Source organism: Mytilus californianus, unplaced genomic scaffold (genome assembly GCF_021869535.1).
Source record: "Mytilus californianus isolate M0D057914Y unplaced genomic scaffold, xbMytCali1.0.p SCAF_4, whole genome shotgun sequence".
NCBI classification, from domain to species: Eukaryota; Metazoa; Mollusca; class Bivalvia; order Mytilida; family Mytilidae; genus Mytilus; species Mytilus californianus.
The window spans coordinates 90,363,451-90,507,629 of NW_026262690.1; the positions used below are offsets into that span (position 1 = coordinate 90,363,451).

The 144,179-nt window shown below is 32.5% G+C and overlaps 3 protein-coding genes and 3 long non-coding RNA genes across 6 annotated transcripts in view; 5 read left to right on the forward strand and 1 right to left on the reverse strand.

Moving 5' to 3' along the window:
• Window positions 1-3,048: 3,048 nt before the first annotated feature.
• Window positions 3,049-39,119, reverse strand: LOC127698812 (transcriptional adapter 2-beta-like). The gene is made up of 16 exons (XM_052202498.1): window positions 38,875-39,119; window positions 38,701-38,760; window positions 32,441-32,541; window positions 30,429-30,469; window positions 27,871-27,921; window positions 25,165-25,221; window positions 23,069-23,172; window positions 21,851-21,923; window positions 20,744-20,900; window positions 19,820-19,899; window positions 17,343-17,414; window positions 15,256-15,320; window positions 14,161-14,225; window positions 10,264-10,381; window positions 9,815-9,877; window positions 3,049-8,058 (listed from the first exon to the last, which is right to left on the reverse strand). The coding sequence occupies exons 1-16, from the start codon at window positions 38,965-38,967 to the stop codon at window positions 7,936-7,938; spliced, it is 1,323 nt and encodes a 440-aa protein (XP_052058458.1). The 5' UTR covers window positions 38,968-39,119; the 3' UTR covers window positions 3,049-7,935.
• A 10,712-nt stretch (window positions 39,120-49,831) lies between these two features.
• LOC127698838 (uncharacterized) lies at window positions 49,832-54,286 on the forward strand. Its single transcript, XR_007980966.1, has 3 exons — window positions 49,832-49,939; window positions 52,819-52,929; window positions 54,161-54,286. It is a non-coding gene; the product is annotated as an uncharacterized LOC127698838 (long non-coding RNA).
• A 1,981-nt stretch (window positions 54,287-56,267) lies between these two features.
• LOC127698837 (uncharacterized) lies at window positions 56,268-60,777 on the forward strand. Its single transcript, XR_007980965.1, has 3 exons — window positions 56,268-56,352; window positions 58,664-58,777; window positions 60,652-60,777. It is a non-coding gene; the product is annotated as an uncharacterized LOC127698837 (long non-coding RNA).
• A 26,527-nt stretch (window positions 60,778-87,304) lies between these two features.
• Window positions 87,305-98,047, forward strand: LOC127737138 (uncharacterized). The gene is made up of 7 exons (XM_052247671.1): window positions 87,305-87,421; window positions 88,767-88,877; window positions 90,290-90,420; window positions 92,298-92,388; window positions 94,506-94,622; window positions 96,209-96,345; window positions 98,030-98,047. The coding sequence occupies exons 1-7, from the start codon at window positions 87,364-87,366 to the stop codon at window positions 98,045-98,047; spliced, it is 663 nt and encodes a 220-aa protein (XP_052103631.1). The 5' UTR covers window positions 87,305-87,363.
• Window positions 98,048-111,976: 13,929 nt separating this feature from the next.
• LOC127737139 (uncharacterized) overlaps window positions 111,977-144,179 on the forward strand; it is a 39,039-nt gene continuing 6,836 nt past the window's right edge. Inside the window, exons 1-4 of the mRNA XM_052247672.1 lie at window positions 111,977-112,111; window positions 113,501-113,611; window positions 114,820-114,950; window positions 116,895-116,985. Of these exons, the coding sequence (XP_052103632.1) occupies window positions 112,054-112,111; window positions 113,501-113,611; window positions 114,820-114,950; window positions 116,895-116,985 (391 nt within the window). The 5' untranslated portion in view covers window positions 111,977-112,053. The remainder of the gene's footprint in view (window positions 112,112-113,500; window positions 113,612-114,819; window positions 114,951-116,894; window positions 116,986-144,179) is intronic.
• Window positions 143,248-144,179, forward strand: part of LOC127698839 (uncharacterized) — a 4,931-nt gene continuing 3,999 nt past the window's right edge. The window contains exon 1 of the long non-coding RNA XR_007980967.1: window positions 143,248-143,335. This is a non-coding gene — a long non-coding RNA (uncharacterized LOC127698839). The remainder of the gene's footprint in view (window positions 143,336-144,179) is intronic.

Consider the following 144,179-nt stretch of genomic DNA (forward strand, 5'->3'; position numbering starts at 1 on the left):
CCACTGTTAGAACTGTATGTAAAGCAAAATATTGTCCTATGATTGTGTATTGTAATATATTTTGGTCATATAGCGCTGCAATTGTTTCGGTTCTTATAAATCCTTGGCCTTCAAATATTTGGCTATGAGCGTTCCTGATGAAGGTAAATCCAGAAAAGCGCTTCGGACGCATACAATTTATATAACGTGTTGTTTTCATTTTTTGTCCCAATCTATGAAAAAAATTCCTGAGAAGGACAAAATCATTAAAGAGAGGATGAAAAAAATTCCCGAGGACAATATCATTAAAGGGAAGTTATCCAAAGTTACATTTTAAGTAAATTGAGACAATATTTAATGGATAGCGTCATGGAATTTTGTCTTGTGAAAAGGAAGGTTATAAAAAATAATGTTTTGGATAATGATACCATTTAAGTATTTTATTTTATTGAAAGTAACATGTGCATTCATCATGCTTGTATACTATAGATGAGAATTTTTTAATACAGCATTTCACTGTTATACACATAATTTTCGAGAACGATATTCCAAATATTTCAGAAACACTCTCACAATTTCATGGCATAGATTCATCAGGGAAGACAAACTTTGATAAGGAATGAAAAAAAAATCTTAGAGAGGACACTATTTCATAATGAAATATTGCCCTCGACAGTATTCCATCATAAAATATTGTCCACAGAAATTTTGTTCAACGGACAATATTTCATGGGGCATTATATTTTATGTTACATGTACAGTCTGCTTATTTATGATAGAGCCAACAATGTTCATTTGCATCAACTGTGGTAGGCGAAGCTTGTTTATGAATAAAAGTTAAAAATATATTGATAACCAAGAAACAAGATACCTGATCACAAGAACTGGACGCTGACCAATGAACCATGAAATGAGAACATGGTCGGATGGACTGGTCCACAGGGACATGTACACTTTACAATCGTTCAATTCATCAAATATAGTTGACATTTTGCTTATGGTCATGATCTCAGAAACAGACCTAACCATGAAAACTAAACGTTAATCACTGATCCTTTAATGGGGTAAAGGTCAGGTCAATCCGAAATCCGATCAAGATATAAACTGAGCTATTGCCAACTTATTTAACTCACACCGAATGTGACGAAAATTTCACATGTTGGCATGATATTTTAAGAACATCTAAGGAAATGAAAACATGTCACACAGCACGGAAAAAAGATGAAGATAAGTGCCATATATCAAGAAGCTATGATTTGCTGGGGAAAATGTAATGAAATTTCATATATATATATATATTAAAGATGTTTTTATTTCGAACGAGAGGGGGTGCTCATTTCCCAAATCCCGTTTTTTGGTAATTTTTTTCCACTTTATTTTTCATCTCTCTTTTTATACCTCCACATCCCCACTTTTTCATGTCCTATATCCCACATCTTCACTTTATTTTACCCCTCTATCCCACTTCCCAAAAGCATGTCATCCCCTTAATTATTTTGAGGATACAATTAATTTGTATATAAAAGACCATGCTTAGCATTATTCTAAATAGAATTTAGGTATGGATTAAAATTTTCTGTTTATTCATATAAATACGGAACCAATTACATTCAGTTTTGAATCTGGTACCTTATCTGGAAGAAGAAATACTTAAAATTCGCCAAAATCTAACAAAAAAGCTGTTCAGAATCATCTATATATTTTCACTTTAGAAAGTGTTTGCTTAAGGTCCATCCGTCAGGAAACTGATAATTTGTTGTTTGATTATTGTCAAGTGGCCAGAAGAAATTGGTAGTAAAAAAATGTCCAGTGGAAAGGGAAATGTTGAGTTGTTGTTGAAATAATGTCCAGTGGTCAGGAAAATTATGGTTCGTCTCCAATTGTTATGTTTATCCACAAAAACATTACAAACCAACTTAACATTATTAAAAATGACATTAAATTTAAGCTAATACATTTTATATAATATATAAATGTATCAAAAAGGCAGAAACAGGCTGCTTTGAAAATTTGTTGATTTGAGGATGCCTTTATTTTCACGATGCCTCTAAAACACTGTTGAATCATGGAAGTATTATATTGACAGGAACTACTACAACTGGAATTTTCATGTGATGTAATAAGTTGTTTATGACTTAAGGTCATCTGATGTGATTGATATAAGCGAACATGTTTTTCCGAAAGGTATTAGTATTAAACTGTCTTGATAAAAACAACATCATTGAAAAGAAGTATCAATGGTCAATTTATGACGGCGTCATCCCAGATAGCCACAACAGGAAATTAATGATAGCGTACTCATTTGACAGTTTCCACATCTTTTCTACAGCGCTCCCCAGGTTATAAATAAGTGCTAATAAATCATTGGGAGTTCCTGTCAGTACAATACTTCCATGGTTGAATTTAAATAGGTGTTATGTATTCCCTTAATTGGATTTTAAGGTGCTTTTTTGGGACTGTAATACATCTTTCAATCAGTTTAATTGAGGTCTGGAGCTGGCATGTCAGTAACTGCTAGTAGTCCTTTGTTAATTTATGTATCATTGTCATTTTGCTTAGTTTCTTTTGTTACCTATTCTGACTTCTTTTAAACTGAGTTTTACTGTGCGTATTGCTATGTGTTTCTTTTTTCTACATTGGCTAGAGGTATAGTGGGAGGGTTGAGATCTCACAAAACATGTTTAACCCCGCCACATTTTTGCGCCTATCCCAAGTCAGGAGCCTCTGGCCTTTGTTAGTCTAGTATGTTTTTTAATTTTAGTTCATTTATATGTTTTGGAGTTAAGTGTGAAGTCCATTTTCACTGAACTTGCACACAATTTTTAGGGGCCAGCTCGAGGCCACCTCCGGGTGCAAGATTTTCTTGCTGCATTTTAGACCCATTGGTGGCCTTCGGCTGTTGTCTGCTCTTTGGTTGGGTTGTTGTCTCTTTGACATATTCCCCATTTCCATTCTCAATTTTATTGTTTAATGTGGTAATTCTTAAAATAAAGAATCTTCGGTATTTCATTCATCCAATTTGTGGATTTACTGATTATAGTTTTTAATCCAGATAATAAAAAAAAATACTTGTAGTACTTGTATTTTTATTTTCCTTTTATTCGTATCTCACATAGAAAAAACAATATCACACAAACACATATTTACTACATCTAGACACATCTGTACACTTTCAAGACATCATAACTACAAACACATTTGAACAATAATTTAGTCCTTCCATAATGCAGTTTCAAAGAAACTATTTATCACTTTTATATAAAGTATATTATAACATATATCTCACTTTCATTACAAGATCATAAAACAGGTTCAACACTCAATATGTCATTTTCAATAAAAAAAAAGATCACAATTAGGCCACACCAATTTTATTAATAGTTCTTTGGATTTTTCCGCTCCTGTTTTGGAGAAATTGACTTTTCGAAAAAAAAAAATAATTACCGCTTCCGCTAATTTTTGGTCTGCATGCCGCTCCAAAATAGTTTATCCTTGAAATTTTTTTCTCTCACATAGACGTTTTCTATTGCATTATTTACTCCGATTGATTCAAACGCACGTGTGATAAATCAATTTATAAATAAAAGGTCAAAAATCAGGATGCTAACATGCAGTTGTGTCAGCTCATTGCCGTGGACATGTAGTAATTGAACCCACAGTGGTCCAAAATGCATCTTCTTTTACCTTTGAAGACCTGTTCTAGGAGGCAAAAATTAAAAATCTTTCCTTAGATGACCACGATTACATCAATATTTGTTAGAACCATCGTCATCCCCGAGCTGTTTCAATAGGGTATAGACCTATCTATCTTGATCTATCTTTGATGAAATTAATTGTAAATTCCCCTGAACATTTTAAAAATCACAGAATTATTTTATTTTGATGAAACCCCATATCCCCTCATTAGTCTATTGGCATGCATGCAGAACTCTTTTGTAAGGGGAAATTTAAAACGTTCCAACGTTCGAGACAAAGGAGAAACTGGCAGAATAATCAGAAATGATGGCGGCCACCAAACGGCAGAAGCAGAAGACCAAGGTGGTGGTATTGTGATTGGCATGCTTATAATAATTCGGGATGTGTAATTAATTAAACCACTTCCAGTCAAGCTAAATAGTTTTAAATGCATTGTAGCTTTTAAGAGCAAAAGGAAAGAGTATTTTGCTCAGTCAGAATAATGCATGTGAATGTGGTGACATGTATTTTAAGGGAATATTTTAACACATTGAGATCTACATGCAAAGCAATATAACTATCTTACTCAGGATGTTGTTTTAGTACAAAGCAAGAAATATTCACCTCACTCATTATGTTGATCCTAAATATGGATAAATAGATCCAACTGGATGTCAAGCATCCAATAAACAATCATTACCATATAATTAAAACAACTGTATAAAAAAATATTTAATATCTATCAGGGACATTTTTTTGGATACATACACATATTTTAATTTTATTCAACATATGTTAGTTACCGAACTAACATAATAGACAACTTTCGAGTTCGATGCATTTCCGTCAAAAACTTTGGTTTTAGTAAACATCATTCGTGCGTTTAGAGGCGTCATCACTTCCGTTCCAATGTTGAGCGTGTGGTTGGAAAACTATAATGTTATATTGCACGTATTATTCGGCAAATTGATTTGTCATAATTGTCTTTAAGCACTGCTGTCATTAGGGAATTGTGATTAAGTACCTACAGAACGAATATTATTTCTAGTTTATCCTGCACAATGACGATCACTAAGACGCTTGATGAATGTTTATAGTGCAGGGATACAGGCGATCCCCTCTATCTGGTAAATGACGTCATAAAGGCGCGCATAATTGACGAGTTTTTTCCGGTGACGGACAAACTCGAAAGTGGTCTATTCCTCTTGTAAAACTGCATCTGCTATGCTTCCTTAATATATATACATATATGGATTAAAATGAAAATTCATGCAAAGCTTATTTGACGAAAATAATCAAAATATCTAAACCACAGTGAGACAAGAAAGTTGGGGTATGGTACAGGCACCAATTAATCAAAATTATATGCATTAGAGCATATTTCTCCTGGTTTTTCTATGAAGGTAACCCAGTTATAACATGTACATAAATTCTAAATCACAAAAAAAAAAAAAAAAAATTACACCACTCGCTTCACTTGAAGAGCACTCACCTCATAAAAAACTCATTTTCAAGAAAAAAATAGAATAAAAAAAATTTCGCTCGCTCGCCCCATATTTTTTGGAGCTTTTGTCCGAAGTACTACAAATCAAATTGGTGTGGCCTTACCTATACAAAGAAAATACACATCACTTTCATTTCAAATCCGTAATGTATAGGCCACTTTCATTACTAAGATCACAATACAGAAACCAAGGTACTGTTTGTCATTTTCTTACAAGATCACAAAAATAAATTCCAATACACCAATATGTTATAGAGGTTATGATTTTTTAAATGCATAGTTATCATTGCACTTTTAACTTGTATATGGTTTCCTCTGTTAAGGTAGATCAATGGTCTAAATGAAAAATGATAGAATTTTTTAATAAATTGCCAAAATGTAGTTTTTATCATGTTTTTAAAAACAATATAATATTATGTATGGGTTAAGGAGCTTTCTTTTCAACCATTGTACACATTGGGAGATTTTGTATAGATTATACAAAGAAAAAAATAATTTTGCGTATTAGAATGAAAACTAAAAGATAGAATTTAAGATTACATACGAGAAGACAAATCTTATAATGTGCTTCCAAAAAATAAAAATAAATATTGGGTTCAAGGGTCTCGTTTTTCTTCCTACAAAACAAAATAGGTAAATTCCCTTCACATTCCTTCATAAAAGTAAAAATCATACAACTTATCTCCCCTAATACGGCATAGTTCAAAAAAAATTGAACCACACTAATGTTCCGTATTTTTTAAACGATTGTTATAAGATAATGCACATAATTTTCTTTAGTCATATGAAAAGTCCGATAAAAAATGAATAAGATTTCTCTTTCAAAATTTGTAATTTTTATAAAAAAAAAAAAAAAATTTTAAGATCAAGACCCATTGTGTTCTGCTACTAAACAATCCAAGATGGCGGAAGACACCTGATCTACCTTTAATAAGTAGGAATTTCATTAAATGAAGGAGTCAGTGTTCTCCATAGCGATTATTAGCATAATGGTAATATGATGCTATATTGAATGAATCTCATGCTATCTGAAATGATTTTCTGATTGTGGGATGTGATGCTGTATTTTCTAGAAACAAAATAGTATTTCAAAATTACCTGTTTATCAGGATGCTGTATGAAATGGTTGAGTGAACACTGATCAAGTCATATATATTCATGAAAATAAAATTAAATGGTATAAAATGAACAGCTGCCTTTCTGCCTCCACATCAATAAAATGCCAACTTCTAAATGATTGCTACCAGACAAATGCAGCAGAACAAAATTGAATTACATCAAGCCCAGTATTGAATTTTATGTTGATTGATTTTGCCTTAAAATAAAATCATCTGAAAACCATTAAAAATTTTCTTAAAATGTTTGTTTCATATTTTATTTTATGCCAAAATTATATATGCATGGTATGACGCATTCAAACACTTTCTTTACTTTTTCAAAATTAAAATGGTCCTAAAGTTGGGTCTATTAACAGATAAGTAATGCGCCAGACAAGAAATGAAAATATATTTAGTCTTGAAAACTCAAAGATGCTTCACTTCTTGAAATATTGACATCATACTAATATCTGCAAATTTAGAATGATAGTTATATATATAATATATATATAATAAAACTTTAAAACCAATTTTGATTATGCATTCGTGTTTTTGCAAATACACAACTACTCATTTTCTCACAAGAAATTCACAACATACGCTGTACAAGGTAAAAATCTCTTTTTTTTTTATCACCAACATAAAAACTAAATTAAAACAATGTCATAAAATAAATAAATTATAACTAATTACATAAATAATATCTAATAAATTATCTCTTATGAACAGTCAGATATTAACAAAAAAATAGTAATTTTGATGATTATATATCAAATACAGCACTTACTGGAGATTTTTCAAATCTAACTTGGGGACTAGAATACACAATCAAACAATCATAAATACAAACATACACACAAAATAATCATCTCTGTAAGTGTATACCCCCCTGGTTTAGTTGTTAATTTATCAAATTCCAAGATTTTATGTGCGATTGCAAATTCTGGATTTTTTTATGTTCATAGACAAAAGTTGACAAACTATCTATCTTATTAAAATATTTTCTTTTTCAGACTTCATCTTAGTGCTTGTAAATTCAAAAGACCTCCCCCCCCCCACACACATATATTTTTTTCTTGAACAGCCCTTAAAACATAATTAAATACTGTGCTATCCATACTCCTAACAAAACACAAACAAATGCAAAATACTGAATACCATCCTTAAAGAACACAAATTAAAAGAGAAAGAAATTATAAAATTGACCTTGTAACTTTTGTTGTGTAAATAAATATAATGAGATTGTTTGGCACTGCTCAACAATCTTTCAAACCTATATAGCATGGCAGTCCTCCTTAAAAGGAGATTCATATGCAGATACATATCAGAAGATTGTCTCTATAATCACATGAGAAAAGAATATTTGATATAATGACCCCATGACCCCTCCCATTGAACACTTTTAGCGGTAAATAACTGTTGTGCACTCTGCACATTTATCTTTCCATTTAAATATGGTAAATGTGAACTTTTCTCTTCAATCAACCAATCACTTCAGAACTGTGTGGACGGCAATATCTATGACATTTCAGCATTGTCATTTATCGAACTAGTGAACGACACTAAATGACCTATGGCCCCTAGAAGTATAACTCTAGCCTTTCATCAAGTCTTATATTGCTTTGAACAATATATGAAAGTAGCATAAATTTCTTTGGTGAAATCTACTCTCTTCATCTCTCAAGTAACACCTATCCACCCATTGTCTGTCAGAAAACTGATAATCTGTCTCCGGTGTGTCTTGTCTAATCCACTTGGGTAGCGGATTTTTATAGGAATACCTTGCCTTCTCTGTAAATAATCCTGTAAAAATAATTTGATTGAAATCCTGATTCTGCACTATTAAGAAGATGGGTATTTTGAAATCCACACTTATTTTTTCACATTCTAGAAAATTTTTATAAAACCATTCCTCATATTAAAGTAAGTTGCAACTTTATTAATCATTAAATTTATTTTGCTAATTTACGGAGACAAAATAAAATAGTGCCAATTTAGTTAACTTAAGTAAACAAATCTGGAATGTTGAGATCTCAGACCAATTTAACCCTGCCCATAATTATATGCCTGTCCCAAGTAAAGAGTCTCATCAGTTGTCTTTTTGTCAATGTTAAGTTTTTTTTTATTTTGTGAATTGTTTTTGATTGTCCAAGTAAGTTAGTATCTTCTTATCTTTTTTGTCTGTTTAGACTGCATGTTGACCTCAAATGTTGTTTCTTGTGAAATGGGTTGCTACTTTATTATAAACTGTTAACACAGAGATATGTCTTGCCTATTTGTTATTTTGATAATGCAAATGTTGAAATTAAAATAGCAATACTTTAACATGTAAGTTATGCAAATATTCAAAGTCAATGAACCATGACTGTAGGTACAGGGCTAAACAATCAGTTGTCTTTTTGTCAATGTTAAGTTTTTTTTGTTTTTTTTGTGAATTGTTTTTGATTGTCCAAGTAAGTTAGTATCGTCTTTTCTTTTTTGTCTGTTTAGACTGCATGTTGACCTCAAATGTTGTTTCTTGTGAAATGGGTTGCTACTTTATTATAAACTGTTAACACAGAGATATGTCTTGCCTATTTGTTATTTTGATAATGCAAATGTTGAAATTAAAATAGCAATACTTTAACATGTAAGTTATGCAAATATTCAAAGTCAATGAACCATGACTGAAGGTACAGGGCTAAACAATCAGTTGTCTTTTTGTCAATGTTAAGTTTTTTTTGTTTTTTTTGTGAATTGTTTTTGATTGTCCAAGTAAGTTAGTATCGTCTTTTCTTTTTTGTCTGTTTAGACTGCATGTTGACCTCAAATGTTGTTTCTTGTGAAATGGGTTGCTACTTTATTATAAACTGTTAACACAGAGATATGTCTTGCCTATTTGTTATTTTGATAATGCAAATGTTGAAATTAAAATAGCAATACTTTAACATGTAAGTTATGCAAATATTCAAAGTCAATGAACCATGACTGAAGGTACAGGGCTAAACAATCTCCATGGAAATGAGATGTGCCAATTCTAATACAACTGCAAACCAAATACCATTGACTTTTGTTAAGTCGTTCCCTTTAAACAAACCTAAACACAAACATTAACTTGTAAAGTATGTAAAAGTTTCAAAGTCATTTAACCATAATTAGGGGGTGGGGTTATATAATCTCCATGGAAATTAAACTTGCAAATGCCAATACATTTGTATACCGAATATCATTGACTTAACATTAGTGGTTCATCTTAAACTGACCTAATCACAAACTAATACATGTAAACTAAGCAAAAGTTTCAAAGTCAAAAGACCATGACTGAGGGGTAAGGACCAAATATTCTCCATGGAAATGAGATGTGCTAATGCTTATACAACTGCATACCAAATATCTTTGACCTACCACTAGTGGTTCCCCATGAACTAGACCTAATCACAAACTAATACATTGTTGCCGCAGCCGCCCTCCGCCAGAAACAGCATACCTATGTCTCGCTTTTTTACCCTCTCAAGGCGAGACAATAAACCCACAAATTGGTATTATTCATTCCACTTTTAACATTTGTATTGTATCTTACCTTTATTATGCATGTTTTGATAGTTTGGTAGTTGGCATATGTCATTCCAATTGAGCTGCAAAGCTGTAAATGTAAAAATAAATATCGTTTTTAAACTATTTCATTACACTGCATGCATGGTTTATAAGTGTCCTTACTTGATTGGCTGACAGCAATCGTGGGCCATTCCAAAATTATATTTTCTCCATCAATAAAATGCAACATTCATGACAGCATGTGCCTCCCATGATAACAAAACAATGCAAAACAAATGAAAGTTTGATATAGCTAGCAATTTTGTGGTTGTAGATTATAAATTAATGATAAGAATGAACGTTTCTCTTTTGTAATTTTATAGGGTTGTACAAGTCAACAATCATTTTAATGAAATTGCCAAACCATATGTTTTGCAAAAAGTTTCAATTTACTATTTCCATTCCTTATGTAACTAATATAATCTATAGGCTTACCCTTCTTTCTCGGTCTGACAACATGTCAAATCCTGGCATATTGCATGCCTCCTTAGGAATATTCTCATTATTTTCATCTTTTAATTCGTCTTCGTCTATAAGTATATCTAATTTTTCTCTGAAATGGCAAATTTTTTGTGTCATTTATTTTGATTTTCATTAATGCAACACAACTTATCATTATTGACATAAACTGATATAGGAACATAATAAATACATTATTCATCTGTGATTCAAAATTAAGACAAGTTACATTTCAAATGTTAAAACTTTTAATTGGAAGACTGTAACATTTCTTGAATCTCACACCAACACTTTTTAGAATTTACTTTCTGTTTAGAACCAGTTGACAGTATATAACTCTAGTTTCCAGAAAATGTTGATGGTCTTCTGTTATCTAATCTAAAGGTGCAGCATAAACACATAATGAGCCTATGAAAATAGTAACATAATTTTTTTTCAGAATCAAGTCCCATAACTCCAGAATTACAAATTCCAAAGACTGATACAACTATTTTTTGAAATATAGTAATAAGAACTTGCATTTTTTGTAAACTGTATTTTGTAATGTCCCATTAATTAATTAATCTTGTATGTATCTTTTCTAAGTAATCAACAATAGCAATATTATATGCACACAGAAATTTCTATATCTAAAATATACCAATAGACATATATACACAATATTTACATATATTATTTCTACAATGCCTTGTGTAAGGCATGATTAAACATTTCACTTCATTGACAGATGTTTTCAAACTAAACAGGAGATCTGTAGTTGATAACAAGTGTCCTGGACTCGTGGGAGCATGCTTGTCAAGAGTGTTAAGGATGATCGCTACTCTTGTTTTAGACTTTTTGTCAGATATTCAGATTTTATCCATGTAGTGCCAATGAAAATTTTACCCGCGAACCCCTACTTTTCTTTTCATAACTTTATAACATATAGTTCTTGAAAATCCTTATTTTTTCAATGTTTTAGAAAAAAAAGGTGCCAATGTTTAATGTATGAAAAATCTAGAGAGAATCATTTCCTGCCAAATTTCCAATAGGTTATATCTCAATAAACTGCTTCGCTGAGCGCAGCTGGATATGCCCGTAGAGGTCCAACCCTGAACAATTGGGGCAAAAATGGACACAATATTCAAGCTTGATACAGGTCTGAATTTGGATTGTAATTAAATATTTGACATATTATAGGTTTCTGAATAAATGTAGTCAAAGAACTTGAAATTGGTTATATGAATTGAATTCATATTCAATTAAAGATTTCTTGCTGTTGTGCAATACACTGTGCTGTTGCGCAATACTTAGTAAATCTGTTGTCAGACTATAAACAAATAAAGTTCAATTTCTTCTCAATGTCATATTTGAAATTTATGAAAATCAATAGGGAGATTACATCAATAGCTATAAATAATCCACCAAAGTTTCATGAGAACTGCTGAAAGCATTTTTGAGTTATTGTCCAAAAACTGGAAAATCCGCTCTTTTTTAATGAATAAAACCCTGTAACTCGGAAACGTAAAATCTAAAATTTATAAGTATCAAAAAGGAGCTCATGTCAATAGATATAAACAATTCACCAAAATTTCTTGCAGGTTGGCGAAAGCATTCTTGAGTTATTGTCGGAAAACTGGAAAATCACCCCTTTTTTAATGAACAAGAGTGCACACACTGAAATGTCTCGCCTTCTTTACTTATCATTGCTATTATGTTGATAGTCCTAAATATAAAGCTTTATTACAACTGTCACATAAACTTATTATTAACCAAGTTAACTAAACATTGACCAATGAACCATGAAAATGAGGTCAAGGTCAGATGAACCATGCTAGGCAGGCATGTACAGCTAACAATTCTTCCATACAACAAATATAGTTGACCTATTGCTTTTAGTTTAAGAAAAACAGACCAAAACACAAAAACTTAACACTGAGCAATGAACCTTGAAAAAGAGGTCAAGGTAAAAAAAAAACTGTGTGACTGACAAATAGATCATAAAATATTTCCATACACCAAATATAGTTGAACTATTGCATATAGTATTAGAAAAAAAGACCAAAACTCAAAAACTTAACTTTGACCACTGAACCATGAAAATGAGGTCAAGGTCAGATGACACCTGCCCGCTAGACATGTACACCTTACAATCATTCCATACACCAACTATAGTAGGCCTATTGCATACAGTATAAGAAAAACAGACCAAAACACAAAAACTTAACTATAACCACTGAACCATGAAAATGAGGTCAAGGTCAGATGACACCTGCCAGTTGGACATGTACACCTTACAGTCCTTCCATACACCGAATATACTAGACCTATTGCTTATAGTATCTGAGATATGGACTTGACCACCAAAACTTAACCTTGTTCACTGATCCATGAAATGAGGTCGAGGTCAAGTGAAAACTGTCTGACGGGCATGAGGACCTTGCAAGGTACGCACATACCAAATATAGTTGAACTATTGCATATAGTATTAGAAAAAAAGACCAAAACTCAAAAACTTAACTTTGACCACTGAACCATGAAAATGAGGTCAAGGTCAGATGACACCTGCCCGCTAGACATGTACACCTTACAATCATTCCATACACCAAATATAGTAGACCTATGGCATACAGTATAGGAAAAACAGACCAAAACACAAAAACTTAACTATAACCACTGAACCATGAAAATGAGGTCAAGGTCAGATGACACCTGCCAGTTGGGCATGTACACCTTACAGTCCTTCCATACACCGAATATACTAGACCTATTGCTTATAGTATCTGAGATATGGACTTGACCACCAAAACTTAACCTTGTTCACTGATCCATGAAATGAGGTCGAGGTCAAGTGAAAACTGTCTGACGGGCATGAGGACCTTGCAAGGTACGCACATACCAAATAGAGTTATCCTATTACTTATAATAAGAGAGAATCTAACATTACAAAAAATCTTAACTTTTTTTTCAAGTAGTCACTGAACCTTGAAAATGAGGTCAAGGACATTGGACATGTGACTGACGGAAACTTCGTAACATGAGGCATCCATATACAAAGTATGAAGCATCCAGACCTTCCACCTTCTAAAATATAAAGCTTTTAAGAAGTTAGCTAACGCCGCCGCCGCCGCATCACTATCCCTATGTCGAGCTTTCTGCGACAAAAGTCGCAGGCTCGACAATAAAACCCCAAAACTCAGAAACGGTAAATCTGAAATTTATAAAAAACCAAAGGGAGCTCACGTCAATAGATATAAACAATTCACCAAAGTTTCATGCATATTGGTTAAAGCTTTTTTGAGTTAATGTCCGACATGTTGACGAGGGACGGATGGACGGACAGACGGTCAACAGTATACCATAATACGTCCCGTAAACGGGCGTATAAAAAACAAGGACACCAACCTGTCATTTTTAAGTTGAACTATTGACATACTTTCAATTTATAACAGTCTTTTAATTAGCTTGTTATTTTGAAACAGAGGAGTGAACATCCTTAAGTCATAGGTTTAATCTCAACTGGGTCTAACTGAAGAACACTTTTTGGGGTATTTGCTGCTTCTCCCCCAGGTTAGTGGCATATAGGTTCAGCTCTGAGTGGGAAACAATGTATCCAAGTACATGTTTGTAGATTGATATGTCTTTGTGCAAACTAAGCAGCCACCACGCAATCAATTTTGAATGATAATAAATTGTGAAAAACACTAACACATGCTTTTTAATATCTGTGATATCAATGATATCTTTTAACTCAGTATTGTTCTATCTCTAAATGTAGTATTTTAGTATAATCTAAAAAAAAAAGTGAATCACTGACGAAATATAGCGACTAGAAATTACTCATCATACATGACATTTTTATAAAATAAGATATCAAGCAAAACTGCAACTTACTCTGTAGCGACGGCGGCCTTTTTTGAAGCCATTGAACTTCTTTTTGATAAAGGAGTGATATTTCCCTGTAAAAAATACATAAAAAGGCTTTTTTTAGATTTCAAGAATATGAAAACATATACAAAATACAAATCTTAAATACATATCACCAAAAGTATGCAAACAACTGATATTTTCAAATATATATTTGATGTAAACCCAAGTATTGGCAATGTGATTTTAACCTGTAAAGATCTGCAAAGGTACAGTAGAAGTTTTATGGAAAGATCATCAGAACAAAACTATTCCCCATTTCCTCTAATTTTTTTCTCAACATCAAAACTTTTAGTTGAGTCTAAAATGAAATTATGAGTTCTGGGCCTAGTCATAAAACTTAACTCAGTATTCACAGTACAAAATGTGTGCTCAACACACCAAATCCAGCATTTTGATTGGTTGAATTCTAAGTTTTTATGACCACAAGGTCTGGACTTCTCTAGGTGAGTTTTAAGAATTCTTTTACATCTTGAATTACAGTCATTAAACTTTACTCAGTATTTGAAGAACATAATCCAAATCCAGCATTTTGATCGGTTGATTTCTGAATGTAAGTACAATACTTGAACTAGAAATTTTTATGACCACAAGGCCTCATATGGGCAATAATAAAAACAAGATAAATGAAATATTGTCTTCTATAATTTAATGACAGAAGTGATGATGATTAAATGGCATTGTGATAATCAAGTTCAATGTGTTAAACTTTGTGTGTGTGCATCTGATGGTAGCAGTTTTTCACTTAAATTTTCTTCAGTCTGTAAAAGATGAAGCAACTACTGTAAACCAACTTTTATTTGCAAGCAGTTCCTTTTTTCGTAGAATTTGCTTGCATAAATAAAGAACAACATCAAATTACTCTCTGTGAATGAAAAAAACCCAAAACATATTGCAATATTCTATCAATACAATGGAAAAAATAAATGGCATGAACTTCACATACATCAATATTCCCATAAAAAAGTAGTGGAAAAAAGTTGGTTTACAATATGCAATGTCAACAAAGTGCATTTAAAATGTTCAAAGGTCAAAGTGGCATGAAAGAAAAATGATGCTCACCATTTTCTTTTTATTCTCTTTCTTTTTATCTCTTTTGTACTTTTCATCTTCAAATACGTCAATATCTGAAGTAGTACAAAGAAGAAATTAAACCATGCACCTCTCCCACACAAAGCCGTTGCCATGGTTTCAATCATCAAACTATTCCATGCATTTTATTTTTGACAAGAAACGGTTACCTTGTTCAAATCCGGAAATTTAGTAAACAGAATAATACCAAACTTTGACCTTCGATTTCGTTTCGTTAAATTTGTTTAAAAGTGATTGTGCCTTAACCCAGATTGAACATGCATTCTATTTTGTCTTCCTTTACTGAAATGAAAACCAAAACTGTTTCAAATGAAATACAGTAAAACAAACTTGATATTTGATTTTTTCCTGTATTCAATAACCCTATAATTTCCAATGGGTCTAATTGATAACAAAAAGGACCCGAGCTTGATTCATTGCTGCTTCAGTTCATAGCATGAATGTTAAAAATATGGAATGTTTTGACAGGGAATATAGATATAGCATGAACTAATTAGAAACACATGCAAACAAATATAACTTCAACATCTCAAATAACCGTAACAAACGAAGTAAAAAAGAATGTGTCCATGGGCACACGATGCACAGCTTGTATATCTACGACAAATTCAGTGAAAGTGACACCACCCAAATTCAAACTTGATCAGTGTTAGGCGATAATAAGTATTGTGTACAAGTTTTTAACATTTGGATGAGGCAAAGTAGAGTAAGAGTGTGGAAACGGCAAATTCAGCAACTTTTCCATTTATAAAGTGACATAACATCTCGAACGGTAAAAGTGATGCCCCATAAATTTGAAATGAACTGTGTATGGAGGTAAGAAGCATTGTGTATAGGTTTAATAACATTTGGTTAATACGACAAGTTCAGTGAAAGTGAGGCCACCAAAATTCCAACTTGATCTGTGTTTGGTGGTAATAGGCATTGTGTATAAGTTGCATAACATTTGGTTGAGGCAAAGTAAGTTAGATTGTGTAAACGACAGACTAAAGCAATTTTTCCATTTATAAAGGGACATAACATCTCGAACAGTAAAAGTGATGCCCCATAAATTTGAAATGAACTGTGTATGGAGGTAAGAAGCATTGTGTATAGGTTTAATGACGTTTGGTTGACACAAACTAAAGATAAAGACTGGAAACAAATTTCAGGACATACGTACAGACGGACAATGATAAACCTTAAAAAGTTGAAATTGTATAAACAATCCTATCTATTTTAGTGCTTTACCATTGGGCAAAAAATGTCTGGTACAAAAGTTGTGTCAGGATTTTTCATTTTCTGTTTTGTGCATTTGCCTAAACTTTCCTTTTCACCCCTACATCTTCATGATTATGTTAATTTTGTTTTACAAAACTTATCAAATCAAGTGAAAGTACATGCATTTTAAAGGGCTACAGCTAGATAAGTGTTAACTTGAATGTGAATTATTCATGCACGCAAAATTGCAAACAACTATACAGAAACCAGAAATTTGAAGGAACATGTAAGACAAGGCAAAAATGGCATAATCACTTAAAAAACTACATGCTCAATAAGTCAAGATTATTTTTTAACAACTATTTTCCACCATAATCTAAACAATTACACTCACGAGACAAACTCAAAATATTACTAAAAATCAATCAACCATAAAATGTAGGTCATAGTGACCAAAACATAATTTAAAAGTATGAGGACTAACATGACTAAAGTCATGAAATATAATGAACCAAGTACAATAACTTGTCAGAAATTGACCTAAATAACAATATAATAAAGTCATTCAAGCATGAAATGTTGCTGTATACCACAAAACTATATGTATATATATATATATATATATATATGTTGTGAAATATCATTTGCATACCACCAGTTTTTTTTAAGTGTATGGAAAGAAATTTTAGTTCTATGTTTATGTGTTTGCTTTGTAATAACGGTGACCCCTCCTACACTAATAGAAAATACCCCACAATGAAGCAAACATAAGAAAACAGTAAAAAAAAAAAAACATGTTCCTCCCTCAGCTGGAGATGGAAACATTCTTAATTTTAAGTGGCAACATTTTTACATACCATCTAGTTTGGTAATACCATGTTTTCTGTATTTCAATAATTCTTGTATTCTTTCTTTCAGATCTTTCTCTTCTAAAATGAAAATAGATCGTAAACTGATTTTTTTAATCAAGTGCCACATTAGTAAGGGTATCTGCTTTTGTTCAAATTAATTCATCATGTTTCAATGCACCTACATGTAACTCAAACTTTTCTTATGTTCCATATGTTGTTATGAATCTTGCGATTTTTTTTACCACAAAAAAAAACTCAAACTAGAACCTTCTCACCAGACGCCAACAAGAATATATAGCCACTTCTATAATGAGAAGGCGCTGGCGGTGGATTGGACATGTCCTACGGAAAGAGAAAGGGATATCACTAAGAAGGCACTACACTGGACCCCAGAAGGTAAAAGAGAGGAATACCTAGAATGACACAGAGGCGAAATTATGTGGCAGAGGCTAGTCAACATCAACACAGATGCCAAAGGAATCCAGGGCAATAAGTAAGTATATGTTGTTACTGTATTCCCATCCTCTTTTCATTGAACGTGACCTCACCAATCTTATCTCCAAAATTGTACTTACATGAGCAACATGACAGGTGCCACATGTACCTTAGATCAACCCCAGTTTTTTGGTGGGATTCATGTTGCGTAGTCTTTAATTTCTATGTTTTGTTTTGTAGACTGTTGTTTGTTTTTTGCTACGGCATTGCAAATTGTTTTGACTTATATGAGTTTGAGAATCCCTTTGGTATCCTCTGCCTCTCTCTTTTACAACATTTGACAGAAAAAAGTTCATAATTTTAAGACTGTTCTGTTCTCTATTATGTGCCATCTATCCACAATGCCTTAACAAGATGAATATACTCATCCTTAAAACATAAATCTAACTAAGTTCCTTTAACAATTGGGTATTTAAAACCATGCTTATGAAATATCCCAATTACAAGTAGCGACTGGTGAGACAACTAGATATCATTGAGATGGAAGCCATCTCTGTGGGCCCCGCTTTGAATAATGTGTGGTAAAAAATTTGTATCTTTATCATTGGACATGGGTTGTCAAATGAAACCAAAGTTTTTGACCTTGACCTTTCACCTAGGAAGTTGTACATAAATTATGACACACCCTCTGGCGTTGGTTTATATACATACCAAGTATAAACTTTGAAATCATAACGGTTCTCAAGATATAGAGCGGACACGATCTTTACCATAGGACATGGGGTTGTCAACTAAAACCAAAGTTGTTGACCTTGACCTTTGACCTAGGAAGTTGAACATACATTATGACACACCCTCTGGTGTTGGTTAATATACATGTCAAGTATAAAGTTTGAAATCATAACTGTTCTCTAGATATAGAGCGGACACGATTTGTTACGGACGGACAGATTGATCACTATAGGGCGGCCGCCATTCGGCTGGGCCCTAAATACTCAAAGACTGTGGTCTTCTGAACTATTACAATGAACATGATGAAAGGTGTGATTTCAAAAATCAAGGTTAAACAAAACAAATTAATTAAGTTTCCTATTTATCAGTTTTTATACAATCATACATGTACTGTTGATATAAATGATTTCAAGGGAAAGATTTACATCTTATTCTATAAAACTGTTGTATCTGTAAAAGAGGGACGAAAGATACCAGAGGGACAGTCAAACTCATAGATCGAAAACAAACTGACAACGCCATGGCCGAAAATAAAAAGACAAACAGACAAATAATAGTACAGATGACACAACATAGAAAACTAAAGACTAAGCAACACGAACCCCACCAAAAACTGGGGGTGATCTCAGGTGCTCCGGAATGGTAAGCAGATCCTGCTCCACATGTGGCACCCGTCATGTTGCTTATGTTATTACAAATCCGGTAAATAGTCTAATTCGGTAGGTCACATTTGTGAAAAGGGAAGGGTATTGTAGTTACGACATAAGGAACATATCCGATATCGTAAATTATACATAAAAATAAGAAGACGTGGAATGATTGCCAATGAGACAACTCTCCACAAGAGACCAAATGACACAGAAATCAACAACTATAGGTCACTGTACGGCCTTCAACAATGAGTAAAACCCATACCGCATAGTCGGATATAAAAGGCCCTGAAATGACAAATGTAAAACAATTCAAACAAGAAAACTACCTGATTCATGTACAAAATAATGAACGAAAAACAATTATGATCTACAACAACAAACGACAACCACTGAATTACAGGCTCCTGACTTGGGACAGGCACATACAGAATGTGGTGGGGTTTGTTTATTTTAACCCTATTAATTCTGCAGTTAAATAGCAATTGCTGATGTGCTCCCTTTGGTGCAAATTTGTAAACCATTTAAATTTGGCCAATTGTACATATTTAAAATAAATTGAGCAATTTCTGTTATTACCCAAAAATCAAATAGTTGCACAAGTAAACATCAACCACTATATTTTCTTTGCCACTTTTTTTTACGATGACAATAAATAAATCTTACTTTGTATATTTTCTAAAAAAGTCTCATGTTCAGACAGGGTATGGAACTGTGCAAAAACCTTCATTTTATCTTGGAATTCTCTGTAAAATATTCAAAACATAAATGCAGCAAGAAATATCTTTAAAGAAATAACAATTAAACAAGACGATGAAAACATATTACATGGTAAATCATGTTCAAATGAGGCCAGACAACAAATTTCAAGAAGCTCTTATTTGTGGTTCACTTGAAAAATGTGGCAAATATTTCATACATGACAATCATGCTTTAAAAAATATAAGTATTCTATAAATAGGAAGTTGATGAGCTATAAACCTGAAAACACATCACACGGCATGGCATGCTGTAATGAAGAATGGTAACAAATTTAAGGTAGCTCTGATTTGAAGTTCCTGAGAAAAATTTCATCATAAATTTCATAAGATTGATGGACATACCGACAGACAGACAGTGGTAAAACAGTATATCCTTCTCCTTTGGAGAGTGTAAAAAAAATCATTGTACTCAAGTTGTTGCCATATATCATTCACTGGCTGAGGAAATAAAATAGGTGGGAGTTTACAATTTTCCGATCGACCCTAACGATTTCAAGATGATTTCGTCAAAAACTTAACGCTTACATCAGTTGTAGCAGCCATTAACTTATTTCATCAAAAATATGTGACAGAAATGATCAAACCTGTGTTGAACATTTTGGACCTGTTGAAAAGATCTGACCTGCATCTTTAATACTACTGAATAATTTTTTTTTGCATTGATCAAAAAGAAATGAACGTCAACAAGTCTAATGGATGATATTTATCTAGAGGACCATTCTAATTAAGTTTCAAATTTTATATTTATTTCAATTCCAACCTAAATAATCTGTACAACTTTCAGACTTTATTTAGTTACCAATAAATAGGGTATCAAAATATATTGTACCTTTCTTCTTTATGAATTCTTTTCTTTGGAGTTTGAAATTTTTGTTTCCCTATAGTAGTAGCACTTTGTAAAAGATTGTATCCTCTCGCAAGTCGTTTTCTTCTTTCTCTTTCTTTTAATCTAGTTCTGTACTTTTCTACCTGTGAAAGTTTTACCGCTGAAAAAAATAAGCATTAAAACATTGAACATCATGATTCATAAAACTTTCTATACTTTTTTCAGATTGTTTCAATTCAGGGAAAACTGACTAAAGATATAAGTTTAAGTATCAAGTCAATTTTTGTTTTGTTTAGTTCAATACTTGGGAGAAAATTCAATGTTTGTGATGGGTTAATGAATACCATTTCTTTCAAGTGTCAGTGATGTGTTTGTATGTTGCTGTTTAAGGCCACTTTCAGCGACTTTGGCTCTATTATGGCGTTCAATTTTTCATTGGTCGAGGACATGAAAGTATCCAGAGAGAACCACTGACATGACTGACATTTGACAGGTTTACTGGCAATCTAGATGTCAATAAAGATTGGAGTCCAACATACCTTGCCACAAATAGGATTCGAACTCACGACCTCATAGATGACAGGCCTGAGATAACTGTAAATGAAACACTTAAAACCACTTGGTCCCCTCAAAATGTGTGGGTCTTTTAACCTGCATGCAAGTGCTAAGCATAAAAAATCTAATGAAAATATAAGAAGAATGTGTCTGACGATACGAATGCCCCCAATGCTTTCCGATTTTCAAAGTTAAAAAGGGGCACAACTCTAGAACGCTTTGTGTATGAGTTGCATAAAATTTGCATGAGAATAAGATTGTTGAAACCAAAATGGGACAGACGGAAGGTCAAAGGTAACACTTAATGACCCGTTGCCTACAGCAGGGGGATAAAAATGTATTTTAATCAAATGCATCTGAAAATACATATGATTATTTCAACCGAAATAGTATTCTGTAAAGTGTTAGTATAAAATTTTAAAGATATTTGAATTTGAATTTCTGTTGACTTCTTCACCATGAATTTTTTCAAACCCCTGATAGAAGGAACCAACATCTATTCATTAATGTACATGTATTATCTGTAACAGTATTCACCATATCCGTAATACTCACCTATATCAATGTCTTCGTCATCATAATTATTGGCTAAACTACTAATTAAAATTTCAGCATCATTGTCGTGTTCCTTCAAAATACACAAACAAATTAAACTTGCTGCACCATAAAGACAGCAATGTCACAATAAATAAATACAAAAATCCTAGAAAATGACATTTTTATGATTTTTTAAAAAAATTGTTCGACAGTAACTGTTGTTGTTAAAAGTTTTATAGTTTTTTTCTATCAAAATTGACTCGTGCATAAAATCTACTCATGATTTTGATAAGGAATTTTGAGGTTAGAGTACATAAAATCTACTCATGATTTTGATAAGGAATTTTGAGGTTAGATAAGTGTCTTTAAGAGCATCTATAAATCTTTAATTTAAGGGATGTCAACTCAGTGAAGAGTACTTGCTGGGAAAAATATCTACGAAATGAGAATACAATTATACACAATTTATTCTTTGTGGGTCATTGTCTGATGAATGTTAAACTTTCTAAATAGTCATAGGAATTATATACCATAATAAATTTACTACATGAATTAATTAAGTAAACAACAATCTAATAAATAATTCAATAAATACTTACCAAATAGTTACATTTTGTAATCGTAAAGAAAACACATCAAATTTACAACATCAAATTTACAACAGTGTGATGATTAGAAGTCACACATACTTTTAACCACTAAGGGTCACCATAGGGTGCAACAGATTTGATATGATATTGTCTATTCTTTAAGGGAGTGTCCTGTGTTAGGTAAACAGTCCTGCAGGTGAAACATCTTAACCTCTAAAATGCAGTTAATTGCCCTGGGTACAAAAGTCATCTGAGTACAGATGATGCAAAGTCAGATTTGGACTTGTACGAAATCCTATGAAACTTTGTATGACAGAGTCAATGTCTGATAAAGGAACAACTAAGGTCAGTAAAATTCAAAGAACAAGAATGTGTCCATAGTACATGGATGCCCTACTCGAACTATCATTTTCTATGTTCAGTTGAAAGTGAAATTTGGGTCAAAATTCTAATTTGGCATTAAAATTAGAAAGATCATATCATAGGGAACATGTGTACTAAGTTTCAAGTTGATTGGACTTCAACTTCATCAAAAACTACTTTGACCAAAAACCTTTAACCAAAAGCGGGACAGACGAACGGATAGACGCACAGACGGAAAAACATAATGCCCCTAGGTGGGGCATAAAAAGATGCTAAAACTCACTCTTTCAAAATCATCCCTTAGAGGCATATATCCAAGTTCTTGTTGTTCAGGAAGACTAAGTTCTACAGGTGATACAGGTTGTGTTATACTTGGAGACAAAGGACCTAAAAAAAAATAAGAAATTCTGATTAGAGCTTTTAATGATATAATACCTTTCAGTTGTCATTAACATATCTGACAATCTCATAAATTTACCATTTTTACTGTGACTTGATTATCAATGTTCACTTTCCACCTACTGCAGTTTTTTTTCAAAATTCTGACCAAATTGCAATTTGTTTCATCAAATCACACTGTTCAACTGGTCAGAAAATTTAATAAACTGCTGAAAAGAAATAAACTCAAGTCTTCAAAGTGATAGAATAAACCATACTTACAATCCTATAAGATTTGAATTCCACTTCATGGCTAATGTTAGAGTGTTGCTAAAAATTGCTATACATATTGTTATTGTAATGAGTCATTTGAAAGATGAGAAGTAGTCATTTTTGAGCTGCTTAGCTACAAAAATGTCTTAACTATTAAAGTTTTCATACTATTCCTTTTAAGAAATATACAAGAATCAGACATCAGTCTAAATTAAAACATTTTATTTACAGTAAAATGTATGTGTTGTCTATAAGTTTCTAGGTGGAGATAATCTAATATCTAATTTTCATATTGATTTGATTCAATGTCTTATCTATCTTTAAAACTTCGTGAATTCATATTTCAGCTAAAAGTATATTTCACAGAGTATTTTAAATTTCAAAACTTAAATTGGACACTTTTTTTACAATTTAAAAATTACTTCCTAACCTTTTTAGCGACCCATTACAATAAATATATCCTTTAAAATTTTAGTCCATTCTATTGTTATCATGAAGTGCAACTAAAATCTTATAGAATTGTAAGTTTCCCAAGCGGCGTCAACATTCAATCACCTTAGTCTAATTAAAGTGCTTGTGGAGCACTGAAGGGCAAAGATTGCTTTCATTTAACCTAATATATACTTTGAACTGGAGTTATCTTCCTTTGTTCATAATTGTACATTTGTAGTTGAACCTATTTTGATAACTGTTGCATACACCATGCACATCTTATGTATTTTTTTTAATAAAACAGTTTCCTTGACAAGTATGGTATATTCAAATACACATCTTTTTGTAAAATTGAATATCTGAGCTTCACATATCATTTAAAGGGGCATTAGCTGTCAAATTCATGTTCACCGATTTCACTCAAATTTTCATATTTTATTTATAACATACTAAAACGTATATCCAAATTATAAATAGTCTAAAATAAACAATTTACACTGCATGGGCTCAATAATATGTATCAGCATTCCGTGTGTATATCAGTCTAGATGCCATATAATTAACCATCAAAGTGACCTCGGCCCTGCGTTCTCCCCAGAATTTTTAAATAGCACCATGGAAATTAACATAGCACTGGTTTTCCAAAAAACATAGCACCATGGCCCCAATACATTCTATTATAAAATCATCCAAGATAGCACCATGGTAGAAAATATAGCACCAGGGAAGCAAAGTGCTTTAAAAAGCCCTGGGGAGAACACTACTGCTCAGAAGACTGCTGATGGTCATATTCATATAACCCGATATAAAAAAAAATATAGATATAAATAGATGGCGAACACATGCAATTGGATTTTTCTAGGTCTGTTTGATTTCATATAATAGATTAAAAAAGTAAGTTAATCATAGTTTTTACCTGTATAAGAATGAGTTTTTGTGGATCAAATCAGTCAACCAAATGGTTTACTCTTGTTTCACTTTCAATGTTGACATCCTTTTCCTTTTAATAGCTGAACACGCCGTTTATGTGTGACACATCTCAGCTAAGGGGTTAAATTGAAGGTCACACAAATAAGGATTCAATGAGGTTGAATTATTTACTTGCAAGTGAATAATTAATCAGTGATGTTTCTCAGCTTATTTTGAAAAAATTGAACCCAACAGGACGCTAAAAGAAAATTATTATTTCGCTATTTCACTTTCATTAATGATTGAAATAACCATTACAATTAATTTGCCAAATACCATCACATATAGTGAAAAATCCTGAATCAACTATGTTATCTTTGCACATACCTCCATTGGGACATGTATGATCTTTTATTGCGTCTGCAGCATCTGGTCTGATTGTGACTGAAAATTAAAGAAGAATACTAGTTTACAATTCCTTTAAACTTGTTGAAATTGCCTATGTATTCAGTGTTCTCCCCAGGATTTTTCGATAGCACCAGGGTAACGCGTGTCAAAATGATTTGTACAATATGTTGTGTCGAGTTGCATCGCTTTTTTTTCTTGTTAGTTTTTGTGTCATTACCTTTTTGTCTTTTGTTTTGTTTACTGTGTTATGTAGACTTTTGGTCAAAAAATTACTGGTAAAAAAAGAAGTAAATCAATAAACAGTTTGTATACTTTAATTTCTTTTACAGCCGATTTCATTGAGTGTGTAGGAATAGGTATTATCTTTGGTTAGCTTGCTTGTTAGCTGAACCGTGAAGTCATTATTAGGTTAGGTAAACTACCCTCCTTTATGAGTAGACTAGTCCCACAGATAACCAATTCTATCTGTCTGTCGGACTAGTCTACTCATAAATGAGGGTAGTTTACCTAACCTAATGACTTCACGATTTAGCTAGCAAGCAAGCTAACCAAAGATTTTACCTTTTCCTACACACTCAATGAAATCGGCTGTAAGAATAAATGAAAGAAAGCACTATTAGTCTTTAAACTAAAGTCATTTTTTATATTTTGATCAAGCCAATTTTGTCCTGATACTTGTAGTTACACTACACATTCCCCATTTTTGTTAGATTACACCATAACAATTAAATTTAAACAAGATTAAATTTGAATGCAGAACCTTTAGTAAATTAAAAACTATTTTCCATAGCTTTAGACATGATTCTTTTAAACAACAATAAAATTATTATTAGAATCTTTAATGTGTTACTCCGTAGACAGACATGAAGAGTAAATTTATAGTACACACTATACTTATACATGGCAAAAATATCTCAAACACAATTTTACAATTGCCGATCGCCCACAAGACTAGAAGGACACCGGATTTTATTATAATCTATCATTAATACACATACTAATTTTATGCAAATAATATCTATATACATATAAACAATATTCAAGCTTTCAATATGAATTGAAAAAAATTACTCTGTCATAAACGAACCCGCCGGCCAGGAAAAACCAACAACCAAGTTACCTTAGTCGATATAGAAACCTGTGTCCAAACCCTAATGCTCAGAAGATCGTCTCGAGAGGTGTACATTGGACAGAACTGAAAATTGGCTTATGTTTACATAAACAAAATACAACAAAATGTATACTGTTAAGCAATATACCTACATATAGTACAAAATAAGAAAGAATCAAACAATAATGAACCAACATTATATCTGAACTTGACCAGTTCGAAGTTGGCGAGAGAATGGTCTAATTGGGAAATTAACCCGCGAAAAATGACCACTCACGTCATACTACAATTAATATCACGTGTCCATACATATATATGAAAGAACCATTAGTACAATAATTTTCTTCTATACTTCGAAACGCAGAAAATTATAATTATCTATCTATAAACCCATTTATCATATCTAGCTGAGTTCCAATCAGTGTCTAAAGACTGGGTCTTCTTCATCACAAATCAGATACAGGTTTGAAAATACTACCAATTATTATAGTATGTCTGTGCATTTATGAAAGTATGATTATCAAAAATAATTTGCAATATATTTTTGTTGGTATGTTCAAAGAAAGTTTTTATCCTTAAGGTAACATTCTTATATAATTTTGCATTCAATTTGTACTTTATTTCTATTTTCAATGATAGATAATATTTTAGGAGCACACATTTGTAATAAGCTAAATCAGGGGAAGTAACTCAACACATTTAAAATACGCAAATTATTTATGACCAAAGGCTGGATTAATAGAGTTAATCATTTTGTTAATTAACAAATGTCTGCTTGTCCCTTACAAGTCTGATCATTAATTATGATCTCTTAATTAATTAAAACACAAAAGAATCATGTACACTTTGATTAGGGACTTTCCGTTTTGGATTTTCCTCAGAGTTCAGTATTTTTGTGATTTAACTTTGTACATTGATTAAATCCAATCTCAAAAGGTAAATCGATCATGTGGTGTAAACAATCTAGTTGTCAGAACTGGATTGAACTGGTTTGAACTAGTCAACTTTCATTTGAAATTTTATACTCCATGGAAAAGGATTAACAAGTCGTTTTAAACTTTACCGAAAATTTTAGCACCACGGAGAAAAATTATACATCGCGGCAAAAACGATACCACCATGATAGAAAATTATACATCGCGGGCCCACCGTCCTTTAAGGGCCTGGGGAGAACAATGTGTATTTACAACAAATCAGTTTGTCAATGAACAAAGTAACAATTTTCAACACATTTATCATCTATTGTGTCACTTTAATGAAACAAGTTAGCAATTAAAACTACTGATACATTTTAAGTTAGTGTTCAAAGAAATCCTCAAAAAAACGTTGTGATCAGCCCTAAAGACAAAACACATACCCTTACATTTAAACTAAGTACTGTCTCCTATAAATGTGACTATTGTTTTTTTCTTTTTTTTCTACAATTCTGACTACTCTTCTCTTATTTTAGCCATGAAGTCATTAAGTTATTTCTTATCTATCACCAGTTTCATTTTCAATTCTGGGCTTTTATACAGTAGAAAATTTATTTTTGCAGATAAAATAAATAATAAATCATGTCTAATAACAAATACCTTTTCCAACACTTCCTGATACAAAAAATGTTACATAATGGTCTTCACACTCTGAAAGTAAACACAGAAAAAATGTTACATAATGGTCTTCACACTCTGAAAGTAAACACAGAAAAAATGTTACATAATGGTCTTCACACTCTGAAAGTAAACACAGAAAAAATGTTACATAATGGTCTTCACACTCTGAAAGTAAACACAGAAAAATTGTTACATAATGGTATTCACATTCTGAAAGTAAACACAGAAAAAATGTTACATAATGGTCTTCACACTCTGAAAGTAAACACAGAAAAAATGTTACATAATGGTCTTCACACTCTGAAAGTAAACACAGAAAAACTGTTACATAATAGTCTTCACACTCAGATAGTAAACACAGTAAAAGTTAACAATTAGGAATTTCAAAGCGTTTGATGTTAATAGAGAGACAGAGAGATGTAAAATAAGTCTTTACTTCTTCTACATTCAGGCTTTCTTTCAAAATAACAGAGGTACATGTAGGAAGAAGCAAAATAGTCAACAATATTACATTAAAAAAATGTTCCATGTTTTGCACATATATTATCTGTCGATGGTTCCATTGGCATAAACACAAAATTTTTTTTTTTCTTTCAAACTTTTTATTTAGGTGGTGCATAACACTACAGGGAGATAACTCTGTAAAAATCAGCTAAACGTTTGAATCACATTCTATTATTGAGGAAATATTAATCTTCTCAATGATCAAAATTAGTGTTTGTCAAACTGCTATATATCCAATGAATTTTTTCTAATAAAGTGTGTTTCAAGTTTTTTGGAATTTTTATATTTTTGTCAAAGGGTCAAAGTAAATATTTTGTCAAAATTTTGTGAAAATTAAACGAGCCAAATTAATTTAGTCAAGGTGTTTGGTACCACCTTAATATCAGACAGAAATGAAGGCTTGAGAGACAATGCAATGCAATTTCCAATATAATTAATATTACAAGGGCATACACATGTAGCTCTTTAAAAAATAATTGGTTGACACTGATTTTTAAACTTGTCCAAGACATTCTTGATATAAGCCTATGATATAACTTTCATAAAAATCCGGCAAGAATTGTACACATGAGAGTGCTAACAATGCAATTTTCCATATAATTTATGATTCCAAGGGACACAACTCTTTTGAAAATCATTGATCGGTACTGATTTTTAATCTCATCCAAGACATTGCTGAAATAAACCTACAATATAAGTTTCATAAAAATCTGGCAAGAATTGTACAAATGAAAGCGCTACCAATGCAATTTTCCATATAATTAATGTTTCCAAGGGTCATATCTTTTTTAAATATTGTGCATCAGCAAAAGAACTTAGTATGCTAAGCGGTGTATGAGAATTCTGACATTTAGACATTTCAAGTCCTTCACTACATGATAGCTTTTTAGTCCCTTGCACAGCTCATTGTGGGGGGACATAAAATTACCAAACGTCCCTACATCTGTCCCTCTGGTCTTGTTAGCTCTCTCATGTACAATTCTTGACAGATTTTATGAAACTAATATCATAGATTTATATCAGCAATGTCTTGAAATGTCTAAATGTTGGAATTCTCATACACCGCTTAGCATACTAAATTCTTTTGTTATAATAACTTTAATCTTGTATGATGAGAGGGTGTGATGCTGAGTAAAACAGACAGGCAGTCAATAGTTTCTTCCAACTCCTGAAAACATTGTTTTATGAACAGACAAAGGGGCTAGAAATTTAATTTTAAATGAAGTACCAACAAAATGTACATGAAAGTGAACTGTTTTTAATTAAACTTTGCATTTAACACTCGACTTGTCTAAATCTTTCATTAGTATATTACATTTTTGTTCATATAAACAATTTACCCGAGATTTTTGTGGATTTTAGTTTTTTGACATGTTGTTTATTTTGTGATTAACGATGTGTTTACATGTAAAAAGGAAATTAGCTATAATTGCCAATGAGTCAAGTATCCAACAGATCCAAATAAAATGGGTTTAAGTGACTATCAACTACTGTACAGCCTTCAAAAATGAGCAAAATCCATATTCTATAGTCAGTCATAAAAGACCCCCTGACATGACAAAATGTAGGTCTCTTGTATTTTTTTCTGAGTTTTTGATTGACAGGAATTTAATTATGATGTCAAATTCTTTGCCTTTCTTCAGTTTTGCTTTATTTAAAGAATGTCTGCAAATCACTAGAACACACTACATGTAGTATGCAAATCACCAGAAAGGACATAAAAGTTGCCATAAGTATATTACAAAAATCACCAAAGAAACCAATTTACACATCAAACATACGTTATTTTTCCCTCCCCTGTACACAGCTGAGTTTTAAATGTTTAACTGTTAAATACCATATTTTTTTTGTGGTTTTGTCTCTAAATTGAATTTCTTGAGGATTGTTTTTTTAGGATCCCAGCTTGTGAAAGTATTTGTAGGTTACATTTTAGTAATATGGATATAAATTTGTGTATAATATATCTCTCCATGGAATAAAAGAAATTAAAACCTTAACGAAAATTTCTGCTTTATCATTTTCTCAATAAATACCTTCAGCAGTTCTCTTTTCCACATGATTTGCCACATCCTCCCTGCAAAAGATATAAGCATTTGTTCATATACTGTAAATTTGGAAATTATTGCGAGGTTTTTAATAATGTGAATAATGGGACTAGGTGAGTATCACAACAGTAAGAACTTGTTTTCTGAAATCTGATACATATATCTCCATGACCTGTTTTTTTTTTAAGGCGAACCACCATTCTTAAATTCTCTTCCACCACGTCAAATGATCTCACCATTGTTAAAATATCTGCACTATGATTGATAGGTGTAGTCAAAATTTGTTTTCGCTTCTCTAGCTGCAATTTAGTTAGCAATTATAATTATAATCAATTGGATAACCCCTATTGTATTATAATCCAAAGGGTCCTCCTGGTTACTGTTTTAAAGCCATGAGAGATCTGGCTTACGATCACTTATCACGTGTACAGGTAGTTCGATACACTTGACAGGAGAACACTTGATGAAGAGAGACGATTAATTGCATTTATATTCATTGACTTTTCAGGAAATGCTTATGATAATTTAACTTAATAAACAGCTGTGCCATGAGCGCATGATACGCCCCATCGTCTTGTGTGTGAATTTTTATGCAATAAGCATAAATAGTTTCTGACATACGGCGTGACATGCGAAAACCCCCCCTTTTTTTTTTACAAAAAACTCAATATCTCTAAAATAAAATTTTGAATCAAAACCAAAAAGTATACAGATCTTAAGATTAATATAACTAAGAAGTGTAAAATTTTAAGCAATAATCATAAATCGTTTTTGAGATACGGCGCAACATGTGAAAAACCCCTCCCCCTTTTTTTACAAAATACTCAATAACTCAAAAATAAAATTTTGAATCATCACCAAAAAGTATAGAGATCTTAAGGTTAATATAACTAAGAAGTCTGTAATGTTTTAAGCAATAATCATAACTGTTTTTGAGATACGGCGCGACATGTGAAAAACCCCTCCCCCTTTTTTAACAAAATACTCAATATCTCTAAAATAAAATTTTGAATCATCACCAAAAAGTATACAGATCTTAAGATTAATATAACTAAGAAGAGTGTAAAGTTTTAAGCAATAATCATAAATTGTTTTTGAGATACGGCGCGACATGTGAAAAAAAACACACACCTGTTTTAGTTACTAAGTCCCGTAACTCAAAAAGTTTTAATCTTATTTTCACCAAAAAATATACAGATCGTTTGACCATCATAAGAAACAACTATGTTAAGTTTCATGAAATTTGGATAAGTCATTCTCAAGTTACGGTGCGACATGTTTACGCCGGACAGACAGACGGCTGGACGCCGGACATTTGTATACCATAATACGTCCCGTCAAAAATTTGACGGGCGTATAAAAATTTAAATTTAAATTAAATTACACAGAAATTTTTTTAGCAATTCAAACATGTGCTTTCAAATTAATTGATTTACGCAATCAGTACTAAATTGGTCGATTTTTTTATCTGTAAGGAACCTTAATGAAATTTTTAACTTAAGATACAATATTAAGCATTGAAATTTTCTTAAAATGATCTTATTTATGGTTTGTTACATCAGCTTTGATTAGAAACTAGAATTTTGCAGTGGAACAATGTAAATTTCAACACTACTAATGTTGATAAAAACAAAGAATATGCGACACCTATGTACAAATACAGATCGAGGAAAAAATCCATTTATGACAATAAAATTGCACTAGACTCAGAGGTGACAAAGTATTGAAATAGACACTCGTTAACAAGTATCTACCACCATTTCAACCTTTTAAAAAGAATATTAAATGAACATATATACAGTGCAGCAGATTAGCAGAACAAGATTTTTCTTTAGTAACCGTAAATTATTATTTGTCTTTACAATTATCTTATGAATTACATATCTGGAACCTCTACCAACTACTAAAAATGCCACCAGGACAGTGGTCTAAATTACTGGAGAATATCTGATTATCATAAGAAAAGGGATTGCACAACTGTTGTTAAAGTGATTACCTACCAGTTGCCAAATCCATACTGTTCCACGGCATCTAAAAGCATTGTTTCTTCTGCAAGAGTCCATGGTGTATCAAGTTCAAAAGCTCCTACTACGTAGTCACTCTGAAAAAAACAATTTCACAATTTAACTGTTATGTCAAATCTTTTGTATGAAATCAAGACCTTACAATGAAAAAAATAATTTCGCAAATAACCTTAACCACCATATATATATATATATATTGTAATTGAAAAAGCATTGACAGGATGCAGGTTTGATACATGCTTAACAGCATGAAATCAAATGATCCTCGAAAACAACTTTTTGGGGCAGAGAACCCTTTAGCTGCTGTCTTTTTTTAATGAATTTTGTAACCTTGAAATGTATGTGGTATGTCTTGTCGTGCATTTTCATATCTTTTACAATATGTTAATGATTTCAGAAAAGGTCATCAAATTACATTATCTGATGTCAGTTCTGTCCTTGAGATGTTTTACCATTATTCATTTGATTAAAAAGGATCCTAATAAAATTGAGAATGGAAATGGGGAATGTGTCAAAGAGACAACAACCCGACTATAGAACAGACAACAGCAGAAGGTCACCAACAGGTCTTCAATGCAGCGAGAAATTCCCGCACCCGGAGGCGTCCTTCAGCTGGCCCCTAAACAAATACATATACTAGTTCAGTGATAATGAACGCCATACTAAACTCCAAATTGTACACAAGAAACTAAAATTAAAAATAATACAAGACTAACAAAGGCTAGAGGCTCCTGACTTGGGACAGGCGCAAAAATGCGGCGGGGTTAAACATGTTTTTTGAGATCTCAACCCTCCCCCTATACCTCTAGCCAATGTAGAAAAGAAAACGCATAACAATACGCACATTAAAATTCAGTTCAAGAGAAGTCCGAGTCTGATGTCAGAAGATGTAACCAAAGAAAATAACCAAAATGACAATAATACATAAATAACAACAGACTACTAGCAGTTAACTGACATGCCAGCTCCAGACTTCAATTAAACTGATTGAAAGATTATGTCTTCATCATATGAATATCAGGCACAATCCTTCCCGTTAGGGGTTTAGTATCATACCATCATAACATATATGATAAGAACATAACCCGTATACATACATGTACATGTATGTTACAAATACTCTGGCCAACTTCTCAATATCTCCATGAAGGATTTTATAAATAAAATGCATCTCTCTTACATTTAAAAAGTGTTTTAAACTTAAAACAATATAATTTTAAGTTAATCTCATCTACATGTATATAGTGAAGTGCCATTTTGACTAACTGAGTGTCTGATTTAGTTGAAATATCTGGGGATTTCAAACTTCTGTTACACAAGATTCCAATTTCCCTTTCATGAATGAACTGCCCAAGTTGACCTGGGGTAATTCTGGGGAAAGCACTTCATGGAACATATTTGCTTTGTGACAACAAATTTTATGGGAAAAGCACTGGTTGGAAGATCATGTATAAGCGAGATCCTTCCATGGGGTAACTGCAATAGACTTTCACATTCATGAATTTTAAGGTACAGTTCTGATGTCACAATGCTTTTTTTATTACATCACAGTAAGAATCGCTTGTATAATGATGTCAATAGACAATACACCTATCTCAAGTTGTTTTTAATGAATGAGTTACACATGTTGACCCAAGGTTAATCAGCGTCAATAACGACATCAAACAAAAAGGTCTTACTGTGACGTAGCAAATTTACGGGAAAGTGCACAAATTCAAAAGTCGTCTATTACATCAACTGACTTCAAGTCACCAATAAAATTGAGAATGGAAATGGGGAATATGTCAAAGAGACAACAACCCAACCAAAGAGCAGACAACAGCCGAAGGCCACCAATGGGTCGTCAACGCAGCGAGAAAATCCCGCACCCGGAGGTGGTCCTCAGCTGGCCCCTATATAAAATTGTGTACTAGTTCAGTGAAAATGAACGTCACACTATACTCCAAAACAAATAAATGAACTAAAATTAATAAACATACAAGACTAACAAAGGCCAGAGGCTCCTGACTTGGGACAGGCACAAAAATGTGGCGGGGTTAAACATGTTTTGTGAGATCTCAACCCTCCCCTATACCTCTAGCCAATGTAGAATAAAAAAACACATAGTAATATGCACAGTAAAACTCAGTTTAAAAGAAATCCAAGTCCGATGTTAGCAAAGGTAACAAAGAAACCAAGTAAAATGACAACGTTACATAAATTAACAAAGTACTACTAGCAGTTACTGACATGCCAGCTCCAGACCTCAATCAAACTGATTGAAAGATTATGTCTTCATCATATGAAAATCAAGTACAATCCCTCCCGTTAGGGGTTAAGTATCATACCATCATAAAATTTATGAGAAGAACATTAAACGTATCATGCCAACAACTGGTTTTAGAATAAATGTGTTTATTTCCGATGCAAAGACCCTATGAGTGAATCAATATTAATACCAAAATATGCAATCCTTAAAGACTTGACAACAGTATCATAACTATATCCTTTCTGAATAAGTCTGTTTAAAGGTTTGGTTAACTTTTGTGCTTTGTAAAGAATATTACCATAAAATATTGGATGTGAAATACCTTAACGTATAAGATGTCTGCATGTTGATTTATATTTACAAATGATGCCCTTGTACCGATGATAAAATTTAGTAAATGTTCTGACTAGTTTGTGATATCGAAAAACCTGGTGTAATAATTTTTCAGTAATATAGAGATTTCTTTCGTTGAAATCAAATACGTTGTTACATACACAAGTGAATCGAACAAGTTGAGATATGTAAACACCATAAGATGGTGACAAGGGAACGTCACCATCTAAAAATGGATAATTAACAATAGGAAATGAAAAATCATCTCTTTTATCATAAATTTTGGTATCAAGCTTCCCGTTAAAGATACAGATATCAAGATCCAGGAAAGGGCTGTGTTCATTGTTACATGTAGTATTAGCTTTATTTAAAGTCAGTTCGGCAGGATAAATTTCTTTAGTGTACATACTGAAGTCATAATTATTGAGAGCCAATGTATCATCTAAATATCTAAAAGTGTTATTAAATTTTTGAATCAGATGTTGTTTCGATGGGTCTTTGCTGATTTTAGTCATAAATTGTAACTCATAACAATACAGAAACAGGTCCGCAATAAATGGTGCACAGTTAGTCCCCATGGGAATTCTGATAACTTGATGATATACGGAATCTCCATAGCGAACAAAAATGTTATCTAGTAATAATTCAAGGGCAGTTATAGTATCAAAGCAGGTCCAATTGACATAGTTCTTTTGTTTGTTGTTAATTAAAAATGAATTAAAAGAGTTTGAACATATATATTCGCATTCAGACTTTTCAAATGCCCATTTAATCAGGTGTGTGAATTTTTTCTTGATAAGATTATGAGGCAAAGTGGTATATAGGGTAGAAAAATCAAAACTTTGAACAGATTCGAAATCACCAATATAAGCATGCAATTTATCAAGTACTTCCTACGAATTTTTGACACTCCAAAAGTAATTAATTCCACTTTTTTCAAAGGCCTTATTTGAACAATTTATTACCAGGTTTTTGATTGTACCAAGTGTACTAGTAAGTAGAATAGATAGTTTAGTAGTGGAACAATGGCTTGAAGACGAAATAAATCTATATTTGTAAGGAGTTTTGAGCAGCTTCGGAAACCAGTACATAGTTGGAACTATCATTGTATTTGGTTTTGCTTGTAAAGAGGTAGATAAAACTTTATGTTTGTTACAGATGTCATATTCCGAAAATGGAGTCAGTTGGAATGTTGGTGAATTCTTGATTTCCTTTTGTAGAACCTCAATGTAAAATTTACGTCAAACAATAATAATGATATTGTTAGCAGCCTTATCAGCTGGGACAAAAACATATTCTGTGGCGATTTCTTTTAGCTTATGTTTGATATGAGAAATTGGGCTATTATATATATATGGTTGTCATTAGGAGTGAAATGATCTTTAAAATTTTGAAACCTATATCAACTATGTTCATTACCGAATTAAAAAAGAATCTAATGATTTCTTGTCAGCATTTTCTCGTTTTATCCATTTAGAGCAGTAAGTACGGAGTGAGTCGTGGATGATGTTACGACACTCATTCCAATTAACAATTGACGGGGGACGATATTTAGGTCCTTTACTGAGGAATGATTTCATCTCTCGGTCACGAACGATGTTAAGGTCTCCTGTTATAACATGGGAATTTGGGCCATAGATGTATTCAGAATTACTGCAATTTCATGAGGTACATGTAGGTGTATTGTCCCTAATATTAACATCTTTACACACTTCGCTGTAATTAAAGACATATTTCCGGGTAGATTTTTTGTAAACATAACAAATAAGAGGGAGTTCAGTATTATCAAAATAGCCAGGAATTTGTTCTTTAACAGAATAATCATTAAAAGTACCGGCAATATTTACAAATTGACATATTTAATTTTAATAAAATGTTTTTTGTGATCTTCAGGGCAATCAATTTTGGGAAACAAATTAGAATAACAATATGCAATTATAATTTGGACGATTTCATACTTAGGACTGCAATATGGAATTGTGTTACATTCCTCCAAAATTTGATGTAATTTATTAACAGGCAAAGAACAGAGCTTGGTTAATAGATAATGTCTACCTTTTTTTTTAGAAATAGAAATTAGGTCCAAAATATTTGTATTTTTGATTACGAAATTTTCTTTGATTGCGATTTATTCTACGCCCATGAGAACAGTTTTTACGAACTGTTTTAGAAACTATATCCAAAATGTTAACAGAATCTGTTCTAGATATATTACCAATTCCCATGATATTGTCATTAAGACCGAGAGGATAGACTGTCTGTTATTTTTTAATCCAGTTTAATTCAATTACTTTTCGTGATCGTACAAATTTTGAATGAGATTCCCCAGGCTGCTTATTAACTACTTCTAAAGGTTGCACTGTTAAATATTTAAAAGGATGATTGTGTTTCTTAAGGTGTTGATAAATTTATGATACTTTTGAATTTATGGGGTCTTTTAAAGCGATAAACGTGTTCTTGCGTGCGTTTAGATAAATATCGTCCAGTTTCACCTACGTACTTAATACTGCATCCCGGTTTGTTTCATGTGAGTAAATATATAATACTGTTAGTTTTTCAAGTGATATCAGTTTCATTGATATTTGTTATTAAAAATGTTAGCGACTGTAGTATTTTTAGATAATCGATTTTGAAGATTGAGACGTGTAGGTACCCTTTGAACGAGTTTAGTATTAAGTATTTTTCCATTTCGAAGTTTCATGATTTGTTTTTTTGTTATCAATTTTACCAATTGAAAGGAGCAAAGAATGGCGTCCAGAATATGAACCAGCACACAGGAATATAATAAAGTAAACATGATAAAACTGTTCGGCTAAAGACGTCAAACGCTATCCGTCATTAAGTACCCGACAAAATACGTTAACACCAAAACTTGAGGTGAAAAAAAAGACAGGGTATATCAGGGTAGCGCCTAACGTCTGACTTAATAGTAGAATGGGGCTGAATAGTGAAAACAGTGTTTTAAATAAATATTCCTAAAGTAATGAACATAGAGATGTTCTCGCTCGGACACACACTCCATTTACTAGTATACTATAAGAGCATAAACCTGAAGCACGGGGAGGCACTCTACTGTCTCCACACGGCACTAAAGACAAACTTTGTAAAATATAAAATTGAGAATGGAAATGGGGAATATGTCAAAGAGACAACAACCCAACCAAAGAGCAAACAACAACCGAAGGCCACCAATGGGTCTTCAAAGCAGCTAGAAAATCCCACAACTGGAGGTGGTCGTCCTCAGCTGGCCCCTATATAAAATTGTGTACTAGTTCAGTGAAAATGGACATCACACTAAAACTCCAAAACAAACAAATGAACTAAAATTAAAAAATATACAAGACTAACAAAGGCCAGAGGCTCCTGACTTGGAACAGGCGCAAAAATGCAGCAGGGTTACACATGATTTGTGAGATCTCAACCCTCCCCCAAGCATCATTGAGCATATTATAAACCTATAAATTTTATTTTTGTTTTCGGAAAATGTTCCATTTATATTGTGGAAAATTATAACAAATATGTTTCTGTTCATTGAAATGTCCATTTGTTATATATGATAAAATTGATTCATGCAGGACATTAACTAAGGATTTCAAACATTTCTATTTATAGATGTAGGATCTCCACTGGGTATCCCCAATCAAAATGTACATACCACCAACTTGTATTCATGTACTCTTTTATGACCTCCAATCTCAGCACCAAGTGAATAGCACTGAAAAAAAGGAAACAAAAAATAGTATGTTTTTAAATTATAAGAAAAAGATAATTGTGGCCAACAAAAGAGATTATGTGCATCAAATAGGCACGCCAGTGACGTCATACTCACCTGTAAACAAAGGTCAAAGTCTGTACAATCTGTACACTGTACTCTGAACCCTGAAATTTCAATCTGGCAGCAATTACAGCGAACTTTAGACATTTCTTATTGTGGATGCGCGTCCTAGAAATAAGGATGAATTGAACAGATCATACAATTTGCTCTAAATGTGACGCATCTTTTCAAAATATTTTGTGGCGGCTCATCTTTTGTTCCGACTTGCTAAATCATGACGTCAGTTTTCTCCCATGCTTCCCAAGTACTTCCGGGTTATGGAAAAAAATATTCGCTTTCTGTATAGAGTTAACGTACTTTGTTTTAATCCAACAATCAACTCATATTGATTACGATCTAGGGGGTGGATCCAGAACCTCGATGTCTTGGATGGGGGGGGGGGGGGCACCATGAAACAAAAATTAGATATTTGTTTAGAGATGTATAAATATGCAAGTGCGGGTGGTAATGGACCAATGGTTGTGGTGCCCACTGGTGGGGTGTCAGATCAGCGTTTCTATATCTTTTAATTTTTTCACCATTTCACTGTATTCTTTATTCTTTGATCTCTATTATATTCGTCCTAAACATGCATGAAATATTTGCCACTGGACATTAAGCAACCAACAATCAATCAATCTATTCTTTTTATTTCATCATCTCTTTATTCTGTTATCTCAGTACAGCTTTTGGTCCCGCTCCTAATCTAACTTTGTTGCCCATTATTCTCTTATATGTAAACCCCTTCATATCCTCATAAATGGTGACCCATTCATAGCCTCATACATGGCAATTGAAACAAGACAAATATTCATATATTAATTTACTGTATGCTTGGACTAATAGATAAAAGTCCCAGATTATGTTATAAAGTAGATATTATATTAATACAATAGCATTTTATTGATGATTAATACAATGCCAATTCATTTTTTTTTAAAAGGGGGGAGGCTTTTTTAAAACAAATTGTTGGTTGCCTTTGAAAACAAGAGGGATAGGAAATACGACATTCAGGTAAATAAATCTCGTATGATATTGAAAAAAAAATATTTTGTTGTTGAAGAAAGCCACATAAAAGACAGTTTCGAGAAAAAAAAATCATTGAATTTCATAAGAAATGGTAATGTGAGTATTCTGTTATGAAGACATATCCCATATACCAACATTCTTGACACTAAACATCTATTTGTACCTATCTTTAAATCTTAATCTGTAATATTGTATTAAAAACCAATAAAAATATTCGTACTTTTCCAATCAACATGTACACGTAGTTTACATAAAAGCTTTTGCAAAGAGACATTACACACAGGTATCAATATTTACACACCCACTGATAAGTTGTCATAAATCACGCATGTTGAAGGTTGTGTTAATTAACGGCCTGTTTGAGAAGTTAAATGAAGCTGTGATTAATTTCCGCTCTAGATAAGCAGATTCATTAGCAATAAAATTATGTTAGAAATTTTTTTGGTGATCGGGACTGGGGGGGGGGGGGCACGTTCCCCCTGTGCCCCCGGTAAATCCGCCACTGCGATCCATTGACTATCAAATGAACTTGGCGTTCACAATACCGGGATACAATTGAGTACCAGTTTTGTTGTTCACATTTGAGTGATACAATCATGATGTTATGATGAATATTTCAGTATGACTTAATACTTTTAAGGTGGCTGGTGTGTCTTCCTCCATCTTAGATTTTGAAGTAGCAGATAACAATCGGTCTAGATCTTTAATGAAATGTTCAAATTTTGAAATAGTATGTAATTCATGTGTAAGAATTTTCATGTTAATATAGAAAATTATGTGTTTTATCATATTTACGGCTGTATTTTCTAAAAAACACAATATTTTGTTTGATCTATTTTTTTTCTCAACCTTGCCACATAAGGGGAGATAACTCAGGTAAAGTAATTTTTATAATAGAAAGTCTTGTGAATTTACCTATTTTAATATGTAGCAAGAAAACAATTCCGGTGACCCCATTTTTTCTTTCCGTATCTGAAAGCATGTAAGAAGAGCTATCTTCTCACATTTTATCTTAAAATTTTATGGTGGAGTTTTCTTTTTATCACACAAAATTGGATTTTCCATGCATAATCTATACAAAATCTGACAATTTTGCACAACCTGTAGCGTGAAAAAAAGTCCGGTGACCCTTACTTTTTATTATATTTTGGGAAAAAAGCATGATAAAAACTACATTTTGACAAATTTAAAAAAAATCTATGGATTTTAATTAAGAACCCCCATCCACCTTAAAAAAAGTTATCTTCTTCTTCTTCCGAATACGGGAGTAGACTCCTAGGTCGGAGTGTAAAACTTCCCGGAACTTGTGTGCTATGTACATATGGACTTAATTTAAAAATAATATGACAAAGAAAAATCATTAACAATAACATATATACATTATGTACAGTGGCTTTGTAGTTTAATAAGTTGTTGTGGATCCTTCAAATGTTAGAGTGGATATGCCACTTTTGAAGGATTCCAGGGTGTCAGACATACCTATTGCTTCAGGTAGTGAGTTCCAGTCCGAAATAGTGCGAGGATAAAAAGGAAATTTATAGAAATCTTTATTTGTTGATATTTGCCTAAATTTATGTTTCCCCCTAGTACGTCTATCAGATATTGTTAAATTGTCCTTAGGAACTTCCACTAACCCCCAATTTATTTTATATAGCATAGTTAATCTAGCTTTTTTCCTTCTTATTTCTAAATTTTCCCATTCCAATGATTTAATTAAATTTGAAACTGCTCCAGGTGATCTGTCTTTATAATCATTGAAGACAAACCTGGCTGCCTTACGCTGTACCTGCTCAACCTGAGTGATGTGTTGCTTTTTGTACGGATCCCATACAGGGGAAGAGTATTCGACGACTGGACGGACAAGTGATGTGTACGTAAGGTTTTTAATAGAATGTAAAATTATACAGTACTGTTCTAGTGTTTTGTCAATTATGTTTTGTAATTTTATTGTGTTTACATATTCTTGTATTTAAACAAACAAACAAAAACAACATATGTCGAACTCAGTCCTCTTAGTGGTTGCACTATTATCATGATTGTTATTCTGAGAAAGCAATTATAACACTAATATCAATATCAATTAATTCACTGATTATAAATAAATTATTAATTATACATTTGAATGTGTATATATATATAAAAAGAAATTGCCATTAATGTCAGTTCCAGTTGTTCTTTTAATTTGGGTTTTTCTGTTCCAATCCCATGTTCTTTTAAAAGATCACAACAAGTATGTCTATATGGTCACACATTTTGTTCTCGTAATGTCTTCTTGTCTAGTTGGATAAATCTCCCACACCACACCCCTAGATACGATTAAGTAACACATCACGCAAAAAAAAAAATATTCTCATTAAGCATAGGTCTGGTTTTAAATGTATATTTCTTACAAATGAGCAAATTTTCCTAGTTTTTAAATGTAGTTGATTTTCTTGCCATCGAGTGAACGATTACCTAAAAATTCAAATTCTTTATTTTCCTAATCACATGGCCCTTTCGGGCATAACAAATTTTGACACGTTCATTCACACTTTCATAGAACTCTTTTTTCACTCCTCTCTGATTAGGTTAATTAGGGACAACACAATAAAACATAAAAGTCATCATAACATCACTTGCGTGGAAGAGAGGCCAACCTTGTTGGAGAAAGAGAAATAACTCTAGATCTTATATTTATCATTAACACCTTTACAAAGTAGAGGATGGTTAAAAACCAGTATTGAAATGTGCGGTATTTTTTTCTTTCAGCAAAATTAAATTAAAAAAAAATCAACCATTAGGGACAAAAATGTATCGTCTTCGTTTTATCAATACCCATATAAACAGGTTGGTTGTACCGAGAAAATTTGTATTGGAAAATTGGTTATTGATATGGGATAATAAAGTTCTTGTCCTTTGGTTACAATATTTTGAGGGCACGGGAGTAAAAAAATACCTCGTCCTCTACTTGGTTTATGCATAGTTTATACATCTATGGTTTATGTTACAATGTTCAAGTATACAAGTTCGGGTTTTTCATTGGGTTTACATTCTTCCGTTGTATCGAGACAATTTTAAGTCTAAGTATGTTTTTTGTTTGATTTTTTAAATATTGAAAATAATTTTAAATCCCGACTGAATTTCAAATCCTTAATCGCATTTTTTTTTGGATTGAAAAAAAAACACCGAACAAAAAACGACTGTACATTTCCCCCAAATGATGAACAACTACGTTTGGTTACATGTAGTTGCTTACATCCAATTTATTTGGTCTGTGGTGGATTATTGTCTCATTTTATATGACATCTCCTAATTCTTATACTAAAGTAACATTTATGTAACACAGTTTGTGTTTCTGTCCCAGTGATACATGTATGTACATTGGAAAGGTTTGTACATGAACATTCACTGCTTAAGTAAAAAACGTTCGCCCGAATTCAGATGTGAATCCAGGATTTTGAAAAGGGGGCAAACTAGACAACGCTAGGCCTTGTGGAACAACATCTTCATCTAGTCTCTTCATGCCAACAAAGGCTCTAACTCATTTGCAAAGTCTAAATTGATCATATACATCAATTCGTCTCAAATTTAGCCCAACAATTCGTTCGCAAATTTTTGTTCTTCCCTCAGCGGGATTTGAACCCTAGCTTCTGTGACATCGTGGCAACTCCGCCTGTACTGTGTCCAACGCCCTAGACCACTCGACCAACTAGGCTATATAAACTATAGCTTTCCATAGTCGAGTAATGCCTTTTCCCGTCGACTTTATCTAGGGCTGTAACACAGTGCATGATGTATAATGGAAAGTAGGATGGTATATCTTTCAGATCATCTATGTTTGGGCTGTTGTAAAGGATGATAATATAATTACCATGCCGTCACATCAAATTATGATTTTATTTGTATATATAAATATATGTATGATATATGAGGTGTCTAGAAAATCAACCTAACAATGTGAGAGCAGATCTTTTTCTTTACTTCCTCCCCGAGCGGGGCTGGAACCTGTACTTTTCACTTCTCACGTCTACGACAACACCGCCTAGCATTGCGCAGACACCTTATCCCCTCCTCTAACTACAGCTGATACTTTATCAGCTTTCGTTTCGGGAGGTGTTACCTTCTCGTAGGTATTAAACAAAGACATGCAATCACAGTACATGAAGTATTTTAAAGTGTACAGGCATGATCATCTACTCATCTGTTCAGTATAATTACAGGATGCTATTATATATATGAGAGAGAGAGAGAGAGAGAGAGAGAGAGGGCAATATAAAACATTCTTTTAAAATTCTGCCATCTCACTCACAAACTTTAAACAGCAAAAATCATAAGCAATGTAGGATCTACTAAAAACGCTCAAAACCCTTATTATGAATGAAGGCTATATAGGGAAATATAAAACCAATCATAAATAGCTTGATGAGACAACCAAACTGTCTTAGGAAGTCGGAATGAGAGTGTATAAAGATTAAAAATATATTATTTGATGGACTAATAAACGTTAAAAGTCTTGTATTGTAACTTATTTCATTAAAACAGTGTGATATATATGTACTGAAACAATATTTATTGTTTTACAAAAAAAGATTATTATCTCTAAATAGAATAGAAAATAACACCATCTGATGAAAAATGAATGATTTTGTATGATATAATCTTAATTAAATCAATATTAATGAACTAATATGATAGCAATCTGCTGCAACAAAACAACACGAAATTATCCAGAAATACATTGATTAAATTTATATATAAACACATTCTCAGTAAGGGGCATTGCATAAACAAGTTGTTTTTAGTTTTCCAGAAAGGTACTTTTATAAGAAAATATAAATTTATTTAAATGAGTTATCTTAAATTGCAACGGAAGTCTGGACTATATTCTTATGGTTCTAATGGTGTCTGTTGTAAAGTGTGTTTTTTTTTTCCTGATAGGCGACCAATACATTCGCCCTGTCTTATAATAAAACATAAGGAATGCACTAAATGTCTTATATCTCGAACCATAATAGATAGAGAATATCCTCTGAGAGTCAAACATGCTAAAGGCCAATATCTACCTATTGCTTCTTTCAAATGATAGGAAGAAATGCCCTTACATAAAGATTTTTGACATTTTTGTTTTGTTTTTGCCTTATATCATGCACACTATAATCGATAGGTAAAGCTTTAAACAGCCAAAAATTGTTAAAAATCGAAATCTTCAAAAACGATAATATGACCGAATCAATAAACTAACTCCTTATAGTGGTAATTGTCCTTTAATAAAGACTTTTACCATTTTTTTGCTTATCTTGAAAAGTATAATATACAGACAGAAGCTGTAAATAACAAAATTGACCGGTAAGACTAGATATATAAAAAGCTAGTATAACTGAAACCATCGATTGATTAAAAAGAGTTATTATTGTCCTCTGATGACGATTATCTTGAAACCAGTAATGGATATTGAAAAACTGTAATAGTTAAAATTAAAACAAGCAAATTGAGATCTACAAGCAATTTCATTAGTCTTTGGTATTGTGATGACTACATAGTGTGACAAAGGCCATTTAAAACAAAGACATAATATACCACCCCCTTTTTCCCCCGATACAAATGGTATGCTCTCAGATAAAATGTTATGTTCGAGAAGAAACGTAATAATTTGTTTCTAAAACATATTGATGCGTAAAAAGTAAAAATTAATATCCAATTGCCATATTTTTGAGTGATTTATGGTCTTAAGAGCCACTTGTTTGTATAACAATTTTACTTTCTTATATCATAACAGAAAAAAAAATCATACCTAAAATCAGGCATGGGGCGAATTACATTGCAATGTAATGCATTATATTACAATTACTTTGACCAAACCATGCATTATATTACAATTACAATTACATGCATTTATCAAAGTAATGCATTATATTACAATTACTTTTGCAAAGTAATGCCTTGAATTACACATTACATTTGAAAATTTTATGAAGTGAATAGAAAAATTAAACATCTTGAAAAACAACTAGAAGTCACAAAAGATTCTAGCATATGCAGCAACTGTTCCATGAATTGAATATAAGTATACATGTAAAAAGTCTATTTAATTCAGCTTTTACAATTTTAATTTAATGTTGACTTTACTTTTATAAATATATTCTTTGTTGTTTTTTTTTTTATTTTAAACGAAATATTTAATTACTGTGAATTACTTCCCTAATTATAAAATAAACATAGACCTTAATTAATGAACAATTGTCTAAATGGTGAAAATATTGATTGTAAAACAAACTAATTAGTGTTTTATAACAAAGTTTAATTATCTTTTATTTGAGCAAGACAAGATATTCTTTGATCTTATGACAACAATACAGTTATGCTTTTCAAATATCAATCTTTTTATGCAGGAAAATGTATGAAATAAGATAAAATAAAGAATATATTCTCATGATTAACATATTCCTAGTTAATCAAGAAATCTTAAATTTGGTTTAGTTAAAACTCCAACAATATGTTAAAGATGTGGTATGTGAAAAAAGTAATGACATGTAATGCCATGTAATGCATGAAATTACACAACTTTTTGCTAAAGTAATGCATTATATTACAATTACATGTAATGCACAAATTGCTGCATTACACATTACATGCAATTACTTGGAAAAATGTAATGCATTACCATGCATTACAATTACAAATTTGCATTACCCAATGCCTGCCTAAAATACAACATTGCCTTGCGGTCATAAAAATTTCGAGTACGATTATCAAACTCAGACTCAAAATTTAACCAATCAACATATTGAATTTGTTGTTTCGAGGAGCCATAGGGTCTCAAAGTCAACCTTAGTTCTACTATGCACAAAAATCTAAATTCATCAATGAAAATTTAAGAAAGGTATGGTGTAAATCACGCCAGTATGGAAGCGTTTTAAACTATTTCAGTTTAAATAATTGGATATTTATTTTGCATTTAAAGAAATTTAAGGAGCATGTGTGTTTTTAAAATTGGTGAGGAATGTTGAATAATGTGAAATGAAAAAGATTGACAAAGAAAAAATCAAATAAAGAAAAATCAGAACCGATTTTCAGTTGTAGTGGAACTAATGTTGTTACTGACATTTATGTCACATATGGAACAGTATATGCCTACACTTCCGAAGCACCTCAGACCAACCCGATCTTTTTCTTTCAGGTTCTAGTTGCTCAGTCTTTAGTTTTCTATGTTGTATATTCGGTTCCTTTGTTTGTTTTTTGGTAGTTTTTATTATTATACCCAACCTACGATAGAAAGGTATTTTACGTTTTCTATTCGGTGGAGGCGTTCATTCCTTCTAAAGCCCCGGTTAAGTTTAACATTTTGATTTGCATAGTTTATCATACAATTGTGGTAATATTACTTTTAACCCTAAAGTACCCATATTCATTATGATGCAAAATTTAAAAAAAAATATAACACATTAGTGTTTAAATTCAGATACTAATATGACGTTCTTCAAACGCTTTGAGTACACACCCGTGGAAAAATTCGAATATATTCATATGTCAGCTGATAGGCAACGCCATGATTTGTTTGGGCTGTTCCAATCCTACTTCCACGTCATATATAGATATAAGAAGATGTGGTATGAGTGCCAATGAGACAACTCTCCATCCAAGTAAAAATTTATAAAAGTAAACCATTATAGGTCACAGTACGGTCTTCAACACGGAGCCTTGGCTCACACCGAACAGTAAGCTATAAAGGGCCCCAAAAAATTACTAGTGTAAAACCATTCAAACGGGAAAACCAACGGTCTAATCTATATAAAAAACGAGAAACGAGAAACACTTATGAACCACATCAACAAACGACAACTACTGAACATCAGATTCCTGACTTAGGACAGAATGAATGATTTACCTCACGTCAGATAGTGTAAATGACATCATTGAACGATGACGCAAGAATGTAAGGATTTTACGGGAAAATGCACGAATGGGAAACTGAAAGTCGTCAAAACATGAATATATAAACAAACGAAGGTAAGAATTTGTATAATGTCCATATCTTCTCAAATGAAAGTAAGATAGTCAATTAAAATTGAAATACGTCAATATTAATAGTGTGTTCAATTACGAGAACAGCAAGCATTCGATCCAAAAGAACTGCTGTCTTTGTCCTACTAGAATAGATATAATTCATGGGGCTTGAATTTATATTGATTTTGCCACGGGTTGGCCCTTTATGCTGATATTTTATCCCTTGCTGTCGCTCGTGGTAAAATATTTAGCATAAAGGGCCAACAAGCCTACTTGAATTATTTCTTAATTTTACAGTTCATTCTAATCCAGTTGTAAAACTCATCAACGATTCCGGGCTTATGATTTAGCTAGACGTGTATTCAATCATTAAAAGACATACTATTGGCAACAAAAAGTGTAAAAAAAGTACTGAACTCCAAACAAATAAAAAAAAAGGGAGGTCCAAATAAACTGACAAAATCAAACGCTATCAATCAACGGAACGAGTGAAAAACATCTGCCATATTCTTGTATTGGTACAGACATTTTTCAAAGAAAATGGTGGTTTAAAACTGATTTTAACAACATAAAGTTCAATTTGAAGAGGCCTGAAAACCAAAGTTAAAAAAAGATGTGCCGAATCTTACTTAGGCCATCCTCTTCAGTAGAAAATCACAAGTGATCAGAGTACTAGTAATTCAACATTTTTAAACAGATGATTTAAAAAAATACTGAATCAATAATATTTTAGAAATGCAGACTACTTGCCTGGTGATACCAATTCATTGGCATCGACCTAGTGTTTGTCAAAGATACCAGGCTTAGAATTTAGTATGCCAGATGTGAGTTACATTAGACAAACCAGTGGCATTCAAAACTAATTGTTTAAAGGCCAGAAATCAAATACAAAATTTAAGATTATTGAAAAAAAATCATAAATGTTGTGCCAAATCTAGCTACGACCACCTTGCCTGAGGTTAGAAAAATCATAAAAGTTGTGCCAAATCTAGCTACGACCATCTATACCTGAGGTAAGAAAAATCTTAGTGTTTCAAATAAATCTCTATTTTATAAACATGCTGTAAATTTAAGAAAATAACCATATCAATGATATTTCATGTCAGAACAGATTAAAATTCCGAATAGAACTATTTGATATGACTGCTTACTTTCGTAGCATCAATATGTCGAGACCGATGATGTTAACAGTATCTATAAAGTCCATTCAAGCTTGCATTTGAAGAAATTGATAAGAAGTAGAACACAATTTATCGCCGAGTAAATATAACAAATTTGGTACTCCTTTAAAAAGAGACAGAACAATCCAAAGGGAGAACCATAACTCATAAGCGTTAAAGCCTTAAATTCGTAATAATGATAATGAAATCATAAGCATGCAACGATAAAAGATGTATTAACAAAAAATACTGAACTCCAAGGTAAATTCAATAGAATGGAATTCTATGAAACCTGACTAAACCAAACGCTCAACGATAACAACCAACGGAACTACTAAAACAACTATCATATTCAGGACTTGGGTCAGGTCTTTTCCGAAGATAACTGATGCTTTTCTTTTAATCATTAAATTTTTGAGAAAACCATTAAATAAATTGCCTTTTAAATAGTTTGAATAAAGAATTAATATCTAATTCATTAAGTAAATACATAATTTATTATGTTAGATTGAACGCCAATTAACTTCATCAATAACAAAAGTCCCCTTGTTCGTTATTACAATATTTGTCTCAGCAATTTCACACATGACGCATTACACTGTACTATCAGTTGATGAAGACAAACATTTGATATTTTTTTCATTATGTATTACACAATAAAATTAATTGATCAGAAGGTAAAGTGAGAGGATTCATGTTAAAATTTGTCAACATTTGATTGGATAATCATGATATTTCTTATTTTGCCGCAACATTTCTATATACTATATAAACGGAAATTTTAACGTGTGCAACAAACTTACGTTTGCAAAAATCAACGTTCAAAAATATATCAGCTACTTGGAGTGAAATGAAGATTCAAGTTGTAGCCGCATTGCTCTGCTTAATAGTTTTTCTACATTCTGAAGGTAAGTTTTTAATTTGAAGGAAATAAAATCATGGGTTACAAAGATATTATTTTTAGTGACGTTAATACTTCTGAGAAGTATTAAAAAAGAGAGTCAAGATAAAAATGACCGATATAGTTTCTATTCAGTCGACTTGACTTAATGTTAATTTTAAGGGACCTGTCTTTTATTAAAGACCGTATGATGCCCCATAGATGTATTTAGTATGGTTATTACAGTCGGGTAATGCAATTTAAGCCCATTTTGTACTTTTTTCTTAAATTATTATTTTTTTTCAAAAAAAGAGTCTCAGACTTGATTCAATCCGAAAACAACCTATGGCGGGACATAAATAAAATATTTCACGACAGAACAGAGCTCCGATAATTCATGACGGAACAGAGATCAGAAATTCATGACGGGATAGAAATCAGATTCTTCATGACGGAACAGAGATCAGACAATTCATGACGGGATAGATATCAGACAATTCATGACTGGTTAGGGATCAGATAATTTATGACTGACAGGACAGAGATCAGATAATTCATGACGGGACAAAGATCAGATAATTTCAGACGGGATAGAGATCAGATAATTTCAGACGGGATAGAGATCAGACAATTTATGTCTGGACAGAGATCAGATACTTTTTAACGAGATAGAGATCAGATAATTTATGACAGGACAGAGATAAGACAATTCATGACGGGATAGAGATCAGATAATTTATAGCTGACAGGACAGAGATCAGATAATTTATGAGGGGACAAAGATCAGGTAATTTAAGACGGGCTAGAGATCAGACAATTTATGACGGGATAGAATTCAGATAATTCATGAGGGGCAGAAATCAGACATTTGATGTCTTGACAGAGATAAATTAATTCATGATTAGACAGATCTCAGATTTAACTGAATTTTATAATCTTTCTGTAAATTTTCCTATTTATATATGAAGCAAGAAAGCGAAAAGTCGGTCATATTTTTTTTTTTTTTTTTATTTTAAAGAAAAGTTCTGCTTTAAACAAATGAAACTTGCGTTTTATTTCAAAATTCAAATTAAATTTACTATTTTTTTCTTTGTGCTAACATAATAGCTTTCCCCTTTGTCTAGGTTTAGCAACCCTGAAAGTTGAAAAAAAAGAAACTGTAGACAATACCAGTAAAAATAACTTAAGAAATAATATAATATTTTTTAAATAGTTTTATCTTTTAAAGGGACATCAGCTACGATTTATTATACAAAAAAATAACATACATTTTGTTTTTGTTTCAAAAATTTATATAAACGGAATATTGAAAAAAGATTTCCCTATTAGTAGTCAAAATAAGCTCAAACACATCGCTTGTGTATTATTGATTTGTGTGTCAATAATATGTTAATGATACACCTCATTTGAATCTGTATTCATGCAAAATTTAACTTTACCCTTAGCTGGAGATGGGTTACGCATGTGCTTAACGTGTTCAGTTATTAAAAAGAAAATAATATCAGCATTAAAAAATGAAACAAGGGAGCCACCGGGAAAAATAATTCCGTTGACTGATTCGGCCCATAAAAGTTCATTCATATACAGGTAAAACGATGACTTACATTTCTTTTAAAAATCTATGACATAAATTCCAACAGACCTAGAAAAATCGTACTTATACGACTGCACATGCTTGTCCGTCTATCTATATTCATGTTTTGATCGGTTCGAATGACCATTGGCAACTTCGGCGGTCATCTCCATGGTTATTTAGATGGCGTCTAGCCTAAATACACATGGAAAGCAGATACACTATAACAAGTCCATGTATTGGATATTTGTTTCTTTTGGACATTTTGTAATTTTGATTTACGTTTTAGTATGTTGTAAATATATAATTATTTAAGTCAAATATGACAGCTAATGCCCTTTTAAGCCCTTCCTTCCATGTATTATTATAGATTAACTGTTTACAAAACTTTTAATAATTTCGAAATGCTTAGGATTTTCTAACCCAGGATTAGATAACATTAGCTGTAATTCGGCATTTTGGGTTCTCAATGCTCTTTTATATCATACTTTATTTGAGCTTTTTATTTTTGTTGTTTCGAGCTTCACTGATGAGTCTTTTGAAGATGACACGTCCGTCTGTCGTACACAATTTTAAGCCTGGTATCTATGATTAGTTTATTTATCTGTAAAAATAAAGAGATGTCTTCCTTGTATTAGAACAAAAAAGTAATAATTACCACCATGTTCAATATGTCTAATTTAAGTTAAGAATGTACCACTTTATGGAGACAATTGATTGCAGGACTGAAATCACTTTCAATGTCTCCTTTTTTTATTCTACACAACCCTAAATCTTGAAGAAAAGAAACTGGAGACAATACCAGTAATAACAACTTTAGAAATAACTTGAAATCATTTAAATTTTGCCAATTTTTCTTTAATAGTTTTATCTTTCAAAGGGGCATTAGCTACGATTTCAACAACACATAAATACTTTGGGTTTTTGTTTCTTACTTTTATATAAGCGGAATATTGAAACGTTATTTCGCTATTAGTAGTCACTTTGGTTCAATTTTGTCAAACTAAGTTTTGACTTTAAACGCTCTTCAACTTCGTACCGTATTTGGCATTTTAACTTTTATGATTCGATCGTCACTGAGTCTTTTGTAGACGAAATAATCATCTGGTGTACTTAATTTTAAGCCTGGTATTTATAATTTGTTAATTTACATGCAGAATGTAAATAGTTGTAATTCTTTTACCAGAACAAAAAAGTAATAATTAACGTCATGTTTTGATTTAAGAATGTACCAATTTGTAGAGACTATTCATTGTAAGGACTGAAATCACTTTCAATGTCTTTTTTATTTGCCAATTTATTTATTTTGAGCAATATATCATATTTTTATATAGGTAAACCCCAAGGCAAGGGTAAATGCAAAGGCAAGGCAAAGAGCAACTACGAATTAAGTGGTGAGAAAAATGGGTACCATGACCAGGGAAATTCATGCAAAAAGTGTAAAGGTAAACTTGTAACAGTTCGAAATTAATAATTATTTGTTTTTTTATCAAGTTGAAAAATGAAGATTTAGTTACTGATGAAATTTCTAAATATTTAGCCCATTAAAAGAATTATTCATTTATGGAAGATTTTACTGTTATCCTTACTGTAATATTGTTATTTTTACTGTTATATTGTTATTTTTACTGTTATATTGTACTGTTATGACTTTATACCTTGAAATATTGCATTAAACCTTTCTTTTTCCATCATTCAATTCTTCCGGTCGTCCTACATATATTTCCGTGTAACTATTTTTCAAGTACTACTGAACAGAATTATTTCACCAATGATCAGCAGCCAGTTGTAACGTGCACTTTTAAGAATCTGTAAGACACCTCCTTTCTTTTTGCCGATGTTTTTGATTTTTTCAATATTATGTTGAATGAAATTAAATTTTTCGTCGAACGTTGCTCGAGTTATTTTAAACAGAATTACTTCATGTTTCGTCAGCAGCTTGGTAGCGAGTTGTAACGTGGGCGCTTTTTAGACCTGTTAAACATCTACTTCCTGTTTGCCGATACTTTGAATTACGAATGAGGTATGATAAGCGCAACAACACGTGCATTCTTGCTATTTTTACTGTAATAATAAGATTATATCTCCATGGATTTGGATTGACCATGCATGGTCTAATGGCCTTAAGCATGGAGTTGGTTGCGCATTGATTTTGGATGGACAATCTATTTTCAATATTAGGTCTATGTACATTTAAAGTTACATTATCATGACAATGACTTTTGCTTTTGCTTAATGTTTATTCTTGTAATTCTTGTTTGTTGTTAATACTGCACTGCATTACATTTTTTTAACAATATGGGAGTAATTTGCAAATAAAATTATCAATTTTATGAAAATAAACATTGAATGACCTTGAATGTTTATAGTTGACACAAGGACGTGTATGCAAAATCCCAGAGCATTGTTAATGCAAAGTAGAACTTGGACGCCTTTGTTTGTCTATTTGTGATTAACTATGTGAACTTTTGGACTCGATCAAATCTTACAATTGAAAAAAACATTTGATGAATTTCGTGCTTCAAAGGTTTTCCAGAATTTAGTTTCTATTATGGGTTGTAGCATTACTAAGGCAAACGTTTATAGATTTATAAGTAACAATAAACATACAAAAACCAACAGGAAACAGTATCAGCTAGTTAATTAGAGTTTTTTTTAAATTTATTCTATCTATAGCTCCTTGCAAAACTCTTCCAACAACATGTCCAGAGGGATACACGAAACTGATTAATCAAAGTATTAGCCCAAATTGTTACCTTTTTGAAGGCCGCAAAAGGACGGATAGAACAGATTGGCATGTAGCAAATGTGAGTTTTTCATACAACACACCAGTATTTTTAAGACAAGAACCTTTAAGTTAAAATACTTTTACATTATGATAATTTAGATGAACATAATAGGTCACCTGCTGGTAAAAACAATAAAAATATAATGTATAACATATTGAAAATACTGTTTGAACACTTTGCGATAGATAAGAGATAGTTATGGATATAAAGCAAGGAATTGAAGGGTATAAATTAAGTGACCGCAACCCTATAGGTATTCAGAGGAAGCTACAGACTAAAAGAAGACTGTATTGCCCTACTTGTTTCTAAATAACGAAAACTTTTATATGAAACCTCACTGGGTAGTACCTTTTTACTGCTGAGCCAGAACAGTTAACAATTACATCTGGTGCCAGGAGCCATAGTAAATTAAAAGGTCACTGGTTTTTAAGTTTAACCCTGCGGTTCTAAAAATATTAATACCAAAAGAAGGACGGTATAGTTCATTTATTCTTTCCCTTGAATTCATAAGCAGCTCATTTTTCTTTTTTCGTTGTTAATCATCCATTTTGATAACAGTGGCAGCCATGTTTGAAGGTAGTTACGGTCATTAAAAAGTTCTTCAGTTTCATGGATGTGTTAAATTTTGTTGTTGATTTCTGGGGGTCAATTGTTTGAAAATGTATAGATGCATTTCACTCCTATTATTTTAATATAGTGATGTAAAGGGCCTTCTGTTTGTCGGTTTGTTCATTTGCTCGTCTGTCACTCTTTTGGTTTCTGGATGATAATAAAAGTACCTATTGACCAACATCTTTTGAGTTTTTGAAAGAATAACATGAACAATAAAATACAAGTCTATTTCAATTTTGAAGGTAGATTTTTACCCTTTATCTTCTATAAATTCGGAATTATTTTGGTTTCCAAATAACAATTAAGTAACACTAGATACATTCGTTTTTTTTATGTTTTTACACAATGTCGTGAACAATAAAATTCAGCTCAAATGTAGTTTTGAGGGGTTTGGCATCCATTGTTCAAGATTTATGCTCCTTAATTAAAATTTGTCTGGTGCCTCAATAATAACTTACGTTTTGTAAACGACATAAACGTCTAAATAAAGTGTGATTTCGACAAATTTGAATTTTTATGAATTATAATTACGTTCTTAGTTTTCTTCAAAAGAAATGTTAGGTTGTTTTTGTATCTGGACTATAAGAAATAACCCGCTTGACAAAATAATTATTTTAATCGACTCATGGAACATAATCTGCATATCAAAATTTGTTTTGGCAATAATTATTTCTGGTATAAGAGTTATGTTGCCGTTGTGGATACTAGTAAATGTGATTACATTGACATCGTTATTTGTTTAAACTAAAACTATAAATTGATACCATACCTAACTGGGGGTTATATTTTGCATTTACCTTGTCAGCCCTTCTGTTCATTCGTCTTTTCATTCAACATACATTTCTGTCATACTTTTCTCAGCTACTACTGAACAGAATAACTTACTATTTGTCTGCCGTTTGACAGTGATGAGTTGTAACGTGTGACCACTTTTCAGATCCGTCAGACACCTACCGATATTTCCTGTTTGCCGATATTTTGAAATTTTCAATATGTTGAATAAACTTTAGAAAATATTGTCACATGCAGTATTAGTTACTCGGGAGATCAGCTGCAAAATTTAATTTGATATTGCAGTTTGGTTAGCATTTATTGTCGTACTTTAATTGATAATAACAAGAGATATCTTGTTCACTGTATAACGGGTTCAATACTGTGTAAAAGAGGTATGGACAGTTCGCACTAGCCGTGAGTATTTGTTGTTTTGACTTGAATATAAAATATAATTTGTCATCTCTAGGAAGTATGAAAAATGCACTATTTGCAATGTAAAAAAAAAAGATAAACGTTTTCAAAAATATAACTCCTCTTAAGTCTAGAACGTTTGAGAGTGATTTGCAGGTGTTGAGAAATACGTTTTATTTTTTTCTGTTCAGGCGATATGCACCAGTACTCCAGGTGCTTACTTGTGGATTCCAGAAACAAAAGAAGAGGCTGAAGCAGTTTTAGTCAAATTTGATATATTTGGTAAGTAATTGTCAAATTTTCTGTCTTAAGTCTTTTAGCTTGTAGCAATTGAATTAGTCTATTCTACATAGATGTATATATGTATTTTTGTTATTGTGTAGTTGGAGTTCTGTTTCATCGACCTTTATACTACATTTTCTTTTATTCATATTAATGTTAGGAACCTTCTTTCAACTAAAAAAATAGAAAATCAATTTTTATTCTTAAAGTTCTTCATATTTCTGTGGGTGTGAAATATTAAGTTCATGGCATTTCTTTGTCTTGTCATAGAATTGAAATTATAATTTGTCGGGAAAAGCTTTCCGTTACATGATAGTAACTACAGCTGTTGTATGTAGTATATATTCAATATGTTAATAAACAGTTACTTCACTTGAGAAGGTGGAACTAAGCGCAACAATCAGCGCAACTGTTATTATACCCACGCTACCAAGTAGCGGTGATATAATATAGGTTTTTATCCGTCCGTCAGTCATTTTGGTTTCCGAATGCAAGATCAAATACTCGATATAAGGTTGCAACCTTACTCAGGTATATGGTCACATATAATAAGAGGAAGAACGCTATCGATTTTTTTATTAAGGTTTTTGATTAGTGCCATAGTTACTTTAAAAAAACAAACATATGTGCAGAAAAGTGGTTTTCAAATGCTAAATCAAATACCTTAGTTTTGATTGCAACCTTATTTGGATTTGTGGTTACATGTAATAAGAGGTAGCCCATTTTGGATTTTGAAGTCACTAGGTTTAAGGTCAAGGATAAGGTTGCTAAAATAGATGTATGCAAAACAATATTACTGTTTGAAACCATTACAGAGAAAATAATCACACCTGAAAGTACCCAGATAAAAAAGTATGACATCAGGGAACTTTAAGGTTGTTCCCTTTACATGGGGGCGTAAGGTAAGTGAGCTAAGGGTTCCTTAATCAATAGTATGCGTTTCAAATAGTAATTTCAACCATTGTCATTTACATGTCATTTGCATGTCTTAAAAATGTCGCATGAAGATTTTTTTCCTTTTCTTTTTAAATATTATAAAATTTCTACGGTTCATGCTGTAGTAACTGATGACTATTTTAAGATTATCTTTATATATTTACAATAAATTGGCAGTCAGTTTAATAATTAGAATAATGTTGTGTCGAAATGGTAGCCTCTGTAGCAGGGAATAGAATATTATGTCCCAGGTTTAAGCCATAGTTCACTCCTATTCTGGTTGTGCACTACTTTATTATCGTTTTATCAATCGGACAAATAAATTCCCTTTATTACACTTATTATTTGAATGATAAAAAATTATTAATTTAGACTTGCTAGTAGTATTATAGCCATCACTGGCATTTCACTTATAAAAGAGAGGCAAAAGATACCAAAGGGACATCCAAACTCATAAGTCGAAAATAAACTGACAACGCCATGGCAAAAAATAAATAAAGACAAAACGACAAACAACTAAAGACTGAGCACCACGAACCTTACAAAAAACCGGGGGTGATCTCGGGTGCTCCGGAAGGGTAAGTAGATCCTGCTCCACATGGGGAACCCGCCTTGTTGCTCATGTTAGCACAAACCCGGTGATAAGTCTAATTCGGTAGTTCTCATTCGGGGAACAGGAGGACGGGATTGTGGTTACGACGATTGGAACATATCCGTCGTCATCTGTGAATCAGATATGCCATAACGATCAACTAACTCGCGATGGTTAGTAAAATTTACGATGGGATGATTTCAACTTCACCACTTGGAACTCTTGGTTCAATAAATTCCTTGTGAGCAGCAACCCCATATCAAAGACATCATGATAGGAAATTCAAGCCCTGGAATATCGTATCAAATGGGAGATATATACTCCATTTGCAGGTGCTGCTGGAATGCTACTACATAGAAATGGAAAGTTCATGATTGGGAAGCTGAAATCATCTCTTTTGACATAAAGTTTTTCTCAACTGACTCTCATTGTCAATTTTTAGATGTGAGTCAAAATATGAGGCAGACTTAACTGTATCTATTGTATCCTTTATTTCGAGTTCGATGGAATAAATGCGTTCAACAAAGTAACCAAATTTGATATGATATTTAATGATGTTCGATTTGTATATTCGCATATCCAAATAAGAAATGTTCATCAAAGATTTGTTACAAACAAAATGTGTGGGGAATGTTTATTAGGAAGCAACAAACAAATCGTTAAAGGACGTCAGAGGAAAATAAAATGGAGAAATTACATTTCTAACTACATTAAAATATATGTTTGAAATCTGACAGATGAAATTTTGAAATATAATTGTCAGTCTATTGTTATCTTATGCAGGAGTACAATCTTTTGACGTCTACACTGGAGCAAACAATCTCGCTGACAACAACAGCTATGTTTATGCAGTAACAAATGATCCATTTGACCAGTATAATCTACCATTTGGTAGACGTATGTATTTTGACCATTTTTAAATGTAACATTATTCATGAACACAATTATTTTTTTAGTTAAAAAATGACTGGGAAATTAAAGAAATTGAAAATAAATTTATTCATGCATTTACATTTAATGGTTGTAAAGATATATCTTGATATTGTTTCTAATGCACCTTGCGAATAAACCTATATCTTAAGACCTGTCCTTTCCAATCATATCATACTTATCATATCATAGCGTAAAATATGAAATAAATTCAGGAACCTTGCTTACAATATACAACGCTGATTCCAATCAGAATCATTGGAACTAGAGATTTTCATTCAATAACTAATATTCCTTTTATGCCCGCTTAAGATAGTAGATGACATATTTTTCCAGTTTTTTCCACCCGTCCGTCCGTCATTAAGTCCATCCGCCTCGTACCTGGTTAAAAGTTTGTTTTAAGATAGGTTTAAGTTTTGGTTGAAAGTAGTTTGTGCTCACATCAACTTGAAACTTAGCACACTTGTTCATTATGAAATGACTGTTAAATATATATCAAATTAGGGTTTTGACCCAGATTTAACGGTTTATTAAACATAGAAAAGTAATATTTTATCCGTTTAGAGTTTGGGTTTAATGGTAGGATAACGATTTAGTTAAAGTATTGGTTTAAGGTAGTTTGTGGTCATCAACATGACACTTAGTACAAATATCCATTATGTAGTGACCTGCCAAATTTATGTGACAAATTAGGGGTTTGACCTAGATTGCACGGTTACCTGAACATGGAAATGAGATAGAACTAGCATGGTATGTTGTCGTATGGACATATATTCTTGCTATTACATGTATTAATTGATAAGTCTTGTAATTATTGACTGTTATTATCATTCCGTCTTTTATGATATTTATGGAATGGCAAAATGTAAAATTTGAAAGAAGACATAATCCACTTAAAGATTAAATGACAGTATTTCCTTTTTTCAAGGAAAGAACAGTATGGGGTTCAATCTAGGATTTAAAAAATATAACATTTTAGAGTCGAAAATGTTTATTGATTAATTTTTTTACCTATATACTTTAATATAACACAAGGTTCCCAACTCGTATTTTCACTGCGGGAATAACATTGCCATTTTGCTGTGAGAAGACGAAATACTTTACTATATTGACCTACCTTGAAGGCCTGCTACGAATGATTCCGACAAGATAGATAGGCGTGTTATACACCATTTTGCAGATAACTGAATGTAGATTTACGACATAACAAGTTTTAGACAACCACTGAATCGAAATATATCGGAAGTTCGCGATCGAGTGTCATTTCTCAAAAAATACGAGTTGGGTACCTTGCGTTATATTTAAGTTTATAGATAAAAAAAATTCAGAGACAAGTGCCTGTGATTATTAACCCCTATTTTACACCTTGTTTATGCCTAAGTTGCACTTTGTTTACGGCCGGTTTATTCTTGGACATTACAGTTCCCTTAATATTGCAATGACGCTAAATGATATTATGAATTATACGTCGGATTTCGAGTGATTTACCAACTACTTTTCTGTGACATAAACTATTGAATAAGATTTCTTTCAATCTATTCTCTATTACTTCAGGTCTATTTTTTTCCATTTGTTAATGGGGCATGTACTATTTGACCAACTTAAATTATGGCTATCCTCCCTAACTTAATGTTCATCTTTTCTATATGATCATATGACATGTTCTTGATAAAGCTTCCTTCGAATCATAACATATAAGAATACTTTAAATGTAATTATAAACGCATGTATTGTCATTTAGTATTTAAATAAATTATATGTAGTTAAACAAGAAAGCAAATTTTTCTATTAACATTATAAAATGTTGCTTTTGTCATTCAATACTTTTAACTTTGTTTTAGTCGCTACAACGGACGATAGTAATAATATCAGTGAAGGTTGTTTCGAACTTGATTGGGATCCGAATGAACTTGAGTTTGTATGGGACCCTGATTTTTGTAATGCGACTGTTTCTGGGGAGGCATACATATGCGAGTTTCCAATTGTAAGTTTTGAAAAAAAAAATTATAAACATTGTTTAATGTAGACTGCTAGCAGGAGACCCTTAACCTGTGACACTTCAGTCTCACTCCTTTTAGAGGTCATACAATTCCTTCATTTTATATTTGTTACCTTGTTATGCCTTCTTAATAAATTTTTGAGATTTTAACATCGGTAAACTATTTTTGCCTAAATTACTTAGGTTTTTTCTCATTTTTTATGTTGTCTTTAATCTTTGTTTTCCTATGGCTATGTTCTATTACATTAATTAACAGTGTGCATAGTTTCATGATTTAGATTTTTTTTTTAATTTTCCACTATACACAATATAGAAGTTCTAGCTTGAAAAACTGTAGAAGGAGTCGGATAAACCATGTACACTTCATACATAATATCCTCTAAAAAAATAGAAAAATATCATGTGAATATGCACACATTTTATATATGCACTTACAGCCAGCATAATATACAAATTATAACTTGAAAATTGTAGGAGGATGTAGCCGTACAAACCATGTACCCTGCATGCTTAATATTATAAAAAGCCCAACAACTTTGAAAATTACGAAAATAAAATCCTGATATGATGCACAACTTTAGTATATGTACTAACACCCTACATAATTTAAAAGTTATAGGTTGAAAACTGTAAAGATTTTAACGAGCAAACCATGTACCAAAATTCGTTGTATTCAACATCACTGTTTATTAAATTAAATGTTTGCGGCACTATATTTCGCGAATATAAGTGGGAATTCATTTTTGTCTAGATTACTAAAGTATCATAATATTTTATGTGAAAAGGCATATATGTATAACAAAGATTTTTCTCTTTTTTAGGCCCAAGGATGTAACTAGTCACGCAAGTTGATTGAAGAGTTTCCAGTTGGACATCTTCTATTAAATAAAATCATACAAACTACTTTCATTTCACGTTTCATAATTCGAATTATTCAAATTGAAGACCTATAATTTAACAGCTTTATGGTTGAAAAAGATTTGTTAAGTGTCGCGACTTCAGATATTCAGTTCAATATATTTTTGACTAAATGAGGCTTATATGTTGAATGTTGGTTATTTCATAGACGGTTTGGACCAGCAGATAAATCTGGCACATCAAAATATGTTTTTACCATGGACAGAATAACGTCGACGGATTTTTTTTATCCATCAATTACTTTAACAATAAAAAGTAGTTCGTCTGCAGTTGGTTAACCATATGAAGAAGGACAAACAAGCCTGTGACTCATTTCACAAAAATTCTTACGAGTAAAAATACTCGTAAGTCATGAACATTTCAGTATAACTTATATGATTAATTTTAGTTGTAAGATTTTTTTGTGAAAAGAGCCCATGATCTTCCATCGGAAAAACAAGCTTGATCCACCATCAGACAAAGCCTGTTGTTCATACGTTAAGTGAGAAAAATCTGATGGTAGGTTCCATTTATTTAGTCCTGTTCAGGCCAAGTTTTGAAGAGTCCCTACATAATTCTGAATTGAATGGGATGAACAATGAATTATAGAAATTTACTTTATGGTAAAATCGTTTAAACATTGAAATTACATGTAAGATAGAATAATGAGTAAGCTCAATTAAGCTCCATACAATTTGAACGTCAATTATACCTTCGTATAAAATTGATAAATTTAAAAAAGAAACAGGTTTCGCATACTTTCTATCTTTCGTGTACAGTGTGTTGTACTTGTGGGGTTGAGTGTATACAAAAATAATACATGCAATAAAATTGAAAGCTCCATTATCCACAAATTTAACAGACTTAAAGAGTACCAAGTTTTTTGCACCAGATTCGATAATTAATGTTTCTTCACCGATGCTCGAGGACAAGTAAAGTTTTTCTAGTAAAAAAAAAAACGTATACAAACGTAATATAATTTTTTTCAACATTAAATTCAAATAGAACAATATCCGCATTGTCATCTAATCACCAAAATATTGGCTACTAAACAAGAATTCTCGGGGACTGACAGTCCAACAGCAGAGGTATCTAACCAGTGGTTGCCATTATACTAACGGTACCAATTTTACTGCACGAGATGCGCATTCTGACAAGAAATGTCTCTTTAAATGATTCTCGAGGAAAAAGTACTTAAAAGTCAATATTCCTTATACAAACGCTAAAGAGTGAGTAGCCAATAGAACTAAGATGGACTTAAAGTAAAGGCAAACCAGAACATGGAATCAAAACTATGCATAAGGGAGATAATACATTACCTAATCTTAAATGATTTCGAAATTATATAACAGCAAATAGAAAAAATATCCGTATTTCCACGAAAGTATCAAATGAGTGAGACCGGATACATCGACAGGGTAAGCGTTTCCTGATGTGCATATAATATCTACCATACTAATAAAATATCAATATCAGGAATTTGATACGATCGGTAAACTTACACCTGAGCACCTGAGATCACCCCCAGTTTTTGGTGGGGTTCGTGTTGCTTAGTCTTTAGTTTTCTATGTTGTGTCATCTGTGCTATTATTTGTCTGTTTGTTTTTTTATTTTTGGCCATGGCGTTGTCAGTTTGTTTTCGATCTATGAGTTTGACTGTCCCTCTGGTATCTTTTGTCCCTCTTTTACAGATCAGACAGCTATTTTGTTATTCATTAAACTAAGACCGTGAAAACAGGACGTATTTGGTATATATGATGAGTTCATTGAGTAGGAGACGTTTATACTGTCTACGCATCCGGTCTCATTTCTTTAAATTAGTACTTATACGAGGGTCTGGATGGGGTTGACAGAAAAGAGAATAATGGGCAAACAGTGAAAAATTACCAAGTAAATAGCAAACAAACATTTATCTTCAAGTTTAAAGAATAAAGAAATGAAGGACCCCATCCAGACCTTCTAATACCATTTCCTCAATTGTTACACTTTGTATATTCAAAATTAATTGACGAGATTTGAAGACCAGAAACCAATAGAACCTCGTATTTATAACTTTGAAAAAGTGACTTGTTGGAGAATTTATCTATCTTTTTTTTAGATTTTCGTATTAATTTTCATATTTCATGGTTGTGTGGTAAAATAAAATTAACGGTACCAGATGAGCGTTCCGACAATAAATATCTCTTCAGCAAGGACCTAACGTGTAGCCGAATCCGGTCAAGGAGTCAGCGATTTGCATAAAGGATATATATTCCTTTACTTAAAATTATCTCAGAAATTATGAAAATATTGATTTTAGCTGCCTTAGTTATCTCTTAGATGTCTCATTGATTTTTTGTTAATTTCCGAATTGATATATATGTATCAATGTTAAATACAAAAACAAGGTTAAGCTTTACCAAAAAGCTACCCTTCTCTTTGGAGTATTAAATGATGATTAAGTGTTTACTACATGAATTTATTTATTAAGCACAGAAATTAATGTATTGAATATTTGCACACACTCTGATGCTTTTCTTTGGAAAAAGAGCATTTGGTGACTGCTTTTGAAGAACCTGTGAAGCTTTTATTATTTGATATATCATATTAAGCGTGTTGTCTGATGGCAAATTTTGATAATGACTTATGCAGCGGTAGATTCTGGTGGGTGCCAGCAGGTGCATACATATATGCCACTCGAAAATCTAAATTTGGTTTTGTTGTCTGGTTGGCGAATGTAAACACATTGAAATAGTAATACTGCAGACACATAAGGAAGTCGTGAAACATTAACAATGAAGGACAACTCTGAAGAGAAACACTTGTAAATTACCTGATTGACTGATGTAGCTCTGCAAATATATTGCATATTATAGTGTTATTAACTGGCCGTTTCTGTATTGGCCCTGTTATAGATTCGAGGTTAGCTGTATTGGACCCGAGACTCGAAGAGTCGAGGGCCAATACAGCTGATTGAAAATCTATAACAGGGCCAATACAGAAACAGCCAGTTCATAACACTTTTATTAAATGATCTCAATTCTTTTAATTAGAATAAACTACACATGAACTAAGAAACTTACCGTGAAGAAGTCGGATACAGAATTTCATATCTGAACTTGTCTTTTCGCATTCACGTCCATGGATTATTTGTTAAAATTGTCAGAAGTAATTTCTGATTTCTCATCCAAGTACTTAATGTTATGCTATTACAATTCAAAACATATCTAGCAAATATAAAGTAGCTAGGAAGAATAAATCAGACAGTTTTACTATTCTTACTCTTAGATTGTCTGCTTTCTGATGATTGATCAACGGAAATGAACCAGTGTCAATAATCGAAAGTCGTACTCGAAAAGGCTGTGAAATATTTCCGTTTCAAGACTTCAAGACTGAACATCAAAACTATAATACAAATGTTTTTAGCATAACGATACGTCCAAATGTAAGTAAGGCGTAAGAACATTAAAACTGGAAGTGAACGTCCAGTATTAACTCTTGATCTATATCGACAGGGCAACGTCATCAGTATTGCGCATGCTGATTGATCCGTATTAGGGCTGATTTGCTCGTATCATTTAATAAATGATTTTATCATGCCTAGACTCCTAAGACTAAACTGAAATTTAAAGGAATTAAATAAAAAGAAAATTTTATCGAATCTTTGAATTATGAATTTAATGCAAGAAAAAATTGTCAATACTTCAGAATATCAGTGAACAATTTTCATCATACTAAAAGTGCAATGGATAAATTTCTCGTTTGTATGACTTCGTGAGTTTCATCCAATTTACTCAGCTAAAATGTGATGGAATGCTTCAGTAGGCTATTCATTTGGTATTTGATTTCATCCTGCATAAGTCCTAATGCCAAACTTTAATTCAAAATGGTAAAACAAAAATACCGAACTCCAAGGCAAATTCAAAAAGGGGAAGTCCATAAAAACTGTCCATTAAATTATATAAGTAAAAATAAAAGCTTATCAAATTTTTTGAAATATGAATTTGATGCAAGATATAAAAAGCAATAATTTAATACTTCAGAATATTAGAGAATATGTTTGGTAATTATAATTGTGACCTACCATGACATTTCCAGGCATATGGCGGTAAACGTCATAATGAGAAAACGTAGATGTAAAGTCACGTAACGTAATCGGGTCTCCTGTTATTAAATTTTTAAACGAATGAAATAAAATTGTTTCAAAGCTGTTAAAACTAAAGAAATCGACATGAAAAGATAGCTGTTGAGGGACCAGCCTTTAAAATATTACATTTAATAAATTTGAATTAGAAATAAGCATTACTTTATATTAAGGTAACATAAGAATTAAGATTTTAGATTTTGTACTTTCAATTTTAAAGATTGCCACTATTGAAAAATAAAGGTACACTGCATAGAAAATTCACAAAAAATTACAACTTCATAATAATACAAATTGTAATACAATTAAAAAAAATATGCAAGGTATCTTTATGAATAAAAGTAGATGAAAAGAGGGAGCACTTCTATCAGCCCTTTTGGGGTAGGATGTGAGCAGCACGACATTCAGTACCAAACCTTTTCATATATTTTAAACATTTAAAAAGAAAAAAAACTTTAGCTTTGTTACACAATTTCATAGCTGATTTGATTTGATAACTAATGCATTTATTACATTGTTTTTTTTTGGACATTACAAGTTCTAAATATTTCAGATACTTATATTATATATCGAATCTTAATTTCTAAACCTTATCACATATTATGAAGCTAGAAATAGTGACTTATTTCAGTTACTCCTCCCTACCACCCATACATAGTAGGTGACCCCTTTTTTTAACCCTTATACAAATTTTTAAAGAGAAAAAGCAAATATGAAAAAGTTGTCATGCATACTCTTTACATTTATAACTCAAAATGGTTTGACAGGTATGATAAAAGGGTAGCAAATAAATCCTACAGCTACCAAAGATTATACATGTTTAGTATATCAATATGTATAGAGGTCTCAGTGGTCGTGTCATCTAAGTATTTGATCTACAGTGATCGTTAGCCTGTCAACACTGAGATTGTGAGTTTTTAACCCTCCTTTTGATGTGTGTATTATACTCCGATCTAGGATTGCAAGTTTTCCTGCCGAAGTCTGTGATTCTCTCTCATTACTTTGACTTCTTCTGACAAAGAAATCCAATATATATAGCCAAAGTGTTTAAAGTGGTGTTCAACACCATAAAACAATCAACCAATCAATGTGCATGTATACAATCATTGTATATCTTCGTACATGTACAAGTGTGGACACAGATCAGTGTAGATAGTATGTTGGGATGTTTGACAATGTTTTCTGTATTTTCTGACAAAAAAGTTTTCTGTGTTTTCCCTCATAGTGTTCTATGTTAAACTGTGTCGTTTATTCAATATTGGGTTTGATATTCAAGACTGTTATGGAGGAGACACTATTTGTATGGATTACTAAATGATTCTGTTAAAATATGTTCCACAACTTTGCTTTTGGATAACAGAAAAAACTCAAACTTAGTAGAGAAACACATTAGGTGCGTTTCTGGATGATGTGATTTTAATATGCAAGATAGTTTCAGAGAACCTGTATTATGTTCTTTTCATATGGTATTATTTATTTCCGTTGTGGTGGTCATTTCTTACTTGGACCTGTAAATTAGTGAAGGATTATCCTAGTATCATTCGAAATTGTTAGAAGATGTCTAATAGTTCTTAGTAATGATAATTCCGGCCATACACATGGGGCTAGATGAGCTAGAAAGTACGCTTCTGTTGTATCAAACATGTATTTATTTATTTCTTTAAAAATAGCTTCTTCTTAGATTCTCAAAGGCCTGGTTGAAGTTATATAAAAGAAGATTTTACCATTATGAAATAATTTTGATAACATGGTAAATCAAGTTTATTTGTTTTTGATTCTTACTTTCTAAAAATAAATTATTACAAATAGTGTAGACATAAAGAAATATGAACTATGATTCTGTAGTATTTGAAATGAAAACGGTATTGCAGAATATTTTTTGTTTCAAGGCTTTTGTAATGTGGATAAAAATATAAATGAAACCTATAGGATGCAGTTTTGTTGTGGTATAAATATGAACATTCATGTAATCTGGTAATTAACATTCACACAAATAACGAAATCAACGAAGGAATGATAAAAGTTGAACAACCAAAGATAATTTTAGAAACTGACTAGGCATTGTGAGTTTCGTCCATCTATACTATTAAATGAGAAGACCTCATTTTGTGTGTCGTTTCTCTTCCTTCCACAATAAATTAATCATCATGCCTCTGTGTCCTATAGGTACCATGCATAGTCGCATTTGTCATCCTCGCATATGATTATTCAGTTTGAGTTATTTTGGGAAGAAAACGAAAATAAAGGCGTTCGGATATTGTTTCCGCCATCGGACGGACTTTTAGGTCATAGACAAGACTTCCGTTTAGGACTGTTTTAAAATTAAACATTATTTTCCAAAAATACATGGAGACAGGACAATTATTTTAGCGTTTTTTTATAAATAAAGTGTATTTGCTATTTACTATCAATTCCAAGTTTACTATCTCCGGCGGTCACTGATTTATTATATAGAGAGCAGTGGATAGTAAACTTGGAATTGATAGTAAATAGCAAATACACTTTACTTATAGTAGATGTATGTTCATAGTATACAGAAAAACGCGAAAATAATTTGAAATTAACAGAAAACAAAAAATAAGGGACTTTGGAAAAAAGGGGGAGGGCTAAAAAAAATTTGCCTGTCCCCAAGTACCTATGACTTTTGATACCTTTCCTGAAATTCTCCAGTCATAAAATCTTTTACAAAAATTCATCATACAACAGTTTACATGCTTTCAACCACGCTCTAAATGCCCGCGATTTCGCGGGTGTGTTCTAGTATTTATAAATGAATGACCAGTTGCACTCAGGACTCTTAAGTAGGCAGTACAGATGGTTAAAATAGTGTTACAAAACCAACAAGCAATCATATTACAAGTAGCAATATTTGGTATATTTCTATGCGATTTGGAGGTCCTGAAAATAGACGTGTCAATTAGTTATATTATTTGTAAATAAAAGTATATGTATATAAAACTTAAACATAGTTGTGTGGTAAAAATAGTCAGTAAACAACAAGTATATGTCACTAGTGTCAAGCTATCCAGCAATTCTCATCCTGCAATTCTCTTTATAAAAATCTATCCTGCAATTCGTCATCCTGCAATTGCGTTTGGAAAACTACTTGAGCGACAATTTTATTTTTCTTTAAAATCATAGTTTTTGACCTTTTCTGTTCGAAAACAAGATTTATATCGAACATCAAAGATTTTTATATCCCATTAACAAAATTTTAAATTTAGTTTGCAAATTTCTAACTCATATTTACGGTTTTGTAATTAGCATTTACAATAATATCATGATGACGATTCAAACAAAGTATTATCTGTTAATCAGTCCAGAATGTGATTCGTGTAAACCCATGTTTAACCCAAATTTGCGATTTTCGAAACTCATATTAACGACTAAAAATAAAGAATTTTGATGTAAAATAAATTTTTTCATGGTATACCTACAACACAACTTCTATTTGAAACTGGGTCACCCACTTGTTCAAACCCATTTCCCCGGCAGTTCTTTATGGCTAGGCATTATAGACGATGCCCTAAGGAATAGCTATTGGACAGTACTACAACGTGAGGGTAAAGAATTTCTGGGGTAAGCATTCTTAAAGGCCGAAAATTTCGTCCGTAACACGGACAAAATAGTCGTATTTGATAAAATATGCACTGGGGTCACCCACTTGTTCAAACCCATTGCCCCGGCAGTTCTGTATGGCTAGGGATTATAGACTCTGCTCTAATAAATAGCTACGGGGTAGTACTACAACCAGGGGACAAAGAATTTCTGGGGTAAGCATTACTAGAGGACGAAAATTGCGTCCGAAACATAGAAATAAAGCCAAATTCGATAAAATACGCATTGGGGGCACCCACTTTCCGACCCACTGTCTCGGTAGTTCTTTATGGCTAGGCATTATAGACGATGCCCTAAGGAATAGCTATTGGACAGTACTACAACGTGAGGGTAAAGAATTTCTGGAGTAAGCATTCTTCAAGGCCGAAAATTTCGTCCGTAACACGGACAAAATAGTCGTATTTGATAAAATATGCACTGGGGTCACCCACTTGTTCAAACCCATTGCCCCGGCAGTTCTGTATGGCTAGGGATTATAGACTCTGCTCTAATAAATAGCTACGGGGTAGTACTACAACCAGGGGACAAAGAATTTCTGGGGTAAGCATTACTAGAGGACGAAAATTGCGTCCGAAACATAGAAATAAAGCCAAATTCGATAAAATACGCATTGGGGGCACCCACTTTCCGACCCACTGTCTCGGTAGTTCTTTATGGCTAGGCATTATAGACGATGCCCTAAGGAATAGCTATTGGACAGTACTACAACGTGAGGGTAAAGAATTTCTGGGGTAAGCATTCTTAAAGGCCGAAAATTTCGTCCGTAACACGGACAAAATAGTCGTATTTGATAAAATATGCACTGGGGTCACCCACTTGTTCAAACCCATTGCCCCGGCAGTTCTGTATGGCTAGGGATTATAGACTCTGCTCTAATAAATAGCTACGGGGTAGTACTACAACCAGGGGACAAAGAATTTCTGGGGTAAGCATTACTAGAGGACGAAAATTGCGTCCGAAACATAGAAATAAAGCCAAATTCGATAAAATACGCATTGGGGGCACCCACTTTCCGACCCACTGTCTCGGTAGTTCTTTATGGCTAGGCATTATAGACGATGCCCTAAGGAATAGCTATTGGACAGTACTACAACGTGAGGGTAAAGAATTTCTGGGGTAAGCATTCTTAAAGGCCGAAAATTTCGTCCGTAACACGGACAAAATAGTCGTATTTGATAAAATATGCACTGGGGTCACCCACTTGTTCAAACCCATTGCCCCGGCAGTTCTGTATGGCTAGGGATTATAGACTCTGCTCTAATAAATAGCTACGGGGTAGTACTACAACCAGGGGACAAAGAATTTCTGGGGTAAGCATTACTAGAGGACGAAAATTGCGTCCGAAACATAGAAATAAAGCCAAATTCGATAAAATACGCATTGGGGGCACCCACTTTCCGACCCACTGTCTCGGTAGTTCTTTATGGCTAGGCATTATAGACGATGCCCTAAGGAATAGCTATTGGACAGTACTACAACGTGAGGGTAAAGAATTTCTGGGGTAAGCATTCTTAAAGGCCGAAAATTTCGTCCGTAACACGGACAAAATAGTCGTATTTGATAAAATATGCACTGGGGTCACCCACTTGTTCAAACCCATTGCCCCGGCAGTTCTGTATGGCTAGGGATTATAGACTCTGCTCTAATAAATAGCTACGGGGTAGTACTACAACCAGGGGACAAAGAATTTCTGGGGTAAGCATTACTAGAGGACGAAAATTGCGTCCGAAACATAGAAATAAAGCCAAATTCGATAAAATACGCATTGGGGGCACCCACTTTCCGACCCACTGTCTCGGTAGTTCTTTATGGCTAGGCATTATAGACGATGCCCTAAGGAATAGCTATTGGACAGTACTACAACGTGAGGGTAAAGAATTTCTGGGGTAAGCATTCTTAAAGGCCGAAAATTTCGTCCGTAACACGGACAAAATAGTCGTATTTGATAAAATATGCACTGGGGTCACCCACTTGTTCAAACCCATTGCCCCGGCAGTTCTGTATGGCTAGGGATTATAGACTCTGCTCTAATAAATAGCTACGGGGTAGTACTACAACCAGGGGACAAAGAATTTCTGGGGTAAGCATTACTAGAGGACGAAAATTGCGTCCGAAACATAGAAATAAAGCCAAATTCGATAAAATACGCATTGGGGGCACCCACTTTCCGACCCACTGTCTCGGTAGTTCTTTATGGCTAGGCATTATAGACGATGCCCTAAGGCATAGCTATTGGACAGTACTACAACGTGAGGGTAAAGAATTTCTGGGGTAAGCATTCTTAAAGGCCGAAAATTTCGTCCGTAACACGGACAAAATAGTCGTATTTGATAAAATATGCACTGGGGTCACCCACTTGTTCAAACCCATTGCCCCGGCAGTTCTGTATGGCTAGGGATTATAGACTCTGCTCTAATAAATAGCTACGGGGTAGTACTACAACCAGGGGACAAAGAATTTCTGGGGTAAGCATTACTAGAGGACGAAAATTGCGTCCGAAACATAGAAATAAAGCCAAATTCGATAAAATACGCATTGGGGGCACCCACTTTCCGACCCACTGTCTCGGTAGTTCTTTATGGCTAGGCATTATAGACGATGCCCTAAGGCATAGCTATTGGACAGTACTACAACGTGAGGGTAAAGAATTTCTGGGGTAAGCATTCTTAAAGGCCGAAAATTTCGTCCGTAACACGGACAAAATAGTCGTATTTGATAAAATATGCACTGGGGTCACCCACTTGTTCAAACCCATTGCCCCGGCAGTTCTGTATGGCTAGGGATTATAGACTCTGCTCTAATAAATAGCTACGGGGTAGTACTACAACCAGGGGACAAAGAATTTCTGGGGTAAGCATTACTAGAGGACGAAAATTGCGTCCGAAACATAGAAATAAAGCCAAATTCGATAAAATACGCATTGGGGGCACCCACTTTCCGACCCACTGTCTCGGTAGTTCTTTATGGCTAGGCATTATAGACGATGCCCTAAGGAATAGCTATTGGACAGTACTACAACGTGAGGGTAAAGAATTTCTGGGGTAAGCATTCTTAAAGGCCGAAAATTTCGTCCGTAACACGGACAAAATAGTCGTATTTGATAAAATATGCACTGGGGTCACCCACTTGTTCAAACCCATTGCCCCGGCAGTTCTGTATGGCTAGGGATTATAGACTCTGCTCTAATAAATAGCTACGGGGTAGTACTACAACCAGGGGACAAAGAATTTCTGGGGTAAGCATTACTAGAGGACGAAAATTGCGTCCGAAACATAGAAATAAAGCCAAATTCGATAAAATACGCATTGGGGGCACCCACTTTCCGACCCACTGTCTCGGTAGTTCTTTATGGCTAGGCATTATAGACGATGCCCTAAGGCATAGCTATTGGACAGTACTACAACGTGAGGGTAAAGAATTTCTGGGGTAAGCATTCTTAAAGGCCGAAAATTTCGTCCGTAACACGGACAAAATAGTCGTATTTGATAAAATATGCACTGGGGTCACCCACTTGTTCAAACCCATTGCCCCGGCAGTTCTGTATGGCTAGGGATTATAGACTCTGCTCTAATAAATAGCTACGGGGTAGTACTACAACCAGGGGACAAAGAATTTCTGGGGTAAGCATTACTAGAGGACGAAAATTGCGTCCGAAACATAGAAATAAAGCCAAATTCGATAAAATACGCATTGGGGGCACCCACTTTCCGACCCACTGTCTCGGTAGTTCTTTATGGCTAGGCATTATAGACGATGCCCTAAGGCATAGCTATTGGACAGTACTACAACGTGAGGGTAAAGAATTTCTGGGGTAAGCATTCTTAAAGGCCGAAAATTTCGTCCGTAACACGGACAAAATAGTCGTATTTGATAAAATATGCACTGGGGTCACCCACTTGTTCAAACCCATTGCCCCGGCAGTTCTGTATGGCTAGGGATTATAGACTCTGCTCTAATAAATAGCTACGGGGTAGTACTACAACCAGGGGACAAAGAATTTCTGGGGTAAGCATTACTAGAGGACGAAAATTGCGTCCGAAACATAGAAATAAAGCCAAATTCGATAAAATACGCATTGGGGGCACCCACTTTCCGACCCACTGTCTCGGTAGTTCTTTATGGCTAGGCATTATAGACGATGCCCTAAGGAATAGCTATTGGACAGTACTACAACGTGAGGGTAAAGAATTTCTGGGGTAAGCATTCTTAAAGGCCGAAAATTTCGTCCGTAACACGGACAAAATAGTCGTATTTGATAAAATATGCACTGGGGTCACCCACTTGTTCAAACCCATTGCCCCGGCAGTTCTGTATGGCTAGGGATTATAGACTCTGCTCTAATAAATAGCTACGGGGTAGTACTACAACCAGGGGACAAAGAATTTCTGGGGTAAGCATTACTAGAGGACGAAAATTGCGTCCGAAACATAGAAATAAAGCCAAATTCGATAAAATACGCATTGGGGGCACCCACTTTCCGACCCACTGTCTCGGTAGTTCTTTATGGCTAGGCATTATAGACGATGCCCTAAGGAATAGCTATTGGACAGTACTACAACGTGAGGGTAAAGAATTTCTGGGGTAAGCATTCTTAAAGGCCGAAAATTTCGTCCGTAACACGGACAAAATAGTCGTATTTGATAAAATATGCACTGGGGTCACCCACTTGTTCAAACCCATTGCCCCGGCAGTTCTGTATGGCTAGGGATTATAGACTCTGCTCTAATAAATAGCTACGGGGTAGTACTACAACCAGGGGACAAAGAATTTCTGGGGTAAGCATTACTAGAGGACGAAAATTGCGTCCGAAACATAGAAATAAAGCCAAATTCGATAAAATACGCATTGGGGGCACCCACTTTCCGACCCACTGTCTCGGTAGTTCTTTATGGCTAGGCATTATAGACGATGCCCTAAGGAATAGCTATTGGACAGTACTACAACGTGAGGGTAAAGAATTTCTGGGGTAAGCATTCTTAAAGGCCGAAAATTTCGTCCGTAACACGGACAAAATAGTCGTATTTGATAAAATATGCACTGGGGTCACCCACTTGTTCAAACCCATTGCCCCGGCAGTTCTGTATGGCTAGGGATTATAGACTCTGCTCTAATAAATAGCTACGGGGTAGTACTACAACCAGGGGACAAAGAATTTCTGGGGTAAGCATTACTAGAGGACGAAAATTGCGTCCGAAACATAGAAATAAAGCCAAATTCGATAAAATACGCATTGGGGGCACCCACTTTCCGACCCACTGTCTCGGTAGTTCTTTATGGCTAGGCATTATAGACGATGCCCTAAGGAATAGCTATTGGACAGTACTACAACGTGAGGGTAAAGAATTTCTGGGGTAAGCATTCTTAAAGGCCGAAAATTTCGTCCGTAACACGGAAAAAAAATCATTAGTCAATACAAAACATATTTTGACTGCTAAGATTTGCAACTACATTCCAAGCAATTATATTGCAAATTATAACATTTGTTTGAATCATTTTCTATTTGAATAAACATTTTGACACATAAATATGTCTCACCTGTATACAGTTTTGATAACAAAAATGTTGAAATAGAAAAAGCAACACTTTAAAATATAAATATGCAAAACATGAATCCTGAGTACTAAAAGAACAGGACTAACTAATTTATGTGGAAATAAAATATGTCAATGTTTTGTATCAAACTACATCTCAAATACAGTATTGGCTTATTTTAAGTGGTTTTTTTACATTGTGTCATACATCAAATTTATTCGTTCAGTGTATGTTCACTTGTGTTGATATGTCTTTTGATTGAGTTAAGCCATTTCAATTGATATTTGATAGTGTGTCTTCTATGTTGTGATGTTACACTATTGTTTCAGGTAAGGGTGCAGGTTGGTTCCTATTAAAATGTTTAAACCCATTTGTTTGCACCTTTCCAAAGTCAGGAACCTGTTTGAATGGTTTTACACTAGTCATTTTGGGGGCTCTTTATAGCTTGCTGTTCTGTGAGAGCCAAAGATCCGTGTTCACTGTTGAAGACCGTACTTTGACCTATAATGGTTTTTCTTTTACGAATTGTGACTGGGATGGAGAGTTGTCTCATTGTCTCTTCTTAAATATCTTATAACTGTCTTATCAATATACATCATTAAACACTTTTATATATAAACCATACTAACGTTTTAAAACACTGCAAAGACAATGGATTGGAAAGTTTCTTGACCCCAATGCGTATTTATAGAATTTGGCATTTTTCTAATGGGTAATTTGACTTTTTTTCCCCGTGTTACGGACGAAGTTTTCGGCTTTAAGAATGCTTACCCCAGAAATTCTTTACCTTCCTAATTTAGTACTATCCAATAGCTGTTCTTAGGGCAGAGTCTCTAATCCCTAGCCATTAAGAACTACCCAGACAATTGGTTGGAAAGTGGGTGACCCTAGAGTGTATTTTATCGAATTTGGCTTTATTTCCATATTTCGGACGCAATTTTCGGCCTCTAGGAATGCTTACCCCAGAAATTCTTTACTCTCCCGATGTAGTACTATATAAAAGCTGTTCATTGAAGCAGAGTCTATAATCCCTAGCCATGAAGAACTACCCAGACAATTGGTTGGAAAGTGGGTGACCCTAGAGCGTATTTTATCGAAGTTGACTATATTTCCGTGTTTCGAACAAAATTTTTGGCATTTAAGAAAGCTTACCCCAGAAATTCTTTACTATCCCCATGTAGTACTATATAATAGGTATTCATTAAAGTAGAGTCTATAATCCCTAGCCATGAAGAACTACCCAGACAATGGTTTGAAAGTCGGTGACCCCAGAGCATATTTTATCGAGTTTGGCTTTATTTCCGTGTTTCGAACGAAATTTTGGGCCTTTAAGAATGCTTACCCCAGAAATTCTTTTCTATCCAAATGTAGCACTATATAATAGCTATTCATTGAAGCAGAGTCTATAATCCCCAGCCATTAAGAACTACCCAGATAATTGGTTGGAAAGTGGGTGACCCTAGAGCGTATTTTTTCGAATTTGGCTTTATTTCCATGTTTCGGACGACATTTTCGGCCTTTAAGAATTCTTACCCCAGAAATTCTTTACCCTCCCGTTGTAGTAATATCCAATAGCTATTTACTAGAGCAGAGGTTATAATCCCTAGCTATAAAGAACTACCAAAACAATGGGTCGGAAGGTGGGTACCCAAATGCGCATTATATCGAATTTGGCTTTATTTCCATATTTCGGACGACATTTTCGACCTTTAAGAATGCTTACCCCAGACATTCTTTACCCTCCCCATGTAGTACCATATAATAGCTATTCATTGAAGCAGAGTCTATAATCCCTAGTAATACAGAACTACCAAGACAATGGGTCGGAAAGTGGGTACCCCAATGCGTCTTTTATCGAATTTGGCTTTATTTCCATATTTCGGACGCAATTTTCGGCCTCTAGGAATGCTTACCCCAGAAATTATTTACTCTCCCGATGTAGCACTATATCAAAGCTATTCATTGAAGCAGAGTCTATAATCCCTAGCCATGAAGAACTACCCAGACAATTGGTTGGAAAGTGGGTGACCCTAGAGCGTATTTTATCGAATTTGGCTTTATTTCCATGTTTCGGACGACATTTTCGGCCTTTAAGAATTCTTACCCTAGAAATTCTTTACCCTCCCGTTGTAGTAATATCCAATAGCTATTCACTAGAGCAGAGGTTATAATCCCTAGCTATAAAGAACTACCAAAACAATGGGTCGGAAAGTGGGTACCCCAATGCGTCTTTTATCGAATTTGGCTTTATTTCCATATTTCGGACGCAATTTTCGGCCTCTAGGAATGTTTACCCCAGAAATTATTTACTCTCCCGTTGTAGCACTATATAAAAGCTATTCATTGAAGCAGAGTCTATAATCCCTAGCCATGAAGAACTACCCAGACAATTTGTTGGAAAGTGGGTGACCATTGAGCGTATTTTATTGAATTTGGCTTTATTTCCGTGTTTCGAACGACATTTTGGGCCTTTAAAAAAGCTTACCACAGAAATTCTTTACCCTCCCGATGTAGTATTATATAATAGCTATTCCTTGAAGCAGAGTCTCTAATCCCTAGCCATTAAGAACTACCCAGACAATTGGTTGGAAAGTGGGTGACCCTAGAGCGTATTTCATCGAATTTGGCTTTATTACCGTGTTTCGAACGACATTTTGGGCCTTTAAGAAAGCTTACCCCAGAAATTATTTACCCTCCTGATGTAGTTCTTTATAAAAGCTATTCATTGAAGCAGAGTCTATAATCCCTAGCTATAAAGAACTGCCCCGACAATTGGTTGGAAAGTGGGTGACCCTAGAGCGTATTTTATCGAATTTGGCTTTATTTCCAAGTTTCGGACGAAGTTTTCGGCCTTTAGAAATGCTTACCCCAGAAATTCTCTACTATCCCAATGTAGTACTATATAATAGCTATTTATTAAAGGAGAGTCTATAATCCCCAGCCATTAAGAACTACCCAGATAATTGGTTGGAAAGTGGGTGACCCTAGAGCATATTCTATCGAATTTAGCTTTATTTCCATGTTTCGGATGACATTTTCGGCCTTTGAGAATTCTTACCCCAGAAATTCTTTACCCTCCCGTTGTAGTAATATCCAATAGCTATTTATTAGAGCAGAGTTTATAATCCCTAGATATAAAAAACTACCAAAACAATGGGTCGGAAAGTGGGTACCCCAATGCGTATTTTATAGAATTAGGCTTTATTTCCATGTTTCGGACGACATTTTCGGCTTTTAAGAATGCTTACCCCAGAAATTCTTTACCCTCCCGATATAGAACTATATAAAAGCTATTTATTAGAGCAGAGTTTATAATCCCTAGCCATAAAGAACTACCCAGACAATTTGTTGGAAAGTGGGTGACCATTGAGCGTATTTTATTGAATTTGGCTTTATTTCCGTGTTTCGAACGAAATTATGGGCCTTAAAAAAAACTTACCCCAGAAATTCTTTACTCTCCCGATGTAGTATTATATAATAGTTATTCCTTGAAGCAGAGTCTCTAATCCCTAGCCATTAAGAACTACCCAGACAATTGGTTGGAAAGTGGGTGATCCTAGAGCGTATTTCATCGAATTTGGCTTTATTACCGTGTTTCGAACGACATTTTGGGCCTTTAAGAAAGCTTACCCCAGAAATTATTTACCCTCCTGATGTAGTTCTTTATAAAAGCTATTCATTGAAGCAGAGTCTATAATCCCTAGCCATAAAGAACTGCCCCGACAACTGGTTGGAAAGTGGGTGACCCTAGAGCGTATTTTATCGAATTTGGCTATATTTCCAAGTTTCGGACGAAGTTTTCGGCCTTTAAACATGCTTACCCCAGAAATTCTCTACTATCCCAATGTAGTACTATATAATAGCTATTCATTAAAGCAGAGTCTCTAAATCCCTAGTCATAAAGAACTACCCAGACAATTGGTTGGAAAAGTGGGTGACTCTAGAGCGTATTTAATCGAATTTGGATTTAATTCCGTATTTCGAACGACATTTACGACCTTTAAAAAAGCTTACCCCAGAAATTCTTTGCCTTCCCGTTGTAGTACTATCCAATAGCTATTTATTAGAGAAGAGTCTATAATCCCTAGCCATAAAGAACTACCGAATTAATGGGATCGAAAGTGGGTACCCAAATGCGTATTTTATAGAATTAGGCTTTATTTCCATGTTTCGGACGACATTTTCGGCTTTTAAGTATGCTTACCCTAGAAATTCTTTACCCTTCCGATATAGAACTATATAAAAGCTATTTATTAGAGCAGAGTTTATAATCCCTAGCCATACAGAACTACCCAGACAATTTGTTGGAAAGTGGGTGACCATTGAGCGTATTTTATCGAATTTGGCTTTATTTCCGTGTTTCGAACGACATTTTGGGCCTTTAAAAAAGCTTACCCCAGAAATTCTTTACTCTCCCGATGTAGTACTATATAATAGCTATTCATTGAAGCCGAGTCTATAATCCTTAGCCTTTAGGAAATACCCAGATAATTGGTTGGAAAGTGGGTGACCCTAGAGCGTATTTTATCGAATTTGGCTTAATTTCCATGTTTCGGACGAAATTTTCGGCCTTCAGGAATGCTTACCCCAGAAGTTCTCTACTATTCTAATGTAGTACTATATAATTGCTATTCATTGAAGCCGAGTCTCTAATCCCTAGCCATTAAGAACTACCCACAAAATTGGTTGGAAAGTGGGTGACCCTAGAGTGTATTTTATCGAATTTGGCTTTATTTCCGTGTTTCGAACGAAATTTTAGGCCTTTAAAAAAGCTTACCCCAGAAATTCTTTACCTTCCCGCTGTAGTACTATATAATAGCTATTCATTGAAGCAGAGTCTATAATCCCTAGCCATTAAGAACTACCATAATAATTGGTTGAAAGTGGGTGACCTTAGAGCGTATTTTATCGAATTTTGCTTTATTTCCATGTGTCGGACGACATTTTCAGCCTTTAAGAATGCTTACCCCAGAAAATATTTACTCTCCCGATGTAGTACTATCCAATAGCTATTTATATGAGCACAGTGTATAATCCCTTGCCATAAAAAACTACCGAAACGATGGGTCGGAAAGTGGGTACCCCAATGTGTATTTTTTAGAATTTGGCTTTATTTCCGTGGTTCGAACGAAATTTTGGGCTTTAAGAAAGCATACCCCAGAAATTCTTAAACATGCATAAAAACGAACCATATCCGGGACTTCACAGATATATAACTCTTTGTGAATCTTCATGATTTTTCTAATTGTAAATTCTAGTTATAAAACCGTAAAGATACGTTATATTTTTTTTAACTAAAGTTAGAAATTTGTAAATGGGATATAAAAAACTTTATATTTATCTTTTTTTTCAAACAAAATCAGTCAAAAACCATGATTTTGAAAAAAAATAAAATTGTCACTCAAGTAGTTTTTCGAACGCAATTGCAGGATGACGAATTGCAGGATAGCTTTATCGCAAGAGAATTGCAGGATGAGAATTGCTGGATAGCTTGACACTAGTGTATATGTCACTACATCCACACATAAATATATTCTGAGTGCCTCTCTCTTGAAATAATAACAAACTTCCACCTTATCATAGTAAACAGGTGAACACACATTCACAACTATAAAATGTTTCAGTGTCTATTACCGTCACAACTGAATCAATATATACATACATATATATTAGTGTATGTATTTACATCAGTGTGAAATTGCATGTACCAAAAAGTACTTTTTTGTGACTTTATATTCTACAAATATTATACACTGTTGTATGGCTGTATGCAAGTTTTTCGCATCTACATCAATATTTATAGGAGTGAACAAGTTTTTCTGTGGATAAATATAGATACAGTATTGTTAAAATTATTGACACTGAGGAAGGCTATTTGTTAAGCCGAAATATTTGTCAACACGATTTAATAACAACATCTTCGTATAATACCATCTTATATTAGTATAGTGTGCAAATCTCTAGACTTATATATATATTAATACATTAAAAAGTTCTATTAGATTTTAAATAGAAATACGCAATATTTCGCTAAACAAATTAGCTTCATCAGGCGTGTGCATTTCTCAAGGTGAAATCGGATGCATGACAAAAAATATTTTTGTAGCTTGAACTATAATTGAAGACCAGAAACCCATATAACCTCTTATTAATAACTTTGAAAAAATTTACTTGGAGAATTTATCTATTTTTTAGATTTTCGTATTAATTTTCATATTTCATGGTTGTGTGGAGAAATAACAATAACGGTACTAATTTCACCGTACCAGATGCGCGTTTCGACAATAAATATCCCGCAGCGATGCTCGAGGCCAGAAAATCCGAAACGTTGAATGTATTCCTTTAATTAAAATGATTTCTTTTTATTGATGAAAATATAAATTTTCCTTGACTTAGTTATGTCTTAGATGTCTCATTGTTTTATTTTTATCAATCTACGAATTGCTATATCAATGTTATACACAAAAATAAGTATGAGCCATGGCAAGCCGTTTTACTATTTATTATAACTTCAAGATATCTAATATACTTTAAAAGATATCTCATATAGTTTATAAGATATCTTATATAGTTTATAAGATATCTTATATAGTTTATAAGATATCTTATATAGTTTATAAGATATCTTATATACTTTATAAGATATCTCATATAATTTATAAGATATCTCATATAATTTTCTTTATAAGATATCTTATAAACTATATGAAGATAAGATAATTTATAAAGAAAATTATATGAGATATCTTATAAATTATATGAGATATCTTATAAATTATATGAGATATCTTATAAACTATATAAGATATCTTATAAACTTTATAAGATATGTTATATGATTTATAAGATATCTTCTAAAGTTTGCATTTGGTATTTGATTCTATCATGCCTAGAGTCCTAAAGCTAAATTTAATTAAAAAAGTATAACAAAAATACCGAACTCCAAGGCAAATTCAAAGAGGGAAAGTCCATAAAATTGTCCATAAAAGGATATAAGTAAAAATAAAAGCTGATCAAATCTTTTGAAATTTGAATTTAATGCAAGATATAAAAAAAGCAATTCTTTAATACTTCAAAATATCGGAGAAATTATATTTGATACTTTAAATACAATAAATATATTTAGAATCTGTTTGGCCTTGTGAATTTCGTCCCCATTACACTTGTTAAAATGATATCATATTTAAATGCAATGGGACTCATTAGTAGGCTTTGAATACGAGTTGACAGATTAAAAGGATATTCGAATAGAAAAGAGAAAATGACAAATAGTTTCATATGTTTTGGTAAATAGTCATAAATTTTTAAACGAATGAAATAAAATTGTATCAAAGCTGTTAAAGCTAAAGAAATCAATATGACACGAAAAGATAGCGGTTGAGGGACCAGTCTTTAAAATGTTACATTTTATAAATTTGAATTAGAAATAAACATTACGTTAATTTAATGTAACATAAAAATTAAGATTTTAGATTTTGTACTTTTAATGGTATAGATTGCTACTGTGGAAAAGTAAATGTACACTGCAAAGTAAATTCACAAATACGACAAATTTATATTAATACAAATTGTAACACAAGTAAACAAATATGCAAGGTATGTTTATGAATAAAAGTAGATGTAAAATTTGATGAAAAGAGGGAGCACTTCTATCCATCCTTTTTAGGTAGGGTAGTTTGGCATTCAATTACAATTCTTTTCATTTTTTTAAACATTTTTAAAAAACGACCTTTAGCTTTGTAACACAATTTTATAGAGAGTAAAAAATGATTTGACTAATGTCTATTGCATTTATTAAAGTGGTTTTAATTGTATCATTACAAGTAGTAAATTATTCAGATACTTATATTATATACCGAATCTGAATTTCTAAACCTTTTCACATATTATGAAGCTAGAAATAGTGACTTACTTCAGTGGCACATCTTCCATCCATACATAGTAAGTGACCCCTCTTTTTAACCCTTATACAAATTTTTAAAGAAAAAAAGAAAAAGTTGTCATGCATAATCTCCACCTTTATAGATCAAAAACTGTTTGGCAGGTATGATACACGTAAAAGTGTAGCAAATAAATCCTACAGCTACCAAAGATTATAAATGTATATCAATATGTATAGGGGGTCTCAGTGGCCGTGTTATCTAAGTAGTTGATCTACCGTGATGTCATCACTGAGATTGTGAGTTTGAACCCTACTTTTGACATGTTTATAAGACTCCGATCTAGGATTGTCAGTTTTCCTGCCAAGTCTGTTATCTCTTGGTACTCTGACTTCTTCTGTCATAGAAATCCAACCTTGATATAGCCAAGATTGTATAAAGTGGTGTTCAACACCATAAATCAATCAACCAATCAATGTGCATGTACACAATCATTGTACATCTTCTTACATGTAAGTGTGGACACAAATCAGTGTGGATAGTATGTTTGATTGTTTGACAATGTTTTCTGTGTTTTGATAACAAAGTTTTCTGTGTTTTCCTCCATAGTGTTCTATGTTAAACTGTGTCGTTTATTCAATATTTGGTTTATGTTCAAGACTGTCATGGAGGAGACACTATTTGTATGAATTACCAAATGAGTCTGTTCAATCATTTTCCACAACTTTGCTTTTGGATAACAGCAAACAACTTAAACTTAGTAGAGAAACACATTTCTGCATGATGTAATTTTAATATGCAAGATGGTTTCTGAGAACCTGTATGTATGTTCTTTTCATATGGTTCTATTTATGTTCGTTGTGGTGGTCATTTCATATTTGGAACTGTAAATTAGTTAAAAATTATTCCAGTATATTTCGAAATTGTTAGAAGATATCTAATAGTTTTAAGTAATGATAATACCGTTCTTCTGTTGTATTTAACATGTATTTAATTATTTCTTTGAAAATGGCTTCTTCTTAGATTTCTCAAAGGCTTGGTTGAAGTCATATATAAGAAAATATTACCAGTATGAAAAAAATTTCAATAACATGGTAAATCCAATTTATTTGTTTATTATTCTTAATTTCTAAAAATAATTTATAACAAATTTAAAAGAAATATAAGCTATGATTCTGTAGTATTTGAAATGAAAAAGGTATTGCAGAATTTTTCTTGTTTCAAGGCTTTTGTAATGCGGATAAAAATATAAACGAAACCTCTAGGATGCAGTTTTATTGTGGTATAAAAATAAACCTTCCTGTAATCTGGTAATTAACATTCACACAAATAAAGAAATCAACGAAGGAATGATAAAAATTGAAAAGCTAAAGATAATTTAAGAAACTGACTAGGCATTGTAAATTTAGTCAATATTGATAAATGAATGACCAGATGCACTCAAAACTCTTCAGTAGGCATAACAGATGGTTAAATAGTGTTACAAAACCACCAAGCATCATATTGCAAGTAGCAATGTTTGGTATATTTCAACTCGCTTTTGAGATCCTGAAAATAGACATGTCAATTAATTATATTATTTGTAAATAAAAGTATATATATATATATATAAAACTTCCACATAGCTGTGTTAAAAATAGTCAGTAAACAGCAGGTAGATGTCGCTACATCCACAAATAAATATATGCTGAGTGCCCCTTTCTTGAAATAAGAACAAACTTCCACCTTATAGTAAACGGTAATAGACACTAAAAACATTTAAAGTTTTGACAAACATTCAAAACTACAAAATGTTTTCAGTGTCTATTACCGTCACAACTGAATCAATATATACATATATGTATATCAGTGGATGTATATACCTCAGTGTAAAATTGCATGTACCAAAAAGTGGTAACTTTTTTATGAACGTATATTCTCCAAATATACACTGCTGTATGGATGAATGCAAGTTTTTCACATCTACATCAATATTTATAGGAGTGAGAAAGCTTTTCTGTTGATAAATATATATATACACGAGGCTGGTGTCGACCAGTGGAAAACATCTAGGCATAGGTCTATTCAATTCTATCCTTCAATCAGAAAATAGTTGTACAATTGAGGCATACATGCATAAAACTTGTATTTAGGGTTTTGCTGTCTACCTTTTCTTTCATGACTCATAATGCAGTAGCATAACAACCCTTGTTACAACAACGCACTTGCATGTATAAACAAAAAAGCCGCAAAATTTTATCCTGACTTTTCCGTATTTTACTTTCAGTAAAAAATGCTGTTGTGTCAATATATTTATTCTTATTTTCTGAAAAGACATTCCAACGAAATGGATGCATCAGAAGCAGAAGCTAATCTGTTAACTCTCCCGGTATGGGATCAAAGTCTCGGCACATTACTCTTAAAGAAACTCAACTATGCTTAGTAATTCATCAGACTCAACAAAAAGTGCAAGTTATGTGTAATGCACTCAAACTATCCTAATATTTGAGAACTTTCAAAAGAAGACATGATGAGAGACAATAACTTTAAACTTCAATTAATTCAGACAAAATAGCAATCTGTAGATGATTTCTTTTTTCCTGTTTGGTACATTTTAACTACAAAAAGAATATAATTAGGGGTGAATATACATGCAATCTGGTAGAGTGAACCCGTGTGAATTAACTGGTCATGTGTTCACTAAATACTTTATCATGTTTACTTAAGATAAGAAAAAACAACTATGATTCAATTTAATCATTGTCTAAACTCATTAGGTGTTTCTTATCCAAGCAATTTAAAACGAAGCAGTCACTGTAGCAAACATTTACTTTGTATTTTTGAAATACTAAGACTTTTATACCTCAGGAATAGATTACCTTAGCTGTATTTGGCAAAACTTTTAGGAATTTTTGGTCCTCAATGCTCTTCAACTTCGTACTTATTTGGCCTTTTTAACTTTTTTTTATTCGAATGTCACTAATGAGTCTTTTGTAGACGAAACGCGCGTCTGGCGCAAATACAAAATTTCAATCCTGGTATCTATGATGAGTTTTTTACATTTCAGTCAATACAAAAATGAAATTTTACTTGCTTTGATGCTCGTGACACCCTATTTAATGAACGATTAATTTTCAATAAGACCTTCAAAATTAGATAAAATAAAATGAATTGGATTCTCCTTGTCCGTTTGTTGGTTTATCAATTCATCAAAAAAGATTACCTCTGTCACACCTTTTGCATGTCGAAACTAGGTTGCATAATTGCATGTGTATAACAAATATCATTTTATTAACATTTCTATATATCATTATTTTGTATATTCTAACCAATTTGATTCGCTAAGAAAGAGACTGAGAACTATGTTTGGTAAATTTAGAGTGTGAGACATATTTACATTTAAAATGACAGACCCCTCATCTTGGAAATGTCGTAGTGAGAAATTTTTCACATGTAATACTGTTAGCATAAACACTTATAAAGAATAAGACTTGTATAGATGTGCGCAATAAGCATGATATTTACTTATACTGGTTACAGTTCTCATTATCTAAAGATGACTTAAAAGCATTCAAATGTTTGAAGAACGTGTCTTTACCAGGTCATTGTAAAATCTGACAGCCAGACAGGTTATTCCACTGCTCCACTGAGACCCAATTTCACTAACAGCTAGAAATGTTTGCATACATACAACTTCTTATCTAATCTTTGCAAATTCCTTAAATATCCAAAATGAATAATAGAGTGTCCAGGTCAGAGAGGATGACCCAATTTTTAGTTTTTAGATTATAAGATAAACAGAGAACTCAATAAAACTAGACGGAGCTGAATTTCCGGATTATGTAAATCGAGTGTTCCGGATTTTTTTCTATGGTGTTCCACACAAAGCAAAGGTGTAAAATTAAAAATTCTGAAAAAAATCATTAGGTCAGCGATAAAGGCCAAATTTACAATTTTTGTTGATGTATGATTATGTGTTTCGTGTCAACCCCTAAGTGACCTATTACATATGTCTCGTGTTAACCCCTGCATAACCTATAACATGTGTTTCGAGTTAACCCCTTGTGTAAACCACTAAATGCCCCATACCATGTGTTTTGTGTTAACCCCTACATGCCCTATAACATGTGTTTTGTATCAACCCCTACATGACCTATAACATGTGTTGCGTGTTAACCCCTACATGCCCTGTACGAAAATAAGTTTTTAAATATAACATTCTGTACGTTATTACTTTTTTTCTCAGCAATTTCACACATGACGCATAACACTGTAATGACAGTGTAGCTGATGAAAACAAACATTTGATTGTTTTTTATGATGTATTACATTATGAAAACAACCACTAATCAGGAGGTAAATTGTGAGTGATAAAATTTGTCAACATTTGATTGGATACACATGATACCTGTTTTTTTTTTGCCGCAGCATATCTATGAACGATATAAACTGAAATTTTAAGGCTTATAACAAACTTTAGTTTGCAGAAATCAACGTTAAAAAATATAAAGATACTTGCAGTAAAATGAAGATTCAAGTTGTAGTCGTATTGGTCTGCTTAATAATTTTTCAACATTCTGAAGGTAAGTGTTTAATTTGAAGGGGAAAAATCATGGATTACAAAGATATTGTTTTAATGACGTTAATACTTCTGATTAGTAATAGAAAAGAGGGTAAAGATAAAGATAACCAATATAGTTCTATTCTGTCGGCTTGATATATTGTTTAGGCACCTGTCTAAAGACATAATACTATGTGTTGCCATATGGGTGCATTTAGTTTGGTTATTACAGTCGGATTTCTGACTCATTGAAGTATATCTAACATCTCCTTTTAATGATATTGATAAAAGAAATGCAATCTAAGACTTTTTAAAAGTTTTTCTTAAAATAATTGTTTTTTTCAAATAAAGAGTTTTAGACTTGATTCAATCCAAAACCAACTCATGACGGGCAATAAACAACAGGACACAGCTGAGATTATTTATGACGGGACGGAGATTAGATAATTCATGAAGTGACAAAGATCATGTAATTCATGACGGGATCGAAAACAGAAATTTGATGATATGACAGAGATCAATTAATTCATAATTAAACAGATATCAGATTCAACTTGATTTCATAATCTTTCTGTAAATTGTCTTATTCTTGTGTGAAGCAAGAAAGCAAAAATGTGGTCACGTTTATTTTATTTTTGAGAAAAGAAAAGAAATCTTTTTCCTTTGTCTAGGTTTTTTAAACATTTTATTTTTCACAAGCCTGAAACTTGAAGAAAAGAAGCTGGAGACAAAACCAATAATAACTTTAGAAATAACTTGACATCACATCATTTTAATTTGTCCATTTTTTTTTTATAGTTTTATCTTTCAAAGGGGCATTAGCTACAAAACAACACATAAAAACATTTTATTTCAAACTTTTATATAAGCGGAATATTGAAACAATCATTCGCTATTAGTAGTTAGTTTGGTTCAAGTTTGCAAAACTACGCTGAAAAACGTCGCTATCTTATTATTGGATTGTAAGTCAATATTTTTTTCGAAATACTAAGCATGTTCTACCCCAGAATTAGATAACCTTAGTTGTGTTTGGCAAAACCTTTCGGAATTTGTTCTTAAAATGCTCTTCAACTTCGAACCGTATTTGGCAAATTAATATTTTTAATCCGAGCGTCACTGAGTCTTTTGTAGACGAAACGATTGTCTAGAGTACAACATTTTATTCCTGGTATCTATGATTTGTTAATTTACTTGCAGAATGTAAATAGTTGTCTTTCTTTTACCATAACTAAAAAGTGATAATTAACGTCATGTTTTGAGTTAAGAATGTACCAATTTGTAGAGACACTTAATTGTATGTACTGAAATCATTTTCAATATCTTCTTTTTAGTCAATATATTTATTTTGAGCATACAATTCTGTATAGGTAAACCCTATGGTAAAGTCAAATGCAAAGTCAAGGCAAAGTACAACTACGAATTAAGCGGTGAGAAATATGGGTACTATGGCCAGGGAAATCCGTGCAGAAGGTGTAAAGGTAAACTTGTTACAGTTCTAAATTAATAATGATTTGTTGTGTTATCAAGTTGAAAAATGCAGATTTAGTTAATGATGAAATTTCTAATTATCAATATTTAGCCCATTAAAAGAATTATTTTACAGACATTTAGGAAGATTATACTGTTATTCTTGCTGTAATATTGTTACTGTTTCTCTTATATTGTAATATTCTTCCTGTAGAATTGTTAATGTTACTGTTATGACTTTATACCTTGAAATATTGCATTTATGAACCTTGTTTTTTCGTCATTCCTTTCCTCCTGTCGTCCAACAGATGTTTCCGTCACACTTTTTTTTCCAGTACTACTGAACAGAATTATTTCATTTATGATCAACATCTCAACAGTGGTTAGTTGTAACGTGCGAGGCACTTTTAAGAATCTGTAAGACACCTCCTTTTTTTTGTCATGCTTTTGATTTTTCAATATTATGTTGAACTAACTTAAATTTTTCGTCGAACATTTCTCGAGTTATTATAAACAGAAAGACTTTATGTTTGGTCAGCAGCTTGGTAGTGAGTGGTAATGTGGGTGCTTTTAAGACCTGTCACACATCTACTTCCTGTTTGCCGATACTTTGAATTAGGAGTGGGGTATGATAAGCGCAACAACAGGTGCATTTTTGCTATTTTTACTGTAATAATAGGATTATTTTTCCATGGATTTGGATCAATTATGCATGGTCTAATCGTGTTAAGCATGAAGTTTGTTGGGTATTTGATTTTTGGATGGACAATCTATTTTTGATATTAGGTCTATGTACATTTAAAGTTACATGATCATGACAATGGTTTTTTTTTGTTTAATGTTTATTCTTGTATAGTTTTTGACAATATAGGTGTAATTTACAAATAAGTTATCATCATTATGAAAATCAAAAATGAGTGACCTTGAATGTTTGTAGTTTGACGCCAGTATTGTAAAGGACGTGTATGTAAAATTCCTAAAGCAAAGTTAGACTTGGATGCTTATTTGGTTTATATGCTTTAATATGTTTTGTGATTAACTGAGTGAACTTTAGGACTGGATCATATCTTACAATTGAAAATACATTTCATGAATTTCGTGCGCCAAAGGTTTTTCAGATTTTAACTTTAAAAACTGTATTGCGCACTGAAATAGTTTCTATTACCAAGTCAGGAATATGACAGTTGTTATCCGTTCGTTTGATGTGTTTGAGCTTTTGATTTTGCCATTTGATTAGGGACTTTCCGTTTTGAATTTTCATCGGAGTTCGGTATTTTTTGTTATTTTACTTTTTATGTATTGTAGCATTACTTAGGCAATCGTTTACAAATTTATAAGTAACAATAAACATACAAAAAAAAACAACAGGAAACAGTATCAGTTAGTTAATTAGAGTTATTTTTAATTTATTCTATTCTTATAGCCCCCTGCAAAACTCTGCCAACAACATGTCCAGATGGATACACGAAACTGACTAATCAAAGTATTAGCCCAAATTGTTACCTTTTTGAAGGCCGCAATAGGACGGATAGAACAGATTGGCATGTAGCAAATGTGAGTTTTTCATACAACACACCAGTATTTTTAGGACAAGAACCTATAAGTTAAAATATACGTTTACATTATCGTAATTCAAATAAACATAATAGGTCGCCGCAGGTAAAAACTGCAAACATATAATGTATAACATATCAAAAACAGTAATACAGTTTGAATACTTTGCGAAAGATAAGAGAAAGTTATGGATATAAAGCAAGGAGTTGAAGGATATAAATTAAGTAACCCTATAGGTATTCAGAGGAAGCTACAGACTAAAAGAAGACTGTATTTTCCACTTTGTTTCTAAATAACGAAAAACTTTATATGAAACCTTCCTGGGTAGTACCTTAATACTTCTGAACTACAGCAGTTAACGATTACATCTGATGCCAGGAGCCTTCGTAAATAAAAGGGTCACTGTTAGTTTGAGCTTAACCCTGCGGTTATAAAAATAATAATATAAAGAGAAGGACGGGATAGTTCATTTACTCTTTCCCTTAAATTCATAAGTAGCCCATTCTTCTTTCTTTGGTTTTTAATCATCTATATGCTGGGGTCTATTTTTTTAAATTGTTTGAAATTGTAGAAATGCACTTAATTCCTGTTAATAATATAAAGTGATGTAAATGTTCTTTTGTTTGTCTGTTTGTTCATTCGCTCGTCTTTCACCATTTTGGTTTCCGGATGATGATAAAAGTACCTATTGATCTAAATCTTTCGAGTTTTTGAAAGAATGACATGGACAATAAAACACCAGTCTATTTCAATTTTTGTGGTAGAGTTATACACCTAATCTTCTTTAAAAAATCGGAATTATTTTGGATTCCACATAACGATTATGTAACACTAGACACAATATTTTTTTATGTTTAAAAACAATGTCGCGAACAATAAAATACAGGGTTTTGGCATCCATTGTTCAAGATTTACGCCCTTTCAGTTAGATTTGTCTAGTGTCCCAATAATGACTTAAGTTTATTATCTTCAACTAATATCGAGGACCTTAAACTTCTACTGAAATGTGATTTCGACAAATTTGAATTTAATTATGTTTTTAGTTTCTTCAAAACAAGTGTTGGATTCATTTTGTGTCTGGACGATAAAAATGTCCCGCTTGACAGAATTACTATTTCAATCGACTCATGGACCACAATCTGCAGATCAAAATTTTTGTTGACAGTGGTTATTTCTGGTTTAAGAGTTGTGCTGCAGTTGTGGATACTAGTAAATGTGATTACATTGAAATCGTAATTTGTTTAAACTAAAACTATAAATTGATACCATCCCTTTTTGGGGGTTATATTGTATTCAATTGTCTGCCCTTTCTGTCCGCTCGTATTTTCGTTCAACTATAATTTCTGTCATACTTTTCTCATCTACTACTGAACAGAATGACTTCATTTTTGTCTGCAGTTTGACAGTCTTGAATGGTAGAGTGTAAACACTTTTCAGATCCGTCAGACAACTAGCGATATTTCATGTTTTCCGATGTTTTGAAATTATCAACATGTTGAAGAAACTTTAAAAAAAATATAGTCACATGCAGTATAAGTTACTCGGGAGATCAGCTGTAAAACTAAATTTGGTGTTGCAATTTGGTTAGCATATTGTCGTATTTTAATTAAAAGTAACAAGATGTTTCTTAAACTTGTTTCACTGTATGACGGGTGCATGAAAGTGTACAAGAGATATGGACATATCGCACTAGTTTTTGCTGTTTTGACTAGAATGTCAAATAGAATTGTCATCTCTCAAGAACTATATAAATGCACTATTTGCGATGGAAAAAAAAAGATATACATTTTCAAAAATATGACTCTTCTTAAGTCTAGAACATTCCAAAATGATTTGCATGCGTTGTGAAACACGTTTTATTTATTTTTTCTGTCTAGGCGATATGCACCAGTACTCCTGGTGCTTACTTGTGGATTCCAGAAACAAGAGAAGAGGCTGAAGCAGTTTTTGTCAAATTTGATATATATGGTAGGCAGTTGTCTCAAGTCAACTTTGTAGTAAATGTATTAGTCTATTACATAGTTTTGTATATGTCTTTTGGTTATTGTGTTGTTAGATTGCTGTCTCATTGACCTTTTCATCACATTTTATTTTATTCATATAATTGTTAAGGACCTTCTTTCAACAAAAAAATCATTAGAAAATTCATTTTTTATTCTGAAAGTTCTTTAAGTTTACTTTGCTTAGTTCTACTTATTTTTGTGGTTTGATATAAAAAGTCCATGGCATTTCTTATTTTGTCATAGAATTAAAATTATAATTTGTCAGGAAAAGCTTTCCTTTGCTTTATAACCACTACAGCTGTTGTGTGTAGTATATATTAATAGTTTTTTTTTACAATGAGAAGACGGAGATAAGCGTAATAGTCAGTGCAGCTGTTATTATATCCACACTACGAAGTAGCGAGGATATAATATAGGTTTTTACCGGTCCGTCAGTCGTTTTTGTTTAAGGATGCAAGATCAAATACTTGATATCAGGTTGCAACCTTACTCAGATAAATGGTTACATATAATTAGAGGAAGATCCATATTGATTTTTTGTTATCCGTTAAGGTCTTTGGTAAGTGCCATAGTAACCTAAAAAGACAAACATTTGTGCAAAAAAATGTTTTCCAAATGTTAAATCAAATACCTCATTTTGAATTCGAACCTTTTTGGGATTTGTGGTCACATATAATAAGAGGTAGATCCCTTTTGAATTTTGAAGTAAGAAGGTATAAGGTGTATATCAAAGATGCTAAAATAGATGATGATGATGATGATGGATGGATGATTTACGTCCAGTGGCAAATTAATATGCATATTCAGGACGAGAACATGTTAATGTAATATGAATATTAATCCTGCTTTGCACTGGACCGACACGCTGAGCCGGATTTTTAACGTGCTAGTTCACAAGGTAACAGTCCGCAGGAAGACATGTCACCTTAATTGGAAACATTATTCTGAATCCGAGCCGACCAGTCTTTGATCTTACTCCTTAATGCCCCGTGCATAGCGGAGAAGCAGAAAAAACCAATTTTAAAGTCTTTGTTTAGACCCGGCCGGGGTTCGAACCCACGACCTCCCGCACTCGAGGCGAACACGCTACGACGAGACCAACGAGGCGGTGGTTAAATATAGATGTATGCAGGACAATAGTACTGTTTGAAACCATTACAGAAAGGAATGATACCTTAAAGTAAGCAGATAAAAAAATATTACTTCAGACAAATTTAAGGTTGTCCGCCTTACATGGGGGCGTGAGGTATGTGAGCTTGCTCACTAAATGTTCCTTAATTAATAGTATGTGTTTCGACATTTAGCTCACCCATTGTCATTTACATGTCATTTGCATGTCATAAACATGTCGTATGAAGCTTTTTTCTTTTTCTTTTTAAATATTTGGAAATTTTTCTACGGTTCAGGCTGTAGAAACTGATGGACGTTATTTTGATTATCTTTATATATTCCAATTAATTGGCAGCCAGTTTAATAATAAAAATTATGTTGTGTCGAAATTGTAGCCTCGGTTTAAGATCGGAATAGCATATTATGTCCTAGGTTTAAGCCATAGTCCACTTCTATTCGGGTTGAGTACTACTCTATTATCGTTTTATTAATTGGACAAATAAGTTCCTTCTATCACCCTTATTATTTGAATGATAAATGATATTAATTCAAACATACTAGTAGTATTATAGCTACTAGCATTTTAGTTATAATATTTGATATGACAATTAATGCAGTTTGATTTGTATATTCTCTTATCAAATTAGAAATATTCATCAACGATTTGTGTATTCTCTTACCAAATTAGAAATATTCATCAACGATTTGTGTATTCTCTTACCAAATTAGAAATATTCATCAACGATTTGTATATTCTCTTACCAAATTAGAAATATTCATCAACGATTTGTAGAAAAAGCGTGTGATTGATGTTCAAAATAAAGCAACTAATAAAACACAAAACTGAGAAATCATATTTCAAACTACATCAAAGATACATGTTTCAAATCAGATACAGTAATGCAAAGAAAGATCCCTTTTTACGATAAATGATTATAAGTAATGTTGTCAATAAATTATTATCTTTTGCAGGAAAGTTACGAGATTTTGATGTTTTCACTGGAGCAAACAATCTAGCTGACAGATACAGTTATGTTTATGCAGTAACAAATGCCACATTTGACCCGAACAATCTACCATTTGGTATACGTATGTATATTGACCATTTTACAGCTTTAACATTATTCATTAATACAATTATATATTTCTAGTTAAAAAAAAACTAACTGGGAAATTCATGAAATGTGAAATAAATTTATACATGCATTGACATTTGGAGATTTTTTTTCAATAACCAATGTTGTTTTATGTACCGCTAACAAGAAAAAGAGGGCATATTTTTTCCGGTCTGAAAATCCGTCTGCTTATATCCGGTTAATGTTTAAGGTAGGATAAAAATTTTGGTTGAAGGTAGTTTTTGCTCACATTAACATGGAACTTAGTACACATGTTCATCATGAAATGCCAAATCAGCCTTCTGGTTCTTGCTGAAATGTATTTCTTACTGTTGTGCAGCATATAAAAAAAAATCCTTCCTGTAGCTAGCTAGCTATAAACCAGGTTCAACCCAACATTTTCTTCGGAAAATTCCTGCACCAAGTTGGGAATAAGCCAGTTATTTTCCATTCGTCCAATTCGTTGATATAGTATAACGTTTGATTTAAGCAGGTTTTATGGACCTCCCCTTTTTGATTTCACCTTGGTATTATTGTTAATCCTCTTTTTCAGCATATTCCCTATCATTCTATACACATTTGTAAATTTAAGAAAAATACTTTGAAGTTCCTTCTTAACAGATTTTCATGAAACTTCCAACCTCCGAAATATTTGATGTTTTCTAGTTCTTTCATTGTTGTTTTCTCGAATTGTAAAACAAGTTCATATATGTATGTGTACATGTATAATTATCTTAATATTGTGACATAAAAATTAAGTTTGTAATTAAATCATGAATCTTGAATATTAAAATATCAAAAATTATTTGAAAGTAGCCATATGAAACTGCAAATATTTTTTAAATAATTAGTAGAAATTTCATGAAAATTGGAGAAGAAATGAACTGAAAATATTTTTGGGAAAATTTATTGTTTTGTATACAATATGTAAGGAAAAAATACAAAAGAAAAAATGAATTGTGTATATATACTGTACAGATGTCTAAGGGTGTATTCATAGGATTATGCATCGATATACATTAACAATTACCTTAAGTAGTACAGGGATATATCGCCTGGCTAAGGAATTGACAAGGAAACTCATTTACACAAAGGCTGCGTCGGATAGAAATCGACCTTATGCAAATGAATATCAATACATCTGTTAACCTATTCGGGTTGACAAAATATCTATGGAATGTCTGAAACTGTTTGAAAATTGAGCTGTTATAGGAAAATGTACAAAACAGACTAAAATTCATCTATTATTTTGTATTTGAAAGTTCCATAATCAATCAAAGTTCAGACCTTTTCTCACATTTCAATCTGTCATGTTCTATTTAAACAGTTTTCAACATAGCTATCCCCATAACTTAATGTTAATCTTTTCGATATGGTCATATGACATGTTCTTAACTTAGATTTCATCGGATTTTAACAGATATACATACTTCAAATGTAATGTATTGTCATTCAATATTTAAATAAATCATATATAGAAGAACAAGAAAGTCTTTTTTTTTCTATCAATATTATAAAAAATTTGCTTTTGACATTTAATGCATTTAAACTTTCTTTTAGCATTGAGTGGTAACCCTCATTTTAATATTAAAAATTGTTTCGAACTTGAGTGGGATGTGGAAAAACGTGTATTTGAATGGGACGCTGATAATTGTTCTGGAAGTTCAAACGAGGCATATATTTGCGAGTTTCCAATTGTAAGTTTTTAGCATACACATTATAAACATTGTTTAAGGTTCACTGGTTTTAATCTATGCTTAGATATGTATTGATTACGGTACGCATGAGATCATTGTTTCTGTAAAAACTTTACAACACACAGTATATTTTTTATAAAACTAAAACCAGATAGTTTAAAGTGTTACTTAGTTTTACAAACTAGTCGACCAACGTATATTGTATGTTCATGTTCTTATCATTGACCTGTGTTTGCCTTATTATCTGAATAACAAGATAGTTCGGAAGTATGGTTTTAAACTGTTTACTCTTCGGGTACAACTACATGTCTCTGTTTCATAGATTGTTTAGACTTGCAAAAGTACTGTTCAGTGTTCCTTCCGTCATCACTTTTTTGTGGCCATGATGGCGCCGTCATTTTTATCAGATTCTTTTTCAAATGTGTATGAAGGTTTACACTCATCGATGGGTTTGATTATTGAAAAAAAAATCTGAAATTGGGACATTTGTTGTCAAAGAAAGAAGCTGAGAGAGAAATAACTCATATTAATTCTTAATAAATATGCGAGCAAAAACTCTTCACTATGATAATGGGTATGAGTCCTGTTCCCGATTGTGATATTTTGGCTGAGCGTTGAGTCGCATGGCGGGGGATTCATGATAGCAGGAGACGTTAACCCTGTGATTTACCCTGTCTCACTACTTTTAGCATTAATGCAATTCGTTCATTTTATGTTTGTTACCTTGTTTTGTGATCTTAATGATGTTCGATACTCTCTTTCAAAATAACAAGCTTTTTAAAAGACTGTTATAAGTGGATAGTAAATAAATAAAGAGATTAAAAAGGCAGAAAAATTTTTAATTAAGTGTCTGTGTGCTTGTTTTCGAGATAGAAGCCATTTGAATTTGGCAGGAAATTATTCTGTCTAGATTTTTCATACATTTAACATTGGAACCCTTTTTCTTTCATAAACTATGAAAAAATATCAAGAATTTTATTACATTTTCAAATATGGCTTTTTAAACTATATGTAATAAAATTATGAAAAGAAAAGCAGGGGTAAGCGGGTAAAGTTTGTGATGGCCCCTTCGTGAATAAAACCAGAGGATTCAGAATATCTGGAAAAAATTTCAAAACAAGAGGAGCGAACATCCTTAATCGATTTATAAGAATAAATGATCGGAAAAGTATTTTTGCCTTATTTACAAAAGGTTTTTTTTTATCGTTTCTGTTGTCATTTATCTTTGTTTTCCCACGGCTATGATCTATTATATAGATTAATAGCGTGCATAGTTTTCAAAAATATGCACACTATTAATTTAAAATTGATGATATACAAGTTAATATGCACAAATTTCATATACTAGTGTGTACAAACAGTTCAAGATTGACATATGTTGAAACCATGCATGCAAGTCCAACAACCTTGCAAATTTAATGAGAATTAAATCCTGATGATATTTTTTAGGTTTTGGTTCTTACACCCTACATAATATAAAAGTTTAAGGTACGAGTTAACTGAACAAACCATGTACTAAAGTTCAAGTTGTGTTCAACATCACTGTTTACTCAATCGAATGGTTGTGGCAATATATTCGTAGATATACCGGGGAAATCATATTTGTCTAGATTACTAGAGTATCAAAATATTAATTTTATATGAAAACGCTTATATGTATAACACATATTTTTCTCTTTTTCAGGCCAAAGCATGTTACTAGTTCATTGAAGAGTTTCCAGTTGGACATCTTCTATTAAATAGAATCATACAAAATAATTTCTTTTCCAATTTCATAATTCGTACTAATTCAAATTGGAAGCCCTATACTATAACAAGTTCATGATTGCAGAAGAGTTATTTAATGTCATGACTTCAGGGTAAGTGTCTCCTGTTGTAAAAATAAAATTGAGAATGGAAATTGGGAATGTGTCAAAGAGACAACAACCCGACCATAGAGCAGACAACAGCCGAAGTCCACCAATGGGTCTTCAATACAGCGAGAAACTCCCGCACCCGGAGGCGTCCTTCAGCTGGCCCCTAAACAAATATGTATACTAGTTCAGTGATGATGGACGACATACTAAACTCCAAATTATACACAAGAAACTAAAATTAAAAATGATACAAGACTAACAAAGGCCAGAGGCTCCTGACTTGGGACAGGCGTAAAAATGCGGCGGGGTTCAACATGTTTTTTGAGATCTCAACCCATATATTACCTACCATTCTTATCAAAATGTCACAATCAGGAATAGGATACGATCGGTAAACTTACAGATCAGACAGCTATTCTGGTATTTATCAAAATATAACCGTGAAAACAGGACGCAATTGATTTGAGACACCAACACATTATAAAGTTCGTCAAATTTGCAGAGTTGACCGTAAAATTTATGTACAGTCGATTTCAGTCGTTCTTCATGACAACTCTGTTAGAGCAGTTTTTGTGTCAAGAGCACACCCCTATAGGTGAGGTCAGAATAGTGTAAATATGCACAAAAGTATAGTATCAATTAATACATTTAAGTATCATACGATGGGATCGAGGGTGAGTAACTGATAAATAGAAAGCTGAAATCATCATGTCATAAAATTCTAGTTTAAGGTCGACAATATATGTCAATATCAAGAACAAAATCCTGATACGAGGCAGACTTTCTAGTTCGGTAGTATCTTTATTTTTTTTAAATTCACTAGGATATAGGTGATACAAGCATTCACTTAAGTATGGGTTATTGGGTGATAGGAAATCACCAATATATCTGAAAAGGATATTAAATAGTTTTGGAAAATGCTTTTTCATTTTTTCTTTGAGAAGGTTTTGTATGAGTTTTGCTTTAAAAAACTAGTCAGTAGGAGTGAACAATTAGTACCCATTGGAATACACGAGCATTGTTGAAATGTGGATCCACCAAACTCAACAAATATGTTGTCGATCAAAAATACAAGAGTTTTGATGATGTCGTCTTCTGTACATCCATCAGTAACATGAAGTTCTTCATGTTGACTGGCTGGGTAACTCGATAATTTGGGTACATGTATTTGGCTAATAATTTTCAAAAGTCTTTCATTGTTTATGATGTTAAGGGCACCGGTTATAACATGATCAAGAGGACATTTTTTAGGGGGGGCGTTGAACAAAAACAATAAAGTGGAGGTTTGGATTCAACATCTTCAAGGTCAAGATCTCTTATATCCTCTTGTGGTTGAACATGTTAGAGGCAATTGGTTTGGTGTAAATGACAAGTGTAGCTTTATATTTCGAGTAATAAGGTATTGTTTTCTGTACAGACTTTTTTGGTGGAATATATTGTTAATATTGACTCTTATTTTCTTCATCTTTGCGACTTCTTGTCATGAATCTTAATACCTTGTTATTAATGATGTTCATAATAAGTGCAACCAGTCTGTACTAAGTCGAGTTTGTATCAAATACGGAAATGTGTTTGCCTTCGGAAGAGAGAGACAAAAGATATCAAAAGGATAGTCAAACTCATAAGTCGAAAACGAACTGACAATGCTATGGCAAAAAACGAAAAAAGACCAAAAGACAGACAACAGCCTACAGAACACAAATAGAAAACCAAAGACTGAGCAACACAAACCCCATAAAAAAAACCGGAGATTATCTCAGGTGCTCCGGAAGTCTGAGCAGATCCTGCTCTACATGTGGCACCCGTCGTGTTGCTTATATAAATACACACCTAAATGAAATAGTGAATTGAGCTGCAAGAATGGCTTTGGAAATAGTTTAGTACAAATATATAGAATAGATGTTTTTTAACAAACGATAACAGACCATTCCTGGACACGGTATTAAATTCAGGTTGTGTATATTTTCGATGACATTGACCCCTATTGCGTCTAACAGATGTGTTAAATGATTATAACTTGTTGATATCACCACATATGGGACTTGATAGAATATTTACACCCACATTTTTTCTTAACATTCGTAATGAAAAACTGTTCCCAAAATCTGATTGACGATACCAGGTATCCTCTGACTGAGTATCAAATGCAGTCATCTTTTTTTTTTAATTTCATACTTGTAAAAGTGTTTAGATTGATTAAGAATCGTTTCCTTTGTGTTATTTGTTATGAAATTATTTCGTGACTTGTGATACAGGGTCTTATAATGTACTTGTTGAAAGGAGGGATACTTGTGCACATGTGTATTGTGCAGGAAAAAAAAACAAACGTTCGATATGTTTTAAATTTCGACTTACAGTCTACAAAGGTAAAGGAGAATTGTGTGCGCACGTTAATCTGGTTTAACCCAACAAATTTGTGTGTTTTTACCAAGTTAGGAGATCTGTATCATATGGTGTTTGTTGTTGTTTGTCTTTGGTTGTATGTCTGTAATTTTTCGGAGGTGTTTGTGTTTGGTGATTCCTGTTATCTATTGTATGCCTTTTTGGTAAAAAAAAACTATTTTCTGCGTCATTGAATAAAAGATTTTAATTTTTAAATCTCAGCTTTTGATATCTTTTGTTGGAAATGATAAGGTAAATCGTAATAATCTACACAATAATGTCTCCTGACAGGTATATAGTATTGCATAAGGGTGTAATTTAAAAGTCACAAAAACTAATGTGTCAACCCTCTCCTAAAGCTGAGATAGATGTGTAACATCATAAAACAAGAACGATATGTGAAAAACAGCTGGATGGGGCTTGATTAATCAGATTAGTATCTAGACCTCCAAAAAAATGACAAAAAGACAAAGGCACAAAGTACCGTTTTGAGAAGAAATTTGAAATGAAGCATAACATAATGATATTTACATAAATGGCTTTTTCAAGCTCTCCCGCGCTTTGATTTCCAGTATATTTTAGTTTATAACCATTTTAACAACCATTGAGCATAAATGTAAAGAATAAAATGTCTGCATACAAAAATATACTAAAAACAATAATAAACAAACAGTAAACACAACACAAGATAAATCACTAAAGACTGAATAACACGAACCCCACCAAACAACATGGGGTGCTCTTGAAAGGTAAGCAGATTCTGCTCCACATATGGCATCCGTCGTGTTGCTTGTGTAAGTACAAATCCGGTTATATGTCAAATTTGGTAGGGCAAATTAGAGGAAAATAGGACGGGATTATGCGGTTTGGTAGGTTTAATTGTGAATTTTAGCTGATTTTTTATTTCTTCGCCGTCGTGTTCACGTTTATCCCACGTCTCCTTTTCTGAACGTTTTGATATACATGTACATGTTTCTTACTGTGAAAAAAAAACACTGCTTTTTTCTTATCTTTATAGTCTAACAGAAAAAATACTTCAAGTAGCAGAAAGCATAAGCATTGAGTGTTTTGAAACATTTTTTATTCCTTTTCATGTTACATGAAAACAAATATTTTTCCGTTTTGGGATTTACTTTTTCTTGAATGTGTGTCAATTACTTTTTGGCACATTTTTCAAAAGTTGGTACTTTATTTTACATCTTTTTTGTTTGTTTGAAGAAGTTGTTGCTGATGTCAGAACTTCGACAAGTTTATGTCTGATTTATTCAAAAATTTACAGACTTAGGACGATTGAGTTTGACCTTTTGTATCTTTCATCTTTCGCCTCTCTTTGTTTTTTAAGAGTGCTGGTTGGCCTCGAGATGTCTTTTGGTTATTTGTGTCGCTGGGATGCTGTCTCACCAAACTATACCACAGAACATCTAAATGATACTACAAATATATCAGTTAAATCAGTGGTTAAAAATAGGAAACAATATTTCTTCATTTGTTTATTCCTTTTTTTATTGGTTGGAATAGATGGCACACTTTGCACAGTCTTTAAGTGTGATAAATGATTAATATCTAACCTATTTCCCAATCAACAAATAGCTGGCTACTTTTTTTAAATTACAGCAATTTTAGATTTCTTTTGGAGAGTATTTCGGACCTCCTTAATAGTGTTGTTAAAAGAGAGTTAAAAACTAAGATGCCATTAAGCAAGAAATAGTCAGTCAATGCGTATGATTTCTGTTTTTGTTGCTTCGTCGCAGGAACAAAGCCGACTTCCTTGAACATTATCAAACTGTGCACATTGATCGATTCCGTTCTTGAACTATCTGTTTACTACGTTAGTATAGTTTATCATCCGGGTCAGAGCTGTAACTGCCGGGGAGTTTTGAACTTTATGTATGGTCACCTCACTGTGTGCACCAATGGTTACCTTCTAAAAAACAACTCTCCACCAGAGACCAAATGATATAGAAGATAACAAGTATAGGTCACTGTACGACCTTCAACAATGAGCACAACCCATCTCGTATTGTCAGCTATTAAATATCAAAATAAGGAGATGTGGTACGATTACCAATGAGACAACTAACCACCAAAGTTCAAATGAAGTGGATTAAAGCAATTATAGGCAACCGTACGGCCTGCAACAATGAGAAAACCCCGTACTGTATAGTCGGCTATAAATGGCCCCGACATGAAAAATATGAAACAATTCAATTGAGAAAACTAATTGGTGCCCATAGGAATACCTACAATCTGTCAATAAACCTGATTGCCGAAACGTATTTAAATGTTGTCAAGTTTGTTTTGGGGTGAGGGGTTACAGGGTTAGTCCTCTTCCTTAATATAATGAGATTTAATTGCTTGATATCGTTTATTTATCTGTTAATGTTCTGTAATAGCTAGTGTCATCGTTTCTGAAACTCGGTCTCATTGTAACACTTTTTTTAAACTCATATTCAACCAGTTTGATTCCGATTGCAATAAACATTTCGTATTTTATTATTAGAACATAAAATAAAAAACGGAAAATTTCAAAAGAAATTACGCATAAATTGAAAGACGACAAAACCGGTGGAGTTACATCTTTCATAGAATTCAATCGTTTGAAATTTAATTTTAACTTACTCTTCAGGCGTTTTTGTTTGCGTAGAATAAAGGAATACAAATAATAAAGAAGTTCTTAAAATTGTTCTCATTTTTTTTTCTCTAAACCAATTAATAGATTTTCTAATAAAATTACTGTTTTGTTACATAATTCAATTAGGATTATATAAAAAGAGTAAAATTTAGGACCATCGAGTTTGTTTTGGTATATACATTATTTCAAGTTGAGATTTTGATTTATTAATTGTTGTTTGCTTAAGTCCAGGGTCAAATATTTCATGCGTGTTAAAGAAGATAGAGATTTGAAAGAAAACAAAAATCCTAAAGGTCGAAACTAATTTGAAATTGACATACCACAAAGCTATTATTTAATTTCGTCGCTTTTCAATGCGAAAATAATTATACAATGATTGATTGCAATGCGTAATTCTTTAACTCTTAAATGATTTTTTTCCATTCAATCACATTTAAAAAAAAAATTGTTTAGGGGAAATAATGATGTAAAGTAAACTATATATTTTTTTTAGATATTTTACGGGCTTTCCTTGCAAAATGTGCATCTATTCTTCGATTTATCAGACATTTTCAATCTTAACTCTTATGCGGAAAGTAAGAGACAAATGCAATATGTCGTTGTCATTGTGTTCAACGTGCCACATCGTGCCTTGGACATACCTCCATATAGTTGTACCAAAATGCTTATAAAAAAATCTAATACGGCACCTTTTTTCATACTGATAAAGTTCTATGTGCCTTAGTTGTACGCATATTGTTATAAAAACCTTGAGACTGCACACTTTTATCCAGTTTAACATAAATCTGACACGGAACATTTTTTTCGATGTTCATTAAGTATAAATAAAAATAATAAGAAGATGTGGTATGATTGCCAATGAGACAACTCTCCACCAGAGACTGAGGTTCTGGATAAAATTCTTAGTTTAAGTTTTCTTTAATTTTTTTGACAATTATATTTTATTCTATAGTTTTTCAAAATTATTCTCTATTTGATAGTTTTCAGCACCCTGTATTTTTCTATATTCCTTGTTTTTCATGCATTTTTCCTATACCCTTTTTTTCAATTTTGCTTTATGCCGTATATATTAGTAACCTTTTCTATATTCTTTATTTTTTACTAAGAATGTCAACTTGGTGAACAATTACTAATCGAGTACTCGTTGGTTTCATCGAGCGGTACTCGCTCGGGAATATATCTACAACACGGAAACACAAAAGTACGTATTTTACATTCTTTGGATTGTTGTTCAACGGACGAAAAACCATCTACATAAGTATCTGGGACAAGGAATTACACACCATAATTTATAGGTCATTACGTACAAATACAAGTAAAAAACAATAAAATAATCAATATAATTTCATGAACACCTACTTAAACATTATAACACGGAAAAAGCGTTAAGAAAACACATTAAATGTTTACAAAGGCGTACAAATTAGAAGTTTAACCATTCACTAAGGGTCACCAGAGTATGCAACAAATTTATTTTATTTGGAAACATTTTTCTTGTCAACTGTTATTGGGGACAGTCGGTTTTTCAACTCAGTAAATGACAGTCTTGCAGACTAAAAAATTTGCTCTGACAGTACCGATGTGACGGAATGGCTAAGATATATTTAGTTTAAAAGGTTAGCCTAGGTAGAACCCGCGTATTTTCGGAGGCATTTTAAATGACGATTTAGCACTCTGAGTGCAGACAAACATGTGCGCCTGGAAAAGTTTTAAGGCATGGCAGGAACTACATAATTAAATTTTAAATGCATTTTATGTTTCAGAAAATTATAAACTTTTCTGGATTTTGTTATTCATTTTTTTTTCATTCCTGCAGAAGGTGCCAAAATAAACTAATTTGGGAAAGAGGTTTGAGAAGCTCCCGTCATATAATAAATGTTGTGAGTAGTATTGCTTTAAACAGACAATGGATGGACAATAGACATCTGCAAACATTAGGTGATTTAAACTGTAATGAGTTGACCGTATAAAATGAAATTCATGTGTTTATTTTTCTATTTTGGAACTGGAAAAAAATGCACATCAAAATCAAGGTCAGTTTTTAATTTTCTGAAACGTAGACTACATATTACTTTTATATATCAAGGTCCTGCCATGCCTTAAAACTTTCCTAGATTTCATCAGTTTGTCTGTACTCATAGTAGATTTTGTAGTGTAAACACGGCCATATTTATCAATTCCTTTTGATGAACCTTAATCAGTGATGCCTATTTAATTTTCCGAAAGAGGTTCTCAAGAAGATAAATTTTATATAAAGAAGACAGCAATATTCTAACAGGAAACCGATTAGTCGAGTATCGTTTTGATATTCGATACTCGGTACTATCGAGCGATACTCGAATACTCGAGTACTCGTTAACATCCCTATTTTTTACAACTCTTCTATTAACCATATCGAGACCGTCTTTACTGCGTTGCTAAATGGTATTTGGACTGTCAAAACATATAAACGAATAAATGTATTTTTCCAATAATGGCAACTTCAGTATTCATCCATGAAAATTCATAGTACTAAATGGTTTAAGTGTAAATAGATTTCACATTATATCTCACAGAGTATTCAAAATAATTTTCCGAGTACGCTTATACAATTATTTAACTACACATGTATGCCTTAAAGTTATATAAGACCCATATTTACAGGTAATACATTCGATGGGTGCCACATGTGGAACATGATCAGCGTACCCATCCAGAGCACTTGAGATCACTCCCGGTTTGTTGTGGGTTTAGTGCTGCTCAGTCTTTAATTTTCGATGTTGTGTTTTGGGGTTTTTTTTTTGTGCTGTTGTTTGACTATTGGTCTTTTTCTTTTCTTTTTTGCCATGATGTTGTAAGTTTATTTTCAAGTTGAGTATGAATGTCCCGTTGTTATCTTTCACCTCTGTTTATCACACATGATACGTATGTCAGTTACCTAGTGTAACATCGATCTAAGACTGAAATTTTAAAAATATTGATCTGGTGTAGAAAGGAACTACATTAAGAATGATTTGAAAAATTGTTACTTTGCAGCAATATGAAAATAAGGAGATGTGGTATGATTGCCAATGAGACAACTATTCACTAAATTATTCGTAGACAGCTCTCTCACAAAATGAGTCAATTAAAGTTGATTATGGGTTTTTTGGATTAAGAATTTGATGGATAAAGGCTAAAATCCTCTTTGTAGATAATACTGACGCCTTCTAAGTTTTTTCCAATTTAGAACATATGTTGTGATGGACTCTGGAATTTTTTTAATTTGCATGTAGCTTTACGCTGTCCTTTCTTTCTTCTTTTTTTTTTTTTTTTGGTCATGGAATGTCGGATATCGGCACGCTCCTTTGGTATCTCTTGTCTCTTTCTTATGAACTAACACCAGATAAAAAATCTTCAAAGCCATTAATTTTGTATATAGACTCGACTCTCATTGAACTTGGCGTTCTCATAACTGGAATACAATTGAGTACCAATTGACTCTCGCTTGAACTTGGCGTTCACATAACTGGAATACAATATTGAGTACCAGTTGACCCTCACTTGAACTTGGCGTTCACATAACTGGAATACAATTGAGTACCAGTTTTGTTGTTGACATTTGAGTGATTAAATTTGATGTTATAATGAATACTTATGACATATTTTAAAAAGAGTTATGCTAGAATGTAAAATTAAACAGTGCTAGTGTTTTGTCAATTAGATATTGTAATTTTATTGTCCTGTTATTGTAAATTTTTAAAGAAGACCTGATCATAAAATAGCATGACTTTTTGACATATATTAATGAATTGACTAAACAAAATGTAAGTCAAGTTATTCGAAACAGAAATAGACACACACACTGACATATTTTTGTATTGAAACAAAAAAAAATATGTCGCACTCAATGGTTGCACTGTTATCATGATTGTTATTATAAGAATCCAAGTAACATTAATATCAATATCAATTCACTGATTATAATTAAAGTATCATTTATACATTTGAATGTGTATATAAAGCAATTGCAGTTTATGTCAGTTTCAGTTCTTTTATCATTATGTTTTTCATATGTTCCAATAGAATTATATAGACACTTCGGCAGCTAGACAAATCAGCACGAGGACATTTCAGCACATGTAAAAGACATTTTGGCACTCAAGAGAGACATTTCGAAATCAATACAAATTGGCTCCTCACAATGAATAAAAGCTACTTTGTTTATTGTGCACGTTCAGCTTTCAGACCTGATTCATTATTGATCATCCAAACAGTTATACTGGATAATATTCAATATGGCTTGCACGTTATAGCTTAACAGTTGAAATGTTAATCACAAATAAATCTAAAAAATCACCACCTACAAAGACTAGCTGTTAAATTAAGATCTTCATTGCGGAAAAACTTCACACTCAATTCATACGTTTTGATTTATAGATTCAAACATAAACAATTTGGTTTAGGTTATTTTATTGCAAATATGCCTTTCCGTTTATCATCATGGTGAATATATACATGATATATATATTAACAGTAATTGTATAGACAACAATGAGGTGCCGAATCGTCTTGGTCCCAAAATGATGTGATACTGAAATGTCATACAACGGTGTCGAATTGTCTTTGGATTGTGTCTTATTACGTTCCAATCACAGGTTTCTACCTTTTGTAGACCGTGTATAACTTCTATCTTTTTCCATACACCTTTAAAATGTATTTCTTAATTTCTTAACATTTAATGCATCAAATAGTAAGTAGGGGGATGACATTACTTGTTTAAAAAACGATGAATTTTTAGGTTAAGTAATGATTTGGTCCAGTTGAAAAAGATAAATCATTAGTATGTCTGAAGCTGTTAAACTGAATCATAAAATTCAAAATAAAGTTGGTCACTAAATTATAAGAAATTTTGAACGCCATACGCGCGTTTTGTCTACAAAAGACTCATCAGTGACACTTGAATCAAATCAAGTTAAAAAGGCCAAAATAAAGTACGAAGTTAAAGAGGATTGAGGACCCAAATCTCAGAAAGGTTTTGCCAAATACAGCTAAGGTATTCTATTCCTGTGGTAGAAAATCCTTAGTAATTCGAAACTTCGAAGTTTTGTAAACAGTTTTTTTATATAATTATGACCATATAAATGATAATTTATGTCAACACAGGTGTGCTGAACTCAGAAAGGTTTTGCAAAATAAAGCTATAATAAGTGTCCGCATGACTTATATTTAAAAGTTGCTCATATGTCTTGCTGTTAGGTGTGAGCCAAGGCTTCGTGTTGAAGGCCGTACTTTGACCTATAAAATTAACTTTTTATACATTGTGACTTGGATGGAGAGTTGTCTCATTTGCACTCATACCTCATCTTCTTATTTATATATAGTATGTTACAAATCAAATATTAGAATTTGAAACAAATCGGTGAACACGAACTTGACAGCTTATGCCCCTTTAATGTATACATTTAAACAAAAACAAAAAAATATTCTGACCAATTCATCCTCTCCAAAAGCTATTTTTATTTAAAGTCTTTACTTTCATTTAATTAATTTTGATATGATACAAACCTTTATATGACCTTTATAGAGGTTGATTACCTTAAAATGACGATTTTTGACTAATTTTATGTTTTTGCTCATCTTGAAAAGTAAAGAATCTGTAAACAGTAGCAATGATCAGCAGTTCAAGCCCTACAAAAATGGCAAGATGACTGAAACCAGCATGTGACTACAACTAGGAGTTACTACACTTAATGAAGTTATTGGAAAAAATGTGTTTGCTTAGTTTGCTTAGTATCTTAAAACATTAATAATCACAAACTGTAAACTGCAAATATTATTAACAATACAGGAACTACAAAAAACGAACAAAACTTCTTTTTATATATAAAGGCTATATAGAGAAATATAAAACCAATAATAATGAAGAAACGACAAAACTGTCTTAGGGTGTTGGAAACAGAGAGTTTAGAGACTACAAAAATATCATTTGATAGAACTATAAACGTTAATATTCTTGTATTGTATGAAAAAATAAAATAACAAAAATACCGAACTTCGAGGAAAATTCTGAACGGAAAGTCCATAGTTAATGGCAAAATCGAAAGCTCAAACACATCAAACGAATAATTAACAGCTGTCAAATTCCTGACTTGGTACAGGCATTTTCTTATGCAGAAAATGGTGGATTAAACAATCGTCATGAAATCAATATTAATGAGCTAATATGATAGCAATCTGCTGCATCAAAATAACATTACCTTATCTTTGAATACATTTATCAATTTATCAAACTAATGCATGAACACATTCTCAGTTAGGGACATTAAACAAAAACCATTTATCTTAATTTTCTATAAAGGTATTTTTTTTAAAATATAAAACATTTACTTAGATCATTTATTTTAAATCGCAATCGTCATGAAATCAATACCAATGAGCTAATTTAATAGCAATCCGCTACAACAAAATAACATGAATTTATCTTGAAATACAATTTATTAAACTCATCCATTAAAATATTCTCAGTTAGGGATATTGAACAAAACTTTTCAATTTTCTATAGAGGTATTTCATAAGAAAATATAGAAAATTTACGAAGATGAGTTATTTTAAATTGCTTTTGTTCCTGCAAGGGGACCAATATTGCCGCTCTGTCTAAAAATAAAACGTCAGGGTAAAATACATCAATATACTTATATCTTGAAACCATAATAGAAAAAGAAAATTCTCCATGAGGCGAACATGCTAAAAGTCGAGATCGACCTACTGCTTATTTCCACTGATGTGTAGTAATGCTCTAGTATACAGATTTTTGACAATTTTTGTTTTTGTTTTTTTTTTTGTTTTTATCTTGAAAACTATAATAGATAGGTAAAATTTTAAATAACCAAAAATTGCTAAATATATAAAATCTTTTAAAACGCTAATATGACTGAAGCAATTAACTGAGTGCTTACAGTAATTATTATCTTTTAATGAAGATGTTTACCTAGTTATTGCTGTTCTTGAAAAGTATAATAAACAGACAGAACCTCTAAATTACAAAAGTGGTCGGTAATACAAGATCTACAAAAATGAGCTGCAGTCCTTTAGCGCCAATTGTTATTTTTAAGATGTTTCATTTGCGCCAATATACGGAAATCATTTGCTCTAATTTACCTTAAGTTTACACATATTAATCAAACATGATAATCCTTAATAAATTAAAGTACCTTTAACAAAATGATTTATGGAATAAATTGGACTAGATTTGCTGAAAAAATTATAACGAAAATGGGAGAATACAATCAAATAAAACATGCATAGATGATTTATCGATTTGCCCCAACTAAAAGTTATTCATCGCATCCATCCATATAAAGATAACGATATGTGGTATGATTACCAATGAGACAACTACTCACCAAAGTTCAAATGAAAAGGATGAACTCAATTATTGGCAACCGTTTAAACCATCAACAATGAGAAAAACAATACCGTATATTCGGCTTTAAAAAGCTCTGACACCTTAAATTGAAAAAAAAAATCAATTGATAAAACTAACGGTCTACTTTACTATCAGTGGCATCGACCTTGTGGTTGTCAAAGATAACAGACCTACAATTAAGCATGCCAGACGTGTGTTATGTCTACATTAGACGAACGTTCGAATTACAACAGTGTAATGGCCAGAAATCAAATATTACATTAAAGATCATTGAAACAAATTGAAAAAGATGCCAAATTTAGCTACGGCCTCATATAGATATAAGAAGATGTGGTTTGAGTGCCAATGAGACAACTCTCCATCCAAGTCACAATTTGTAAAAGTAAACCATTATAGGTCAAAATACGGCCTTCAACACGGAGTCATATGCCTGAAGGTAGAAAAAGCGCAGTGTTTCAAATGATTCACTATCTCATAAAAATGCAGTAAACTAAACAAATTACCATTTCAATGATATTTCATGTCAGCACAGATTAAAATTCCGAATAGAACTTTTATGATATGACCACTGATGTGCATATCATCTTTGTATCGCAATTGATAATATTAACCTTAGCTGCTTCCATGATGTCTTGCATTAGAAAAAATGGTAAGAAGTAGAACAAAATTCAAATTTGTTATATTTACTTGACCTTAGTTCAAGTAAATATTACAAGTTTGATACTCATTAAATGCGAAAGATGCGCAAAATTCCAAAGTAAAATCAAAACTCATAAGCTTCAAACCCTTAAATTCGTAATAATGACAAAGAACAAAAAAAGCAATGATAAAAGATGTATTAAGAAAAATACTGAACTTCCAGGTAAATTCAAAGAGGGCGGAATCTATAAAACCTCGACAATACCAACCAACGGGACGCTGGAACATCTGTCACATTCCTAACTTGGTTTATGCATTTTCCGAAGACAATGGATGTTTTTCTTTTGGTCATTTAATTGTTTCAAATTATTAGAAATCTGTATTATAATGTACCTTGAAAATATTTTTAGTAAAAAATTGATATTTAATTTATTAAGTAAATACAGAATTGTTTATGTAAGAAAGAATGACTTATCTTCATCAATAACAAAAGTTCTCCTTTACGTTATCACAATATCTTTCTGCACAATTTCACACCTGACGCATAACACTGTAATAATGGTGTAGCAGATGAAAACAAACCTTTGATGTTTTTTTTATGATGTATAACATAATGAAAAAAATAACTTATCAGAAAGTAAAGATCGAGTGAACTGGTGTTAAAATTTGTCAACATTTGATTGGCTACACATGATACTCTTATTTTTTCCTCAACATTTCTATGAACAATATAAACTGGATTTTTAGCGCTTGTAGCAAACTTAACTTTGCAGAAATCAACGTTCAGAAATATAAAAGCTAATTGGAGTGAAATGAAGCTTCAAGTTGTAGCCGCATTGCTCTGCTTAATAGTTTTTCTACATTCTGAAGGTAAGTGTTTTTTTAAAGTAAAAAAATAATGGGTTACAAAGACATTATTTTTGACGACTTTAATACGTTTGAGTAGTAATAGAAAAGAGGGTAAATATAAAAATGACCGATATAGTTTCTATTCAGTCGTCTTGACATATTGTTATGGCACCAGTCTATTATTAAAGACTGTATGTTGCCCCATAGATGTTTTTAGTTTGGTTATTAAGGTCAGGTTGCTGACTCATTGAAGTATATCCCACATCTCCTTTAAAGTCTATTGAAAAGAAAAAAAATGCAATTTACGACCATTTAATAATTTTCTTAAATTACTATTTTTTTCAAATAAAGAGTGTCAGACTTGATTCATACCAAAAAACAACTCATGGCGGGACATAAAATAAAATATTTCAGGACTGGATAGAGATAAGATAATTCATGAAGGTACAGAGACAAGACAATTCATGACGGGATAAAGATTTGATAATTTATGAAATGACAGAGGTTAAATGATTCATGATTAGACAGATATCAGACTCAACTTAATTGTATAATCTTTCTATAAATTTTCCTAGTAATGCATGAAGCAAGAAAGTGATAATGTGATTATGATTATTTTGAGGACATGTTTAATACAAAAGAAACTTGTGTTTTGTTTCCAATTCAATATTTTTGTTTTTCTTTGAGCTAATATAATATCTTTTTCCCTTGTCTAGATTTTGTAAACATTTTATTCTTCACAACCCTGAAACATGAAGTAAAGAAACTGGGGACAATACCAGCAATAACAACTTTAGAAATAACATGACATCATCTAAATTTTGCAAATGTTTTTTTAATAGTTTTATCTTTTAAAGCATACACAACGTATACACACGTTTGGTATTTTGTTTCAAACATTTATATTAGCGGAATATTGAAACAATATTTCGCTATTTGTAGTCAGTTTGGTTCGATTTTGTCAAACAGAGCTAAAAAAAAAAAAAAAACGTCGCTAGTTTATTATTGGATTTTTAGTCGATAATTTTTCGAAAAACTAAGGATTTTCTACCCTAGAATCAGATTACCCTAGTTGTATTTGGGAAAAGCTTTCGGAATTTGTGCTCTCAATGCTCTTCAACTTCGTACTTTATTTGGCTTTTTATTTTTTTGCCTGTTTCGAGCGTCACTGATGAGTCTTTTGAAAATGAAAAGAACGTCTGGTGAACAAAATTTTAAAAGCCTGAAATATATGAATAGTTTATTATCCTGTCGAGAGTAAAGAGTTGTCTTCCTTGTATTACAACAAAAAAGAAATCATTACCATCATGTTCAATATGTTTAATATGAGTTCAGAATGTCAGGACTTAAATCACTTTCAATGTCTTTTTTTTGACAATATATTTATTTTGAACATACAATTTTGTATAGGTAAACCCCAAGGCAAGGGCAAATGCAAAGGCAAGGCAAAGAACAACTACGAATTAAGGTATAAGAAAAATGGGTACCATGACCAGGAAAATCCGTGCAAAAGGTGTAAAGGTAAACTTGAAACAGTTCTTAATTAATAATCGTTTGTTTTGTTATCCAGTTGAAAAATGAAGATTGAGTTACTGATGAAATTTCTAATAGTCAATAATTACCCCATTAAAACAATTATTTTACAGCTATTTATGAAAGATTATACTGTTTTTGATGTAATATTGTTACTTGTTCTCTTATATTGTAATATTCTTCCTGTAGAAATGTTAATTTTACTGTTATTCCTTTCCTCCGGTCGTCAAACAGATATTTCCGTCATTTTTTTTCCCAATACTACTGAACATAATTATTTCATCAGTGATCCGCAGCTCAGCAGTGGCTTTGCACATTTAAGGATCTGTAAGACACCTCCTTTCTTTTTGTCATGCTTTTGATTTTTCAATATTATGTGAGAATGAACTTAAAATTTTCGTCGAATTATTCTCGAGTTATTTTAAACAGAATGGCTTAATGTTTGGTCAGCATTTTGTTAGTGAGTTGTAACGAAGAGGCTCTTTATACCTGTTAAACAACTACTTCCTGATTACTGATACTTTGAATAAAGATTTGGGTATGATAAGCGCAAAAACACGTGCATTCTTAATGTAATAATTAGATTATTTCTCCATGGACTTGGATTGATCATGCATGTCTAAAGCATGGAGTTTTTTGGACATTAGTTTTTGGATGGACAATCTATTTTCAATATTAGGTCTATGTACATTTAAAGTTACATTATCATGATAATGATTTTGGTTTAATGCTTATTCTTGTAATTCTTGTTTTTTGTTAGCACTTAACTGCATTGTATTTTTGTTAAACAACATGGGTGTAATTTACAAATAAAGTTATCATTATGAAAATCAACATTGGATGATCTTGAATGTTTGTAGTTGACACGAGTAGGGTATAAAAGGACGTGTATGTTAAATTGTTAATACAAAAGTGGACTCGTTTTATGTGGTTTATATGCTTGAATATGTTTCGTAATTAACTAAGTGAACTTTTTGACTCGAATTGAAAATAAATTTTATTAATTTCGTGAGTCAAAGATTTTCAGATTTTACATTAAAAACTGTATTGCGCACTGGAATAGTTTCTGTTATAGGTTGTAGTGTTACTTAGGCAAATGTTTATAGATTTAAAGGTAACAATAAACATACAAAAATCAACAGGAAATAGTATCAGCTACTACATTAGAGTTATACACATTTATTCTATCTTTATAGCCCCTTGTAAAACTCTTCCAACAACATGTCCAGAGGGTTACACGAAGCTGACTAATCAAAGTATTAGCCCAAATTGTTACCTTTTTGGAGGAAGCAATGTTACGTATAGAACAGATTGGCATGTAGCAAATGTGAGTTCGTCATACAACAAACCAGTATTTTTAAAACAAGAACTTTAAGTTAGAATATACGTTTACATTATCATAATTCAGATTAACTAACATAATAGGTCACCTGCAGGTATAAACTGAAAAATTATAAAGTATAACATATTAAAAATACTGTTTGACCAAATGCGATAGATAAGAGATAGTTATGGATGTTAAGCGAGTAGGTGAAGGATAAACATTAATGTGACAGTAACCCGATAGGTGTTCATACGTAGCTACAGACTAAAAGAAGACTGTATTGCCCACCTTGTTTCTAAATAACGAAAAACTTTATATGAAACCTCTCTGGGTTGTACCTATATACTTCTGAACTACAGCAGTTCACGATTACATCTGATTTTAGGAGCATTCGTAAATAAAAGGGTCACTGTTTGTTTGAGCTTTATCCTACGGTTTTAAAAATAATAATACAAAAAGAAGGACGGGATAGGCCATCTACTCTTTCCCTTAAATGCCTAACCAGCTCATTCTTCTTTTTTTGTCGTTAATCATATATTTTTGGAAAGCAAGGGCAACCATGTTTGAAGTTTGAAGGTAGTTACGGTCACTTAAAGATCTTTAGTTTCATGAATATGTGGTTTTGGTTTTTTTTTTATTTCTGGGTGTCAATTTATTTATGAATTGTATGAAATTGAAGAAACGCATTTCACTCCTACTTTTTGTCTGTTTGTTTATTTGCTCGTCTGTTACCCTATTGGACGATAAGGAAATTATCAGTTGACCAAAATCTTTTGAGTTTTTGAAAGAATGGCATGGACAACAAAATCAATTCTTTTTATTTTAATGGAAGTGTTATATCCTTTATATTTAAAAAATAAAAACCGGAACTATGCTGGTTTTCCAAATGACGATTAAGTAACACTAGAAATAATCTTTCATATATTTAAACATAATGCCATGAATAATAAAATACATCTCAAATTCAATTTTGTGTTTTTTTTTATTTACTGTTCAAGATTTCTGCGCCTTAATGAAAATATGTCTTGTGTCCCAATGATAACTTAAGTTTTTTAAACTTGCAGCTTATATCGTGGACTAAAAACTTCTAACAAAGTGTGGTTTCAAAAAAATTGACTTTTTATGAATTATGATAACGCCTATAGCTATCTTTTTTTAAAATGGTGTATTGTTTGTGCCTGAACGATAACAAATGTTCCGCTTGACATAATAGTTATTTCAATCGACTCATGGAACATAGTCGTCAGATCAAAATTTTATTTTGACAGCGATTATTTAAGAGTTACTTTCCAGTTGTGTATACTAATAAATGTAATTAATTGAAATCGTAGTTCATTTATACTAAAACTATAAATTTATACTTTACCTAATTGGGAGTTATATTGTATTTGATTTTCTGCCCTTTTGTTCATTCGTCTTTTCGTTCAACATTAATTTCTGTCATACTTTATTCAGCTACTTCTGAACAGAATTACTTCACATTATGTCTGTAGTTTGACAGTCGTAAGTGGTAACGCGAGAATACTTTTCAGACAACAAACGATATTTCTTTTTGCCGATATTATGAAATTATCAACATGTTGAATAAAAAATATAAAATATTGTCACATCCAATATGAGCTATTCAGGAGATCAACTGCAAAATTAAATTTGATGTTGCAATTTGGCTTTCACATTGTCGTATTTAAAATAATAATAACAAGACTTTTCTTAATTTTTTTTCCATTGTATGACGGATGTATGGGTGTGTACAAGAGATATGGACAGTTCGCACTAGTATTTGTTGTTATGACCAGAACATCAAATAGAATTTGTCATCTCTAGAAACTATAAAAATGCACTATTTGCGATGTCAAAACAAGATATACGTTTTCAAAAATATGACTCTTCTTAAGTCAAGAACATTTTAAAATGATTTGCATGTTTTATTTTTTTTTTTCTGTCTAGGCGATATGCACCAGTACTCCTGGTGCTTACTTGTGGATTCCAGAAACAAGAGAAGAGGCTGAAGCAGTTTTAGTCAAATTTGATGTATTTGGTAAGCAACTGTCCCATTTTCTGTCTTAAGGTAGATAGGGTGTCTTCCTCCATCTTGGATTTTGAAATACCAGAAAACAATCGGTCTAGATCTTAAATAAAAGGTGCAAATTTTGAGAGTAGTAGGTAATTCATGTGTAAGAATTTTCATTTCAATATAGAAAATGACCTATTTTATCATATTTATGGTTGTATTTTACAAAAAAACAGAATACTTTTGTTTGATTGTATTTTTTCCAACTTTGCCACATAAGGGGAGGCAACTCAAATGTAAGGGCAGATAATTCAGATAAAGTTACTTTTACAATAGAATGTGTTAGGAATTTACCTATTTTATTATGTAGCAAGAAAACGGGTCCCGTGACCCCATTTTTTCTTTTTCTTATCTGAAATCAAACTAGTAGAGCTATCTTCTCATATTTTATCTCAAAATTCTATGGTGTAGTTTTCGTTTTATGGCAGAAAATTGGGTTTTCCATGCATAATCGTTACAAAATCTGTCAATTTATCGCAACCTGTAGCGTGAAAATAAGCCCCTTGACCCATTCCTTTTATTATTTTTTTTAAAAAGCATGATATAAACTACATTTTGGTAAATTATTAAAAAATTCTATGGATTATAATTTAGACACCCCATCTACCTTAAGTAGTTGTATTAGTCTATTACATAGTTTTGTAAATGTCTTTTGGTTATTGTGTTGTTTTATTACTGTTTCGTTGAACTTTTTACCACATTTTCCAATAATTTAATATTGGATGTAACGCATCTTCTGATTGGCTGACGTTATTTTGTTTATCAGCTCATAGACATAATTTTGTCATGTGACCGTGACGTCATCATAAAAAATGTGGTGCACACTTTAAAATAACCCGCTACGCGGGTTATTCAGTGTGCACCACATTTTTGATGTTATTTCTTCATAGACAGAAAAAATATTACAGTCATTTCTTAATTAACCGTCCGTCAGTCGTTTTGGTGCAAGATCACATACTTGATATCAGGTTGAAATCTTGCTCAGATAAATGGTCACATATAATTAGACGTAGATCCCTACTGATTTTTTGTTATCCCTTAAGGTTTATGGTAAGTGCCATAGTTACTTAAAAAGACAAAATTTGTGCAAAAAGGTGGTTTTCAAATGCTAAATCAAATATCTCATTTTGGATTGCAACCATTTTAGGATTTGGGGTCACGTATATTAAGAGGTAGACTACTTATTGATTTGGAAGTAACTAGGTATAAGGTGTATGTTGCTTAAAACTGATCTATGCAAGACAATAGTACTATTTGAAACCATTACAGAAAGGAATCATATCTGAAAGTAAACAGATGAAACAGTATTATATCAGGTTAATTTCATCTGTCCTCTTTACATTGGGGGGTGAGAAATATGAGCTTGCTCACTAAAGTTACCTGAATTAATAGTATGCGTTTCGAATAATAAGTTCAACCATTGTCATTTACCTGTCATAAAAATGTCATAAAATGTAGTATGAAGCCGTGTTTTTTTTTTCTTTTTAAATATTTTTAATTTTCCACAGTTCATGCTGAGTAACTGATGGATATTTTGTGATTATCCTTATATATTTGCAATACATTGGCAGTTCAATAATTAGAATAATTTTGTGTTGAAATGGTAGCCTCGGTTTAACATGGGAATAGTATATAAATAACACATAGCTGAGAGGGTGATAGAGCAGATTGTTACCCCGAGAAAACATTGTCAACTGAGGCGAAGCCAAGATTGACAATGCCTTTTGCGAGGGGTAACAATCTGCTCTATCACCCTCTCAGATATGTGCTATTTAATTTATTATACTGAATGTTCTGTTATTACTATCTATTAAATTTCAGATTCAAAGTAATAAACTTTGTTGTCTTGTACATAACAATCATCCGTATTTATTAAAGCGCACACTTGAGCAAGCGTCTCCGTGAAGGGTAATAGAGTTTTTGCCATGGGATAGAGTAAATTGTCTCCCTCGTATTAACCAATCAAAATCTGGCATTTTGACATGAAGTTTAATAATATGTTTTGTCCTAGGTTAAAGCCATAGCTAAGTCCTATTCGGGTTGTGTTCTTCTTTATTCTCGTTTTATTAATAGTACAAATAAGTTCCTTTTATCTCCCTAATTATAAGAATCATAAAAAGTATTAATTCAGACATACAAGTAGTATCATAACTACTGGCATTTCTGTTATAAAATTTTAAATGACAATTGATGCAGCTCGATTTGTATATTCTCATATCAAAAATAAAATATTCATCAAAAATTTATAGACAAAAAAACTTTTGATGAATGTACAAAATAAAATTAAAAGTTGAGACTTTAGAGGTACACAAAATGGAGAAATTACATTTATAACTACATTACAAATACATGTTTCAAATCTGATACCGTAATGCAAATAAAGATCCCTTTTTTATGATGTATTATAAGTTGTCAGTCTATTATTATCTTTTGAAGGGATTTTAGAGAATTTTGACGTTTTCACTGGAGCAAACAATCTAGCTGACAGATACAGTTATGTTTATTCAGTAACTAATGACCCATTTGACCAGGACAATCTACCATATGGTATACGTATGTATATTAACCATTCTATAAACTTATACATTATTCATGAACACAATTATCTATTTTTAGTTAAAAAAAAATAACTGGGAATTTCATGAAATTTGAAATAAATTTATACATGCATTGACATTTAGAGATTCTAATTCAATAACCAGTATTGTTTTATGTACCGCTAACGATGGTAGAGGTTTATAAATAAATCATGAATCTTGAATATTTAAATTTCAAAATTATTTGACAGTTGCAATATGAATATATTTTTGAGACATGTAGTTAAAATTTCATTAAAATTGGAGAAGACAAGTACTGAAAATATGTTGGGGAAAATTTATTGTTTTATAAATAATTTGTAAGGACAAAACCAAAAGAAAGAATGAATGGTGTAAACATACTGTACAGATGTCTAATGGTGTATTCACATGGTTATGCTTCGATATACATTAACAATTAACTGTAGTAGTACGCAGGAAAATGTCGCCTAACTAAGAAATTGACAAGGAAACTTATTTAAACATAAGCTGCGTCGGATAGAAATAGACCTTATGCAAATGAATATCAATACATCTGTTAACGTATTCGGGTTGAAAAATAGCTATGGAATGTCTGAAACTGTTTGAAAACTGAACTGTTATAGGAAGATCTATAAATTCATCTATAATTTTGTATTTGAATGTTCCAAAATCAATCAATGTTCAGATTATTTCTCACATTTTAATCTGACATGTTCTATTTAAACAGCTTTCAACATAGCTATCCTCCCTACCTTAATGTTCATCTGTCCTATGTGATCATATGCCATGTTCTTAAGTTAGCTTTCTTCGTATTATAACAGATATGCATACTTCAAATGTAATGTATTGTCATTCAATATAAAAATAAATCATATAGAGATGAACAAGAAAGTCTTTTTTTTCTATCAACGTTATAAAAATGCTGCACTTGACATTTAATGCATTTAAGCTTTCTTTTTAGCATTGAAAGGTAACCCTCATTTTAATAATAAAAATTGTTTCGAACTTGAGTGGGATGTGGAGAAACGTGTATTTGAATGGGACGCTGATAATTGTTCTGGAAGTTCAAACGAGGCATATATTTGCGAGTTTCCAATTGTAAGTTTTTAGCATACATATTATAAACATTGTTTAAGGTTCACTGGTTTTAATCTATGCTTAGATATGTATTGATTACGGTACGCATGAGATCATTGTTTCTATAAAAACTTTACAACACACAGTATATTTTTATAAAACTAAAACCAGATAGTTTTAAGTGTTACTTAGTTTTCTAAACTAGTCGACCAACGTATATTGTATGTTCATGTTCTTATCATTGACCTGTGTTTGCCTTATTATATGAATAACTAGATAGTTCGGAAATATGGTTTTAAGCTGCTTACTCTTCGGGTACAACTACATGTCTCTGTTTCATAGATTGTTCAGACTTGGAAAAGTACTGTTTATTGTTTCTTTCGTCACTTTTTTTTGTGGTCATGATGGCGCCGTCACTTTTTATCAGATTCTGTTTCAAATTTGTATGAAGGATTACACTTACTTATGAATTTGATTATTAAAAACAAATCTGAAATTGGGACTTTTTTTTGTCAAAGAAAGAAGCTGAGAAAGAAATAACTCATATTAATTCTTAATAAATATGCCAGCATAAACTCTTCACTTTAATATTGGGTATGTGTTGTGTTCCCAATTGTGATATTTTGGCTGAGCGTTGATTGGCATGGCGGGGGATTCATGATAGCAGGAGACGTTTACCCTGTGATGTACCCTGTCTTACTACTTTTAGAGTTAATGCAATTCATTCATTTCAAGTTTGTTACCTTGTTTTGCCATCTTTTAAAGGATGTCCGCTACTCTCTTTCAAAATAACAAGCTTTTTAAAAGCATATAAACAAAGGAACTAAATACGCAGAAAAAATTAAGGGTCTGTGTGCTTGTTTTCGAAATAGAAGCCATTTGAATTTGTCAGGAAATTATTCTGTCTCGATTTTTCATACATTTAACATTGGCACCTTTTTTCTTTCATAAATTATGAAACAATATTTTTCTTTCATAAATTATGAAACAATATCAAGGATTTTATTACATTTTCAAATATGGCTTTTTAAACTAAATGTAATAAAATTATGAAAAGAAAAGCAAGGTTTGCCCAAGTTTGTAATGGCCCTTCATAAATTAAAACCAGATGATTCTTAATATCTGGCAAAAATTCAAAATAAAGAGGAGCGAACATCCTTAATCGATTTATAAGAATTAAAAATCGGAAAAGTATTTTTGCCTTATTTACAAAAGATTGTCATTTATCTTTGTTTTCCCACGGCTATGATCTATTATATAAATTAATAGCGTTCATAGTCTTCAAAAATATGCACACTGTTAATTTATAGTTTATGATATAAAAGTTAATATGCACAGATTTCATATACTAGTGTGTACAAACAGTTCTAGCTTTACACATGTTGAAAATCAAACAAATCAAACAACCTTACACCCTACATAATATAAAAGTTCAAGGTACGAGTTAACTGAACAAACCATTTATTAAAGTTCAAGTTGTGTTCAACATCACTGTTTACTAAGTCGAATGTTTGCGGCAACATATTCGTAGATATAACGGGGAAATCATATTTGTCTAGATCACTAGAGTATCAAAATATTAATTTTATATGAAAACGCTTATATGTTTAACACATATTTTTTTCTTTTTCAGGCCGAAGCATGTTTCTAGTCATGCAAGTTCATTGAAGCGTTTCCAGTTGGACATCTTCTATTAAATAAAATCATACAAAATTATTTCTTTTTCAATATCATAATTCGTACTAATTCAAATTTGAAGCCCTATACTATAACAGGTTCATGATTACAGAAGAGTTATTTAATGTCACGACTTCAGGGTAAGCGTCTCCTGTTGTGCATATATTACATTGTAAAGTTCATCAAATTTGCAGAGTTGACCTTAAATTTGTAAACTGTCGATTTCAGTCGTTCTTCCTGACGAGTTGTTGGAGTAGTTTTTGTGTCAGGAGCACACCCCCTAAAGGTGAGGTCAGAATAGTGTGAATATGCACAAGAGTATAGTATCAATTAATACATTTGAATATCATACGATGGGACAGAGGGTGAGTTACTGATAAATAGAAAGCTGAATTATCAAGCCATAAATTCTAGTTTAAGTTCGACCATATGTGTCAATATCAAGAACAAAATCCTGATATGAGGCAGACTTTCTAGTTCGATAGTATCTTTAATTTTAAAATTCAGTAGGATATAGGAGGTACAAGCATTCACTTTAGTATTGGTTATTGAGTGATAGGAAATCATCAATATATCTGAAAAGGATAATAAATAACTGTGCAAAATGCATTTTTATTTTGTTCTTTGAGAAGGTTCTGTTTGAATTTTGCTTCACAAAACCAGTCGGTCAGTAGGAGTGGACAATTAGTACCCATTGGAATACACGAGCATTGTTGAAATGTTGATCCACCAAACTCAACAAGTATGTTGTCGATCAAAACGACATGAATTTTGATGATGTCGTCTTCTGTACATCCATCAGTAACATGAATTTCTTCCAGTTGACTTATAACTTTCAAAGGTCTTTCATTGTTTATGATGTCAAGGTCCCCGGTTATAACATGACCGAGAGGACAATTTTTGTTTGAGGACGTTGAACAAGAACAAGTAGAAGGTTCGGATTCAACATCTTCAAGGTCAAGGTCTCTTATATCCTCTTGTGGTTGAAAATGTTAGATGCAATGGTTTTGCGGTAAATGACAAGTGTAGCTTTATATTTCGAGTAATCCGGTATGGTTTTCTGTACAGACTTTTTTGGTGGAATATATTGCTAATATTGACTCTTATCAACTCTTATTGGAAAATTGCGCTGTAAAACCAGAAGGACATTCAATTGTCACGGATATGAATACCTTGTGATTAATGATGTTCATAATAATTGCTCTGTACTAAGCTGAATTTGTATCAAATACAGAAATGTAAAATTTAGAATGGAAATGGGGAATATGTCAAAGAGACAACACCCGACCAAAGAGCAGACAACAGCCGAAGCCCACCAATGGGTCTTCAATGCAGCGAGAAAATCCCGCACCCGGAGGTGGTGCTCAGCTGGCCCCTAAATAAAATTGTGTGCTACACAAACAGTGAAAATGAACGTCACACTAAACTACAAAACATATAAATGAACTAAAATTAAAAAAACATACAAGACTAACAAATGCCAGAGGCTCCTGACTTGGGACAGGCGCAAAAATGCGGCGGGGTTAAACATGTTTTGTGAGATCTCAACCCTCCCCCTATACCTCTAGTCAATGTAGAAAAAAGAAACACATAGCAATACGCACAGTAAAACTCAGTTTAAAAGAAGTCCGAGTCCGATGTCAGAATAAGTAACAAAAGAAACTAAGCAAAATGACAATGATACATAAATGAACAAAGGACTACTAGCAATTACTGACATGCCAGCTCCAAACCTCAATTAAACTGATTGAAAGATTATGTCTTCATCATATGAAAATCAAGTACAATCTCTCCCGTTAGGGGTTTAGTATCATACCGTCATAAAATATATGAGAAGAACATAACCCGTATCATGCCAACAACTGGTTTTAGAATACATGTGTTTATTTCAGATGCAAAGACCCTATGAGTGATAAATATTAATACCAAAATATGCAATCCTTAATGACTTGACAACAGTATCGTAACTATATCCTTTCAGAATAATTCTGTATAAAGGTTTGGTTAGCTTTTGAGGTGAATGCCGACATTTTTGTGCTTTGTAAAGAATATTACCATAAAATATTGGATGTGAAATACCTGAACGTATAAGATGTCTGCATGTTGATTTATATTTACGAATGATGTCCTTGTACCGATGATAAAATTTAGTAAATGTTTGGACTAGTTTGTGATATCGAAAACCCTGGTGTAATAATTTTTCAGTAATACAGAGATTTCTTTCGTTGCAATCAAATACGTTGTGACATACACGAGCGAATCGAACAAGTTCTGATATATAAACACCATAAGATGACGACAAGGGAACGTCACCATCTATAAATGGATAATTAACAATAGGAAATGAAAAACCATCTCTTTTATCATAAATTTGGGTATTAAGTTTCTCGTTAAAGATAAAGATATCAAGATCCAGGAAAGGGCAGTGTTTATTGTTAGTATTAGCTTTATTTAAAGTCACTCGGCAGGATAAATCTCTTTAGTGTACATACTGAAGTCGTCATTATTGAGAGCCAATATATCATCTAAATATCTAATAGTGTTATTAAATTTTTGAATCAATTGTTGTTTCGATGGGTCTTTGCTGATTTTAGTCATAAATTGTAACTGTGTTTGCCTCTGGAAGAGAGAGGCAAAATATACCATAAGGATAGTCAAATCAGAAGTCGTAAACGAACTGACAATGCTATGACAAAAAAAAACAACTAAAAAAGACCAAAAGACAGACAACAGTCTACAGAACACAAAAAAATAGAAAACCAATGACTGAGCAATACGAACCCCATAAAAAAACCGGTTGTTATCTCAGGTGTTCTTGAAGTGTGAGCAGATCCTGATCTACATGTGGCATCCGTTGTGTTGCTCATGTAAATACACACATAAATTAAATAGTGAATTGAGCTGCAAAAATTGCATTGGAAATAGTTAAATACAAATATAGAGATTAAATGTTTTTGAACAAAGGATTACAGACCATTCCTGGACACGATATTAACTTCAGGTTGTGTATATTTTCGATGACAGTGACCCCTATTGCGTCTAACAGATTTGTTAAATGATTATAACTTGTTGATATCACCACATATGGGACTTGATAGTTATCTGCACCCTAATTTTTTCTTAACATTCGTAAAGAAAAGCTGTTCCCAAAATCTGATTAACGATACCAGGTATTCTCTGATTAAGTATGAAAGGCAGTACATCAACGTTTTTTTTTATTTCATATAAAGTGTTTTAGAATGATTAAGAATCGTTTCCTTTGTGTTATTTGTTATGAAATTATTTCCTGACTTGTGATTTAGGGTCTTATTATGTACTTGTGGAAAGGAGGAATACATGCACGCATGCGTATTGTGCAGGAGATAAAAACATACGTTCGACTTGTTTAAAGTTTCGACATACAGCCTACAAATGTAAAGGAGAAGTGTGTGCGCACGTAAATCTGGTTTAACCCAACCAATTTGTGTGTCTTTACCAAGGTAGGATATCTGTATCAAATGGTGTTTGTTGTTGTTTTTCTTAGGTTGTATATCTGTAATATTTTCGGAGGTGTTTGTGTTTGATGTATGTTGTGCATTCAAGTATCTTTGGTGATTCCTATTATCTATTGTATGCATATTTGCGTCATTGAATAACAGATTTTAATTTTTAAATCTCTATAGTCGATATCTCTTGTTGGAAATGATTAGGTTAATCGTAATAGTTTACACAATAATGTCTCTTGTCAGGTATATAGTATTGCATAAGGATGAAAACAAAAACATAGTTTCAACCCTCTCCTAAAGATGGGTCAAACGTGTAACAGCACAACATAATAGCAATATGTAAAAATCAGCTGGATGGGGATTGATAAATCAGATTGGTATCTAGACCCCTCAAAAATGACAAAAATACAAAAAAAACAAAGTACCGTTTTAAGAAGAAATGAGAAAGTTGTAATGAAGCATAATATAATGATATCTACATAGATTGCTTTTTCAAGCTCTCCCGCGCTTTGATTGCCAGTATATTTTAGTTTAAAACCATTTCAACAACCATTGAGCATAAATGTAAAGAATATAATGTCTGCAAACATAAATATACTTAATAAAAGACAAACAACAGTAAAAAATACAACATAGATCTCTAAAAACTGAACAACAGGAACCTCACCAAAACATGGGTTGATCCTAGGTGCTCCTGAAAGGTAAGTAGATCCTGCTCCACATGTAGCATCCGTCGGGTTGCTCATGTTAGTACAAATCCGGTTATATGTCAAATTTGGAAGGTCAAATTAGAGGAAAATAGGACGGGATTATGCGGTTTGGTAGGTTTAATTGTAAATTTTAGCTGATTTTTTATTTCTTTTGTTCGCCGTCGTATTGACGTTAATCCCACGTCTCCTTTTCTTTACGTTTTAAGTATGCTTCTTACTGTAAAACACTACTTTTTTCTTATCTTTATAGTCTAACAGAAAAATATTTCAAGTCGCAGAAACCATAATCATTGCGTATTTTGAAACATTTTTGATTCTTTTCAATTTACACGAAAGCAAATATTTTTCCGTTTTGGGATTTACTTTTCTTCAAGTGTGTCAATTACTTTTTGCACCTTTTAAGTGAGTGCTTTATTTTACATCGTTTTTGTTTGTTTTGAAGAAGTTGAAGTTGATGTTAGATCTTTGATAAGTTATGTCTAATTTATTCAAACATTTATAGGCTCAGGACGATTGAGTTTGACTAAATATCTTTTGTTGAATAACCCTTTGGCATCTTTCGCCTTTCTTTGTTTTTTAAGAGTGCATGTTGGACTCGAGATGTCTTTTGGTTATTTTTGTCGCTGGGATGCTGTCTCACCAAACTATACCGCAGAACATCTAAATGATACTTCAAATATAGCACTTATATTCAGTGGTTAAAAATCGGAAACAATATTTCCTCATTTGTTTATTCCTTTTTTAATGTTTATTTTTTATTTGGAATAGATGGCACACTTTGCACAGTCTTTTAGTGTGATAAATAATTAATATTTAACCTATTTCCCAATCAACAAATAGCTGGCTACTTTTAAAATTACAACAACTTTAGATTTCTTTTCCTTAAAAGTGTTGAAAAAAGAGATTTAAAAATCAAGATGACATTAAGCAAGCAATAGTCAGTCAGTGGGGAAGATTTCCGTTTCTGTTGCTTCGTCGCAGGTACAGAACCGACTTCCTGGAACTTTATTAAAGTTTGTACAGTGATCGATTCCTTTCCTGAACTATTTGTTTACTTCATTAGTGAAGGTTAGCATCCGGATCAGAACTGTAACTGCCGGGGAGTTTTGAACTTTATGTATGCTCACCTCACTGTGTGCATCAACTTTAACCTTAAAAAAAACAAAATTAAGGAGATGTGGTATTATGGCCAATGAGACAACTATCTAAGAGTGTCGAAATGACGTCATTTTAAGTAATTATATGTTACTGTACGGCTTCAACAATGAGTACAACCCATCTCGTATAGTCAGCTATTAAATATACAAATAAGGAGATGTGGTATGACTGCCGACGAGACAACTATCCACCAAAGTTCAAATGAAGTGGATGTAAGCAATTATAGGCAACCGTACGTCCTCAAACAATGAGAAAAACCCATACCGTATAATCGGCTATAAAAGGCCCCGACATGAAAAATATCAAACAATTTAACTTAGAAAGCTAACGGCCTAATTTATAACAAAACAATTTACGAAAAACAAATATGACAGACATGAACCAACGACAGCCACTGAACTACAGGCTCCTGACTTAGGACAGGCACATAAAGAATGTGGCGGGGTTAAACATGTTTGTGAACGCTCAACCATCGGCCAACCTGAGACAGTGGTGTAACAGCACAACATAAGAACAAACTATAAAAACCAGTTTAAAAAGGCTTAACTCATCAGATCGATACAAAGTAGACGTGGCAGTGTATTTATCCATCCATCATCCCTAAAAACAAAAAAGACACTAAGTACAGATCTGAGAGTACTCTCAGTTACTGTCAGCTAGTTCAAAGCCAATAAAAAAAATCATGTTCCTAAGACTAAAATATCAATCAGTACATTTTCAACATCCAATGGATTTAGTGTAAAGACGTCATTAACAGTCAGAGAAAAACATGACCTTGTGCAATGCCAAAATATAGGTATTGACAGATTGTAATACCGTGAAAGTACATATGTGTATAACAGCAGTATTCAGTATGGTTTTTATTTACTGATAACAAAATCAACATTTATACAAATAAAAACAATATTCAAGATTTAATTACAGTGTTGAATTGTTAACCTTTAAGAATAAGTTTATTAAACCGATTGATTAGTTTACCCGGATCGTATCTAAATTTCCGGACTCGGTTAACAACGTCATCGTAAAATTTAGAATGTGCTATTCCGTTTGAAATAAAGATACAGCTTATTGAAATCCAAAACGTCACTTCAGACACAGGCATAGCGAACGAGTTGGGATATATAAACTTAATTTGATTACTTAAGACGGTGCCAAAGGAACATCAATGTCCAAACAAGGAAAATTAACAATGGGGAAGGAAAAATCATCCCCTTTGTCGTAAATTTTTGTGCAAAGTTTCTGGTGCAACACTGAAATATCTAAACCTAGGAAAGGACAGTTATTGCTGTTAATATTTGATTTATCTAAAGTAAGTTCCTTTGGGCAAATTTCAGAAGTATATTTAGCGAACTCTTGATTATTGAACAAAAAATTATCATCAATATAACGGTAAGTGTTGTTGAAATTATCAGTTAAATGGAATTTAGACGGTTCTTTCCTGAGTTAGGCCATAAACTGTGAATTATAACAGTATAAGAACAAGTCTGATATTAAAGGGGCACAATTGGTGCCCACAGGAATACCTACAATCTGTCGATAAACCTTATTGCCGAAACGTGCATACATGTTGTCAAGTTTGATTAGGGGCGAGGGACTACGGGGTTTGTCCTCTTCCCTATTATAATGAGATTTAATTGCTTGACATCGTTTATTTATGTTATATCTAGTGTCACCTCGCTGCAACTCGGTCTCATTGTAACACTTGTTTAAACTAAATTTCAAACAGTTTGATTTTGATTGCAATAAACATTTCGTATTTTATCATTAGTACATAAAATGAAAAATGGAAAATTTCAAATCCATTTATGTGCAACATAGGTGACTTTATGGTACAATGAAAATTCTTATATTTTATTTGTATGTCGTACATGGTAGTGTTTTATATCTTGGTGATAAAAGACAGTAATATATAGAAAATAGTGTAGAAGATGGGTATCAATCTTAAATGAAACTTTTGGAAATTTGTAATTGATATGGGGGCTCTACTTCGATCACATGTTTCAATATTCAGCCTCGTTTTGGAAAATCTGCTGAAGGAAGAACATACAGAAAATTGGTGACATTAAATTTTGTAAAAAATTTCATCCCCTCCGCCTGCCCATTTTTATAGTTAAGGGGAGATAAGTCTAATAATTTGACTTTTCAAAATTTTAGATTTTAATAATTGATGACATTTGTCTTTTTCACTCATTACAAAATATGCTTTTATGGGTTGAGATTGTACTAAAAGTATTGTATATCAAAATTTACAATTGGTAGTTATAATTGTAGTGCATGCTAAATTTTATACATGTATCTTTTATATGAAATTTGAATAACAACTGTCACATTTGTGGCCTGCATCATCATAACTTGTGTTAGTTGTTATTTGCCTTCAGCGGACCATAAAAGAAATTACGCATAAATTGAAAGACGACAAAACCCGTGGAATCACATCTTTCATAGAATTTAATCGTTTGAAATTTAATTTTAACTTTCTCTTCTGACGTTTTTGTTTGCGTAGAATAAAAGAATAAAAATAACAAAAAAGTTCAAGTTCTCAAAATTTTTGTAATTTTTTTTTCTCTAAACCAATTCGTAGATTTTCTAATAAAAAATACTGTTTTGTTACATTATTCAATTAAGATTATAGAAAAGAGTAAAATTTAGGACCATCGAGTTTGTTTTGGTGTATAAATTATTTAAAGTTGAGATTTTGATTGATTGATTGTTGTTTGCTGAAGTCCAGTGGCAAATATTTCATGCATGTTAAAGAAGATAGAGATTTTGAAGATAACAAAATCCCTTAAGGTCGAAACTAATTTGAAATTGGCATACCACAAAGCTTTTAATGAATTCTTCGCTTTTCAATGCGAAAACAATTATACAATGATTGCTTGCAATGCGCAATTCTTTAACTCTTAAATGATTTGTTTGCCATTCAATCGAATTTTTCAGCACCCATCTTTTAAATTTTTTTTAAGGGGAAATGATAATGTAAAGTAAATTATATCATTTTTTTTTTTTAGAGATTTTTCGGGGTTTCCGTGCAATTTGCATCTGTTCTTCGATTTATCAGACATTTTATTGCCAGTCAACTCTTATACGGAAAGTAAGAGATAGATGCATTTTGTCGTAGTCATTGAGAACAGCGTGCCACATCGTGCCTTGGCCATACCTCCATATAGTTGTAAAATATGGCACCTTTTTTTATATTTATGAAGTTCTATATGCCTAAGTTGTATGCAAATTATTATAAAGACTTCAGACTGCACACTTTTCGAATATTTATCCAGTTCAACATGAATCTGACACGGAACAATTTTTTTGTGTTCATTAAGTATAAATAAAAATAATAAGAAGATGTGGTATGATTGCCAATTAGACAACTCTCAACCTGAGAATGAGGTTCTGGATAAGAGGTCTTCGTTTAGGTTTTCTTTAATTCTTTTGACAATTATTCTTTATTCTATAGTTTTTGTCAATTATTCTCTATTTGATAGTTTTCAGCACCCTTTTTTTTATATTCCTTGTTTTTCACGCATTTTTCCTATACTCTTTTTTGTCAATTTGGCATTATGCCGTATATATTAGTAACCTTTTCTATTTTTTTTTACTTTTTACTAGGGATGTCAATTTGGTGAACAATTACTAATCGAGTACTCGTTGGTTTCATCGAGCGATACTCGAATACTCGCTCGGGAATATATCTACAACACGGAAACACCAAAATACGTATTTTACATTCTTTGGTTTGTTGTTCAACAGACAAAAAACCATCAACATAAGTATCTGGGACAAGGAATTACACACCATAATTAATAGCTCATGACGAACAGGTACAAATAAAAAACAATAATTTAATCAATATAATTTAATGAACACCTATTTAAACATTATAACTCAAAAAAAGGCTGTAAGAAAACACATTTAATGTTTACAAAGGTGTAAGAATTAGAAGTTTAACTATTCACTAAGGGTCACCAGAGGATGCAGTCGGTTTCTCAACTCAGTAAATTACAGTCTTGCAGACGAAAATATTTGCTCTGACAGTACCGATTTGACGGAATGGCTAAGGCAGATTTAGTTTGAAAGAGTTAGCCTAGGTAGAACCCACGTATTTTCAGAGGCATTTTAAAAGACAGTTTAGCACTCTGAGTACAGACAAACATAAGGCACTACAGGAACTACATAATTAAATTTTAAATGCATTTTATGTTTCAGAAAATTATGAAATTTTTCTGGATTTTGCTATTCATTTTTTTTTCATTCCTGCAGAAGGTACCAAAATAAACTAAGTTTGGAAAGAGGTTTGAGAAGCTCCCGTCATATAATAAATGTTGTGAGTAGTATTGCTTTAAATGGACAATAGATGGACAATAGACATCTGCAAACAATAGGTGATTTAAATTGTAACTGAGTTGACCGTATAAAATGAAACTCATGTGTTTATTTTTCTATCTTCTGCAGACTGGAAAAAAAAATGCATATCAAAATCCAGGTCAGTTTTTAACTTTCTGAAACATAAACTACATATAACTTTTATATATCAAGGTCCTGCCATGCCTTAAACCTTTCCTAGATGCATCAGTTTGTCTGTACTCATAGTACATTTTGTGGTGTAAACACGGCCAAATTTATCAATTCCTTTTGATGAACCCTAATCAGTGACGCCTATTTAATTTTCCGAAACAAGTTCTCAAGAAGATCAATTTTATATAAAGAAGAAAGCAATATTCTAACAGGAAACCGATTAGTCGAGTATCGTTTTGATATTCGATACTCGGTACTACCGAGCGATACTCGAATACTCGAGTACTCGTTAACATACCTATTGTTTACAACTCTTCTATTAACCATATCGAGACCGTCTTTACTGAGTTGCTAAATGGTATTTGGACTGTCAAAACATATAAACGAATAAATGTATTTTTCCTATAATGGCAACTTCAGTATTTATCAACCTCTTTCATCCATGAAAATTCATAGTACTAAATGGTTTAAGTGTAAATAGATTTCACATTATATCTCACAGAGTATTCAAAATAATTTTCCGAGTACGCTTATACAATTATTTAAATACACATGTATGCCTTGAAGTTATTTAAGGCTCATATTTACAGGTAATACATTCGATGAGTGCCACATGTGGAACGGGATCTGCTTACCAATCCAGAGCACTTGAGATCACTCACGGTTTGTTGTGGGGTTCGTGCTGTTCAGTCTTTAATTTTCTATGTTGTTTGTCTATTGGTCTTTTTCTTTTCTTTTTTGGTGTTGTCAGTTTATTTTCGAGTTGAGTATGAATGTCCCATTGTTATCTTTCACCTCTCTTTAACACACATAATAAGTATGTCAGTTACCTATCGTAACATCGATCTAAGAATGAAATTTAAAAAGTATTGATATAGTGAAGAAAGAAACTACATTAAGATTAATTTGAAAAATTGTTACTTTGCAGCATTAGTCAATTTAAGTTGGTTATGGGTTTTTCGGATTAAGAATTTTGATGGGTAAGGCTAAAATCCTCTTTGTAGATATTACTGACGCCTTCAAAGTTGTTTCCATTTTTGAACATATGTTATATGGTGGACTCTGATATTTTTTTAATTTGCAGGTAGCGCTTCGCTGTCCTTTCGTTGTTTTTATTTTTGCGGCCATGTTATTGTCGGATTTCAGCATGCTCCTTTGGTATCTCTTGTCTCTTTCTTATGAACTAACACCAGATATTTTGATGCCAAAAAATCAGGAAAGCCATTAAGGTTTTGATATAGACTTGACTCTCACTTGAACTTGGCGTTCACATAACTGGAATACAATGAGTACAAGTTTTGTTGTTCACATTTGAGTGATACAAATTGATGTTATAATGAATACTTATGACATATTTTAAAAAGAGTTATGTTGGAATGTAAAATTATACTGTTCTAGTGTTTTGTCTATTAGGTATTGTAATTTTATTGTCCTATTATTGTAAATTTTTAAGTAAATTCTTATCATAAAAAAGACTCAAATCTATGTTTTAGATGGATAGATCACGCCACCATTGCCTGCAGTGTGATAAGTCATATACTCAACGTCCAAAGCGGAACTTCCATGTAAAGCTGGTTCATGAAAACACACTAGACACAAAGTGGAGCTTCTGTGACAAGACATTTTCATCTAAAGATAGTAAAAGAAGGCATGAATCTTTGGTCCACATGGGAGCCAAGCCTTTTCAGTGTAACACAAATGATTGTCAGGAGAAATTTTTGACTTTGTGCCGTCTCCGGGCGCAAATAAGCCATAAGCACGCATCTTTCTTTGTGTTCCACCAATGTATGCTGAAAGGAAATCTCCCCTCCACAAATGTCACCTTTTAATTTCTCCGCGTGCTTCTGTCTTATATGCGCCCGAAGAAGGCACAAAGTTGAAAATTCCTCCTGACAATCATTTGTGTTACACTGAAAAGGCTTGGCTCCCATGTGGACCACAGATTCATGTCTTCTTTAACTCTCTTTAGATGACAATGTCTTGTCACAATAGCTGCACTTTCTGTCTAGTGTGCTTTCATGTACCAGCTTTACATGGAAGTTCAGCTTTGGATGTTGAGTATATTACTTATCACACTGCAGGCAATGGTGGCGTGTGCTATCCATCTAAAACTTAAAGTCTTAATACATGCACAGGAGAAAAAAAACATAGTCAATCATAAATCTAAACCACTTATATTTATTTTGTAGCCATTTCAATTTCCATTGTCAATTTATATTTAGTATGAACTTCAATAAACTATGCAAGTTACTTGCCTTTCTTTGAAGTGATTGTTGCATTTTCCGATATAAAGATATGATTGCACTTCCCCTCACGCATTCACGATGTCCTCAATCAGAACCGATCCCCTCACGCATGAACTAATGAAAATTGGCAGTTTTTAGATTTATTAAGACGTCTATCAACTTCGGACCGCGTACACGCTGCCCAAAACGACACTCAATCCCGTTGACAGAAAAAGACTAAGTTTGAACTTGTAGGTCTGTTTATAGAACCATCTCAAAATTTAAATGTCACTTTTTTCGGCAATTACTCGTGGGACGATTGATTCTGTGGAAGTTTTACTCCATGCACAACAGTAAATGATACATGTGTCTCTTCGTTAAAGTATTCACCACAGCATAGCATTCTCCGATTTTCAATATTTTGATTAGTTGAATTAGAAAATTGCGATATAGAAATGTACATATCTTTCGAAGCGATGACAACTACTCCACTCAAGCATAACCGGAAAATCCTCTCACGGTTTTCATTGCAGAACCGATTGTTCTGCGTGTGTAGATTACCAGCCGTGCTTTCTTTGTTTCAAGATAAACTTAATTCTAAGTATGTTTTTGCTTGATTATTTCAATATTGAAGATAATTCAAAAAGACTGAACAACCCCTAATCGCAGTAGTTATTGATTGAAAAAACTCCCCCCCCCCCCCTAAAAAACCCGATTGTTTATTTCCCCCAAATGATGAACAACTACCTACGGTGACCTGTATTTGCCTTCTTCCAATCCATTTGGTCTGAGGTGGATAGTTTTCTCATTATTATTTGACATTTCCTTATGTTCGTATAACATTTATCTAACAACGTTTGTTTTTTAGTCTCAGTGATAAATGCATGTATATTGCAATGGTCATGCATGAAATTTCAAACTTCACTGCTTAGGTAAAAATTCGTAAAGGGAACCCTGTGTCTTGCATCCGATTGCTGCTGTCAGTGTAAAAGTGTAATGTTGACTGTGAAAAGTGAGTCAGTCCTTTTATCAGTAAAATACAGAATTTAAAAAAATACTTTTTCTTTGGATGCTATTTCTTGATCTTGGAGAAATAGCTTCTGTCCAAGTTTCATAACAATCCACGAAGGTTTACAAGTTGATAATGTCAAAAACAATTTAATCCCAAACTGTCTGTAGTTGTTAACAGTAAAAATACTAAGTACATGCATTTATCAGAAAAATACTGAAAATGAAAAAAATATATTTTTCAAAAATTGGCTTCAGAAATTATCTCTTAATCATAAAAAAGGCTTCTGCTCCAGTTTCATGAAATTCTATGAAGCATTGACAAAGTAATTGATGTGTAACAAACATTAACCCCAGACTGCATCTACTTATTTATTGTAAAAAGTACATTTATCAATAGAATACGGAAAAAGGAAAATAAATATTTTCAAAATGTTGCTCTGGATACTGTCTTTTGGTCATAAACAAGCTTATGTGCATTTTTTTTAAAATTCCATGAAGGTTTAACAAAATTGTATGTCTATTAAGGATTAACCACATACTGAACCTAAATGTTGACGACGCCGACGCAACCGCAAACGACAGAATCTAGGATCGTTCTGTCTCGTTTTCGCGTCATAAAAGTCAAAGGCTCGACAAATTGTTTAACCGAATTCATGTAATTGTTTTAATTGCATAACTTCATGAACTCACTACACTTAAAAGGTGATCAAAGGCTTGCCAATTCAATTTAAAAATGCTGAGTATCTTTTATTTTATAACAGTCACTGATCAAAAGTTCATTTACAGCATCGGTTGCATTACTGCAGAAAGATGAGTAACTCTTGAAGTATATTGACTATATATTGAAATGTCACCCAGTTTGGGCTTTGAGCGTTCCTGATAAAGGTAAATCCAGAAAAGCGCTTCGGATGTATGAAATTTATAACGTGTTGTTTTCTTTTTTTACAGCACTAGGTCGATACCTCTGCTGGTTGACTATCAGTCCCCGAGGGTATCATCAGCTCAGTTGTCAGTACTTCGGTACTGACATGATTTTTAGCATATCTTTCTAAAATTGTCCGTTTATAATTTTTGAAATTAAAGAAACTACGGTTTTAACTCCCTCAGTCAAAGTTGAACTTAACTGAATTTGGCATTTTTTGGGTACTTTTTGGTAAAATTGCTCTTTAACTGTTTCGGTTCTTGGCTTTCAAATATTCAGCTTTTAGCGTTCCGGATGAAGGTAAATCCAGAAAAGTGCTTTGGATGCATGAAATTTATAAGGTGTTGGGTTTTTTTTTATCTTTTGTATAAGAAGGTCCTCAGAATTTGTCTTCAAGAGTTTATGCTGTTCCCATAATATTAAAGAATTTCTCATTTCAGCAAATATTATAATGCAAGGTAGATCAATGAGTTCGAATTCCATTTTGATATTTCGGTAGTTTTCGTAAAATTGGTCACTAAACTAGGCCGTACTTTGAACTATAATTGTTTACTTTTTACACATTGTGACTTGGATGGATAGTTGTCTCATTGGCATTCATACCACATCTTCTTATTTATAATCATCATAGATACAAGGATGCAAATTTTGGACGCCAGACGCGCGTTTTGTCTACAAAAGACTCATCAGTGAAGCTTGAATTAAATCAAGTTAAAAAGACCAAAATAAAGAACGAAGTTGAAGAGCATTGAGGACTAAAAACTCATAAAGGTTTCGCCAAATACAGCTAAGATATTCTATTCCTGTGGTAGAAAATCCTTAGTAATTCAAAAACTTCTAAGTTTTGTTAACAGTTTTTTTTATAGTTATGACCATATAAATGATAATTCATGTCAACACAGATGTGCTGAATTCAGAAAGGTTTTGCCAAATACAGCTAAGAAAATATAAGTGTCCGCATGACTTCATGAGATATTTAAAAGTTGCTCATATGTCTTGCTACCAGCAAATGCTGTGAAAAAGTTTCATTAAAATCAAAATCAGTCGGCAAGAATTTGTAGGGATTGAATCTGGTTTAACAACATTTTCAGTTTTGAAAGTGATAACAGGTTCATTTATTGTGCGCACTTATCCTTAAAGAATATCAAACAGTCATTCTAACAATAAGAGGAAAAGATCACACAATGCTTAAAGTGAAAATAAAAATATACACATAACATATGTTTCTGGAACCACCAATCCCTTCGACCACGCCATTTTGAAGACTGGATACACCTGAATGATCAAGCCAATACAGTGTTCTTTTTCAGTATTGAACACACTTTCAATATCTTTTTATGATTTTGTCAAATCATTCGTAAATTATGCAATCTCTGTTTATACGATATATGTACACTTTTCATATTTACTGTTACAATCAGACTCAGAGATGTGTACTGATTGATATTTTGGTTTTAATTACATGATTTTGTTATAAGTTGTTATTGGCTTTGAACTAGCTTTCAGTAACTGCGAGTACTCTCAGACTTGTACTTTGTGTCTTTTTTGTTGTGGGGATGTGTAAATTCCCTGCCACGTCCAGTCTGTGTTTTCGTTAGTTATTTTTCTGCTTTGTATCGATCTGATTAGTTAAGCCCTTTTCAACGGATTTTTATAGATTGTTCCTATCTTGTACTGTTACACCACAAGGTTAGGGGAAGGTTTGGCACCAACAAACATGCTTAACCCCGCTACATTCTATATGTGCCTGTCCCAAGTCAGGAGTCTTTAATTGAGTAGTTGTTGTTGTTTTGCTGTTTCTCATATTTGTTTTTCGTTTTATTGTTTTGCATAGTTTGTTCATATGCTGTTCCGTTACACCACTGTCCCAGGTTAGAGGGTATTTGGCGCCTTCGAACATGTTTAACCCCACCACATTTTGTATGTGCCTGTCCCAAGTCAGAAGCCTGTAATTCAGTGGTTGTCGTTTGTTGCTGTATATCATATTTGTTTTTCGTTCATTGGTTTGTACATAAATCAGGCCGTTAGTTTTCTCGTTTGAATTGTTTTACATTTGTCATTTCGGAGCATTTTATAGCTGACTATGCGGTATGGGTTTTTCTCATTGTTGAAGACCGTATGGTGACATATAGTTGTTACCTTCTACGTCATTTGGTCTCTTGTAGATAGTTGTCTCATTGGCAATCATAGCACATCTTCTTATTTTTATAGGGGCCTCGGTGGCCAAGTGGTCTAAGTAGTTCTACTACTGTAATCACTAGCCAGTCAACACTGAGGTTGTGAGTTCGAACCCCGCTCGTGCGGGTGCACTCGACTCCAATCTTAATTGACTAGGATTGTCAGTTTTCCTATCGAAGGTCGGTGGTTTTCTCCTGGCACTCCGGCTTCCTCCACCCATAAAAACTGACCGCCACGAAATAGCCCAAATGTGGCGCTTAAAAGTGGCGTTAAAATACCAACAATCAATCAATCAATCAATCTTATTTTTATATTCAATTAATAGTTTTTAAGCTCAAAAAGTGTGTACAGTTCAAACTCTATGACATGTGTCTGATGCCTGTTAGGAAATGTTTTTGAATTGTTTGCATACGAGTTTTTTTACAGTAACATTTTTTAAAAACTTTCAGAAGAAGTTGGGTTTTTTTTTTTCGGAATTCGAATACCACAGAATCTGACAATTGTTAATTTGCACACGTGCTGACATGCAAGATTACATTTACATTTTTATACTATATATTATTCAGGTATGGCCAAAAGAAAAAAGGTTAAACTTGGATGCGAACTTGCAAAAAAAATGTGCACTTAATTCAATAAATTTAACAGCAAAATAGCAATTTCAATGCAAGTATGCCCCAAGTTATGTAAAAAAAAATGCTAATCATTGAATCTGTATTCATTTGACCTTCAATTTAACCCCTTAGCCAGATATGGGTTACGCATAAACCAGGCGTGTTCAGCTATTAAAGGGAAAAGGATGTCAACATTGAAAGTGAAACAAGGGTAAACCATTTGGTTGACTGATTTCGATCCACAAAAACTCATTATTATACAGGTAACAACGACGATTATCATATTTTTTAACCTAAAAAATGAAATAAAAAAGACCTAGAAAAATCCAATTGCACGTGTTTGCAATCTATCTATATCTATATTTATGTTTATATCGGGTTATATGACCATCGACAGTCTTCGGAAGTCACCTCGTTGGTTGATTAGATGGCGTCTAGACTAAAATACACACGAAATGCTGATACATATTATAGAGTTCATGCATCGTTTATTGTTAATTTTAAAATTGAGAATGGAAATGGGGAATGTGTCAAAGCGACAACAACCCAACCAAAGAACAGAAAACATCCCAAGGCCACCAATGGGTCTTCAACACAGCGAGAAAATTCCGCACCCGGAGGCGGGCTTCAGTTGGCCCCTAAACAAAAATGTGTACTAGTTCAGTGAAAATGGACGTCACACTAAACTCCGAAACATATAATTGAACTAAAATAAAAAAAAACATACAAGACTAACAAAGGCCAGAGGCTCCTGACTTGGGACAGGCGCAAAAATTCGGCGGGGTTAAACTTGTTTTGTGAGATCTCAACCCTCCCCTATACCTCTAGCCAATGTAGAATAAAAAAAAAAACACACACACACACCAATACACACAGTAAAACTCAGTTCAAAAGAAGTCCGAGTCCGATGTCAGAATAGGTAACAGAAGAAACTAAGCAAAATGGCAATGTAACATAAATTAACAAAGGACTACTAGAAGTTACTGGTATGCAAGCTCCAGACCCCAATTAAACTGATTGAAAGATTATGTCTTCATCATATGAAAATCAAACACAATCCCTCCCGTTAGGGGTTTAGTATCATACCATCATAAAATATATGAGAAGAACATAATCCGTATCATGCCAACAACTGGTTTTAGAATAAATGTGTTTATTTCCGATGCAAAGACCCTATGAGTGAATCAATATTAATTTCAAAATATGCCATTTTTAATGACCAGACAACAGTATCGTAACTATATCCCTTCTTAATAAGTCTGTTTAAAGGTTTGGTTAGCTTTTGAGGTGAATGGCGACATTTTTGTGTTTTGTATAGAATATAACCATAAAAGATTGGATGTGAAATACCTGAACGTATAAGATGTCTGCATGTTGATTTATATTTACGAACGATGTCCTTGTATCGATGACAAAATTTAGTAAATGCTTTGACTAGTTTGTGATATCTAGAACCCTGGTGTAATAATTTTTCAGTAATACAGAAATTTCTTTCGTTAAAATCAAATACGTTTTTACATACACGAGCGAATCGAACAAGTTGAGACATATAAACACCATAAGATGGTGACAAGGGAACGTCACCATCTAAAAATACATAATTAACATTAGGAAATGAAAAATCATCTCTTTTATCGTAAATTAAGACCTTTTATAATTTGGATATACGTTTTAGTATGTTATAAATCAAATATAAGAATTTGAGACAAATCGGTGAACATGAATCAAACAGCTAATACCCCTTTAATGTATACATTCCCCCCCCCCCCCCCCCCCAAAAAAAAAAAAGATTTATTCTGATCAATTCACCGTCACCAAAGCCATTTTTTTTTAAATTCTATACTTTCATTCAATTAATTTTAATATGATCCAATCCTTCATATGAACCGTTATAGAGGTTGTTTGGCTTAAATGACGATTTTTGACTAATTTTATATTGTTGCTTATCTTAAAAAGTAAAATAGATAAAAAGAGTCTGTAAACAGTAGAAATGATCAGCAGGTCAAAACCTACAAAATGGCAATATGACTGAAACCAGCACGTGACTACAACTAGGAGTTACTACACTTAATGAAGTTATTGGCAAAAGATGTGTTTGCTTAGTATCTTAAAAACAATAATAGTCACAAACTGTAAACTGCCAATATCATTAACAATACAGGAACTCCAAAAAACGAACAAAACCAAAAATTGCTAAATATATATAATCTTTTAAACGCTAATATGACTGAAGCAATTAACTGAGTGCTTACTGTAATTATTATCCTTATTGAAGATGTTTACCTAGTTATTGCTGTTCTTGAAAAGTATAATAAACAGACAGAAACTATACATTACAAAAGTGGTCGGTAAGATCAAGATCAAGATCTACAAAAATGAGCTACAGTCCTTTAGCGCCTGTTGTTATTTTTAAGATGTATCATTTGCGCCAATATACGGAAATCATTTGCTCTAATTTACCTTTACACATATTAATTAAACATGATAATCCTTAATAAATTAAAGTACCTTTAATAAAATGATTTATGGGATAAATTTGACTAGAGTTGCTGAAAAAAGTATTACGAAAAAGGGAGAATACAATCAAATAAAACATGCATAGATGATTTATCGATATGCCCCAACTAAAAGTTATTCATCGCATCCATCCATAAAAAGATAACGATAGGATTACCAATGAGACAACTACTGACCAAAGTTCAAATGAAGAGGATGAACTCAATTATTGGCAACCGTTTTAACCTTCAACAATGAGAAAAACAATACCGTATATTCGGCTTTAAAAAGCTCTGACACCTTAAATTGAAATTCATAAAACTAACGGTCTACTTTACTATCAGTGCCATCGACCTTGTGGTTGTCAAAGATAACAGACTTACAATTAAGCATGCCAGACGTGTGTTATGTCTACATTAGACAAACGTTAGAATTACAACAGTGTAATGGCCAGAAATCAAATATTACATTAAAGATCATTGAAACAAATTGAAAAAGATGCCAAATTTAGCTACGGCCTCATATAGATATAAGAAGATGTGGTTTGATTGCCAATGAGACAACTCTCCATCCAAGTCACAATTTGTAAAAGTAAACCATTATAGGTCAAAATACGGCCTTCAACACGGAGTCATGTGCCTGAAGGTAGAAAAAGCTCAGTGTTTCAAATGATTCATTATCTCATAAAAATGCAGTAAACTAAACAAATTACCATATCAATGATATTTCATGTCAGCACAGATTAAAAATCCGAATAGAACTTTCATGATATGACCACTGATGTTCATATCATCTTTGTATCGCGATTGATGATATTAACCTTAGCTGCTTCCATGCTATCTTGCATTAGAAAAAAATGGTAAGAAGTAGAACAAAATTCAAATTTGTAATATTTACTTGATCTTAGTTCAAGTAAATATTACAAGTTTGATACTCATTAAATGCGAAAGATGCGCAAAATTCCAAAGTAGAATCAAAACTCATAAGCTTCCAACCCTTAAATTCGTAATAATGAAAAAGAACAAAAAAAGCAATGATAAAAGATGTATTAAGAAAAATACTGAACTTCCAGGTAAATTCAAAGAGGGAGAGTCTATAAAACCTCGACAATACCAACCAACGGGACACTGGAACATCTGTCACATTCCTAACTTGGTTTATGCATTTTCCGAAGACAAAAGATGCTTTTCTTTTGATCGTTTAATTGTTCCAAATTATTAGAAATCTTTATTATAATGTACCTTGAAAATATTTTTAGTAGAGAATTGATATTTAATTTATTAAGTAAATACAGAATTGTTTATGTAAGAAAGAATGACTTATCTTCATCAATAACAAAACTTCTCCTTTACGTTATTACAATATCTTTCTGCACAATTTCACACATGACGCATAACACTGTAATAACGGTGTAGCTGATGAAAACAAATGTATAACATAATGAAAAAAATAACTTGTCAGAAAGTAAAGTTCGAGTGAACTGGTGTTAAAATTTCTCAACATTTGATTGGCTACACATGATACTTTTATTTTTTCCTCAACATTTCTATGAACAATATAAACTGGATTTTTAGCGTCTGTAGCAAACTTAACTTTGCAGAAATCAACGTTCAAAAGTATAAAAGCTAATTGGAGTGAAAAGAAGATTCAAGTTGTAGCCGCATTGCTCTGCTTAATAGTTTTTCTATATTCTGAAGGTAAGTGTTTATTTGAAGTAAAAGAAACATGGGTTAAAAAGACATTATTTTTGATGACTTTAATACTTTTGAGTAGTAATAGAAAAGAGGGTAAATATAAAAATGACCGATATAGTTTCTATTCAGTCGACTTGACATATTGTTATGGCACCAGTCTATTATTAAAGACTGTATGTTGCCCCATAGATTTTTTTATTTTGGTTATTAAGGTCGGGTTACTGACTCATTGAAGTATATCCAACATCTCCTTTAAAGTCTATTGAAAAAAAAAGAAATGCAATTTACGACCATTTAATAATTTTCTTAAATTACTATTTTTTTCAAATAAAGACTGTCAGACTTGATTCATACAAAAAACAACTCATGGCGGGACATAAAATAAAATATTTCAGGACAGGACAGATCTCCGATAATTCATTACGAGACAGAGATAAGATCTTTCATGACTGGATAGAGATAAGATAATTCATGAAGGTACAGAGACAAGACAAGACAATTCATGACGGGATAAAGATTTGATAATTTATGAAATGACAGAGATTAAATGATTCATGATTAGACAGATATCAGACTCAACTTAATTGTACATTCTTTCTATAAATTTTCCTAGTTTTGCACGAAGCAAGAAAGCGAAAATGTGATCACGTTAATTTTGAGGACATGTTTAATACAAAAGAAACTTGTGTTTTATTTCCAATTCAATATTTTTGTTTTTCTTTTAGCTAATATAATATCTTTTTCCCTTGTCTATGTTTTGTAAACATTTTATTCTTCACAACCCTGAAACATGAAGTAAAGAAACTGGGGACAAATACCAGCAATAACAACTTCAGAAATAACATGA

Coding starts and splice junctions, on each gene's coding strand:
- LOC127737138 (XM_052247671.1), top strand. CDS start 87,364: ATGAAGATTCAAGTTGTAGTCGTATTGGTCTGCTTAATAATTTTTCAA. Junction 90,421..92,297: donor CAGATTGGCATGTAGCAAAT/GTGAGTTTTTCA, acceptor TTTTCTGTCTAG/GCGATATGCACCAGTACTCC. Junction 94,623..96,208: donor CAATCTACCATTTGGTATAC/GTATGTATATTG, acceptor ACTTTCTTTTAG/CATTGAGTGGTAACCCTCAT.
- LOC127698812 (XM_052202498.1), bottom strand. CDS start 38,967: ATGTCTAAAGTTCGCTGTAATTGCTGCCAGATTGAAATTTCAGGGTTC. Junction 38,761..38,874: donor ACTTTGACCTTTGTTTACAG/GTGAGTATGACG, acceptor CCTTTTTTTCAG/TGCTATTCACTTGGTGCTGA. Junction 21,924..23,068: donor TAAGGGATGATTTTGAAAGA/GTGAGTTTTAGC, acceptor TGTATTTTGAAG/GAACACGACAATGATGCTGA.